Below are 144,179 nucleotides of genomic sequence, written 5' to 3'. Positions count from 1 at the left end.
ATGTCACAGTAGGGAGAGGTAAGAAAAGGCATTTTATGGATGTCATGAGCTTCATCATTAAAATCGCTGAAACAAATCATATTTGGAAGTCAAAATTGGGCCACTTTAGGAGTTTTGTGGGGGGTTTTCAGGTGATCCCATACAGTGAAGAAATTGCTGTTATCATAGTCACGTTTATTTCCAATAAACATCTGAAATGGCTGCACAGACCACCATTACAACATGATCTATATACCTACACGAGAACAAAAAAAAAAATCTCAGCATGACCCTGCCCGATCTCCAAAGCTCATCTGCTCACAGGTAACAAATATAGACAATAATGGGGAGGCAGGTGAAAATTAAAAATATATTAAATGGTTAGTCTGTGAGTTCTCTTTTAAAAACGTAAATGTTCACATTATGAGTATTATTAATACAATTAGTAGGTCACGTATTACTGTGCTAGGTGTCTACAGGTGCAGAATGAGGCCCACAATTCTCTTGCTGTCAGGAACCAGAACATGATCAGGACCCAAACGCGTGACGTTCTCACACAAGCCTTTTATTTTACGGGTGATGGGGAGTCATGCACGTAGATAGCGGTCTGGCGTGGAAAGACAGGAAGCCAGAGACCAACGAGATCGATTCCAATTGCCCAAGTTGATATCGGACAGATGGGGTCGATACCGGACAGGACGGGACAGACAGGATAGATAATGAAACAGGATACCAAAAATAAACAGGACAAAAATAGACGGGAACAAAACTGGAAACCGATATTAAACAGGACAAAAATAAACGGGAACAATACCGGACTGGAAATACCAACAGGAATACAGGACCGAGGCTGAACCCACGTCTTACGGGGCAGAGGTCCGTTGACGGACTGACAAAGTAAGAGAGAGCGCACTGAGCTTAAAAAGACAAAGCCGCAGCTGGTGCCACACGGGCGGGGCCAATTGGGCACCATTACAACCGTGACACTTGCCTCATCAAACAATAGAATAGGTGATAGTATTAGCAGGCTAACAGTGAGTCAAGCCATTCAGTATTTTTTTGTTGTTGCATGGACTTTTGCAATAGAGGATGACCTATTTTTCTTTTCGAAAGGAGCATTTTGCAAAGTTTTACCACGCCGAGTGTCTGCAGATGCAGCGTGAAGCACGCAATTCTGCTGCCTATTAGCAGAGGGCGATAGTGAGACCAATGATAGAATAAGTAATAGTAGTAGCACGCTAACAGCAAGCCAAGCCGTGCTACTATGGTGAGCGTCTGCAGATGCAGTTTGAGACACGCAATTCTCTTGCCTCATGGCAGAGGGCGATAGTGAGATTAGGGGTGTCTGATTTTATAACACACACCTCAACCCAAAACAATATAATTAGTGATAGTATTAACAAGCTAACAGCAAATCAAGACATTCACTTATTTTTTTTACCGTTGCATGGACTTTTGTATCATGGAGGATTACCTCTATATTGATGCTTTTATTCAAAAGAAGCATTACACAGACATTGGTAAGACAACAAAACCTTTTTACCTCCACGATAGATTATATATTGCTTTCTTGGTTTCTTCTCCAATAATCAAATGGTGATTAAATACGTAGGTTAATTTATTTGTAAATCATTAAAAGTATCATTACTGCACATCTCCTACGAAACTCAACAGGAGGGAGCAGCTGGTAACGTTTGTTTTACCCTCGAGTCTTGCAAGGCGCAGACAAATTTCCTGGTTGATAAAGTTCTGTGGCAACAAGCACAGCAGGTTTTTTTTTCCTGGATGATTTTTTTCTCTTATTTGAGAACTGCGGTGCAAAAATGTTGAAAAAATGAAAAGTTTGACTCCATAGCTCATCAAATATGTTAAAATGTTGGAAAATAAGTTGGAAATACAGCTTCTGTACACCTTTTGGATTATTTCCTAACAATGGCAGGAGGGAAATTCATTCTGTTTGCGAGAATAATGCCGATATTCCGTATGCACTTAAGTTCCTGATATGCGTCTTGAAAGGAACGTATATAAATCTTGATTGGAAAATGAATTTACTAGCACTTATTAGCAAATTACTGTTTAACAATAATATACAAATTGCAAAGCTGATTTAATTGGAATAAATAAACCCGATTTAATTTGATGTTTAGCATTAATATTTAAGTCATGTTTATTTGTATAGCGCTTTAATCACATGAAGTCTCAAAGGGCTGCACAGACTACCCTTACACCATCTCCTGATCTAGGACATACATGAGGTCAATGAAATAAGTAAATGTTTCTTATTTGCGGGTTTTGACCATCGCGGGACTTTTTTGGGACGCGGAAAAAACAACGACAACAAGAAAGGATTACTGTAGGGCGGCATTAGCTCAGGAGGTAGAGCACTCGTCTTGGGATCAAGAGGTCGCAGATTCGATTCCGGCTCCTCCGTGCCTTATATGCCGAAGTGTCCTAGGGCAAGATACTGAATCCCTAATGCCCCCAATAAGCCTTGCATGGCTGACTCCCTATTGGTGTGTGAGTGTGTGAATGGGTAAATGTGAAGCACATTGTAAAGCACTTTGGGGGGGTCTTCATTGACCTGAAAAGCGCTATATAACCATTGACCATTTACCATTTATCTGAAAATGGGCGAACAAATAGCAAATACACCTGAAACAATCACATATTATCAATATTCTGTATGTTCTGTGAAAAAAAAACAGCATTTATAAAACCTATAACAATAGTTATGAAAAGCAACCCATTTTTTACAAAATTGAATAACTTGTGGATAGTATTCCAAGGTAGTTGTGAAGGACTACACTTTAGAGAAGCAGGTTCTAACTACCACTTTTCCCACTACTTTTGTCATGATTACTGATACAGGGCACCTGAGTCTGCTCCGTTGGCGCCAGCAGCCCCGGACGCTGATTGGCTGCTTCCTCTTTTTTAAACCCCCGCCTTCCTGACAACACTCGTCGGATCGTCTGTGAACCTACGCTACACGCTAGGCAAACTTTTGTGACTCCTGACTCTATCCTGCCCTGTTCTCCGTCTGATTCCCGTTGCCGACCTTTTTCTGCACCAGTTTATGTTTTTGCTCCTACGCCCTGGCCATCGACCTGTTTTTTCACGCTGTCAACGACTACCTTCGCTCAACACGGAAGTGCCACTTCCGCGTTCCAGCTATCTGCTACCCGTGACCGACGATCATCGGATCGTGGATGCAAGTCCTTCTCCTTATAAATAAAACTGAGTAAAACGGACGCAATTGGGTCCCGTCTCAGTCCCTGGTCCGTGACAACTTTTGCGCAGTATTTCCTGGATGGGACGCAAGTAACGGGTGTTTTTTCTGTTTTAGAGGAAATCCCAGGGCATAAAAGCATGCATGTAACCCTTGTGAGGTATAGGAGTCTGATATCCATAAAAATAAGTCAAACAGTTTGTCTATGCTAAGCACAACGCAGTTATGTGGATGAAACCAAGTGTGAAATGTGAGAAGACGAGCCAACATTGTTTCTCAAGCGACAAAATATTGCATGCCTGACAGGAACTTATAAAGCACCTTCAAATGACTGGAATCAGCCATGTTAACCATTAATAGCTTGTTGTACACCACCAAATGTTTAACCATAATATACGAATGGCAATGCGGATTTTATTGGAATAAATAAACCCAATTTAATTTGATGCTGCGCATTTATATTCAAGTCAAGTCTAGTCAGGTTTATTTGTATAGAAGGCGGGCTCTGTTGTGGGTGCAGAGCTGGCCAGCCTGACAACTGTAACTGAGGGACGGTCAATCATGGACAATTCATGACATCCACTACACAGCATCATCTCCAAACAGAAGAGCAGCTTCAGCGACAGACTGCTGTCACAGTCTTGTTCCACGGACAGACTGAGGAGATCATTTCTTCCTCATGCCATGAGGCTCTTTAACTCCACCTGGGGGAGAAAAAGCCCACATTAAACCCCACCCCCACATTTGCATATTACCCCATTTTTATTACAGTGTATTTTCCGTAGCACTATTTAAATACTCTACAGCAAAACGTTATATTGGGTATTTTTGTATTCTATATCTTTATTTTATTATTGTTTATTATTATTATTACTGTATCCATCTATTTATCTATCTATTTATCTCTATCTACTGTATATATCCATCTATCTATCTATATATCTATCTATCTATCTGTCAGTCAATCTATCTATCTCTATCTACTGTATCCATCTATCAATAAAAATCATGATTATATTCTTCACTTTTAACCTTTTTTGTTCCCGAGAATCTCCCTCACGAAAGAACATGGCCCCAATAAATGACTATTAGACGATGTGAAAAAAAAAATCCTAGTGCCTGAAAACATTTTTACTTCACTCATACTTATAATGGTAGGCCTGCGTGCGTAATAAAAAAAAAAAGAAAATACATTTTTAAACTTACATAAAACGCATAAATATTGTGGTCCAATACACATTTCCTTCCTTGCGTGATAGCAAAATCAAATCCTCAGACCCAACACGGCCTCTTCCTTATTGGCTTCATAAATGTTTACTATGTTTACATTGAACCGAAAAAACTTTGCTAGTAAGTTCTTACAACCGAGCAAACTGCTGCAGCGGGTTCTTGATCCACTTAAACATGTGAGCTAACCTTGTTAAAGGGACAGTGTGTAACACGTGAGCACTAGGAGTTGCTGTATTGTGCAGTGCACCAGAAAAACAAGTGCTACAAAGCACAATGGATTATACAAACTACTGAGGCTCAGAGTGACCGAACCGCATCATTTTTTCCCTAGCCTTTCACAAGGTGGCTCCCTCTAAGCAAGACTCATGTAATGTAAAATGAATACAAAAATCCCAACCTACAAGTATGCACGTTTATTTGATAAAAATATATATTTTTCTTCTCATTTTTTTTGCCCAGCATTTGTGAAAGGAAAAAGAAAACGTAGAAAAAAAGCAACATGGAAAAAATAACAGAAAAAAGGCAAAAAAAATAAATAAAGTAAAAGTAAAGTAAGAAAAAAAAGAAAAAAACACAAAAGAAATGATAAAAAAAGAGAAATAAAATAGAAAAAGAGGTAAAAAAGAACGAAAAAACAAAAAACGGAAGAAAAAGAGAGAAAAAAGAAAATAGAGTAAAGGAAGAAAAAAAGGAAAACAGAAGGGGGAAAAAAAGGTTTTTTCGGGTACCAGTACCAGCAAGATGACAGACAATAATGTCAGTTACCTCTAGGTAAGCCTCGTGTTATGTAAAAAAAATATTACAAAATAATTACCAAAAAAGCATGTTGATATATGATATTTTGTATATTTTTGCCAATTATTTAAATTAAAAATGTGTCTTTCTTTAAAGAATGAAGTTTTATTTTTACCAGAGGGGGCACTAAATAATACACACTGTCCCTTTAAAATATAAAGAAATATCAAACTTGATTTAGATCAGGCCTTCCAACTGATTATTATTGAACAAAATGTGGTCCCACTGACAGTTCTGACGCACTTTGGGGAAAGCTGGGAAAGGCAAAATCCCCCTGACGGGAATTGCGAATAAACGGGGCCAAGTTGGGACCTCAGGCAATCCATGGGGAGCTGCACTTCATAGGGACTTTGAATCCATTGCTCTTAGACAACGTGCTTGCGATAAGAAGCATCCAAGAATACCAGACCCAATGATGTCATAGCACACACGGCCTCTTGTAGAATGAGGTTTTCTATTTTGAATTGAACATGGTCATTTTTTTTTTCCGACATCTCTGATTAAAATCCAGGTTTTTTATTTGTGTACCTCAATCACAGTTTCTTTACACTGAGTCTAGGATTATCGTCACATGTTTTGAGCATAGAAATAGCAAAACAAATGACAGGATCTGATTTTACGAGATCCAGTATTATTTACAGAGGTGGGTAGTCGCGAGTTACTTTTACTCTGTTACATTTACTTGAGTAAGTTTTGGGACTGATTGTACTTCCAAGAGTATTTTTAAATCACTACACAGTACTCTTACTCTGCTACATTGAACCAGTTACATAAATCACCTCTAGCTAAGACGCTTTTTTTTGTCGTTTCTTTTACCTAATTTTGACCAGTGACCCAAACAATCACTAGGTGGCGCTTGTGAGCAGGGTTAGGAACGTTTTTTGTGTATATATATTAATCCACAGAGGGTTCACCACAACAAACTGAGTACACAGACACACAATTACACAGACTTGTGTGACTTATTGTTGATTGGATAGACTTGAATTATTTGATGAAGTTGCTACAGTTACTCAGTACTTAAGTAGTTTTTTTTACGCAAGTAATTAATTAGAGTACTACTTTTTTACTTCTACTTGAGTCATATTATTCTGATATGACAGTAGTTTTACTTCAGCAAAATTGTTGGCTACTCCACCCACCTCTGAATATTATGTGCCTCCCAGTAGTTAAAAAAACTTCAATCATTAAAAAAATATATTTTGATTTAAAGAAGCAAAAATACATGAATGTTCATACAGATTGGTTTTTACAATACTCGCAGCTCGAGAATTCTGCATTTATTTACACAACATGAGCATCAAAAAGAGGGATCTGACATAATTGTTTGCCATCTTGCTGCTACGGGTACCTGGAAAACAACTTTGGATAAAGAAAATAAAATGAATTTTAGAAAGTCGTAAAAAGGTGCAGTTTGGTCTTTTAGAGTCTCCATAGTTTGTATTTTTCCATGTGTCCTTTAGCAAACATTTTTGGTTACACGACTCATACCACATTTAGTGGTCAAATAATACACACTGATCATTTTATTTTATCTAATATTCTATTTGACCAAGAAGCTTTTTTTTTCTCCATTGAAATATTTCCTGCAATCTCAATGTTGTGGTAGGAATGCAGCAAAAACTAACATTGTCTATTGTCATTGGCCAAAACTACAGCCTATATTATGTGCTGAAATGTGTCGTCTTCTTGCGCTCTGAAAACCGGCGATGTCTTCTTGCGAGTCAAAAAATAAGTCGCTGGAAACTCGCTTCATCTTCAACGACCCAAACTAGAGTTGTTGTTTTTACAATGAAAGCTGTCTTCTAAAAACTGAAAACTATCTCCTTCCTCTATGCTGAGAACTAGCGTCAATTTCTATGAGGAGCATGCTTTTGCTTTCTGATCTGACAACTAGGGTTGTCTTCTTTTTTTTGGAAAACTAGAAATGTCTTCTTAATCAAAACAATAGGTGGTCAAAAACTAGGTTTATTTTTCATGACAACAATTTGCGTTGTTTTTTTTTACTATGAAAGTTGTAAACTGTTTCTTCGTTGAGGAAAACTAGCGTCTTTCTCTAAGCTAGGAAGGAGCATGCATTTCTAAGTGGAAAGTACGCTTTTGTTTCTGATCAAGCAACTAGGGTTGTCTTCTTTTACTTGGAAAAGTCGTTAAAAACTAGCTCTCTCCTCTAGGACCCAAACTAGCTTCTTCCTCTATGCAAAGGACTAGCATCAATTTTACGAAAGCTAGCTTATGTTTCTGGTCTGAAAACTAGCCTGGTCTTTTTCTCCACCAAAACCAAGAATAGTCTTTTTATATCAACAATATTCCATTTAGAAATCAAAACTATGTTTACCAATGTCCGACATAGAATTTGATATTTAAAAATTAAAGAACAGTATAATTTACATGGCGATGGAATTCATGTTATCGAGAGATAACCACAATCATTGTGTAAACATGCACCTATTATGTATTAATATATGAACAGAATCATAAAAAGCAAAGTGCTATGTACACTGTTCTTTAGAGTGTGGGAAAAACCTAAAGAATTACAAAAAGTGGGGTATGTGTTTGTGTGTGGCTATTAAGATTGTATGGAGAGGTGGTGGTTCTTCTAATATATGTCGCTAAGTTTGAGTATCTATTTTTGACATGCTACATTCCTTTGCCCAGCCACATATTCTCACCCATCTATAAGACATTTTCAGTCATCTTTGATGCTCGGACCTTGTACTACGGTACTGAGGCGGGTTTGTGGTCAAACACAGTCCTTTCTCAGGGTTCATGTGCCAGCTGCGAGTGAGACGGATAAACATGAAAAAAAAAACTACGGGAATCTAAAGTTAGAGCCAAGCTGTTTTATGGCGAACGTTGACAGCAGGTACCAAAATATATCACCTGGGAAACAGATGCACGCTGCCAAAACACAACCGAGTTTTATAAAATGTTGTTTTTTTTTTACAAAGTTATTATGACGTGCTAGAAATACGGATGGGCATAAAAAATGTTAAAACGGCTTTGTTTAACATTCAAGCTAGGATTGCCCTACTCGAAATACAACATTTATAACAAGTATATCATAATCTTTCATATTCATACTCATTCAGTGTGAAACTTGGGCCTGTTTGGATGAACACAGAGCTGATAGCCTGGCAGGAATCAATGAATGACACACAGAAAGCTCTTCCTCTACAGCTCTCAGTCTTTGTCTCACAAATTCTCTAGTATCTAAGCACAAGCCAATTAGCTAACTGCTGCTGCTGCTTATGTTAGGGAAGAGTACTACATGACTACTCTGCCAGGCGCTAGACCGCACAGGCACACAAATTGGATAATTTCCCGTGAGACTGTGGTTGAAAAACACTTTTTATAGCACCAACAAACTGGCATGTGTGGTACTGTGGTTCCCCTTTCAAGAAGGGGGACCGGTGAGTGTGTTCTAACTACAGGGGAATCACGCTTATCAGCCTCCCTGGTAAAGTCTATTCAGGGGTACTGGAGAGGAAGAGTGTGCCAGGAAGTCGAATCTCGGATTCAAGAGGAGCCCGGCCGGCCGTGGAGCACTGGGCCAGCTCTACATACTCTCCAGGGTCCTTAAGGGTGCATGGGAGTTTGCCTATCATCTGTTTTGTGGACTTGGGGAAGGCAATTCAACAGTGTTCCTCGAGAAGCCCTGTTCGGGGGTGCTTCTGGAGTACCGCACAGTCTTACACTGTGCGGCCCCTGTATGCCCGGTGCCATAGTCTGGTCCGCATTGCTGACAGTAAGTCAGATTCGTTTCCGGTGGGAGTTGGACTCCGCCAGGGCTACCCCTTGTCACCGATTCTGTTCATAACTTTTATAGACAGAATTTCTAGACGCAGCCTTGGTGGCGAAGGAGTCTGGTTTGGGGGCCTCAGCATTGCATCTCTGCTTTTGCAGAAGATTTGGTGCTGTTGGCGTTCTCAGGCCGTGATCTTCAGCTCTCACTGGAGGGATTCGCAGCTGAGTGTAAATGGATGAGGATCAGCACCTCTAAGTCCGAGGCCATGGTACTCAGCCGGAAAAGGGTGGCATGCTCCCTCTGGGTTGGGGATCAGCTCTTCCCCTAAGTGGAGGAGTTCAAGTATCTTGGGATCTTGTTCACAAGTGAGGGTAGGATGGATCGAGAGATCGACAGACGAGTCGGTGCAACGTCTGCCGTCATGCGGACCCTGTACCGGTCCGTCGTGGTGAGGACGGAGCTGAGCCGAAAGGCAAAACTCTCGATCTACTGGTAGATTTACGTTCCTACCCTCACTTATGGTCATGAACTCTGGGTTATGACTGAAAGAATATCATCCCGGATACAAGTGGATGGGCTCTCCCTTGGACAGAAGGTGAGAAGCTCAGTCATCCGGGATGTAGAGCCACTGCTCTTACGCATTGAGAGGAGCCAGTTGAGGTGGCTCGTGCATGTGATAAGGATGCCTCCCGGACACCTTCCTCGGGAGGTGTTCCGGGCATGCCCCACCGGGGTCGCAGGGACGACCCAGGACATGCTGGAGACTATATCTCTAGGCTGGCCTGGGAATGCCTCAGGATTCCATCGGATGAGCTGGAGGTTGTGGCTGGGGATATGGTCGTCTAGGCTTCCCTGTTAAGGCTGTTGCCCCGCGACCCGACCCCGGACAAGCGGAAGATAATGGATGGATGGGTATTGCACCAACTTTGGAGTAAATTATATCATCTAGATCATGGGTCTTAGACACACAACCCGCAGGCTATTTGTGTCCAATAAGACAGTGGTTTAGAGCTTCTGCCATAATATGAAAGTTGAACGTTATGGTGTGATATATACACTACATAGAATGGAATGCCTCACACTGCATCTTCTCAGTAAAGTAATGCAATAACATTTGCTCATTTTGGACAACACAAGACAGTTTTATAGCACCAACTTTGTGGCAATTTATATGATATATTTTAGGGGTCTCAAATGTTAGAGTTTGATATTGATGCTAACACTGTGCTAATTAGTTAAGCAAAAATCCACACGCTAATGTTTAAATTATGTGTACGTCCCCCTGCAATATGATTTGCTGGCTACTTCCCGGTTTGACTCATGTCAGAACATGGACATAACTGACTATAGGTTAAAAAAAAAAAAAAAAAAAATTAGCTAATTTGATTAATCATTTTTGCTATGTAATATTTGTATATAATAATGAATTTGTGAATTTCCCTTCGGGGATGAATAAAGTATCTATCTATCTATCTAATGTTTGCTATGTAATATTTCATTTAAATTGGGCAAAAATGTGCGTCTCATTTCACATTTTTTTAGCACAGGAATACAATACGGTACATACTAATTGTAGTAATAGTATTTATCATCCAATGTGAAAATTCTGGGATTTTGAAAAATAAAATGCAAAATTTGTTGAACTTCTTAAGTGAAATGAAAAACAACTTTATTACTAAATAAGTATAGCCATATACAATACAATTAATTTTATACTTCCATGATGACTGCACATCACTGATTACAATGATGTTGCCTGTATGCATTTATATCTCCATTTTCCCATATTTACCAAACGATTTGCCACACAGTTTACGTCTCATCTTAAGATATCTGTTAGATCGTTCTGAAACTGGCTAATATTTGTTATTACAATAGGAACATTCATGGGGCATTGAATGAAATCTACATGCATGCCCGGTCCACATTTCTTTTCTTTCTTGTTCTTCCATCAACTCCCACAAATCTTGTCTTGCAAAACACTCAGAATGTAGAAACCTGGACAAGTCATCACTCCATTACCAGAACGTTTTCACCATTACGCCTTCGAGTGTGGATGTTAACGCGAAGTGGAAAAAAAGCTTTAGTTCTTCCTGCCAAAGTGGGTGTAAGAAGATTTGATCCTATGCTTAGTTGGCACTCGGAAGGAGCTTTCGGGCGGCGTAGTATTCGCAGAAAATGTGTCCTGAGCGCGGCTGTGACATCTGGAGAACCGCGCCGTTCACTGTTGAGGGGTACGCTAATTGTTATGTGGTATTATTACATGTCCGCTTATCTTCTTTAAGCCTATTAGGGGCCAAATTAAGAGCTACCTGCCAGAAAACCAAGTACAATAACACAAGTGATTCCATTGTTACACTCTAGGTTATTTCATCAATAGTCTTTCACTTAGCAAAATAAACATTTTTCAGTGTTAGCTAAACAGAAGTGAAACGTTTTTATTGGTAGAAACCATATCTGTTTAAAAAACATACCAAAATAAATATGGTTATAGTTCCGATTATACAGAGTGATGGTTGAGCTGTAACCCCTTCGCTGTTTACCAACCGTGTCTACCGTAAACTAGCTTCCTCTTCTATGACCGAAACTAGGGTGGTTGTTTTCATACAATGACATTTTGGCTTGTTTTATGAGGAAAGTAAGCTTCTTTTGTTTCTGATCTGAAAATTAGTGTTGTCTTCTTCTTACCAGAAAGTTTGCACAATATTTCTATGTACTGTATAGAATATTTCATGCCCTTAATCACAAGGAGTATCAAAGGGCTACATACTATTGCAAGCTACAGACTATTACGACACCATCCCTTGATCTAAAACCTGTTAGAATCTGCAATATGGGGCGGCAGTAGCTCAGGAGGTAGAGCACGCGTCTTGGGATCAAGGGGATCCCAGTTCGAATCCCGGCTCCTCCGTGTTACATGTCGAAGTGTCCTTGGGTAAGACACTGAACCACTAATACCCCCAATAAGCAGGTTAGCGCCTTACATGGCTGCAAGGCCGCTATTGGGAAATGTGGAGCACATTGTAAAGCGCTTTGAGAAGTCATTGACGTGAAAAAGCGCTATATAAAATGCAGATTATTTCATTTCATTATTGTTTAACATAGAACATGCTTTAACACATGTGAACCTAAGAGAGGTGAAACCTTTGTATTGGTCGAATCTAGTTTTACTACAAAAAAAGCAATGTTAAATTTTCCGTTATACAGAATGATACTTGTTACCCAGTGTCTTGACTATGGTGAAAAACTGTCATCTTCTTTGCCACCAAAACTGTAGCTTCATCATGTGCCGAAAATCACCTATGTCTTCTTCTACTCTGAAAACTAGCAGTCTTCTTCTATGTCAAAAAAAGAAGTTGTCGAAAACTAAGCTTCCTCTTCAATGACGGAAACTATCTCCGTTGTTTTTTACACTAAAATTCATCATTGATTCTGCTACAAGAAAAACTTGATTTTTTCCTCTATGATGAGAAATAACATAAATTTATACGTGGAAAAATAGCTTTTGTTTCTGACTCGAAAAATTAGCATTATTTTCTTCACCAAAAATTAGCGTAATCTTTATAATCATATATATATATATATATATATATATATATATATATGTGTGTGTATACAGTGAAGAAAATACGTTTTTGAACAACCCGCTATTTCTCCCACTTAGAAATCATGGAGGAGTCTGACATTTTCATCATAGGTGCATGTCCACTGTGAGACAGATAAACCTAAAAGAAAAATCCAGAAATCACAATGCATGATTTTTTTTTAACAATTTATTGGCATGATTACCAATGCGAGGCACCTGAGCCCGCTCCTTTGGCGCCAACTGCCTCGGACGCTGATTGGCTCCCTGTCACTTTTCAAACCCACTTCTATATGTCCCCTCTTGTCAGTTTGTCTGCGAATCTCAGCTTACGCTAGGCAAGCTTTTCGACCCCGACTCTCTCCTGTTCTGAATCCTGTCTGTTTCCCGACTCCGACCCCTTTTCTGATCTCGACCACGATTTTTGCTCCCCCGCCCCGGCTACTGATCTGTTTTTTTCCGCTCTCGACACCGCCATCGCTCGCCACGAAAATACCACTTCCGCGTCTGAGCAACCTGCTCCCCGCGACCAGCGATCTACGGATCGTGTGTACTATCCTTTCCCTTCTTCCCAATAAAACTAAGAATTGTACGCAAGTGGGTCCTGTCTTTGTTCTAGTCCTGACATTTATTTGTGTGATGCCATTGTTTAGCATATAACATAGTAGGGTAAAAGAGATGAATCTTTTTAATTGGAAGAATCCAGTTACATTGAAAATATCAAGGATATTTTCGGGTTATACAGGGTGATGATAGAGCTGTAACCCTTTTGCTGTTTACCGACCGTGATATTGTATAACCGCTGCAGTGTATGCGGTCAAAACAGAGCAGGAATTTCATTACAGACCCAAACCGAAATGCAGCTAGCGCGCTCTTTGATCCGATTTATTGATTTAATAAACTGCTTGTTTCACTTTGGACAAGGGTGGAGCAAAAACTCCCAAACTTGTTGAACAAACTTGAAACTTTGTAGCCGACAAAAGCCAGCCAAGGATTTTCTATACGTAATGCGAAGTGATCCGGGCTCATTATTCAGCAGCTTTATGTTGCTTGAAGTTAAGAGGCTGGGCTTCCCACCAATGTAAACGGCTCGTGACATGTCCCCGATTATTTTTGACGCACGGCCAAGGAAAATCTACCCGTGAAATTACAAACTGCCTTAAGACATCCAACTTGTGTGGCTGTCCAAAATAAATTGTATTTATTTTTCGTGCAAATGATCGCAAAACAAGGATTCTGAAAAAAAAAAACCTATTTCATTGCTGCTATGAATTACTGTTGATTAGCGAATTGATAATAGCTAAGCACCCATGTTTTCTGTTATTTTTATCGGGTGATTATATTATAAATCATATTCGATTATTTTGGGATAAACTTAGACAAAACACCTCTTGTTCTATAAGTAGACCGATACATACAAGTACTAAGATTGAAGGGACATTGTGTATTATTTAGTGCCTCCTAGTGGTAAAAAACATAATTCATTAAAAAAAATCCATTAGCTGACATGATTACTCATTAAACACATTTGTGCCCGCTCGTTTGGCTCCAGCTGCTGCTGGTTACCTGATTGGTTCCCCGTCCTATTTAAGCTCAGTCCTTTCACTCGCCCATCGTCAGTCCGTCAGCGAACCTCTGTTTACACAAGGCAAGCATTTTGACTGACTCCAGTCAGTCCCGTTTTGTCACCTGTTCCCACTCTTCTGTTCCTGATTTCCCCATTTGTCTCCGGCTACGAGCCCCTTTTTCATCCCGACCACGTTCTGATCTGCCGTCCCGGCTAACAACCTGTTTTTTGACCCCGACTACGTTCTGATCTCCCGTCCCGGCTAACGACCCGTTTTTCACGTTTGACCACGCAACAATCTTCCGCTCCGGAAGATCCAATTCCGCATTCTGGACACACTCCAGGCCGTGAGCGACTCACTTCCCTCGTCCAGCGAGCACCAGATCGCTGGCGTGTGTTTTTCCTCTATATCTCAGTAAACTTGTGAGTAAACGTTACGCGATTGGGTCTACCAATTGTTCTGGTTCTGACATTAACTATCTTTTAGGCATGCATATTTTCACACTAAGAGCAAGCAACAATACCAGCTTTCAGTATCAACATCAAAATGTCATTATCGGTCTTATTTTAATGTATCGGTTCTCATGATGACAGTCAATATCAGAGAGGCCTGCCTACTAGTTGATGTTGTAGTTATGAGGTAGAAGTTAAAGAAATAATATTTGTAAGGAAAACAATGTCAAATTTTGTAAGGTATTTCTCCTAAACATCATATATTTGGGTTGGATAGGATTTTGTCTCTATTGATGAAGTAAGAGGTACACGTAGTGAACATCCTAAATCAATATCGTTAGTAAGTAGCAATACCACTAGTATTTAAAGGACCACTGTGCATTGTAGTTGTATTAATTTGTATTTATTTTACATAACATGAAACTCACCTAGAGAGAGCTGGCATGATTGTCTCTCGGAATGCTAAGAGAAAGAATTAGAAAATGGTGCTTTATGGTAACTTTGATTCCCTGGCCTGTATTCTTCCTTGTGCTTTGCAGCACTTGTTTTCGGTCACGCTACACAATAGAGTGACATCTAGTTTACAAGTAATTAACAGGGGCAGCACGGCGGCGCAGTGGTTAGCGCCTTTGCGGCACAGTTCTGAGGTCATGAGATCGAACCTTCCTGTGCGGAGCCTGCATGTTCTCCCCGGTTTCTTCCCACATTACCAAAAACACGCAGGTCAGGTTAATTGTCACTAGGTGTGAATGAGCTAGTGATTTCCGTCTCTGTGTGCCCTGCGACTAGCTGGCAACCAATTCAGGGTGCCCTCTGCCTACTGCCCGAAGACAGCCGGGATGGGCTCCTGTTCCGCCGCGATCCTAATGAGGATTAGCTGTGCAGATAATGGATGGATGGATATTACATTCTCGTTGACACGTAGCATTACAACTACCAGCCATCAGCATTCATTTTTGTGCCTTAACCTATCGTCTTTTTACTCTGTTTTGGATAAAAGTGGAGCTTGGACGTGTATCCTGACTCAGCACTTTTTTCTAAGAAGAGTTAAGCTACTGAGAAATAAATAATAAATAATGAATGAATGAATGAACGAACACTGTCCCTATAATATCTTAGTGCTTTCATGATTTTTTTAAGAAAAGTTTTACATTAGATCCCCAAAAGATTTTGCAGGTGTAATTACTTTACAAAGACGGATAGGTTTGCAGAATTAGTGACATTTGCACCATGTTTCATAGAAGGCACTTGACCACCGCGCTGTTTAAACGGGGCGCTTTTCCAGCATGAGAGTGGAGAAGGGGGGTCTGAGGTTCTGGGGGGGAGAAATAACACTTCTGTCGGTCGTGATTTTCATTGGCAGCTGTCGAACGCATTAAAGCAACGTGACGCAGGAAGAAATTTCCTGCTCTCCCCCCTCGATTTTCTCCCCTTTTTTTGGGTCGTCCTCTGCTCTCTTTCCCTCCGTACCTCTCTTGATTATGATGAACTTTTCAGGTGTAGAAATTCAGTGCAAAGCCATTTTTCTGATTAAGATAATAATTACTATATAGATCTCTGCTCCTGTTTTTAACATTCGTGTCAAGTATTGATACTGGGGCGTAACTGGAGGTAAATTTACGCTTCAAATGGTGCGTCTCTCTCTCGGTCTGCAAAACCCAAAAATCTCTCTATGAAATTTGATGTGGCTTGAAACAATGATCAAACTATTTTACAGAAGTATTGAGGTCAGATAACCTTATGAAATCTGCTGAGTATTTTATATCACTCACACATGTTCTCAATATTGTCATCCAGTGACCATATTGTAACCTCTCTGCATAATGGGATTATTATTTTATGTATTTCAGAAACAGGCGGGGGCAAAACAAATGAATAGAAATTCTAGATACACTCACTTTTTTTCTCCCGCTCTTAAGTATACACAAGTTTTTCACATGCCGCCTCTCCTAGGCCCCAGATGAGGCTCCCTCCCCCTCCCTCTTCCAGTTGCTGGCCCACGCATCAAGTGAACCCAGTGACTTGGTTGCAAGCCTTATAATCAAATTATCAGCAGAATAATTAGGGTGTCGTTCTGCTCTGCGGCGCGGTTTGTTTTCAAAAGCCTTTGATTCCTTTGTAACATTTATCTACCGACGATCAATCTTCCGGTGTGCAAGCCCCCCTCCCCTTGTAAAGGCCCCGCAAAGTCCAGTTTTGATACAGAATGATGACTGAGCAAGGAATAAAAAAAAAAGTAATCAATTGTGAAAATCTTAAAATGTGACATAAATTTGACATTGAGTAAATCTCATCACTTAGAGTTTGGCTTACCGTATATACTCGCATATAAGCCTGTAATGCAAATAAACATTGTCAAGAACCGGAACAGGAGGAGAACCCAAATTTCTCACACAAGCTTTCATTTTAAGGGAAATGGGGCAGTCATGCACGTTAACCCTAACGCAAGTGATTCGGCGATCGTTGGGCGGAGGACGTAAGGCAGCAGTGTGGTGTGGAATGACAGGAAGCCAGAAGCCAATGAGATCGATACCAATTGCACGAGCAGATATCGGACAGATGTGGTCGATACCGGACAGGACGGGACAGACAGGATTGATATCGAAATTAAACAGGACAAACTAGATGGGAACAATACCAGACAGGAAATACCAACAGGAAACCGGACAGAGTCAAAACCCACGTCTTTTGGGCGCGAGGTTCGTTGATGGACTGACAAAGTGTGAGTGAGAGCACTGAGGTTAAATAGAAGGAAAGCCAATCTGTCAACCATGGCAACTGTGACAAACATACCCCCTGAAATTCCTTTGAGATAATAAAAAAATACTTATCCGAAAAGTTGACAAAACATGCACGTGAACAACCATAATGATTAAATTGTGTCGATAATAAAGACAAATATACTGGTAATAAAGATAAAAACAAAACAAATGCATGCAATTTTAAAGTATAAACACTTGTATGCTATTTTTGGTATTTCACAATAATTTTCTCATTTGACCACTAGATGTCGAAACCGGAAATGAGTAGTACAAAACACAAGGAAGAATACCAACTACAGAGACTTAAAGTATCCGAACCGTAGTTTAGATAGTTATGCCTTTTTTTTTTTAAATTGATAGTTTTTTAGTGAATGCCGTTTTTTTTCACCACTAGGAGGCACTGAATAATTCCCCTTTAAGATAACGTTGAATCGCAAGCGGAACTTGCATGTGGCATTGGATTATTGTAATTTCTGGAATCAGTTACAATGACAAGTGAAGAGTTGAGTATTGGTATCAGTATCAATCTAAGAAAGTGGTATTGTGCATTACTTTTGATATTGCCAATGTTGAAATGTGATGACTTTCATTAAAGCCATCCATTCATAGAGTGTAGTCATAAGATAAACTGTATATGAATAATTAAAGGGTGCCCAGCAGTGACATGCAGTCAGGGAAGAGGGGAAAGCGGTGCCTCACCTGTCACAGAAAAATAAAACTAAATGTACATTAAATTGTTACATTTACTTAGTGTTAGTTATTTTTCGTTTAACTTTCCAATGTTTGGACTGTATTCTTCATAATTGCTGAATTTTCACTTAATATCATGAATATTATGAACATATTACTACTTCTGCAGATGCAGAGTGAGGCTTGCAATTCTCTTGCCTCGTGCCAGAGGGCGATAATGAGCCCAGGATTCTGATTTGCAGCACAACTCGGCCCTAACAATAGAATTTGTTAAAGTATGACCATGCTAACAGCAACAAATGAAGCCATCTATTACTTTTTACCTTGTTGCATGGACTTTTTTCATAATGGAGGATTACCTATCTAGCTAATGATGCTTTTTTCAAAAGATGCAGCATTTTGCATATAACTGTACTGTGCAATGACAAACACAATAACTAATATAATATCAGCAAGCGGGGATAAGTGGTTAGCGGGTAGGCGGCACAGTTCTGAGATCATGGGATCAAATCCAGCTAACAGCCCTCCTGTGAGGAATTTGCATGTTTTCCTAGGTGTGAATGAGCGAGTGAATTGTCTGTCTCTGTGTGTCCTGTGACTGGCTGGGAATCAGTTCAGGGTGTCCCCCGCCCACTGTCCGAAGATAGATGGGATGGGCTCCAGCACCCCCGCGATCCTACTGAAGATAAGCTGTGCAGATAATGGATAGATGGATATTAGCAAGCGAAAGGCAGTGTCTGAAATAATTTCTACCTGGACACCCGGGGCGTGCATCTTTTACGTGGGGCGTACAACTTACAAAACGTCTCCGCCCCTGTAGCCGAAAACCATTTCAAGAAAAAAAAAAAAATAATAATAATATTTTTATTTTCAAATCAAACGTTTCCTTTATTCAGATTTCGAAATCTTCGTTCGGTTTGGAAATTTGGGAATTCCGGTTCGTTTGTCAATTTGCATACTCGGCAACCGATCTGAAGCCTGCATCAAATAACTTCGTGCTTCCGGACTCTCGAGCACTATAAGCTCGTGCATTTGCATATCATTTTCCAAAGTAAACGCACAGAACACAAGAAAAATGGATAAGTGGTTAGGTATCAAGACAAAACCTTAGCCCCAGAAGAAAGATTCAAAAGAAGCTAACAACATTGATGACGCTACAAACCGTGAATGTACATTAAAAGCATCGTGGAAAGAGGAGTTCACGTGGCTTGTAGCAGACGATGCAACGCAAACATTGCATGAATGAAGACGAGTAAATACAGGTACATACTGATGGCAGATGGAAAACAGCGATGTCATATCTATCTAATGAATGGTATAAGTAGATTTATAATAAACTTAATTTTAAAGTGTTGTTCTGTTATATATTCTGATTATCCTTAATACTTTGCAGTAATGTTATTTGGGGTTTTTTTTTTTTTTTATTAGTCGTCTTATTGTGCTTCAAGTTGGAAAAAATGGGGCATGCAACTTTATGGCTGGGGAGGCAACTTTTCAGAGTTGCTTGCCCTGGTGTCCGCTAACTTTTTCTCAGGAGTTTCAGACACCGCTAAAGGCAATCAATCCTGTCATATTTTCCTGTTGCATTACCTATCTATTGATGTTTTTTATTCAAAAGGAGCACCACATAGACTTCCCTTCTAAATTAATGTCAGATAGCACGTTTTTTTCTTTGCAACAGGTTATATATTACTTTCTTGCACGGCCAATCAAGTGATGAAAATATGTAGGTTCATTCATTTGTAAATCGGACTGTGCCGCACTAAGCACAGTCACTGCTTGAAATTGAACTCAGCAACTCGCAGGGTTAAATCCAAAAAGTGATGCTGGAGTTCAGGTGACAAGGGGAGGGGAGGGGAGAGGGTGGCCCCCTACCTCCTTGTGCACCCACAACATCGTGCAGCGGCTAGACTATATAAACCCACAGAGATCAACGTCTCCTTTAGAGCTCATAAAGTTTGCAAAGCTGCTGAAACTGCAAGCAAGGACAACTTCGACTTTCTTTGCTGACTCTGCATACAAAAGGTAAGACACTATATAGATGTATATTTCTCACAGCTCATTTGCACCGAAACAACAGAATAATCTAGCCTTTTTTTCTTGCAGGTTTTTTAGACACTACTCTTGGTGTATTGAAAGAGCAAACATGCAGCCTCACTTACTCGCCTTCATCTTTCTGTGCACGCATGGTGGAGCAAGTGCAATGACAACCACTGTCACTTCAGCGCCCTCCCCCGCTCTAAATGTGGGCAACTTTAGCAGCACGGACGCCGGAGTAGACGTCGGCAGCGTTTCTAAAAGCAGAAGGAAGCGTTATATTAGTCAAAGCGACATGGTGGCTATTCTTGATTATCACAACAAAGTGAGGGGCAAGGTCTTCCCCCCCGCGTCTAATATGGAATATATGGTAAGTCCTTTAATGTATTCTTAACATTACTTTCTTAGACTTGTACGCTAGAAACAGAGTGTAGTACGTTTTTTATACACTTACCTGATAAATAGTCTTTATAAATTACTTTAAATTAGCATCAACAATGTATGCTAGCGGAAATGTATCACGGTCATTTTTAAGACGAAGCCAAACTGCTCCTTAAAATATAAAATAAAGCAAATAATATGAATAACCGTCACTTATTCCGCCTTGACATTTTTAGCAAAATTATATTACGACTTAAAATTATAAAAAAAATATAAATAAACTATTAAAAAAGGTCATACGTACAATGCTAATGCTAACGCGATAACGCTAACGTCACTGCCAACGAATATCGATTAGCTCTTTTAAACTCGGGGCCCGCGGGCAACAAGGTGCCCACTAAGGAACAGCTGAGGAGCCCGCGGATTGGTTCGAAAAGTAGCTCACCAGTGCTGGGTCATTGTGATTTTCTAGTAAAATGACTAATTGGTTGACTTGAGTCTGTCTAAACCTACCTCCAATAATCAATCTGGTAATAACATGGTAACAACATTAATTACATGATACGTTTTTAATTTAGAAAAGCATATAGATGGGTTGGAGACCCTTAAAATAAAGGGGCAGTGTTTATTATTTGTAGCATTCTGGTGGTTAAAAAAAAGAACATTTACATTAAAAAATAAAATAATTGATTTGAATAGTAAGCAAAAGATACATGAACTGTCGGATAAAGAGGTTAATACATTTGCATTTATAATGCATAAAAACCTGATCAAAAGGGAACCCATGTATTTGCCCGTCATCTTGCTGCTACGGGTAAAAGAAGTAGCTCTCAACTTCTAAAAGGTTGGCAACCCCTTGTCTAGACTTTCTTTCGTTGATTTTTTTTTTAATTTGTCATTGGATGAGTTAGAAGCCAGGATCCACTCCAAAGTTTGGGTATCTAAGGCCTCAATTTTCTGGAAAATAGCCAATTTTCTTACAGAACTGGAAAAAAGAAATTTTTTGGGATCGAATGCTCAAACGGCTGCCAGTATCCTCACTTCTTTTATGTGACTATTTGGATGGGCGCCTTATAATCAGTTTTGGGCACATTCATGCAAAAAAACATTATTAGTTTCAGTTACTAGTTACTGTACTTCATTTAAAAAGTAATTCCGTTACACCCGAAGGAACCGTGTTACTCTGAAAGTAACCATCTAGTTACAAATGATAGTATACTCTCTAGCTTGCAGACAAACACTTAGCTAAGACACTCCATATCCATTTTGTCTCTGGGCTTATAACTACTCAAAGATCTCCTTCTCCATTTCTGGGTACTTTACAAGTTGTTTTTTCCGCAGGAATGGTGTATTGTAAAAAATAATTTACATTTACAAATGTGTGCCTATAAACTGACCCCCTGATTTCTGTATTATATAGTAATAAATTCAGCTTGGACGCATGTATACTGTCAACAGTAGGGAGAATATCTCCATGAGGAGTAATTCAGCGCTCTCGTACTCCACCATAACTGTATGTATAATATAGGTAGAGATACACAATAAAAACTTCTGATTAAAGAAATCCAATGTTCTTAAATATATATTTTTTCAAAAATTCTACAAAAAATAAGATCTAAGAATAAAAAAGATCAAGAATTAATGTGAAAAAAATCCAACAGTAATAAAACAATCCATAGTTTGTGTTGGCTGCACTTACATCAAATGGACAGTGTGTATTATTTGACCACTAGATGTTGCTATATTGTGCCGTGCGACCAAAAACACATGCTAAAAAGGAATAAGACGAAAAATGACCAAACCACCCTGCCCTGCCTATTGCAAAAAAAAGAAAATAAGGACAAAAGGAAATATAAAGACAAAAATTGGAAAAAGATTACAAAAGGAAAAGGATCAAAATAAATCAAGATGACAGTCGAGTTACAAAATGGTATTAGTATTGCGCTAAAAAGTAAAAAAATAGGTGAGTCCCAACCAATGTTCCCTCTAAGCTGCGTGTGTGCGCAGTTGCGCACTACCCAGAGCTTTTCCGCGCACAAGAAAATAGAGCCAGCTCACAAAGATTAGGGCTCGAAATTGCTAATTAAGAAGCCAATTAAGTCAAAGTTACAGTGCATGAAGGTAAAAATACACGGGTTCCCCTGACACTGTGTGTTAAATGCAGTATTTTGAAGTCAAGGTCGAAGTAGAACGAAGTTGAGTCAAGTCAGTAGAGTTTTTCGAGAACCGGCTTCTTCGGCTTGGCTCTCTAAAGAGTCCCAAACGGCTCTTCAAGTTGTTTTTGCTTCTTTAATCCCTGCACGACCAAATATTATGTAAAATTGTGCACAAAATGACTTAAAGGGGGGAAATAGAACAAAAAAGAAAAAAATACGAAAATGAAAAAATGGTGAAAAGCTGAAGAAAAAAAACAAAAGGAAGGGAAAAAAGGAAAAATTCAGAAAAAGCCGGAAAAAAAGAAAAGGAAGAAACAAAGGGAAAAAAGTAAATAGAGAACAAAAAGAAAAAAGTAACAGCTAGTAAAAAATAAATACAATGAGATTTTTTAAAGGAATTTAAAAAATAAGAAAAAAAACAGGGAAAAAGAAAAGGTTTGTGTTGCATTCAAATAATTTCCAATTATACCAAGTCAATCTTGTTGCCAACATTGTACTTCCACAAAAAAATGTGATAAAATACAGTTCTGTATCTTGCAACCGACTCAATAAGCCCCCAAAAATGTTAGTATTATGCGACAAAAGATACCAGGGGAAAAAAAAAGAAATGGAAATCTTGTGAAAGAATTGTTGTAAAAACAAATGACCTTTGTAGGCCATAAAACCTTTGCAATAATACATGAGTCAATTCATTCAAAAGTGAAATCAAATTTTGCATTGCAGGAAACTCAGCAAAATGTAAGTTTGGACATGTTTGATAATGACTTTAGTTGCCACACTTGGGATTGCCGTTGCTCACTGTTGTTTCAAGCGTTGCTCACCGACTTTGTGTGAACGCTCAGACCCGTAAGGAAAATGACAGGGAACATTGGTCCCAACACTGCCGATTTATGGCGTTCTACGAAGCGGGTCCGGAGTTTATATTCAATGAGACTTTTGTGTAATTTGTGTGTTCAGGTTTGGGACGATACTCTGGCCAAGTCAGCTGAGAGTTGGGCCCACGCCTGCATGTGGGAGCACGGCCCGTCCCACCTCCTTCGTTTTCTGGGTCAGAACCTCTCCGTCAGGACGGGACGGTAGGTGAACTCTGAACCCCTTACCCAATCACCCGTCCCCGGCCGCAACCTCCCCTAAGGCGACATCTGCTTCGGCGCTCTCGGCAGGGGGGGGGGGGGGAACCGCGTTGCCTCACGGTCACGGTCGTTGCGTGGCTGGGGCCCCGCTTTTTTTTTCTCCCTTCGCAACGATGACCCCGGCCCAGGAATGCTCGCGCTACCCCTCGGATAAACAGACGCTAATGTTTTCTGGCTTGACCCATTCAGTCGCTCTTGACTTTCCATGTGGGACTGTTAGATTATCAAAATAGGTCACTGAGTATGTTGTCCATCAATACTAAGTTTATTATTTAAATAACTTAATAACATTACTCATTTAGTTGTCATAAATGCACTCACGTTCATTCACATATTTGAATGAAGTATTTACTTGCTGCATCCTTTCGTATCAGTACTTTCCCACAGATGGTTTCACGCTAATCTTGTCATACAATCTTCAAAATCCAATGCAGTTTCAATCAAAAGTCTCGTGTTCATTGAGATCCTGTTTTATCATGTAACATGTGTTCCCAGGAGAGCTTGTTTCATGTTCAATTTTGCATAAACCACGCCTTTCTCCTATAAGTGTCACGGTTGCCATGGCGCCCAATTGGCCCCGCCCGTGTGGCGCCAGATGCAGCTCATTAACAGATTGGCTTTCTGTTTTTTTAAGCTCAGCGCGCTCTCTCTTACTTACGAAGTTCTGCCCTGCAAGACATGGGTTTTGGACTCGGTCCTGTTCTTGTTGGTATTTCCTGCCCGGTATTGTTGCCGTTTAATTTTGGTTTCCAGTTTTGTTTCCATCTATTTTCGTCCTGTTTATTATTTTCTCCAGTTTTCGTTCCCGTCTAGTTTCTCCTGTTTATTTTAGATATCCTGATTCATTATCTATCATGCCTGTCTGTCCCGTCCTGTCCGGTATCAACTCGGGCAGTTGGTATCTATCCCGTCGGCCTCTGGCTTCCTATCTTTCCACGCCAGACCGCTGGCTACTTGCATAACTCCCCATTTCCCGTAAAATAAAAGGCTTGTGTGAGAAACGTCACGCGTTTGGGTCCTGATCCTGTGGTATTATGATGGATGACAAATCAAGATTTAAGTATCGGTCTTAAAAAATGCATCAAACAGTCCTAGTTTGTATTGTAACCTATTATGAGAGGAATTATAGATAAATCAAACCTAGCATTTCCTAAATCCAAGATTGAGTCTTAAAAGTGTGGTATGGAAGTCTTTTGTGATTCGGTAACGAGTTATAAAAGGAATGATGAGAGAATCGCTACAAAAATTTCTTAAATCGAACAGTCTAGTCTCGTGATTGGATAACCCATCATTTGCCGAATCCAATCGAACCGCCGCACGTCATTTCCATGAAACTGATGCACGAGAGATAAGATGTGAGGTTTCTAATGCGATGTGAGGTTCTGATGTTCTCCTCTTTGCAGGTATCGTTCCATCCTTCAGCTTGTGAAGCCATGGTACGACGAAGTCAGAGATTACTCCTTTCCTTACCCTCGTGACTGCAACCCCAGATGCCCCCTGAGATGCTACGGTCCCATGTGCACCCATTATACACAGGTAGGAACAAGACTATTTGATATACAGTGAAGAAAATACGTATTTGAACACACTGCTATTTTGCGGTTTCTCCCACTTCGAAATCATGGAGGGGTCTGAACTTTTCATTGTAGGTGCATGTCCACTGTGAGGGAGATAAACTAAAAAGAAAAATCCAGAAATCACAATGCATTTTTTTTCACGATTTATTTGTGTGATAGAGCTGCAAATAAGTATTTGAACACCTGTGTATCATCTAGAATTCTGACCCTGAAAGACATGTTAGTCCACCCAGTACAAGTCCACCTGCACTCCATGTATGATCCTGAATCGGATGTACCTGTTTGAGGTCATAAGCCGCATAAAGACACCTGTCCACCCCCATACGCATGACTTTAACTTGTAACATGGCGAAGACCAAAGACACTAGAGACAAAATTGTACACCTCTGGCTGGAAAGGGCTAAAGATCAATTGCCAAGCAGCTTGGTGAAAAAAGGGTCTTTGGAGGGAGCTCAAAGGGTACAATCCGAAGAACACCGTCCCTACTGTGAAGCATGGGGGTGGTTTCATCATGCTTTTGGGGTGTTTTTCTGCACATGGTACAGGACGAATGCACTGCATTAAATAGAGGATGACTGCGGGCCGTGTATGGTGAGATTTTGGGGAACAACTTCCTTCCCTCAGTCAGAGCATTGAGGATGGGTCGTGACTGGGTCTTTCAACAATTGCTGGGATGGGCTCCAGCACCCCCGCGACCCTACTGAGGATAAGCGGTGCAGCCAATGAGATGAGATGATATATATATATTTATAAAGGCCACAAGCAGAGAAATGTGTGCGTGAATACACATTATTCCAGAAGTGTTCTAAATGAATATCATGAAATGTTTTTCAGATGGTGTGGGCCACGACCAACAAAGTGGGCTGCGCTGTCCACACCTGCCACAACATGAACGTTTGGGGTTCCGTGTGGAAACGGGCCACGTATTTAGTCTGCAACTACTCGCCCAAGTAAGCCCCCCGCATATCACTACTTATACCGACGAACCCGCTCACCCGAATACGGCCGGGCCGCGGCGAATTTAATCCGTGCCGACCCGTGAAAGGCCACCCGTGTCGCCGGGGCCACTCCGATAACCTCGGTACAAGCCGGTGAACGGGTACTCGCTAAAGCTCTTGAGAAGAAACAAAAGGGGGCTGGGGAGGATTCCGAGATTTAAGGCCCGTTTGGATTCGAGGGGCAAGGTTATTTCATCCAGTTTGTTTGCCATATTTGAGATGCACACTACTGTTAACGATTGGCTGGCAACCAGTTCAGGGTGTCCCCTGCCCACTGCTTGCTGGGATGGGCTCCAGCACCCCCGCATCCCTACTGAGGATAACCGGTGTGGCTAATGAGACTACTGTTAACGTTAGATGCTACTTGAGGAACAGGAAAACGTCTATTTCTCAATTTATACACTAGCCCACTAGCATACCTGTCAACCTGTACGTTTTTGCAGTACAAAGTACGTTTATTATGCTTTTTAAGACGTGTACGACATACAGGAAAATCTGTACGGAAAAACGCAAATTTGTCAATGATGGGTACCATCTGGTATACACCGACGATCACGAAACGGCAAATCAATCGAGTTCCCCGCGGTAGCCTCTATCTCGGTATCGTTTTGTTTGGTTGCAAACGAAGCGAGCGGCTCGATGCTACTGTGCGCATGCATCTGCCGCCTCGGATTTCATGTGGTACTTCTGTAGTGAAAGGAAGTCCGTCCCTTTTAAGAGAACCGGCCTTTTCGGCTCAACTCATTCAAGAGAGCCGGCTCTCAAACGGCTCACTTGCTTTGATGCATTATATGACGAATGATGATGTTGTATAAAGAAGGTACGAAAAAAAGGAAGTATAAAAGGAGAAAAAAAAAAAAAAAAAAAAAAAAAAAAAAAGACAGGTTTGTGGTGATCCCTTTAATCAGTATATTACCAGCATTAATTTAATGCAGAAAATGAATTCATAATTTGAATAAGAAAATTCTACTTAATTCTATTTGCATGTATTTTTTCCTTCTACAGTGAACGTCCATTTTTGAACTTTTTGATGATAAACCTCATTCATGTCGAGCAACTCGGGATCTCACAACAAAATGTTAACAATATATATAATAGAACGAAACACATGTACAATAGAACACGTTTGAAAAAAAATATGATTTTTTTTTTTGTATTTTGTAAGGGAAAATACGACAGTATTTGTAAGGGCATGGGGCCCTAGAGGTTGACAGGTATGCACTAGTGTCGGAAATCTTTAGTTTTTAGGTATGCATGAAATAGCTTTGATTTCTGAGACCAAGAATAGACATAAAAGTTCTCTTTCTCTTGCTTTTTCCGAATGTTTAATCACACCCACAAATGTGATGCTCCGGATATTTGACTAACTCAAAGATAGGTCAGTTTTATAGCTAAGCTGGGGTTTTCTAACCATCCATTAGCCTCGTAACACAATTCGCTAACACAATGTACTATTAGAACACGCTGGTTTCTAGAAACTGGCCTTTGTCGACCTACAGTAAAGGAAATACGTTTTTGAACACCTTGCTATCATGCATTGTGATTTCTGGCTTTTTCTTTTTAGTTTATCTCTCTCACAGTGAACATGCACCTACGATGAAAATCCCACACCCCCTTCATGATTTCTAAGTGGGAGAAATAGCAAAATAGTAGGGTGTTAAAATACTTATTTACTCTACTGTGTGTGGATATTGCATTGAAACCAGAGATTTGCAGCTAAAATAGTTACAAAATCAAATTATGTCGTGTATCTCTTATTAAAGTTTGGGGAAAAAACGGTGGATTTTCTTCAAATAATAAGGATATTTCTAAGCTATGTACGGAACCGCGCCCATTGATGACCCACTTGTTATGACTCGTACGAGTCGACGTGACCTGGCTTTAATCGCACCGTTCATCACTCAAATCCTCCTTACTTTAGCGGTCGTATGTTGGAAAAACTACAATCCATCCAAGTACTGATACGGTGGATTTATAGCCGTGAGATTAGCCTGTGCTAGCTACAAATCAAGGATTCCGCTTTTTGTTATTTTGGAGTGTTTGCAAGAGCGCCTACAGTTTTAAAACGCCAAAGGCGGATAGAGCAACAGCAGGAATCAAGAGGTTTAGTTAGCTAAATAACTAACTAGCTATTTTTAGCTAACTCATGTGAGTGTGGTCACAGAATAACAATCACCCAAGTGATCTTTAGCTATTCCCAAATACACTGACTATCGTGACAATGTGCTCTACACCTTGGCTACCCAACTTGCTAGCTAGATTTCATTGATTGTGTTTAAGTCTTTAGCAATCAGGCTAACATATAAACTATCTACATGCAGTTGTTGTGTAGTCCACTATCCAGCAAGATGGGTAACTTTCATGAGGGTGAAGTCTTTACATCTAACTAAGAAATTAGCTTTAATGGACTGGCTGTCTGTAGCTATACGGCTAACAGAATGGCTGGTGTGTATTTTTGATTTTTAGCAATCAGGCTAACATATAAACTATCTACATGCAGTTGTTGTGTAGTCCACTCTCCAGCAAACTGGCTAGCTTTCATGAGGTTGAAGTCTTTATATCTAACTAATAAATTAGCTTTAATGGACTGGCTGTCTGTAGCTATACGGCTAACAGAATGGCTGTTGTGTATGTGTGATTTTTAGCAATCAGGCTAACACATAAATTATCTACATGCAGTTGTTGTGCAGTCCACTCTCCAGCCAGCTGGCTAGCTTTTACGAGGGTGAAGTCTTTACATCTAACAAATTAGCTTGAGTGGACGGGTTGTCTGTAGCTATACGGCTAACAGAATGGCTGTTGTGTATGTGACATTTTTTAGCAATCATGCTAATGGTGTAATATTGAAATATGTCACTGCATATGGTCACAATTGTTTGAGTTTTCCAGTTCGATCATTTTCATTATTTTAATCATTATTTTGATCAAGTAAGTAGAGATCAATGCGCCTGATATTCGAAAGTAGCTATATACTTATTTACCGTAAATTCCGGACTATAGAGCGCACCTGATTATACGCCGCACCCACCACATTTCGGGAGGAAAACCGATTTTGTACATACACAAGCCGCACCTGTATATTGGCTGCATGCGCTCACATTGAAAAAAAACGCAATACAAACACGAAATTAACCCATACCCAATATAGTCGGTGTTTTTAACAATTAAAGTAAGATTTAAGAGACTGCTCCACTAGCTAAAATGGAAGTGTGGTCATTAGCTAGTAAGCTAACAAGTAGGTACTATGAAAAATGTGGTCTAGGTTTGGCTAGCTGGCTAGATTTCCTGAAAATGTGTTTTTAACAATTAAAGCAAGATTTAAGAAACTGCTCCAATAGTTAAAATGAAAGTGTGGTCGTTAGCTAGTTAGCTAACAAGTAGGTACGATGAAAAATGTGGTCTAGGTTCAGCTAGCCGGCTAGATATCCTGAAAATGTGTTTTTAACAATTAAAGTAAGATTTAATATTCATAAAAGCATGTTGTTTTTAATCTATGTAGCTAACAATTCCCAAAAGTGTTAGCGATTTTGCTAACTTGTTATCATAACTGTGTTGTCCTTAACTTGAAAGCGAGCTAGGTTATACAGTGTATATCTAACTGGAAACAGTAGCTGCAAAATAAACGGTCATGGTCTAATAACCGTGCCCTCTGTTTTTCTTTCGTAGGGGTAATTGGATCGGAGAGGCTCCCTATAAAGTCGGGGTCCCCTGTTCCGCGTGCCCCCCCAGCTACGGCGGCTCATGCAGCAACAATATGTGCTTCCCTGCGCTCAAGACCAACTACCTGCACTGGTTCAAGTAAAAAAAACAAAAAATATTCCCCTTGGTTCCCTGCTACACCACCACAGAGACACGATTTGTATCTCAAGGCGGAAGGATTTGCACATCCAGTTTGTTTTGTATATATGGCTTATTTAAAAACACAACGTATTTGAAGGCAGCAGACCATTTGGAAAACGTGTACATGATTTGTAAATTAATGGAACCGTATCCTTTTTTTTTTTTACTTGCCTGAACTGTTTTGTTTTGTATTTATATGTAGAAGGGGTCCTCAAAACACGCATTCCCGAGTGTTGCTATGTATGTTTTCGGTGATGTAGCAACGCTAACATCACCAGAGCTGCTCACGCGTGCTCACTAGGGTGTTACGGGGGCATCGCACTTCTACGTTGTGTGCTCGAGACTTTTTTCGGAATGTCGGAGAAAATATTTCAAACGGGCGCCGGCAGAGCACGCCAGACGCTAAATTTGTGGGCGTCTATTTTTGGCCTGTGAGGAATTGGCAAAAGTGCACTTAGTAAGTTACGATGTACAGTACGTTTTGTTTTTGTGCATATTTTTGGGGTTTTACGGTTGGCACTGTCGTCAAAAGTCAATTGCCAGTTTCTCGGTTCACTTTTAGGTTTATTTTTTAGGTCTACAACCGTTATCTGCCTTAAACTCTACATTGGTATTTTTTAATATTTTTCTGTTTTGTGATGCAGTTTAGGAGCAAAACACTCAAGTGCACCTTAATTATTTGTAAATCTCCAAAAATCCCCCAACATTTCTTTTTGGTGACTGTGTATGTATTTGTTTTCATCTTGATTATCCTTAAAGGGACACTGTGTAATATTTGACCGCTAGATGTCCCCTAGCGTGTCTTACGACCGAAAACGAGTCCTAAAAAGTAGAACTACGGCGACTCAGATTGACCAAACCACGGCATTTATTATTATTCTCATTTTTTGGGCTAAACGTTTCGCAAGCTTTTTGTTTTATTTGGGTACCCGTAGCAGCAAGAAAATCCTGTAAGCTCACTCACGGTACGCTTCTTTGTCACGGTTGCCATGGCGCCCAATTGGCCCCGCCCGTGTGGCGCCAGCTGCAGCTTGTTGACAGATTGGCTTTCCGTCTATTTAAGCTCAGTGCTCTAATTTTTCTTAGTCAACAACTTCTGCCCCGCAAGACGTGGGTTTCGACTCGATCCTGTTCCTGATGCTATTTCCTGTCCGGTATTGTTCCCGTTTATTTTGCCCTTTTTAATTTCGGTTTCCAGTTTTGTTTCCGTCTATTTTTGTCCTGTTTATCATTTTCTCCAGTTTTCATTCCCGTCTAGTTTCTCCTGATTATTTTCGAAATCCTGACTCATTATCCATCCTGTCTTTCCTGTCCGGTATCGACCCCATCTGTCCGATATCTACTCGGGCAATTGGAGACGATCTAGTCGGTCTCTGGCTTCCTGTCTTTCCACGCCAGACCGCTGCCTGAAGTGCATGACTCCCCATTTCCCGTAAAATAAAGGCTTGTGAGAAAACGTCACGCGTTTGGGTCCTGATCCAGTTCTGGTTCCTGACATCCTTGTGTTGTAAAATTAAATGTATCGACTTACGAGGATTTTAAAAGTAGCAGATTACGTATTTCCTACAATTAAACCCCTCTTTTTAAGTTTTTTTTTTACCACTAGGAGGCGCTAAATATTACACAATGTCCCTTTAAACCACAATTCATGTATAAATTGTTCATTTTTATAACGGGAAATATTGATACTGCATTTATTTTGTATCGTTTTTGTGAAATGATTGTGTAAACCTCGAAACAAGTTTGCAGTTTATTGATAACGAAGCACTAGCAAAAAAAAAAAACGATTTTTAAAATGAAAACTTTCATCCATTACCGTAACGTTCCGCACTGACTACAAAGCCGTTCATGCAAAGAACTGCTGTTTTGTATGGAAAATTGTTAGGAATATTGTTTTAAATGGCAAAATGTGTGGTGATTAGCATGTAGCATAACATGGAAGAAATCACATGTATTTTTTGAATGGAATGAATGGAAATGCTTGTCTTTTTTACCCTTGTACTGTGGAGTTTAATGAAGAAATGTAGCATTCCATATTTACACTCTCAATAAGTGCCACAATTAAACTGAATGTAAATAATTAAATCACCTGTGTGAGATTTTTACGCTGCTGTGCATATTCTGAACACTAGGGGGCAGTATATTTCAATAGAAGCAGGAAAATTCAGAACTTCTATAATAAGTCATAACGACTGTTCTTTAGGCAGCACGGTGGGTGGGTGGTTAACACATCCACGGCATAGTTCTGAGGTCATGGGATCAAACCTTCATGTGTGGAGTTTGCATGTTCTCCCTGTGCCTGCGTGGGATTCCTCCGGGCACTCCAGTTACCTCCCACATTCCAAAAACATGCATGTCAGGTTTATTGGCCGGTCCGAATTTTCCCTAGCAACCAGTTCAGGGTGTCCCCTGCCCAGTGCCCGAAGATAGCTGGGATGGGCTCCAGCACCCCCGCGACCCTACTGAGGATAAGCGGTGCAGATAACGGATGGGCCATTCTCCAAAGAGGATAAATACAATACACACCTTGCAACACTAATGATTCAATTGAATTGTCACTCTAGTTGCTGTACCCTAGCAAAAACATTAAATTCAATAAGTTAACTGTGGCAGGGTGGATAACTGGTGAGCAGGTTCAGGGTTCAATTCCAGCTTCCATCCTTTATGTGTGGTTAAGTGGTTAGAAAATATATTACTCGTCTTTAAGAAGTCAACGATACCAAATGTCATTACAGAATTCCTCTACCCAAAACTGACAAGTGCATATAAATGAAACAAATGATTTTTTTTATATCCTCCCAATTGCTCAGTCTTAGTTCTTGATTGTACATCCACGGGAGGTAAGCTAATAATTATATTGGCCAGAAATATGGATACACTGGAACCTCGGTTCTCGACCATAATCCGTTCCGGAACCCTGTTCGAAAACCGATTTGTTCAATCACGGAAATCGTTTTTCCCATTAAAAGTAATGTAAAATCATTTTAATCCGTTCCAGCACCCTGAATGTTTACCATGAGCGTAAACATGAAGCTAACCCAGGCTAATCGTGCGTTAGCGTAATGTTCCGTACGAAAGATAACGCTAACACGAACGTGTAAAAATAAAAAAAAGGATTATGAATAGGATTTCTTACCTTTGTGGTGGACGGTGGGGAGAGAAAAATCCTCAAAAGTTTTTCAACCTCTTCCAAAACTTGCGGCAGTTGCTTGCTTATAGCGCTAACTTCCTTAGCCGCATCACTCGATTTCACAGCCTCCTTATTCTTTACTATCATACTGATAGTAGATTTAGCCACGCTGTATTCACTAGCAAGATCGGAAATTCGTACACCTCTTTCATATTTAGCTATTATGTCTTTCTTAAAGGAAATAATTGTACGAACAACTTGTCTTTTTTCACCTGTCCTGCTTGCACCGACCTTCTTCGGAGGCATAATTAGGGGCTAAAACACCCGTACGCCGCTCAGCATCGCGCCCTAGCGTACCGGCGTTCGAACTCCGATTTTTTGACCGAACAGCGAAGCAAGAATTTCTCAAAATTTTGGGTCGAACACCGATTTGTCCGAACTGAGAGGCGTTCGAAAAGAGAGGTTCCGCTGTACTTAAGACATAAGGTATATTCGCTTTGTAAGAGAAGTGAAATACCGCTTGATTTAAGACCGATACCGACACAGAAACTGTACGTTTCATTAGTCACCAGTCAAAACTCAAAGCGTTGATACCATGACTAATATGGATCTGTGTCAATGATCAAAATAAAAGGCAAGAGATGATCAGTTTTATCCACAGAATATTCAAATGAGTCATAAACGATAACTGTAGCAAATTCCAAGTGGAAAGAGAAAATGCCTTAAACTATCAGCAGTCCATAAACTGAACTGAAACCTCTCTTTGTTAGGGAAGTCAAATTCGGATTGATTTAAGACCAACGCAACTACCCAACTGCCAAGAGAAGCACATTTGACTTACTGTCTGCATCTCGTATATGCTTGAATATACGACCATTTACAACAAAAAACACTGGGAACCACTCGATGAAGGTGCTGTATCCGAGTCGGATCAGGAGGCTTCTCCTGTTTCTGATAACCATGGGAAACAGTACTGTTACACGTGGGGGGTGCAAACCCCTACCCATAAAAACAGCCTGGAGACCGACGAGCACCACCAGGTGGTATTTACCCAAGACACACCACAAGAATTCAGTCACCTTGAAGTAGAGCAAGGTGAGACGCTTACTGGAAGGAGAGGTCGCAGGTTCGATTCCTGGGTCCTTCGAGTTAATTGTCAAAGTGTCCTTGGTTAACACACTAAACCCCTAATGCCTCTGGCTTACAACCATTTACACGGAAAAACACTGGGAACCACTCGATGAAGATGCTGTATCTGAGTCGGATCAGGAGCCTTCTCCTGTTTCTGATGACCATGGAAACCAGTACTGTTATACATGGTGGGTGCAAACCCCTACCCATAAAAACGGCCTGGAGACAGACGAGCACTACCAGGTGGTATTTACCCAAGACACACCACAGGAATTCAGTCACCTTGAAGTAGAGCAAGGCGAGAAGCATACTGGAATGAGAGGTCACAGGTTCGATTCCCGGGTCTCATCTCATCTCATCTCCTCTCATTAGCCGTACCGCTTATCCTCATTAGGATCGCGGGGGGGCTGGAGCCCATCCCAGCCATCTCCGGGCAGTGGGCAGGGGACACCCTGAACTGGTTGCCAGCCAATCGCAGGGCACATAGGGACAGACAACTCATTCACACCTAGGGACAATTTGGACCGGCCAAGTCACCTGAAATGCATGTCTTTGGAATGTGTGAGTGCCCGGAGGAAACCCTCGCAAGCACGGGGAGAACATACAAACTCCGCACAGGAAGTCTGGAGCTGGATTCGAACCCACGACAGGTTCCCATGACATGAACTGTGCCGCACAATCGCTAACCACTGCCCCGCCGTGCGGCCTGATTCCCGGGTCCTTCGATTTAATAGTCAAAGTGTCCTTGGTTTACGCACTAAACCCCTAATGCCTCTGATATAGAACCATTTACACCGAAAAACACTGGGAACCACTCCATGAAGGTGCTGTATCTGAGTCAGATCAGGAGCCTTCTCCTGCTTCTAAAAACCATGGGAATCAGTACTGTTCCACATGGGGGTGCAAACCCCTACCCATAAAAACAGCCTGGAGACAGACGAGCACCACCAGGTGGTATTTACCCAAGACACACCACAAGAATTCAGTCACCATGAAGCAGAGCAAGGCGAGAAGCAGACTGGAATGCGAGAACCAATGGCGGGAATGTCTGACACCTCCAGGCACACAAATCAAGGAATATTTTCTAAAGACAATGACAAGAAAAACAGTCCGGCGTCTCCAAGCGTGAAGACGATTTCATGTCTCCTGCAGATGTTCCTGCTTCCCGTCGATCGGGATCGGCAGGTATGCGTCTGGTCGGGGTCTGAAGAGACCGCGCTGATGTCAGCAGACCATCCAACAAACAAACAAACCCGACTCCGGAGTTTTATCCATTAGCTGAATCCCGTGCCCCAAAGACATTCGAGACAGGTGGGAATGCCCGACGTTGCGCGCTGCGAGAACCCATTTCCTGTGCTTTGACCGTTGCCTGGAATTGAACTAGATTTTGAGGAATCGGCTCGTTTGGGTCGGAAAGGGCCTCGGGGCCACTGTTCCCTCTAAGCTGCGCGCGTGTGCAATTGCGCAGTGCTTGCACATTCTCAGCGCACAAGAAAATCGAGCCAGCGCACAAAAATCAGGGCTCGAAATTACTAATTAAGAAGCGACTTAAGTCAAAGTTACAGTGCATGAAGGTAAAAATACACAGGGCTCCCCTGACGTTGTGTCCTAAATGCGGTTTTTTGAAGTCGAGTCGAAGTAGAACGAAGTTGAGTAAAGTTAGTAGAGTTTGTCGAGAACCGGCTTCTTCGGCTCGGCTCACTAAAAGAAACCGGCTCTTTCGGGTCCTAAACGGCTCTTGGGGTTGTTTTTGCTTCTTTCATCCCAACTTAACCAAATATTATGTAAAACTATTCACAAAATGACTTCAGAGAAGGAGGGAATAAATACCAAAATGAAAAAGGAGTGAAAAGCTGATAAAAAAATCAAAAGGAAGAGAAAAAAAAGGAAGAATTTAGAAAAAAAGCCAGAAAAAAAGAAAAAGAAATGTAGGAAAAAAGTAAATAGAGAACAAAAAGAAAAAAGTAACAGCTCGGAAATATCAAACACAATGACATTTTTTAAAAGGAATTAAAAAAAATGGAAAAAAACAGGTAAAAAGAAAAAAAAAATTGCATTCAAATAATTTCCAATTATATCAGGTGAATCTTGTTGCCAACATTGTACTTCCACTCAAAAATGTGATTAAGTACAGTTCTGTATCGTGCAACCGAACTCAATAAGCCCCCAAAAATGTTAATATTATGCGACAAAATATATCAGGAAATAAAAAGAAATGGATATCTTCTGAAAGAATTGTAAAAATAAATGAGTCAATTCATTCAAAAGTGAAAAATAATTTTGCATTGCCGGAAACTCAGCAAAATGTAACTTGATGTCAAGTTTTGGACATGTTCTATAATGAATTATCTTGCCACACTTGGGATTACTGTTGCTCACTGTTGTTTCAAGCGTTGCTCACCGACTTTGTGTGAATGCTCAGACCCGTAAGGAAAATTAAAGGGGACATTGGCTTTGACCGTTCCCTGAATTTGAACTACGGCGAGATTGAGGAATTGGGCCGGAAAGGGCCTCGGGGCACTGGGCCAAACGTGAGACTTGGCGAGCTAGCTAAATATTATGTGAGCGCTAACATAGCCCAGATGATTCCCATGACAAGGAACCGGAACACCGACGTCCGATTGACTGTTCTCTTCTAAAATGTTGAACTGTTTTCATCCATTCGGTAGAATTTGTCATGATTACTGATCTGCACCTTTGGCGCCAACTGCCTCGGACTCTGGCTCCCTGTCCCTATTTAAACCCACCTGTCCGTCCCTTTTGGTCAGTCCATCCGCGAACCTCAGTTAACACTAGGCAAGCTTTTTTCGAATGACTCCCGCCTGTCCCCCTGGCTTTGACCCATTTATGATCCTGACCACGTCTACTCTACCGTCCCGGCTTTCGACCTGTTTTTTGATCCTGACCACGTCTACTCTCCTCTCCTGGCCTACGACTCTTCTCCAACCCCGACCACGTTTTTGCTCTGCTGTCCCGGCTACTGACCCGTTTTCTTCGTTCCCGACACCGCCATCGCTCACCACGGAACTCCCACTTTCGCGTTCAGACCGACCTGTTTCCTGCGGATCGTGAGAACAACCCTCTCCTTTCTTCCAATAAAACTGAGAGAAACGTAACGCAAGTGGGTCCTGTCTGCGTTCTGGTCTTGAGAATTTGGTTGATTTACCATGTCTAATGTTGTTGCATACAATAATCGTTGATATCAAAGACAATAATGGAAATTTTATTCCATTAAAAAATAATCCTAAAAACAGTACTGTTCGAAAGAATAGCAGTGCAATGTGACTTACCAGAATATCTCAGGTTTTAGTATATTTTTTATTATTACGTGCCAGAGAAGTTACCACTAGGTGGAGTACAATACAAACAATATCCAGCATTTATAACGGGCATTCTCCGAAGGCTGTGCAATTGGACAAATAGTTCAAAGGGGTGTGGCCAAAAAATAGTGTCTGCTGTTGACTGTACAACCCCAAAACTATTTTGTATTTTGCAATTTTAATATTTAGTTGCATGACCGCAGTTTTTAATAACTGCTTCACATCTTTGTGGATGTGATTTGAAGGTTCTGTTGGTAGTATACAAAATCATGAATGGACTTGCTCCCTTCATAGCTTTCAGATATAATTAAGGGACCTATGTTCCGGTCCGGAGCCTTCGCTCTGAAAATATTGGTCTACTAGGGATCCCAAGAGCCAAGAAGAAATCCGCAGGTTCGAGAGCGTTCTCCATTCGGGCCCCGGTGCTGTGGAATGCTCTTCCCCCTGAGATTGGATCCGCAACCTCAGTGGAAATGTTTAAATCTAAGCTTAAAACACACTTCTGTTGTCTAGCTTATGAATGTTCTATATTTCCTGTTGACAATATCTGTGTATTATTTCTTATTGCAACATATATTGCAGCCTGGTCATCCTGTAAAAGGGATTACCTCCTCAAGGTGTCTTCATTTTCCTCATGTTGAGGTTTTGAGTTTTCCCTTGCCCTCATAAAGGTTTTATATCGGGGGATGGTGTAATAATAGTCTGTGGTTTGCAATCATCTGTGGTCTGTGTAGCCCATTGAAACTCCTTGTGATTAAGGGTGATACAAATAGGACTTGACTTGAGGTTTTTGAGTTTTCCCTTGCCCTCATGTTGGTTTTAGATCAGGGGATGGTGTAATAATAGTTTATTTTTTGCAACAATCTGTAGTCTGTGCAGCCCTTTCGGACTCGTTATGATTAGGAGCTATACAAATAAACAGGACTTTACTCAAGGTTTTTGAGTTTTTCCTTGTCCTCATGTAGGTTTTAGATCAGGGGATGGTGTCATAATAGTCTGTGGTCTGTGCAGCCCTTTTAGATTCCTTGTGTTTAAGGGCTATACAAATAAACAGGACTTGACTTGAGGTTTTTGAGTTTTCCCTTGCCCTCATGTGGGTTTTAGATCAGGGGATGGTGTCATAATAGTCTGTGCGACCCTTTGTGATTATGGGCTATACAAATAAAAATGACTTGACCTCTCAGTTGTTATTTAACTCCATGATTGCTTAACAACACTCCACAATACATTGACATTTCTTGATTTTGCTCCGACCACTAGGAGACGCTGAACACAAGGTCCCTTTAAATGAAATATTGTGTTCAACAATGTAGGATATCTGCAAACTGATCTCATGTCCACATTAAGAACGTCCCAATTATATCAAAATAAAAGCCCAAAACTTCGGCTGATTTTTGTACTATTCATGCAGCCTTATCGTGTAATATTTGACCACTAGATGGCACTGTTGTATAATGCTAACCAAAACCAGTGCTACAAGGTATGGATTCCATTATGTCAAATAAATAATAAGAAAAATAACTTTTTTTTTTTTTTAAAATGGTATGATAGTTCATGTATTTCTGACCAGTAATAAAATCAAGATTTTTTTATTTACTGAAAGAAGTTTTTGTACCACTAGGAGGCACTAACTATTACACATTATTCCCTTAAGATAGCTTTAAACACTATCAAATAATTATACGTTTCTAAGCTAATAAATAAATAGTAAAATGTCTCAAAATGATACAAACATACTGTGTATTTGTATCTACCACAGGCGGATGTTTTATAAATTATCGAATGAATGAGTTTATTTCCTATTTTGTTGACGTTTATATACTGTTGTGCATAGCGCTCTCTGCTGGTAGAAAGCTGTTACTGTAGCAGTTTGTATTTATTTTCTGCTAAGATTTTAATGCCGTAAGTCTCCAAAGTACACTAAATTGCAGAAAATAAAATAATAGATATATTTGTAATCGTTTTCTTATCATTTTGCTATATTCTTTAATTGAATTGAAAAAATTCAATTAAAGAATATAAACATTTATTTCGGTAATGGTAGAACGTTTTGGTCGGGTTATTTACTTATTTAATAAGTAATCATATCATGAATATTTCCTTTTCACAATTTGTTTATATGGTTTTAAAATTTGGATGAATTCAATTTTCTTATCAAAACATATGTTATTTTCAGACAAATGATACAAAAAGTATGCTAAATCAAATAATTTGGCTGATTTTAGCTTTTTTTTTTAACCTTACCAAAAAAGATGTAGCAAAATAAGAAAAATAATAAATAAAGTGAACGTGTATATCATTTTGCACATCCTTGTGGTAAAAAAAGCAAAGTTAAGTCATGTTTATTTGTACAGACGCTGCCCTACTTACATACGAGATTCCGGACGATCGTTCGTAAGTTGAATTTGTTCGTAAATTGCTTCAGTGCTTTATTTCGTATGTTTAAGGTTTATAAAAGTATGTTTAAGGCTTTTATAAGTAACCCGTATTGTTTTGTACTAAAAATAAACATTTTATAAAATAATATGCCCTGTAAAGATAAAAAGTTAAGTTCAATTTACTTTTGGAAGATAAGCTTCAAGAGTTAGGCGACTTCCTCCTTCGTGGTAGAAAGTGGCTGAAAAAAAGCAATCCAACCATTTTCTCAACCGCATCATGCTTTCTTATTCCACTTTCATTTCAAAAGAAACGTCTCGCCTTTTCTTTACACTTCACACCAATGGATGCACGAGATATTAAATAATAAAAGTGTCAGAGTTCTTACCGCGCTGGAGATACAGTATTCTTGCACACCATCTTAGAAAACTTTCTGATCATGTATCAGATATCTGAACTAATGCTTGTAAAACTGCAGATGGCATTCTAATTTTGAACATTTTGAATAATTCAGGGTATTGATTGACTACCAATAATACTGGAATGCAAATATCGTTTTAAGTCTATTGTATACGTGGAAAATATGTTTACTGGTTTATAAAATACGACAACACTTCATTCCTTAAATAAAACAATGAGTCTGTACTTTGTATTCTTTCTTGCACGTTGTAGCACTCACTTTCGGTTGATCTTCACAGGCGACATCTACACACTGTCCCTTTAAAATGGGCTGAATTAACATACTGTTGCAGATGGATTGTTTTTTATGTTGGTAGGAGAAAAAAGCAAGTGCAGTCATTTTGCAAAACGGGTGTGATATAGGGTGTCATTCCAGTACTTTACCACAAGGGGGTAGAGGCAACTAGGCATTTAAGCAAGCCACCTTGCCTAATGATGGAAAATACGACTCTCTGGGTTTCGGCTCCCAAACGGCCCTTTGGATTGTTGTGTGGCTTTAATCCATATATTACCAGGTTTTATCTAACATTATGCACGAAATAGCTTAAAAGGGGAAAAATATGCAAAAATAACCAAAGAAAAACAAAAGAAAAAGAAACAAAGAAAGAAAAAAGGCAAAATAATTAATGAATAAATAAAACTAAGAAAAAACTAGGAGAGAGAGAAAAAAGAAAAAAGTAGAGAAATAGGAGGAAGAAAGCAAAATAAGAAAAAATAAAAATGGAAAAAGAGCTAAAAGCAATTTTTGTTTTTACATTTTTTGTCTTTTTCTCTCTACTTTTTTTTTACTAATGTTTTTTCAATTTCTTATGACGTTTTTTCTTTTTCTTCCCTGTTTCTTTCATGCTTTCTTTTCTACAATCTTTTTTTTCTGTTTTAATCTTTTTTCTTTTGTCTTATGTCTTTGTAAAATCCTATGCAAACATAAGAAAATGGCAGCTTACTGATCACTTTGACTCTCCGCCGTTTGTATTCCTCCTTGTGCTTTTTAATCATCTTCTAAGGTCGCAGTACAAGAAGGGTGTTGTTGTTTACGGTGGAGCGCAGAAAGCAGTAAAAGGCAAGGAGCTCTAAAACAGAAGGCATGATGACAAAATCATCAACAAAGTAACAAACTGCCAAAAACAGCAATACAACTGTCAGAAACAAAAAAACAAACCTCACAAAATTAGGACACAATGGCGATGGTGGAAAACGAAGGAGGAAAATTAAAATCAATCAACACTGGTAGGTGTCCAATATGTCCCTATAAACGGTGAGGCTAATTAGGGACAGCTGTGGGGTGATAGGACACACCCATCCCAATGACACCGATTTGGTGCCCTCTGGTGGACGGAAGTGGGTCAAACCCTAAAAAGGGGTCTCCAATGTTTTGCCGGCAGGCGCCAGGTAGCCTCCTAAGACCACTTGATGGTAAGCATGAATAATTACAACCTCGTAAAAACATAGTAACAACAAAATGAAATTAAATGAACTGCATTTATATAACGCTTTTCAAGTCAATGACTTCCCAAAGCGCTTTACAATGTGCTCCACATTTCCCAATAGCGGCCTTGCAGCCATGTAAGGCGCTAACCTGCTAATTGGCAGTATTAGGGGTTCAGTGTCTTACCCAAGGACACTTCGACATGTAACACGGAGGAGCCGGGAATCGAACTGCGATCTCTTGATCCCAAGACGACCGCTCTACCTCCTGAGCTACTGCCGCCCCAACAACATGTTTTTCCCCCTAATTGCACAAAAACTTTTAGCCCTTTTGCACTAACTAATAACAAAAAGCTCTCAGCTTCAAATAGGTTGGAGTCAACAAGCGTACAAACCAGTTAATCCTAGCCGTGCCACCTTTTTTCAAGCATTCAGCAGTACAACCATCCAACCCAGGCGCCTTCCCCCCTTTCATTTCTTTCAACTGCCTCTTGCACCTCCCATGTTTCCACAGGCTTCACATTTAATTCACCCACCCTGACCGCCTCGACTCTCACTTCTCTCCCATTCTCCGCATTTAGCAACTCCTCAAAATACTCTGCCCATCTAGTCCTGACTGCACTACCGCTAACCAGCGCAAAACAGCAATATCTCGTGGCAAATATTACACACTGTCCCTTTAAGATCAGCGGAAAGTTTTTCGCAGCGCTTTTTTTCGGGGGAAAACCCATTTGTCCCGATCTCACCCAGACCCTAGCTTCAGCGGCCCCCAGCTCCATCGACACATGTGCTCTCCAGCCTGGATATGCTTTCCTCTCACGCTCGCCCGGGTTTTGTTTCAGGGAGTTGTGACCCCATTCCTACCAGAGCATTATTTACAGAGCAATGAAGCAGATAAGGCACAAAGTTGTTGTGTCTGGCAAGGGAAAGGATTTTCTGCGAGGTTCACGGGGTTCAGAAGGAGGGAGGGGGGGTGCAGGGGGCCGGAGAACGAAATAACTCCGTGCAGTGAGATAAACAAAACATTTTGAGTTAATGATGCCATCGAATAGTGAACACGATTTGTTTTTCGGCACTTTGGCTGAAGACAAAAAAGAGGGACCTCTGTAGTGTCGAGCCCCTGACTTCTCAAATGGGGGCACGCAAGAGGTAAGATCCCAGACCCAGTACCCTAATCCTCTGGTACTGCAAAAAAACTTTAATTATGTATCAATAAACTATTATACATAGAAAAACAACCAATATGGTTATTTAGCTATCCATCTAGCTATCTATCTACCCAATTACTTACCTCCTTGACAACCTGCCTACCTACCTATCTGCCTCCTTGATACCCTATCTACCTTCTTGACAGCCTACCTACCTACGTACTTGACAACCTATCTACCCACCTACCGACTTTACAACCTACTTACGTTCTTGACAACCTACATACCTACCTACATTCTTGACACATACCTACCTAAGTTCTTGACACCTACCTACCTACCTACCTACCTACCTACCTACCTACCTACCTACCCAACTATGTTCTTGACACCTACCTTTTTGACAACCTACCTACCAAACTTCTTGACACCTACCTACCTACCTACCTAGGTTATTGACACCTACCTACCTACCTACCTACCAACCTACCAACCTACCCAACTATGTTCTTGACACCTACCTTCTTGACAACCTACCTACCTAACTTCTTGACACCTACCTACCTACCTAGGTTATTGACACCTACCTGCCTAACTACGTTCTTGACACCTACCTAAATACCGACCTACTTACCTACCTACCTAGGTTCTTGACACCTACCTACCTACCTACGTTCTTGACACCCACCTACCTACAGTCTTGACACCTACCTACCTACCTACCCATCTATGTTCTTGACACCTACCTACTTGACAACCAACCTACCTACGTTCTTGACACCTACCTACCTACCTACCTACGTTATTGAAACCTACATACCTACCTAACTACATTCATGATACCTACCTACCTAACTACGTTCTTGACACCTACCCACCTACCATCCTATGTTCTTGACACCTACCTACCTACTTACCTACCTTCTTGACAGCCTACTTACCTAGCTTCTCGACACCCTACCTAGATTCTCGACAACCTATCTGCCTACCTCCTTGACAACCTACCTAAATACATACCTTCTTGACAACCAACCAACCTAATTACCTACCTCACCTACCTAGTATTTTACTAACCTTTAGCCTGTCTTATTAGGGTTAAGAACCACCACCCTAACCTTTCCCAAACGCGTCCATTCCATGTAAAGTCATCATGCAGGCTAAGGTCCCGCGATTCCACCTACTGTTTCCACATGTGCCACAAGACAATAGACAAAACGCGCCTGTTTCCTTTATGAGACGGGAATTTGTCCACGTGTGTCCAAACGGGGTCTGGGGGAACCGCCGACGACAGTTCGGGGCCCGCGGAACTAACAGTGAGTCGGTTTGTGTCGGAATCCCCCCGAGAGAGGTCACCTGTGAACATTTAGGGGAAGGGGCCACTTTCGTTGCCCTGTTAAGCGGGTGTACAGCTGTTTTAGATAAGTATATTTCTCAACAGAGTCGACTACGGAGGAGAAGAAAACAATGTGAAATAATGCAAAGATTTGTTGCTAAGAATTGTGGGTAATTTAAAAGTACAGATAACGCGGTATCAATGTAACTGAACATAGCCACCTGACCCTAGTGTATTTATTATATTGTTCTCTAGTTCTGCCACACTTAACATATAGTGCAGAAGTCTGGGGCAATCATTACAAAAGTTCACTACAGCGCCTTTTAAATCCTCCAAAATCGAACCATACGCAGGGTAGGATATCGAGATCATACTCATATTTTATTCCTGCAGTCCAAATGATTAAAATGTCACGAGACCGGACCAGATCGGAGGCAGGAGGCAGGAAGGGTGAACTCATTCGCGTTAACGATCAGTTACTTTTATTAAGGAAATAAAAGTCGCCCAACACTCAGGGACAAAACAAAAACAGGCTTACAGGCAAACAGGAACTCAGACTGGGAATACTCACAAAACAGGCTTTTACTCAGAACGGGCAAGTACAGGTTTCCTCAAGTCAAACAGAACAGAATAATGCAAAGTAATGCAAAGAACCCGCAACCGGCAATCCCCAAAACCCGCCCTTAAGAAGCACACACGCAAATTAGAAAATCTGCTACAGCCGGTGCTAAGGGGGCGGGGCCAGCCACGGCGACCATGCTGGACATGACAAAAATTGATTTAAGGTCAACAAAAACACAGTGCCAGAAAACATCCAAAAATCATTCATTCGGAAAGAGGGAAATTATAACTTAATTATAACATAATCCCAAAGGTGAGAACCACCAGGAAAAGTATGTGTGTGTCTGTGTGTGGAGTCAAACTTTGGAACAATTTACAAGACGAGATCAAACAATGTCCAACTATTCACGTGTTCAAATTTAAATACAAAAAAACATTCCTGGCAGAATACAGAGATGAAAAAAATGGGATAGGAATGAGATTGGAAATACTGGGTTTAAAACTATGGTTAACTTGTTGTTATTGTTGCTATTATTATATCAGAACTGTTATTATAAATATTATGTTTATTTTTATTGTTATTATCATTGGTGTCGCGGTGATATTTGGTAACTAGTGGCATTATGACGTTGAGGGATGGGTACTACGAAGATTAGTGCATAAAATATGTGACTATTGTTATTATTATAATTATTGATATCCGACCTATGTAATATGTACATCCGTTAGACTTTGTTATATTAGACACAAAAGAGGAGCTATCTGTAAGTGGTCAATAATGACGAATGAATAAACCAATGAATGAATGAATGAATGAATGAAATAATATAAACATCCACCCATAAATACAATCTAATTCAAGTAAACTTCACATAAAAAGCAAACAAAATCCTCAATTTGCCGAGCACACACAAACATAGTGTTTATGGGAGTGAAAATGGTTTATTAGATTAATAGGAAGCTAACTACCTAGCTACCTACCTACATACCTTCCTACCTACCTACCTGACAACCTACCTTATATACTGTACATAATAATAATAATAATACTTAAGGAATCCAGCACCACTCATCATAAAAGGAGACCGTGTAAAGAGAGTCCACTCTTTCAAATTTCTGGGTGTGCACATCTCCGACGACCTCTCCTGGTCTGCAAACACCAGAGCGGTGGTAGGGAAGGCCCAGCAGCGACTGCATTTCCTGAGAGTGCTCAGGAAAAATCATCTGAAACAGCAGCTGCAGGTGTCCTTTTACAAAGCCACAGTGGAGAGCATTCTAACATACTGCATTACGGTGTGGTATGCCGGGTGCACAGCAGCAGATAGGAAAACGCTCCAGAGGGTCATCAAAACAGCCCAGAAAATCGTCGGTTGCTCTCTGCCCAGTCTGGAGGACATTGCCTGCTCTCGCTACCTCAGCAGAGCAGAAAACATCATCGAGGACTTTTCTCACCACCTCTTTGACCCGCTGCCTTCCGGCAAGCGCTACAGGTCACACAAAACAAAAACAAAACAGACTCAGAGACAGTTTCTTCCCCAGAGCCATTACCACCCTTAACACACACCGCACAAAAAACGGAAAACTCTTGCAAACACACTACCTCATACGAAGGTAAAATGGTACTCATGTCTATGTTTCTTGCACAATGTTGACTGCGCTATGTTTACTGCTCACCTTGCACAATGTTGACTATTTTTTTGCACTATGTTGACTATTTTTGCAGCAAATGCATATTGCACAAACCCTTACGATACCAACTGTATGTAACATCCTACACGCCGTCATTCCTTTGTGTAAATATTGCGTAAATTACAACTCTAACCTTATCCTCCTCGTTTTATAACCTTATCTTCTCTGTTCCTTTATCTTCTTGGTTTCTTTACCTCACTGTGAATGTGTGAAACTGGAGTGACATGCCCAATTTCGTTGTCACAATATGTTAACCCATTTGGTAACAATGACAATAAAGCTATGTTCGTAGATTCAAGGGAGTCAGGTGAAGCTGTGTCTCACCTGTCTCACCTGCCATCAAGGAATATATAAAAGTAAAAATATATTAAACGGATATATTTATTCAATAGTAAAGTTCTTTCTCATTTGATTTGGTATTTTTTTTATTTTGTTTTTCAAAATTTCTGATTTGTAGAATTACATTATGAATATTACAAATACAATTAGTATGTAAGGTGGTACTGTGTCAAGTATCTGCACGGAAATTCTCTTGCCTCATGGCAGAGGGCGATAGTGAGACCAAGGATTCTGATTTGCCGCACAACACGTCTCCAAAAGATAGAATTGGTGATTTTACTAGCACGCTAACAGCTAATTGCAATATGCAAGTCGAGTCACTTTATTAGAGTAGCCTAAGGGTCGGGAACCTAAGGCTCGCCAGCTATTTATGGCTCTTTTCATGCGTACACAAGCCTCAGAGATAAAATACTAAGTGAACAGTTTTAATGCATAGTGTTAGATGCGTGGATATCCGGAGCAAGGGTAATAGCAAGAACCGTTCGGTCTAGTACAGGGCTGTCAAACTCATTTTAACTCGGGGGCTACACGATAGAACTGAACCCGGAAGCGGATCTTCCGTGGCGAGCGATAGCGGTGTCGGAAACGGAAAAACGAGTCAGTAGCCGGGACAGGAGAGCAAAAACGTGGTCGGGAGCGAGTCGTAAGCCAGGAAAGGAGAATAGACGGGGTCGGGAACAAAAAAAGGTCGAAAGCCGGGACGGGAGAGTAGACGTGGTCAGGATCAAAAACGGGTCGAAGCCGGGGGACAGACGCGAGCAAAAAGCAGGTGGGAGTCAGGGTCGAAAAAGGCTTGCCAAGTGTTAACTGAGGTTCGCAGACGGACTGACAAAAGGGCAGGGATAGGAGTGGGTCTGTTTTCTTTTTTGGAATAGCCTTGATGTGTTGTACTTAGGGTGTAATCGTCCATTTAGAATCAATTTGTTTATCAATTATTATAATTGTCCAGTCATTTGTTTGTACATAGTGTAGCTATTCCAGGCTTATTGTAAGATATTTTCCATAAAGTTGGGCCTCAGGAAAAAAGTCAAAACTATGAAATGAAACTGAAAAAACAAGCTCCCCCCAAAACACCCAAAATATATGTTTCTTTCATATTCTCGTGTTACAGAATTGTGTTTCTCAACTTGTGGGTCGGATCTCAAAAGTGGGTTGTGGACTCGTTTCAGTCTTTGCCCTGGCAAAATATTGCAAAGAAATGAATAAAAATATTAAAAGTATTTAACAGTATATTGTAATAATTCCCTGCACTCATTTTTTTTTTCTCCAAGATGGCAACGCGTCTATACGCAGCGGCTTCACGTGTCTCTCTTTTTTTTTTTTTTTTTTCTATTTTACACCACAGAAAAAGACCGATAACTTAGGTCGAGCACAAGATATGGATTTCAACATCTTGAAGACAAAGCCACTGAAGTGAAGCTGTCAGGAACCAGAACAGGATTAGAACCCAAGCGCGTGACGTTTCTCACACAAGCCTTTTATTTTACGGGAAATGGGGAGTCATGCCCGTTAGGCAGCGGTCTGGCGTGGAAAGACAGGAAGCCAGAGACCGACGAGATCGATTCCAATTGCCCGAGTTGATATCGGACAGATGGGTCGATACTGGACAGGACAGACAGGATAGATAATGAATCACAATATCAAAAATAAACAGGAGAAACTAGACGGGAACAAAAACTGGAGAAAATAACAACAGCACAACAACAGGACAACAACAGACGGAAAGAAAACTGGAACCCAAAATCAAACGGGACAAAAATAAACGGGAACAATACCGGACTGGAAATATCAACAAGAAAACACGACCGAGTCAGAACCCACGTCTGGAGGGGCAAAAGTTCATTTGACGGGCTGACAAAGGAAGCAAGAGAGTGCTGAGCTTAATATAGACAGAAAGCCAAACTTTCAACAAGCCGCAGCTGGCGCCACACGGGCGGGAACAATTGGGCAACATGGCAACCGTGACACACACGGGCGCGGCCAATTGAGCGCCATGGCAACCATGACTGAAGCGTTTTGCATTTCATTAAAGTAAGGAATTTTGACCTTTTGTACTCGCCGATGCCATCTTCTGGCTTGTGTCATCATTGCAGCATCTGTCAAGCTCTTTTTGTTGCACGTGCAGGTATGTGCAGTTTAGGTAGTAACCCTACCCAACCCTGATTAAAAGGAATATGATTACTTGAAGCAGTTTTGGTTTTGGGATGTTTGGACCCGTTCTAAGGGATGAGAAGGGCACCCGTATGATGCGGCAGGGGTAAACCAGTGAAAGCTGTCGGGCCCTGCTGTTCATCTTGGGTGCCGAGGTGCTTAACTTGTTTGGGTGTTTGGGCATTTGGGTTGGATATGGTCCAAAAAATTTGTCTGTGTTTTTTTGCTATTTTTTCCCTTTTTTATTTTCTTTTTTATTGTATGTGTTTGTCTTGCTGTCGGTCACCCCTCTTGAGGGATATGACCAAGGTAGATGGATAGTTTTGGTTCAAACTGCAAGATCTTTCAATTCAAGGGCTTAGAGAAGTGGATTTTTTTCTTGATTTAGGAGAATGGATGGATCCTCAAGACAGCCCAGTTGAGAACCACTGTTCCAGTGCAATAACCCTCTTAAACGGCGTACAATACAGGAGAAGTTTCAACCGAGAGAGCCTGGGCCGGCCTCTTTGGCAGCAAGCTAAAGAGGCGTGGCCAGATGCAGCAGCATGACGGGGAGCTGCTGTGTGGAGGATAAAATGTTGCTAAGCGATTTTTGTGGAGGCTTTGGTGCAAAAAACCTCCAAGGCTCAAGAAAGTGAAGCAAAGAGCAACCCTCTTGCATGCTCGTCCGAGTTTCATCCGAGGACATTTCCAGAATCCATTGAAGGTAAATAGAACTATGGATCATGGAGAGATTGTTAGAAGTTTTGCAAACTTCAACTGTTTTGCTCCGGTGTTTATTTCTCCATTCCAGGTGGTATAATCCAATGCTGAGGAGGACATCTGATATCTAACCCCACATCGTCCATCCCGTTTGGAATTTTCCAGAACTTTCACTTCTAAACTGAAAAAAAATGAGAACAGTGTCACCATATGACCCAAAAGGGTCAACCCTGCTGCTTCTCTTGCTGCTATCGCTCGCCCGGAGGGTGGGTTCCATGGCGATGCATCCAAACTCTACCGGCTGGGAGAAGATGCTGGACAAGTACCTGGACGAGGATGGAGAGTGGTGGGAGGCCAAGCAGAGGGGGAGGAGGGCCATCACAGACAGTGACGCCCAGCAAATATTGGATCTGCACAACAAGCTGCGGGGGCAAGTGTACCCCCAAGCTTCCAACATGGAGTACATGGTGAGTGAACGATGTCATTGCCTTCCTCTCCATTCTCTTTATTTGTGGAAGTGATATGAGGAGATTCAAGCAGTGCTTCGCTGCTGTTTTCTTTAGGGTTGGACTAATCGAGTTAAATATGTTCTGAGACTAATTCTTAGAAGACAAGCCATGGTTACCCGGACAGTTTTGTCAAGAAAAATCTAATCCTTTGTCTGTGTTCTTTTGTCCATATTAATATATTCCCTTGTTTGGCAAGTCTCAGAAATGGCTTTTTCTTAACCACTGCCGCATCCAGGAGTTGCCTCTTCACTATAAATGTTGATACTAGTGTTTCGCGGGGACGGTTGAGGACCTATTAGGCGTCCATTTCTCAAACTGGAGACTCTAATGAACTGTCTTTTTGCTTGGTTTTTCTCCCACATCTTACTACTTCGGTTAGAGCCTGTTCTCTGGAGGGAGTAGTACACACTGTTGGAGGAGATCTTCAGTTTCTTGGGCATTGCATGCACGGGATGGCCTTTATTTCTGAGAAAAATAATGGACTCATGTAAGTTCGCTTTTCCTAGCCGTTCTGAAAGTTGAATCCCACGACTAACTCAATGGAAGGTCAGTTTTATATAGTAGCTTCTCCAACCGGCTAAATTCTTAACATAATTGCATAAGAGTTTTCTGGTTAACCATGAGCCTTCTACTATGGGAATAATGGAGTCATTTACCATGTTAACAGTATATGGGATGTATTTCATGTTGTCTTCATAAAAAAAAAAGTGTTTTTCCTTAAAAAACAAGGACATTTCTAAGTAAACCCCGAACCTTTCAACAGTCGTGTACATGGTTGGTTGGTTGGTTGGATGGATCCCTTCACCACTAGGGTCGTGGTGTGTCTTGGGCAAGAACAGTCTGGTGGCGTCTATCTCTCTCCAGGCCAACATATGTTGCTATGCAGAAAAGCACAGGAAGAATACCTGTTGCGCGTTATGTCTGATATTGTGGTAAACCTTTAACCAAAACAGTCTAATATACGTGACTGACTCCATTTCTCAAACTAGAGTCTCTAATGTACTCTCTTCTTGCTTGGTTTTACTCCCACTTCTCTTTCTACGTCGGTTAGAGCCTGTTTGTGCTGTTCTCTGGAGGGAGTAGTACACACTGTTCAGATTCAGATTCAGATTCAGATCTACTTTATTGTCATTCTAGTACACGTGTATACAGAACGAAATGTCGATGGATCTGACTCCCACAGTTTCCCTCAGTGTCCTTCAGTGTACAGATATAAATAAAGCTGTATTGTGTTATTTACCATAGTGCCGATAGTGCAAGAAGAGACGCTAACCAGATGTGCAAGATGGGCAGTCAGGTTAACAAGTCAGGTACACAGTACCGTTATATTGTAAACAATAACACTGTAAGTAATAACACTGTAAGTAACAATAGTGCAGAGATCAAATGTGCAAGGAGTGGCAAGCTATAAAAAAACTGCCACTAGTGCAAAAGTCAAATTAGCAGCCGTTTAGATTTTAGTTAACTATATGTTAGATTGACCATTTAACAGTCTAATGGCCAGGGGGACTAGACTATTGCGGAGCCTGGTGGTCCTGCACCGCACACTGCAGTACCTCTTCCCAGAGGCTAGCAGAGTGAATAGTCCATGATGGGGGTGAGAGGGGTCCCCGGTAATGTTCTTAGCATGGGATAAGCAGCGCTTCTGGCCAATGTCCTGAATGGAGGGAAGTGTAGTCCCGATTATTTTCTCCGCTGTCCTCGTTACCCTCCTCACACTACCCCAGTCGGTAGCGCTGCAGCCTCCACACCACACAGAGATACAGCTGGTCAGGATACTCTCTATGGTGCCCCTGTAGAATGTGATGAGGGATGGTGGGGGCAGGTGGGCTCTCCTCATCCTCCGCAGGAAGTACAGGCGCTGCTGTGCCCTCTTAACCAGAGATGCAGTGTTCACGGACCAGGTGAGTTTGTTTGTGATGTGCACCCCTAGGAACTTGATACTGCTGACAACCTCCACAGCCTTGTTGTTGATGCAAAGTGGGGCATGGTTGGGCTGGTTTTTCCTAAAGTCGACAATGATCTCTTTAGTCTTGTCAACATTCAGGACCAGGCTGTTGTCCTTGCACCAGCCCACCATCTGCTCCACTTCCTCTCTGTAGGCCAGGTCGTTGTCATCCCTGATGAGGCCCACCACCGTTGTGTCGTCAGCATACTTCACGATGTGGTTTGTGGCGGACCTAGGGGCGCAGTCGTGTGTCATCAAGGTGAACAGCAAGGGGCTTAGGACGCAGCCTTGGGGGGAGCCCGTGCTGAGGTAGATGACATCTGAACTGTTCTGACCTATCCGCACAGATTGGGGTCTGTCACAGAGGAAGTCCAGCAGCCAGTTCCGCAGGGGGGTGTTGAAACCCAGAAGCCCCATTTTGTCTACCAGATGTTGTGGGATGATGGTGTTGAATGCTGAACTGAAGTCCAGGAACAGCATCCGCACATGGGTGTTCTTCTCCTCTAGGTGTGTCAGGCTCAGGTGAAGCGCAGAGGAGATGGCATCCCTGGTGGAGCGGTTTGTCCTGTAGGCAAACTGAAAGGGGTCGAATGAAGAGGGGAGACTGGAGGTGATGTGCTCTTTAACCAGTCTCTCGAAGCACTTCATTATGATAGGAGTCAGTGCAACGGGCCGGTAATCGTTGAGTGATAAGATCTGGGTTTTCTTTGGCACTGGGATGATGTTGGCAAATTTGAAGCATGATGGTACTTTGGCTTGGTCTAGCGAGGTGTTGAAAATGTCTGTTAGTACACAAGCCAGCTGATCGGCGCACTCCCTAAGTACCCGCCCCGGAATGTTGTCCGGGCCTGGAGCCTTCCTTGTGTTGACCCTTCTCAGGGTCTTCCTCACGTCAGATGAGTCCAGGTGGAGTGCTCTTTCGTCCTGATTTGGAGCCGCTTTCACTGCAGGGGTGCTGTTTTGTGAAGGAGATCTTCAGTTTCTTAGGCATTTCTAGCATGGGATAGCCTTCGTTTCTTGGAAAAATAATGGACTCGTGAAATATCTCTTTTTCGAGTCGTTCAGAAAGTTGAGTCACACGACTAACTCAAAATAAGGTCGGTTTTATATAGTAGCTTCTCCAACCGGCTAAATTCGTAACATAATTGCATATATTTTCTGGTTAACCATCTATTTTTGCCAAGAAACACTGCGGAGGCCAGGAGAGGGGTTCTATTTCGACAAAAGTAGTGCTTTGGCCAACCTACTAGGAAACACTGTGCAAGCAAGTTTCGGGGTTTGATTTAGACACATAATGCTCTGCTACCCCAACTAAAGCTTTGGCACCCCATTTTAAAGTTAGGTTGTAGAACCCATTTCTGTGGTTTCAATCAGTGCTTTGTAACCATCTCTTGACCAATGTTCCCTCTAAACTGCGTGTGTGCACAATTGCGCACTACCCAGAGCTTTTCCGCGCACAAGAAAATCGAGCCGGCTCACAAAAATCAGGGCTCAAAATTGATAATAAGAAGCCAATTAAGTCAAAGTTACAGTGCATGAAGGTAGAAATACAAGGGTTCCCCTGACGCTGTGTTCTAAATGCGGTGTTTGGAAGTCAAGGTCGAAGTAGAACGAAGTTGAGTAAAGTCAGGAGAGTTTTTGGAGAACCGGCTTCTTCGGCTCAGCTCACTAAGGGGAACCGGCTCTTTCGGGTCCCAAACGGCTCTTCAGGTTGTTTTTACTTCTTTAATCCCTACACGACCAAATAGTATGTAAAATTGTGCACAAAATGACTTAAAGGAAGGGGGGAATAGAACAAAAAAGAAAAAAATACCAAAATGAAAAAGGAGTGAAAAGCTGAGAAAAAAACGAAACAGAAGGAGAGGAAAAAGAGAAAAAAAGAGCAGGAAAAACAGCCAGAAGAAAAGAAAGAAGCAAATAAAGGGAAAAAACGTAATAAAGAACAAAAAAACAAGAAAAAAGTAACAGTTAGGAAAAAATAAACACAATGAGATTTTTTTTAAAGGAATTTTAAAAAAAGTAGAAAAAAAACACGGAAAAAAAGAAGAAAAAGTTTGTGTTACATTCAAAAGTTTTCCAATGATATCAAGTGAATCTTGTTGCCAACATTGTACTTCCACTCAAAAATGTGATTAAGTACAGTTCTGTATCTTGCAACTGACGAAATAAGCCCCCCAAAATGTTAATATTATGCGACAAAATATGTCAGGAAATAAAAAGAAATGGATATCTTGTGAAAGAATTGGAAGAACAAACCTTTGCAATCGTACATGAGTCAATTCATTCAAAAGTGAAAAATACCGTATTTTCCGCACTATAAGGCGCACCTAAAAGCCTTTATTTTTTTCAAAAGCTGACCATGCGCCTTATAACACAGTGCGCCTTATTTATGGATCAATATTAAGTCGCAAAGTCTTCCAACTAACTTGCAGCCGCCGACTCGATTCCCCCCCGAACGCCAAGTAGTCCGCGGTGTATGCTGGGATTTATATACCGGCGTTTCATTGGCTAACCAATGTGTCAGTTATCATTTCAATGGATCACTATTGGCTAAAGTTATTCGGAGGTCAAGGGGCGGATCCTTTTTATCATTTACAGGCTGGCATCGGCTTGAACGGCAAAACAAAGCCTGCAATTGGCCGAAAAAGATAAATGCGCATAGCATGTGGCTGACGGCATACAGAAAGCATTTTTTTACTATTTTGTATTTGTAAATATTTTATTCTCCTAGATTTACTAAACTCACGGATATAAGAGGACCACGGCTGCACATTATTATGAACACAACGACTTCGGTGAGCTACTCTGGCTATATATATTATCCCTGTATCTTGTTTCAGACTGAACTCAATGTTTCTGTGATAAGCGGTGCAGATCATGGATGGAATGGAGTGTCTATTTTTAAATTAAACTCAATTCCAAGGGTTTATTGTCATAAGCACAGTAAAGTTGCGAGCGAAAAAGAAAATAGAAACTAAGGAATGTGTGGCATTTCTTGAATCCCAAGACTTTGACCTTCCGAATGATGGAACGATGCATTTGAGTGACATCGTACAGACACCGTATTTGCAAGCTTTGGGAATGTTAAGGGAGTAATAAGTTGGACTGAATCATCTGACTGTTTTGTCCACGTTTCCATTGTAGCGCCTTATCATCCGGTGCGCCTTATGTATGTCAAAAATAGGACCAAAAACTACTTTTTCGGGGGGGAACCTTATAACCCGGTGCGCCTTATAGTGCGGAAAATACGGTAATCAGCAACATGTAACTTTTGGACATGTTTGCTAATGACTTAGTTGCCACACTTGGGATTGCCGTTGCCCACTGTTCTTTCAAGCGTTGCCCACCGACTTTGTGTGAACGCTCAGACCCGTCAGGAAAATGACCGGGAACATTGCTCTTGACGTCTCGATTCTTGAGAAGACTGCAAAAGTGTGTTGAGGTGTCTCAGAAAATGCTGTTTTGCCACTTTCTCTGTGACTGGGGGAAAAAATCACTTTGGAAGCAGTACGTCGGACTTGAAGCTCTGGGTCCCGGTGTGCTCGTACAACCGGCGAGATCACTTTTCACCAGGCAATTAGAATCAAGAGCGCGGCACCCCGGCTTGTTTAAGCAGCTGTTTTACCCTCAAGAACACAAAAAATCTTACAGGAATACGCCAAACCGCAGAAAGTCAAGTGCTCCGGGCTCGGCCATCTGGAACGTTGCAAATACGGTACGGTTTTGAACAGTGTTGGCTGCCTCACTGAGAAAATGTCACTTGAAATGAAGTAACTAGTAACTGTAAGTGTGTTAGCCTCCAGATTACTGACACCCAAAAGTAGAGGTGATTCTGAAAGTAACAATACAAATAACCATACAGGTACTCAAGTTACTTTTTCCCCTGTTTTTTTCCTTTTTTTTAAAAATTCCTTTAAACAAAATCTCATTGTGTTTATTTTTTCCTAGCTGTTACTTTTTTCTTTATTGACTTTTTTTTTCCTTTGTTTCTTTCTTTTCTTTTTTTTCCCCAGCTTTTTTCTGAAATGTTCCTTCTTTTTTTTTCTCTTCCTTTTGTTTCGTTTGTTTTCTCAGCTTTTCACTACTTTTTCATTTTGAAATGATAAATTGATCCGCATTCATCATCAGGTCAACCAAAGACCTATACTAGTATTTCTTTAGTGTTTTAGCAATAATCCTGTATCATTATCAATCCTGTCTGTCCATCCTGTCCGATATCGACCCCATCTGTACAATATCTACTCGGGCGATCGGTATCGATCTTGTCAGCCTCTGGCTTCCTATCGTTTCACTCCAGACTGCTGCCTAACGTGCCTGTTACTGCTGGAATAAGTATATAGTTGAGTGAGGTACCACTCGAATGCTCATGCTACTCGACGGAGTTAGGGTAGCCAAGATGGTCGCTCATTGTGAAATGCAGTATGGCGATATGAAATGAAATGAACTGCATTTCTATAGCGCTTTTCAAGTCAATGACTTCCCAAAGCGCTTTACAGTGTGCTTCACATCTCCCAATAAGGCGCTAACCTGCTTATTGGGGGTAATTGGGGGTTCAATGTCTTACCCAAGGACACTTCGACATGTAACACGGACAAGCCGGGATTCGAACTGGGATCCCTTAATCCTAAAACGATCGCTCTACCTCCTGAGCTACTGCCGCCTATCATTACAGTCTCCTCCATTTTGGTATTTTTTTCTCTTTTGTTCTATTCCCCCCTTCCTTTAAGTCATTTTGTGCACAATTTTACATAATATTTGGTCATATAGGGATGAAAGAAGCAAAAACAACCCGAAGAGCCGTTTGGGACCCAAAAGAGCCGGTTCCTTTTAGTGAGCCGAGCCGAAGAAGCCGGTTCTCGAAAAACTCTACTGACTTGACTCAACTTCGTTCGACTTCGACCTTGACTTCAAAATACCACATTTAGAACTCAGCGTCAGGGGAACCCGTGTATTTTGACCTTCATGCACTGTAACTTTGACTTAATTGGCTTCTTCATTAGCAATTTGGAGCCCTGATTTTTGTGAGCCGGCTCGATTTTCTTGTGCGCGGAAAAGCTCTGGGTCGTGCGCGATTGCGCACACGCGCGGCTCAGAGGGAACATTTGCGTCCAGTATGTAATGACTTTTTTTTTCATGCCTCACTTAAACGGCTACGGAACAAAAGGCGCTATTATTCTACGGTGAGGGAAAATAAACAGTTCCTGCTGGGGGCGATTGCCGGACGATGTAATTGTATGATTGAGAGTTTGGATTTGAGGTCGTTGAGAAGGGAGGTTGGGCAGGCCTCTATTGCAAAAAACGCTGAGGCAGCGACTCTCTCCACTTTCTCCTGTTACAGTGAGCTGTTTTTTCTTCTTTTTTTTCCTTCTCTCTCCGTTTCTCAAGATTCAGGGGCGCCCGGGGGTGAAAAACGGGGGGGAGGCGAGCAACAAGAGGACGCGAGGTCGTAGGGAGCGAGGGTAAACAGAAAGCGGTCTAAAGACCATATACAGGGATTTGAAAATCGAAAGCCGAGAGGCTTTCAAAGATCGGAAAGGCAGATGAGAAAGGCGGAAAAATCGGGCGGAGTCAGGGAAAAAAACCAAAATGAAAATATAACAGTGGTACCTCCGCTTACTGATTTACCGTATTTTCCGCGCTATAGGGCGCACCGGGTTATAGGGCGGACCCCCCAAAAAATAGTTTTTGGTCCTATATTTTCCATACATAAGGCGCACCGGATTATAAGGCGCTACAATGGGAACGTCGACAAAACAGTCAGATGGTTCAGTCCAACTGATTACCCCCTTAACATTCCCAAAGCTTGCAAAGAAGCAAATACGTGTCGTAGAACACGTGCGGATGCGGTGTCCGTACGATGTCACTCAAATGCATCATTTCAAATATCATTCGGAAGGTTACAGTCTTGGGATTCAAGAAATGCCAACCATTCCTTAGTTTCTATTTTCTTTTTCGCTCGCAACTTTACTGTGCATATGACGATAAACACTTGGAATTGAGTTGAATTCACTCAACTCATCACAGCAACATCAAGATGGTTCTAAAACAAGATACCGGGAAAATATAAAGCCGCATAGCTCACCCAAGTTCTCTTGCAGCCATCACGTTCAACAATGATACGTAACCATGGTCTTCTTACAACCGTGAGTGAAGTAAATCCAGGAGACTCAAATATTTACAAATACATACTAATGAAAAATGTTTCTTTATGGCGTAGTTTAGCAAGCTTGCTATTCAGTCATCTTTTTCGGCCAATTGCAGGGTTTGTTTTGGCCCTCTAGCCAATCCGAGGCTCCGAATAACTTCAGCCAATAGCGATCGATTTAACAGATGATTGACACATCTTTTTCGGCCAATTGCAGGGTTTGTTTTGGCCCTCTAGCCAATCCGAGGCTCCGAATAACTTCAGCCAATAGCGATCGATTTAACAGATGATTGACACATCTTTTTCGGCCAATTGCAGGGTTTGTTTTGGCCCTCTAGCCAATCCGAGGCTCTGAATAACTTCAGCCAATAGCGATCGATTTAACAGATGATTGACACATCTTTTACGGCCAATTGCAGGGTTTGTTTCGGCCCTCTAGCCTATCCGAGGCTCCGAATAACTTTAGCCAATAGCGATCGATTCAAATGATGATTGACACATTGGTTAGCCAATGAAACGCCGGTATATAAATCCCAGCATACACCGCGGACTACTCCACGTTGGGGGAAAATCGAGTCGGCGGCTGCTTGCCTTAGTTGCAAGACCTTGCGATTTAATATTGAGCCATATATAAGGCGCACTGTATTATAAGGCGCATGGTCAGCTTTTGAAAAAAATTAAGACTTTTAGGTGCGCCTTATAGTGCGGAAAATACGGTAATTCTTTCTGGGAGTAGCTTTGTAACCTGAAACATTTGTAAGTAGAGACGCCTTTTGAATGTAAATGCGTTAATCGGTTCCAAACCGCGCAAAAGTATGATATAGAAGTTTCTAAGAAATCATAAGGAGATTCAGAACATGGAACAAATACATATATCTAAAACAAAAGACACAAATGTAAAAAAGGAAATAAAGGAAATATTGTTATGAACCGAAACAGGATCAGGACCCAAACGCGTGACGTTTCTCACACAAGCCTCATATTTTACGGGAAATGAGGAGTCATGCACGTTCGGCAGCAGTCTGGCGTGGAATGATAGGAAGCCAGAGGCCGACGAGATCGATACCAACTGCCCGAGTTGATATCGGACAGATGGGGTCGATACCGGACAGGACGGGACAGACAGACAGGATTGCTCATGAAACAGAATATCGAAATTAAACAGGGCAAACTACACGGGAACGAAAACTGGAGAGAATAATAAACAGGGCAAACAAGACAGGAACGAAACTGGAAACAGACATTAAACAGGACAAAATAAACGGGAACAATACCGGACAGGAAATACCATCAGAAACAGGACCGAGTCGGAACCCACGTCTTGCGGGGCAGAGGTTCGTTGACGGACTGACAAAGGAAGAGTTACCGCGATTGATATCAATGTTTTGAAACATTGTATGCAACGAGATGGGACTTGGCACTCCAGGGTAAACACGTATTACGACTTTAAAGACAGAAAAAAGAGGAAACTGTCAGGACCAGAACGGGAACAGGACCCAATTGCATAACGTTTACCACAAGTTTTATTCAAAGAAAGAGGAAAGGCTGCGCCCACCATCCGCGGGAAGCAAGTCGCTCTCGCACTCGGACTGTGATCCGAACACGGAAATGGATCTTCCGTAGCGAGCGATGGCGGTGTCAGGGACGGAAAAACGGGTCGGTAGCCGGGACTGGGAGAGCAAAGCGTGGTCGGAAACGAGTCGTAAGCTAGATTGTAGACGTAGACGGGATCAAAAATGGGTCGTAAGCAGGGTTGGGTAGGGTTACTTTAACTTGATTACTTTCAATTACTTTTGGATTACTCTAATACCAAATATGCTAAAAAAAGACAAAAGAAACTCAATATGAATAAAATGACTCAATTGTGTGCAGGCTTGGGGAGTAACGGATTACGCGGAACGGCAAAAATGATGTTCTTAAGCTGTTTGGATTTATTTTCATTTTGTTTCTGTGGCATTTGATGTTCGTTTTGCCGGAGATCAAAGAGATCAAAGCCAGGAGAGAAAGCTTACCACGTGTTGTGAGTCATCCTTTTATTCATATTGAGTTTCTTTTGTCTTTTATGAGCATGTTTGGTATTGGAGTATTCCAAAAGTCATTGAAAGTAATCCAGTTAAAGTAACCCTACCCAACCCTGGTCGTAAGCCGGGACGGGAGAGCAGACGTGGTCGGGACGAAAACAGGTCAAAGTAATACATGAATATTTGACACATTTTTAACCAATTCAAAATCTTTTTGTGCAAATTTTAGTAATCTATTACAAAGTCAGGGCAGCACGGTGGGGCAGTGGTTAGTGCATGTGCGGCACAGTTCATGTCTTGGGATCAAAATCCAGCAAATCCAGCTCCAGACTTCCTGTGCGGAGTTTGTATGTTCTCCCCGTGCTTGAGTGGGTTTCCTCCCACATTCCAAAGATATGCATTTCAGGTGGATTGGCCGGTCCAAATTGTCCCTAGGTGTGACTGAGCGAGTGAGTTGTCTGTCCCTGTGTGCCCTGGCTGGCAACCAGTTCAGGGTGTCCCCTGCCCAATGCCCGATGATTGCTGGGATGGGCTCCAGCACCCCCGCGACCCTACTGAGGATAAGCAGTGTAGCTAATGAGATGAGAGATGAGATATTACAAAGTCCATGCCTGTTTCCCGACTCGAAGACTCTATCGGGCATCTCTGCTGTGTCATCGTCCATTTTGGTATTAAACGGAAACCCTTCTGACCCTCCGTGGCGATGGCCTCCGAGACACTAAGATAACATGGATTCCAATCCCCACGTTTCCCCGTCTCTCCTTTCCCGCTCCCTTTCCAGTCTGACCTCTCTCTTATCCCCATGGCTCCGTTCCCATTCTGTCATTATACAACGCAGAAGGAAAAAAACGATATTCGTACGATTCACAGGGTTGGGTAGGGTTACTTTAACTGGATTACTTTCAATGACTTTTGGATGACTCCAATACCAAATATGCTCATAAAAGACAAAAGAAACTAAATAGGAATAAAATGATGACTCACAACACATGTTAAGCTTTCTCTCCTGGCTTTGATCTCTTTGATCTCCGCAGGGTTGGGTAGGGTTACTTGAACTGGATTACTTTCAATGACTTTTGGATGACTCCAATAGCAAATATGCTCATAAAAGACAAAAGAAAGTCAATATGAATGAAGATGATGACTCACAACACGTGGTAAGCTTTCTCTCCTGGCTTTGATTCTCTTTGATCTCCGCAGGGTTGGGTAGGGTTACTTTAACTGGATTACTTTCAATGACTTTTGGACGACTCCAATACCAAATATGCTAATAAAAGACAAAAGAAATTAAATATGAATAAAATGATGACGCACAACACATGGTAAGCTTTCTCGCCTGGCTTTGATCTCTTTGATCTCCGCAGGGTTGGGTAGGGTTACTTTAACTGGATTACTTTCAACTACTTTTGGATGAATCCAATACCAAATATGCTCATAAAAGACAAAAGAAACTCAATATGAATGAAGATGATGACTCACAACACGCGGTAAGCTTTCTCTCCTGGCTTTGATCTCTTTGATCTCCGGCAAAACGAACATAAACTGGACAGAAACAAAATGAAAAGCAATCCAAACAGCTTGCCAACATCATTTTTGCCGTTCCATGCATTCCAAGCCTGCACAAAATTTAGTAATATTATTCCTATTTAGTTTCTTTTGTCTTTTATTAGCATATTTGGTATTGGAGTCATCCAAAAGTCATTGAAAGTAATCCAGTTAAAGTAATCCTACCCAACCCTGCACATGAATATACCATATGCAAATACTAAAGCAATTTTCACATCCATCCATTATCTGCACAGCTTATCCTGTCACGAACCAGGACAGGAAACAGGAAGCAGAACCCAATCGCGTAACGTTACTCACAGTTTATTGGGGAGAAGAGGGATGAGCGCACACTCGATCCGGGGATCGTTGATCGGAACGAGGAAGTGGACAGAATCAAACCGATCGAGGTTCCCAAGACATGAACTGTGGCTTTCTACCTCACTGTGAATGTGTGAAACTGGAGTGTCATGCCCAATTTCGTTGTCACAATATGTTAACCCATTTTGTCTGTCAAACATGGTGGTGGCAGCATTATGCCCTGTGATTGCTTTCCTTCAGCACGGACTGGGAAGATCGTAAGATTGTTGATTGGAAGATGGATGGAGCCAACCACTGCGCTAACCACTGCCCCACCGTGCTGCCCGTATCCAACTTATATTATGGTTATATTATCCAAATGTCACTACTTCCAGATCATCCTCTCTTTAATGCAGTGCACTCGTCCTTTCCCATGTGCAGAAAACCACCCCCAAAGCATGATGAAACCACCCCCAGAAGTTTCAAATGAAAAAATTACACTTGGAAACAAAATGGCCATGGCAAGAGGATCATAAACCACTTAATCCATTTAACGACGTCAGCAAGAAGTTTAACTCCGATTTCTATTTTACACTTCGGAATATTCCGGTAAATGTCACTCCATGTTTGGAAATTCCCATGACTTTCCACACCCTTCAATTAATTATGGAACAGGAAACCGAAAAGAAAGTAAACCCTTCGGAATGTGACCGGATGATGAAGCAAAACGAGGCGAGTTGGTGTCGAGCGAAGAAACGTGTGCGAGTGACACGTCGGAAACAACGTTCCCTGTCGTTTTCCTCACGGGTCTGAGCGTTCGCGCAAAGTCGGCGAGCAACGCTCGAAACGACAGTGAGCAACGGCAATCCCTCTAATTTTGAGTTCAATGGCGTCCATACCAAGCATTGACAGTGAACTAATTAGGGAGTTCAACATGAATGACATTTTTTTTGGAGATGAGCAGTTTAAAATTATTTAAATGCAACACAAACTTTTTCTTCTTTTTCCCTGTTTTTTTTTCTATTTTTTTATTCCTTTAAAAAAAATCTCATTGTGTTTATTTTTTCCTAGCTGTTACTTTTTTCTTTTTATTCTCTATTTACTTTTTTTTCTCCTTTGTTTCTCTTTTCTTTTTTTCTGGCCTTTTTTCTGAATTTTTCCTTCTTTTTTTCTCTTCCTTTTGTTATTTTTTTCTCAGCCTTTCACTACTTTTTCATTTTGGCATTTTTTCTTTTTTTGTTCTATTCCCCCTTCCTTTTGTCATGTCCTTCATGGTCGTCATGAGACCCAGCTGGTCCCACCCCTTGACACCGGCTGACACAGATTGACTTAATTGCGTGTGGGATTCTTAAGGGCTTGTTTTGGGACTGCCCGTTGCCATACCATTGTTTTGTTTGACTTGAGGAAGACCTGTTCATGCCCGAGTTATTGCCTTTAAGCCCGTTTTGTGAGTATTACCGAGTTTGAGTTTTTTGATTGCCTGTAGCTTGTTTTGTTTTGTCTTTGGTCCCTGCGTGTTGGACAACTTTTATTTCTAAATAAAAGTAACGGATCGTAACGCAATTGATGTTCACACTTCCTGCCTCCTGGTCCGTTCCTTGACACCTTTAAGTCATTTTGTGCATAATTTTACATAAAATTTGGTCGTGTAGGGATTAAAGAAGCAAAAACAACCTGAAGAGCCGTTCGGGACCCGAAAGAGCCGGTTCTTTTTAGTGAGCCGAGCCGAAGAAGCCGGTTCTCGAAAAACTCTACTGACTTTACTCAACTTCGTTCTACTTCGACCTTGACTTCCAAATACCGCATTTGGAACACAACGTCAGGGGAACCCGTGTATTTTGACCTTCATGCACTGTAACTTTGACTTAAGTCGCTTCTTAATTAGCAATTTCGAACCCTGATTTTTGTGAACTGGCTCGATTTTCTTGCGCGCGGAAAAGCTCTGGACAGCTTTGTCATGGAGGGAACATTGCCGTCCAGCAAAACTTTCTGAAAAAAAATAATCTTCTGCTATAAAATGCATGATTAAATGTTCATGAGTCTCCAATTTTACTTCACTACATTGTACAGGACGGAGGTTATTGAAGGTGATTCTTAAAAATTCTCTTTAAATGTGGACACCTTTGTAAATAATGTATAGGGGGATGTATGAGAATCATCAAAAACGTATTTGTCGGGTAGATTTTGGTGAAAAATGAGATCACAGTTGATAATCAGTCACTTTGAGACATGTCCTGATATTTCGAGCCTTTATGTATTTCCCAAAACCGAATGATTGTAAATCTGGACGGAAAAAAAATGATATTCTTACCACAATGGCATAAATTGGAAAATGTGGTATTATTTTTTTCTTTGTAATAAATATATAAATATATATATCAGTGAAGAAAATAAGTATTTGAACACCATGCTTTTGCCATTTCTCCCACTTAGAAGTCATGGAGTTGTCTGGAATTTTCATCGTAGGTGCATGTCAACTGTGAGGGAGATAAACTAAAAAGAAAAATCCAGAAATCATAATGCACAATTTTTTAACAGCTTATTTGTGCGATATTGCTGCAAATAAGTATTTGAACTCCTGAGAAAGTGAATGTTAATATTTGGTAGAGTAGCCTTTGTTTGCTATTACAGAGGTCAAACGTTTTCTGTAGTTTTTCACCAGGGTTGCACACACTAAAGTTGGGATCTTGGCCCACTCCTCCACACAGATCTTCTCTAGATTAGTCAGGTTCCTGGGCTCTCGCTAAGAAACATGGAGTTTGAGCTCCTTCCAAAGATTTTCGATTGGGTTCAGGTCTGGAGACTGGCTGGGCCATGCTAGAACCTTGATACGCATCTTAAGGAGCTACTACTTGGTTTTCCTGGCTGTGCGCTTCGGGTCATTGTCGTGTTGAATGACCCAGCCACGACCTATTCTCAATGCTCTGACTGAGGGAAGGAGGCTGTTCCCCAAAATCTCACAATACATGGCCCCCAGTCATCCTCTCTTTAATGCAGTGCACTCGTCCTTTCCCATGTGCAGAAAACCACCCCCAAAGCATGATGAAACCACCCCCATGCTTCACAGTCGGGATGTAGTCTTCATTCTTTTTCTTCCAAACAAGCTTAGTGGAATTATGACCAAAAAGTTCTATTTTGGTCTCATCTGACCACAAAACTTTCTCTGTATCGTCCAAATGGTCATATGCAAACTTAAGACGGGCCTTGACATGTGCTGGTTTAACCAGGGTAACCTTTCAAATCTAAGCTATAGAGCAACTTCTAAATTGCACGTTCTGATCACTTCATGAAGTAGTTTGCTGACATTTTGCAGAGCCGGCGGATATCTGGTAAAGTTTTGTGTTTCTGCAGTAATGCTTAAAACAGCGCCGTGACCTTAAGTGGGTGACGGACGATGGAAAAGGAGGAGGAGGTGTTAAAAGTCATGTATGTTCGAGAAGCAGTCGTACTCTCGGATGAGATTTCGGCTTCGGCTTCCAGGGCGCGATGTGTGAAATGCGGGAAGCTCATTTAAACATTCGTGCTCGACGTCAAACCGAACAGAGTTTCTATTTTTTTTTTTAAATTCCTTTAAAAGAAATCTCATTGTGTTTATTTTTTCCGAGCTGTTACTTTTTTCTATTTGTTCTCTACTTACTTTTTTCCTACATTTCTTTCTTTTTTTTCTGGCTTTTTTCTGAAATTTTCCTTCTTTTTTTTCTCTTCCTTTCGTTTCTTTTTTTTCTCAGCTTTTCACTACTTTTTCACTTTGGTATTTTTTTCCTTTTTTGTTCTATTCCCCCTTCCTTTAAGTCATTTTGTGCACAATTTTACGTAATATTTGGTCGTGTAGGGATGAAAGAAGCAAAAACGACCTGAAGAGCCGTTTAGGACCCAATAGAGCCGGTTCTTTTAGCCGAATAAGCCAGTTCTTGAAAAACTCTACTGACTTGAGTTTTTCGTTCTACTTCGACCTTGACTTCCAAATGCAACACACACGTTTCCTTCTTTTTCCCTGTTTTTTTTTACATTTTTTTTTAAATTCCTTTAAAAAAAATCAATTGTGTTAATTTTTTCCTAGCTGTTACTTTTTTCTTTTTGTTCTCTATTTACTTTTTTTCCCTTTGTTTCTTTCTTTCCTTTTTTTCTGGCTTTTTTCTGAATTCTTCCTTCTTTTTCTTTTTTTTTCTCATTTTGGTATTTTTTTATTTTTTGTTCTATTCCCCCTTCCTTTAAGTCATTTTGTGCACAATTTTACATCATATTTGGTCGTGTAGGGATGAAAGAAGCAAAAACAACCAGAAGAGCCGTTTGGGCTCCGAAAGAGCCGGTTCGTTTTAGTGAGCCGAGCCGAAGAAGCCGGTTCTGGAAAAACTCTACTGACTTTACTCAACTTCGTTCTACTTCGACCTTGACTTCAAAATACCGCATTTAAAACACAACGTCAGGGGAACCCGTGTATTTTGACCTTCATGCACTGTAACTTTGACTTAATTGGCTTCTTAATTAGCAATTTCGAGCCCTGATTTTTGTGAGCCGGCCACATTTTCCTGTTCGCGGAAAAGCTCTGGGTAGTCCACAATTGCGCACACACGCAGCTTAGAGGGAACATGGATGTGAAGGTGTGCCATTAAAATGTAGCATATGGCGTACTTCGGAAAAAATGTCGTACATCTGGCGTCGGTGTAAGATTTTGCACGGTCTAATGTAGGTCAAGGTGGTAGGAGGACAATTTGAGCATGCCCACAAAAGCCCAAGAATATGGAAAAAGAGTCACCGCTGAGGGCAATTTCAATATTTTACAGGCAGATCTTGACCACAAACATATGGTAGATGTTTTGCCATTACTTCATGTTCTTACTGTGTTTAAAATGTAAATGTGAAGTATATGTTGGGGTTATTTAAGCTTTATGTTTAAAAGTCTTGTGAGATAACGCTACTCCTGGGTTCCTCGAGTCACTTCCGGTTCTACAATCTGGTTGTCATCAAAAGGCTCACACAATGGCTGATTTGACGGTTGCATGTCCAATCTATCTCCATCCATGTTGAAGGATTAACCAGGCAATGCCGTAAGTGTTTACATGGTGCATTAACAACTACCGTAAATTCCAGACTATAAGCCGCTACTTTTTTCCCAAACGTTCAACCCTGCGGCTTATTCAGTGATGCGGCCAATTGATGTCATTTTTCTAACAAAAGACCGGTGGAATATATGCGCAGAGGAAGACTGCAACTTCTCAGCTTGTGCACAAATTAGATTAGCGTAGACATATCCTCATCATGCAAATTGCAAAAAGAAAGGCACATGACGCAGCTTTCAAGCTAAACGCAATCGAGCAGTCCGATAAAGAAGGAAACAGCTACTGCACGTAAACCTTATTTTGCGAGCGAGTTGCTAGCGTGTTTTTGAATAAGGGTGCGTGGGACGACGTCTATGTAGAAAAGTCTCTTCCCCATACTGAAGGAAGACGACTTTGATGACGTCGGTTATAAGGGGGAATATGAGGACGGTTTACCGTGATTTCTACTCGCACGGTATGTTTCCTTTAACAGACCCGTTTACTGTGATGCGAGCGTGTTTCCAGTAGCGTTTTGCTACCCTTCACAGGCACGGTTTGGAATGAAAGTTATAATATGATTATTAAAGCTTTGAAAACTCTCTCGGTGTACCGTCTTTCTTTGTAAATATGTGTAACTCATGTATAATATGTATTTGCACCTGTATATTTTTGTAATGTATTTACTTGAGACACTTATTCTGATATGTTTTGCGAATTAAAAAAGAGTGGCGGAGCAAACGCGGGCTGACGGGAAGTGGGGTAGAGGTGAGTGAGACCTGTTGTCGCAGCGGACAATAGTGGATATATAATTTGGAAATATAGACTTTTTATCCTTGGATTACTTTCAACGGGCACCTGGACTCTGCAGGTCTGCCTCAAACTTTAAGTACCGGTATCATTTTCCGTTCATTTTGCCGGCTGTGATTTTTGAAACTGTATACTTCAGTGAAGGACGTTTAGTTTCAGCCGCGCGACTTGAAGTCGGGTCTGGATAAATTTAACGTTTGTATTACATTTTTTAACGTGGGCGCATGCGGCTTATTTACAGGTGCGGCTTGTGTATGTACGAAATCGGTTTTCCCCTGAAAATGTGGTGGGTGCGTCTTATAATCAGGTGCGCTCTATAGTCCGAAATTTACGGTATATCTGGTAGGATGAATAGTTTTTGTAACATATTTTCATGATCTTCTTGGCACATGGTCTCAATTCGTTGTTACGTACTTTTGCAGTTTTCACCATCAGGAGTAGGAATCAAAGTTTCGATGACATATGCTCTGTGTTTCCTTCTTGGGTAGTGTATATCATTGTCAAATCGATGAAACTTTCATGATTACCGATGTGATTCGCCTGTTCCCGCTCATTTGGCGCCAACGGCCGCGGTTTCTGATTGGCTCCCTGTCACTATTTGAACCCTGTCCTGTCAATCCCCTGTTGTCAGTCCGTCTGCGAACCTCAGTGCATACTAGGCATAGGCAAGCCTTTTTCGAACCTTACTCCCACCTGTCCCGTTTTTTCTCCTGTATGTCTCCGGCTACGACCCATTTTGTCCCCGACTACGTCTGCTCTCCCAATCTAGCTTACAATTCGTTTCCGCCCCTGACCACACCTTGCTCTCCCAGTCCCGGCTACCGACCCGTTTTCCCGTCCCTGACACCTTTGCCGCTCGCTACGAATGATCCACTTCTGTGTTTTGATCACAATCAGAGTACGAGAGTGACTTGCTTCCCGCATCCAGTGAACACCGGATCGTGGGCGCAGCTCTTCCTCTCTCTTTCAATAAAACTTGTGGTAAACGTCACGCAAATGGGTCCTGTTTCCGTTCTGGTCCTGACAGAAGTGTATTTTTTATGGATTATAACTGAATATCATGAGAAAACAAAAGTCTATCAGACAAATAATTCCAAGTAACACCGTGAAATGTTATTTTTTGGTGGATTTCAAAACACATTTAAGGGCTGCTGAGCTGACAAAGCGATACATAAACTGTAGCACAAAAACAAGTTTTAGTGTCTAACTTTAACTTATAAATGAAGTTCATGCACTGCTCCTTTAGAATAAAAGCATCAGTAATCTTCGATTATGAAAAGAAGTCTATGCAACAAGACAGAAAAAGAGTGAAAGAATTAAAAGCTTGGCCATCACAAAAGCGAGTGCATAGCGACCATACATTTAATTACAAACCACACAGCAAGTGCAAATATTGATGGTGACATCATTATCAGGAACATTACAACATCATCACAAGGGTCTTAAGAACTTTAAAGCAACTACAGTTCATCACAAGGGGCGGGGAGCAGGTTGCTCGGAAGTGGAAAAAACGGGTCAGTAGAAGAGCCAAAACGTGATCGGGATCAGAAACGAGTCGAAAGCCAGGAGAGTAGACGTGGTCGAGATCAAAAACGGGTCGCTATTCAGGACAAGAGAACAGACGTGGTCGAGATCAAAACAGGTCGTCGTTCGGGACAGGAGAGTAGACGTGGACGAGATCAAACAGATCGTAGCGGGAACCGAACAGGAGCAAAAACACGGGATAGGCGAAAAAGGGCTTGCCATGTAAAAGAAGAGATACAGACGGACCGACAAAAGGGGACTGACAGGACTCAGTTCAAACACTGACAGGGAGCCAATCTGTCAACAAGCTGCAACTGGTGCCACACGGTCGGGGCCAATTGGGCGCCGTGGCAACCGTGACAATAGGCTTCAAAAACTGAACTGATTTTTGGGAAAATTGACGCAGTTGTACTCTAGGGCTCCGCAAGTGTCTCGATAAATAAATAAATATCTGCAAAATTGATAAATGTGGTCTGCTTTCATGGGGTGTTTAAAACCCTCTGGTCGCCAACTAGGGTCCTGCAACTTCTGACCATCCACCACTCCAAGCAGCCGAATCCAATCTTCTATTGCAGTGTTTTCCAATATTATTTGAACCAAAATACTGTTTTGTTGCAAATTCAAATTCTGATTCTAGCATAAAAGGACCTTTTCTTATGATGTCTGTCCAGGAATGGGACACGGAGCTGGAGCGCACAGCGGAGGAGTGGGCCGAGACCTGTTTGTGGGAACACGGTCCCTCGGGATTACTGCCGCAAATTGGACAGAATCTGGGAGCACATTGGGGAAGGTACATTGAAAGTGTCATCGATATCAAATTCAGAGACTCGGTTTAAATGTGGACAACGTGAATTACGGAGTAAAGCAGGGGTGTCAAATTCATTTTAACTCAGGGGCCACACAATAGAACAAACAGTCTGTCGGGGGCCGGACGAGTAGATTGAAGAGAAAGAAAAAGAGGGATAAAGAAATAAGAGAAAGAGGGAGGGAAAAGGAGAGAGGGCGGGACAAAGAAAGAAAAAGAGAGAGGGAGAGAGCGTGAGAAACAAAAGAGATAAAAAGTTGTGAGAGAAATAGAAAGACAGAAGGAGAGAGAAAAGAAAGCGCGAAGAGAGAAAAGAAAAAAGAGAGTAAAGGTAAAAATGAAGTTAGAGCAAAATAAGTTTAAAAGACACAAGATGCATGTTCTCCCCGTGCTTGCGTGGGTTTCCTCCGGGCACTTCAGTTTCCTCCCATATTCCAAAGACATGCATGTCAGGTTCATTGGCCGGTCCAAATTGTCCCTAGGTGTGAATGAGCGAGCGAATCGTCTGTCCCTGTGTGTCCTGCGACTGGCTGGCAACCAGTTCAGGGTGTCCCCTGCCCAGGAGATGGCTGGGATGGGCTCCAGCACCCCCGCGACCCTACTGAGGATGGATGGATTTGTCTCATGTAGAACAGGTTATTTTTTGGGGTCTTTTCACAATAATTTGTTGTGCACCAACAAACGACAGTGTCCTTTATACCGATCACAAAGCCGACAGTACTCCCGATATGCAAGCTAGCAACTTTTCTGTAATACCTGCTCTGGTTTCCCGCAGGTATCGTCCCCCCTCCTTCCACGTTCAGGCCTGGTACGATGAAGTGAAAGACTACTCTTTTCCTTATCCCCAGGAGTGTAACCCCTACTGCCCGTTGCGATGTTCCGGCCCGGTGTGCACGCACTACACCCAGGTGCAGCCGGACCTCCGTCTTCTTTTCAGGATATTAAAGTCTTGAGTAGTATTAAAAACACTTTTTTTTTAAACCCGTATGCGTTTTTTCAGCTGGTGTGGGCCACCAGCAGTCGGATCGGTTGCGCAGTCAACTTGTGCTACAACATGAACGTGTGGGGACAGATTTGGGCCAAGGCTGTGTATCTGGTGTGCAACTATTCACCAAAGTGAGTAACACATTTGGATTATTTATGTCCACAAAAACTCACCTTTACCGGTCCCCACTTTCCCATCAGCCCGCGTTTGCTCCGCCCCTCTCTTTTAATTTGCTCGTGCAGAATAAGTGTCTCAAATAAATACATGACAAAAATCTACAGCTGCAAATACATATCACACATATATACAAAGAAAGACGGTACATCGAGAGAGTTTTCAAAGCTTTAATAATAATAATATAACTTTCATCCTAAACCGTGCCTTTGGGAGGTAGCCTCACGCTACAGTTGGTCTTTTAAGCAAATAAATGCCGTAATCATAATAGATAATTGATAAAGAATTTAGAACAACAAACCTTACAAAATGTCGCCCCCCTGCCCCCCACGGCAGAAGGACCTTGACTCAGCCTCTTGGCTGGGAGCAAGTGTCTCGGCTTCTTGGCTTTGTAGTGTATTATAATTTGACCGAAAACAGATAATAGATAATTAATAACGAATTTAGAATAATAAACCTCTACAAAATCCCCCCTCACGGCAGACCATCCGCTTCTTCCTCCTTGGTTATGACATCTAAGTTGTCATTCTCAATGTCGGAAAGAAACTTTATCACTATGAGGGTATGTTTGCGCTCATAAGTTGTGATCTTCCGGAATTTACGGTATATTCTATTCTATTCTAGTTCAAAGCGGCGCTGCCACGAGCGGCTGCCTTTTCCAGCAGCTGCCCTATTGTTTTATTGTCTGCTCCTATCTTCGGTGTTTTTTCTTCCCGTTTTGACAACTACACTATGGATTACTTCTATCCTATGGGACATGGGTTTTAGCGCACAAAAAATGCGTGTATTCAAGGAATTTCAACTCCTTGCCCTGAAGAATTCTTGTGCCGGCGTGATAAAGGGGCCTATCGTGGAAGAAGAGCCGGAGCTAGCGAAGCGGCTAGCGGCGTTATAAGTCTTCGGTACCATCCGTAATCATGGTTAATGCGAACTCACGACCAAATAAGATCATCGAGTGCTGGTGGAAAACATCGAAGCGCACAGGGAGCGCAGTTGCTGTGTTTTGCGGAAACGTGGCTCACGTTTAGCACCCCGGAAGCTAACGTGTAGCCACCCGGAGCTACCCGGAGCTATCCGGCTTCAGCGCCACTATACAGAGAGAAGAAAGCCGGGGGGAATCGGAGGGGAGGCGGACTTGCTAACACGAGGTGGTGTATCCCTGGATTTTCACAAAGTTTTCAACATTTTTTGCCTTTCAGGGGGAATTGGTGGGGTCATGCACCCTACAAACACGGGGCCCCGTGTTCCGCATGTCCCCCCAGCTATGGAGGTGGCTGCAAGGATAATCTTTGCTATCAAGGTATATTTAAGAGAGACGGCTACCACGATTGTGCCTGTATTGATTTCTTGTTTTTATATGTTGAATTCAAAGGCCAAAACACAAACCTTCCTCAGGAGGAAACGGAAGAAAACAACTTCATCGAGCCGGAGGCCCCCCGTACCCCGCCCAAGATCCGACCCCGGGTGTCCAAACCCGAGAGTCCCGGTTTTCCGGTCCCCGCCACCAAGCCCCCCACGGATAACCTGCCAAAGAACCAAGTGGTCAACACACAGCAGATGTGTAAGCTGCTATTTCACTGTTGATTTTGGGTCTTGTTTCACTTGAAAAAACAAAAAAAACGGAAGACAGGAGCTGGGGAGGAGCTCGAGGTGGTGGTCAAGTATCGTGAAGAAGTTGGACCGAAACCAAAGTATTTATGACTGGTTTCATAAGAAGTGCTGAGTGAGCAATAATGACGGAAAAGCAAAAATTGGGGCCGAAGCGGAACTGTTGTTCTTGTAATGGATCCGAGATCGGAGTGATGTTCTGCAGCCTTTTATGTGTCATCGACCTGACTCGTCCTGACAGTCAGAACATTGCGGGGAAGGATTCTTCTCAATGGGGTAAACGAGGATTGCTGTGGTTTTTTAAATGGCTTTCTCTTAACAAGGCCTAGTGAAAAAAAGACTTGAGGTACAAACCCGAAAGACAGACGGATTTTTTGTCCTTTTCTATATAGTCAAGTCAAGTCATGTTTATTTGTATGGTCCCTAATCACAAAGAGTGCACAGACCACAGATTATTGCAAACCAAAGACTATTAGGACACCATACCCTGATCTTAAACCTACATGAGGGCAAGGAAAAACTCAAAATCAGTCAAGTCATGTTTATTTGTGACGCCCTTAATCACAAAGAGTCTCAAAGGGCTGCACAGACCACAGATTATTGCAAACCACAGACTATTAAGACACCATCCCCTGATATAAAACCTTCATGAGGGCAAGGAAAAACTCAAAAACCTCAACATGAGGAAAATGAAGAAATCTTGAGAAGGTAATCCCTTTTCCAGGATTACCAGGCTGCACAGATCAAAGACTATTGCAAACTACAGACTATTATGACACCATCCCCTGATCTAAAACCTACATGAGGGCAAGGAAAAACTCCAAAACCTCAAGTCATGTTTATTTGTGACGCCCTTAATCACAAAGAGTCTCAAAGCGCTGCACACATCAAAGACTATTGCAAATTACAGACTATTATGACACCATCCCCTCATCTAAAACCTACATGAGGGCAAGGAAAAACTCCAAAATCAGTCAAGTCATGTTTATTTGTGACGGCCTTAATCACAAAGAGTCTCAAAGCGCTGCACAGATCAAAGACTATTGCAAACTACAGACTATTATGACACCATCCCCTCATCTAAAACCTACATGAGGGCAAGGAAAAACTCAAAATCAGTCAAGTCATGTTTATTTGAGACGCCCTTAATCACAAAGAGTCTCAAAGGGCTGCACAGACCACAGATTATTGCAAACCACAGACTATTAGGACACCATCTCCTGATCTAAAACCTACATGAGGGCAAGGAAAAACTCAAAAACCTCAAGTCAAGTCCTATTTCTATAGCCCTCAATCACAAAGAGTCTCAAAGCGCTGCACAGACATCAGATTATTGCAAACCACAGACTATTAGGACACCATCCCCTGATCTAAAACGTACACGAGGGCAAGGAAAAACTCAAAAACCACAAGTCATGTTTATTTGTTTGGCCTTTAATAACAAAGAGTCTCAAAGGGCTGCACAGATCAAAGACTATTGCAAACTACAGACTATTATGACACCATCCCCTGATCTAAAACCTACATGAGGGCAAGGAAAAACTCAAAAACTTCAAGTCAAGTCAAGTCATGTTTATTTGTGATGCCCTTAATCACAAAGAGTCTCAAAGGGCTGCACAGATTAAAGACCATTGCAAACCAAAGACTGTTATGACGCCATCCCCTGATCTAAAACCTACTTGAGGGCAAATAACACAGATATTGTCAACATAAAATATAGGTTACCGGTATTCATATCTTATAGAATATAAATGTGTTTTAAGCTTAGATTAAAAAAATTCCACTGAGGTTGCAGATCGGATCTCAGGGGGAAGAGCATTCCACAACACCGGGGCCTGAATGGAGGATGCTCTTATTTTGCACGGGCGAATGAAAAAGAAGGGGCGGAACAAACGCGGGGTGACGGGAAGTGGGAGCCGGTAAAGGTGAGAAACAGACCTGTTTGTGGACGCGGCGGTCAATAGTGGATATATATTTTTCCCACCCTTACTTTTGGAAATATACACTTTTTTCCTTGGATTACTTTTAACGGGACCCGGACTCTGAAGGTCTGCATCAAACCTTAAGTACCGGTATCTTTTGCCGGCTGTGATTTTTGGATTGTGTACCTTAATGAAGAACATTTAGTTTCAATCGCGGGACTTAAAGTCGGGTTTGGGTTAATTTTATGTTTGTGTAACATTTTTTAATGTGGGCGCATGCGGCTTATGTACAGGTGCGGCTTGTGTAAGTACAAAATCGGTTTTCCTCTTAACATGTGGTGGGTGCGGCTTATAATCAGGTGCGCTCTATAGTCCGGAATTTACGGTAAATGAAACATTTTGAATGAATGAATGAAGAAGTTATAAAATAAATGACCTAAATCATTTTACAAAGTTATGATGGAAGTGATAATACACGTCTAGAAAACTTTCTTCTTTCTACTTTCTTGCAGCTCAGCTTGTGACCTGCGACACTAAGCTTCGAGATCAGTGTAAAGGAACTACATGTAATAGGTGAGACTAAAGGACAAATAGCAGACCAAATCCAAGGCCATATTTGGGAATTTTTCGGTATCGGCATATTAGATAGAGAGATAGAGATGTCTAGATAGAGATATGTCGAGATAGAGTGATTGATAGAGATATGTCGAGATAGAGAGATAGATATGTCTAGATAGAGATATGTTGAGATAGAGATATGTCAAGATAGAGAGATAGAGATATGTCGGGATAGAGATTTGTCGAGATAGAGTAATAGATAGAGAAATGTCGAGATAGAGTGATAGATAGAGATATGTCGAGATAGAGAGATAGATAGAGATATGTCAAGATAGAGATATGTCGAGATAGAGAGATAGAGAGATAGATATGTCTAGATAGAGATATGTCGAGATAGAGATATGTCGAGATAGAGAGATAGATAGAGATATGTCGAGATAGAGATTTGTCGAGATAGAGTGATAGAGAGATAGATATGTCGAGATAGAGTAATAGATAGAGAAATGTCGAGATAGAGTGATAGATAGAGATATGTCAAGATAGAGAGATAGATAGAGATATGTCAAGATAGAGAGATAGATAGAGATATGTCAAGATAGAGATATGTCGAGATAGAGAGATAGATATATCTAGATAGAGATATGTCAAGATAGAGATTTGTTGAGATAGAGTGATAGAGAGATAGATATGTCGAGATAGAGTAATAGATAGAGAAATGTCGAGATAGAGTGACAGATAGAGATATGTCAAGATAGAGAGATAGATAGAGATATGTCAAGATAGAGAGATAGATAGAGATATGTCAAGATAGAGATATGTCGAGATAGAGATTTGTCGAGATAGAGTGATAGAGAGATAGATATGTCGAGATAGAGTAATAGATAGAGAAATGTTGAGATAGAGTGATAGATAGAGATATGTCTAAATAGAGAGATAGATAGAGAGATAGATAGAGTTCAGATTCAGATCTACTTTATTGTCATTCTAGTACACGTGTATACAGAACGAAATGTCGATACATCTGACCCGCACAGTAGAGAGATAGATAGATAGATGTATACATGTATAGATAGATATCTAGATAGATGTATAGATGTATAGATAGATAGATACTGTATTCATCCCCGTAGGGAAATTCACACTTTTTTCCTAGCTGTTACTTTTTTCTCTATTTACTTTTTTCCCTTTGTTTCTTTATTTTCTTTTTTTCTGGCTTATTTTCTGAAATGTTTTCCTTCTTTTTCTTTTTTTCTCAGCTTTTCACTACTTTTTCATTTTATTTTTTTATTTTTTTTGTTCCATTCCCTCTTCCTTTAAGTCATTTTGTGCACAGTTTTACATAATATTTGGTCGTGTAGGGATTAAAGAAGCAAAAACAACCTGAAGAGCCGTTTAGGACCCGAAAGAGCCGGTTCCTTTTAGCGAGCCGAGCCGAAGAAGCCGTTTCTCTACTAACTTTACCGACTTTACTCAACTTCGTTCTACTTTGACATTGACTTCCAAATACCGCATTTAGAACACAGCGTCAGGGGAACCCGTGTATTTTGACCTTCATGCACTGTAACTTTGACTTAATTCGCTTTTTAATTATCAATTTTGAGCCCTGATTTTTGTGAGCCGGCTCGATTTTCTTGTGCGCGGAAAAGCTCTGGGTAGTGCGCAATTGCGCACACACGCAGCTTAGAGGGAACATTGGTTATGACCATTGATTTCCTTAAACCTGAGTTCTGTCCTTTTAAGTTAATTAATCACTGAGACTTGAGGCATAGATACTTTCATTTATTTTCCGAATGCAAAATAAACAATAAATGTTGTCACCCTACAGATATGAATGCCCCGCAGGATGCTTAGACGGTACAGGGAAAGTAGTTGGGACAGTTTACTATGAAATGGTGAGTTTTCTTCATAGGAGATTTTTCAATGGACTTGAAAATACATCCTTTGTTTTTTTTTTTTTTTTGTAGCAATCTAGCGTCTGCCGGGCCGGTCTACACGCCGGAGTCATCGACAACGATGGAGGATGGTTGGACGTAACGAGACAGGGAAGAAAGGACTTTTTCATAAAGTCAAACAAAAATGGAATTCAGTCACTAGGGTGAGACTGAGTTATTGAAAAGCACTTGTATATGATCTGTCAAGAACCGGAACAGGATCGGGACCCAAACGCGTGACGTTTCTCACAAAAGCCTTTTATTTTACGGGAAATGGGGAGTTATGCACGTTAGGCAGCGGTCTGGCGTGAAATGATAGGAAGCCAGTGGCTGACGAGATCGATACCAATTGCCCGAGCAAGTATCGGACAGATGAGGTCGAAACCGGACAGGACGGGACAGACAACATATCGAAATTAAACAGGACGAACTAGACAGGAACAAAACTGGAAACCGATATCAAACAGGACACACTAAACGGGAACAATACCGGACAGGAAATACCAACAGGAAACAGGACCGAGTCAAAACCCACGTCTTGCGGGGCAGAGGTTTGTTGACGGACTGACAAAGGAAGAGTGAGAGCACTGAGCTTAAATAGACGGAAAGCCAATCTGTCAATGAGCCGCAGCTGGCGCCACACGGGCGGGGCCAATCGGGCACCATGGCAACCGTGACACACACGGGCGGGGCCAATTGGGCGCCATGGCAACTGCGACATGATCAAAACTTTCTAAAGTTTTGTGAAAAAAAAAAAAAGAGTATCATTGGACCAAAACATTTTGAAAAATTTAGTGGTAAAGCTCAAAACAAGACAAACAGTGGTGAACAGGGGCGTTACAAGGAGGGGTAGGCAGTGCCCGCCCATGGACATGCTCTGCCCACCCAAAGAAGACTGCATGGAGCGGTGAGGGGAGTCTGAAAAATGAAAAGCGATAAAGGGAAATAATGAATAAATGGAAAAATTAAAAAAGAGAGAAAAATGAAAATGAAGCAAGGAAAATAAGTACAACACCGGGGAATAATAAAATAGATAAAGGAAAAAATAAGTAAAAAAGCAAGGATGAATAAGAAAAAGAGGAAAAAGCAAGAAAATAGAAAAAGCTGTGGAAAAAAGTAACAAAAGAATAAAAGGAAAAAGGAAGAGAGAAAAATGAAGACGAAAACAAGCAGGACAAATAAGCAAAAGAGGAAAAAGCAAGAAAATAGAATTCCAAAACTAGGAAAAAAGGAAAAAGGAAAATGGAGAAAAAATAAGAAAAAAGAGGGAAAGCTCAGGGGGAAGAAACAAAAGAAGAAGAAAAGAAAAGAAAAAAACGAAAAAGGAGAAGAAAAAAAAGATGGAAAAAAGATGTTCAGTGGTCCATTTGTTCAGTGTAATATAATGTATTATTATGGACAAAATGAATTAATACTTTTTAAAAAAAATCAATTATTCTATTACATTATAATTTATTTATTTTTTTTACTCTTTTTTTACAGCAAGCAACCTTAACCTGGAATTCCTGCATGACACAACAAAACAGATAAACTACCAAATACAAGACTAAACTTTAAGAAAAGATAATCATGAAACGCACCTCTGAAAAATATTGGAAACAGTGCTGTGCAAAATCAACAAAAAAATAGGGGGAATAATAATAGGGCTTAGAAGCTTGCCCACCGGATAGGAATTAAGCATCATGGGAAAAAAGTGGTACTTCTATTCTTCTATGGTGGTTATTGGCATTTGTTTCAACTCAACTACCAATTCAACTGCCGTGTGCTCAAGTGATTCCGGCCATCCGTCATGGCTCTCATTCTGCAAGATGTTTCCAGATATGTGAAAGACACACCCTAATGTGGCTACGGCAAGTCGGGAGGATAAAAAATAGAATACAAGTAATTAGCAAAACAAATATCCACCACTAGGTGTTTGAAATACATTGTGGGTCAAAGTTCACGGACCAGAACGGACACAGGACTCACTAGCGTAGGTTTCTCGGTTTTTATTTGCAAAGAGAGGGAGAGTAAGGCTTGCTTTATCCGAGGACTGACGAAAAACAGGAGCGAGCGAGGTGGGAGTGACACTTCCGTGTCGGACGGAGACAGGCGGGAATAGTACAAAACGGGTCAGGTAACGGGCGTAATCAGGTCCAGAAACGGGTCAATAACGAAGATCAGGCAGGAGAAAGGTTTAGCAGAAACGGAGTCGGACGGGAATGCTCACTGAGCGGAATACAACAGTTTGCAACGATCTGACGGTCACTGAGAGGAAGCCGGGGGTTTTAAAGGGAGTGTCCACCAATCAGCTGTCCGGGCCAATCAAAAAGATGAATACGATTTAGGTTCATTTATTTGTAACTCTGACTGTCTCACCAGACACGCACGTTACTGGTATGTGAATACATGCAAAAAACTGTTCGCCGGCTATGGGAGTTTTACACATATGTTAGAATTAAGTGAAAAATGTAATGTTCTGTTTTTCTCTCTGGGCAGGAAATACCAGAGTGCTAATTCCTTCTTAGTATCCAGAGTAACAGGTACACCACTGTCTTGTCAATTCTTAAAGTAATGATTCATTTGTATGCTTATGTTGTTCTTATTTTTGGTGATTTTGCAGTTAAAGCAATCACCTGCGACACCACAGTGGCACAACTGTGTCCTTACCAGAGACCAGCAAAACATTGCCCGAGGTAGGACCTGGTAAAAAGACTCGGGAGTAATTATCATGAATTCCAGACTTCAGAGTGCAAAACATCCATCCATCCATTATCTACACTGCTTATCCACAGTAGGGTCACGGGGGAGCTGGAGCCCTTTCCAGTCATCCTCGAGCAGTGGACACCCTGACAGACAACTGACTCATTTACACCTAGGGACAATTTGTAGCAGCCACTTAACCTGACATACATGTTTTTGGATGTGTCGGGAAAGCACAGGGAGAACATGCAAACTCCGCCGTGCTTTTTGATTAAAAACAGCATGCGCAAATTTAGTTCCTGTACAAGCAGCACTGGATTTTAGGCTGCAGACTTAAACAGCCATAAAAATGATCTCATTCACGTCCATTTCTTACATTATAGAGAAAAAAAAGCGGGGAAATGTCTAGTACAGAAAAGTAACACATTGTGATGTGATTAAGACAAAATTAATTCAATTGGCATAAACATATATGCAGGGAAGCTACAAAAATCATTATTATTAGTGTGACCTCAGGTGACTAACCGGGTATATTGTTACTATTGGGTAAAAACTGTAACATTATATTAAGCTGTGATCAATACGATAACTGTCAGCCCAATAATTATTATGTACCCACCTTTAGTAAGTAATTACCATATTTTCCGCACTATAAGGCGCACCCAAAAGCCTTTATTTTTTTCAAAAGCTGACCATGCGCCTTATAATACAGTGCGCCTTATTTATGGATCAACATTAAGTTTTCCAACTAACTTGCAGCCGCCGACTAGATTTTCCCCCGAACGCCAAGTAGTCCGCAGGGTGTATGCTGGGATTTATTTACCGGCGTTTCATTGGCTAACCAATGTGTCAATCATCATTTGAATGGATCACTATTGGCTAAAGTTATCCGGAGGTCAAGGGGCGGATCCTTTTTATCATTTACAGGCTGCCATTGGCTTGAACGGCAAAACAAAGGCTGCAATTGGCCCAAAAAGACGTGTCAATCATCAGTTGAATCGATCACCATTGGCTAAAGTTATTCGGAGGTCAAGGGGCGGATCCTTTTTATCATTTACAGGCTGGCATTGGCTGAAGCGGCGAAACAAAGCCTGCAATTGGCCGAAAAAGATGAATGCGTATAGCACGTGGCTGACAGCATACATGAAGCATTTTTTTACTATTTTGTATTTGTAAATATTTTATTCTCCTGGATTTACTAAACTCACGAATATAAGAGGACCATGGTTGCACATTATTATTGAACACAACGACTTCGGTGAGCTACTCCAGCTATATATTTTCCCTGTATCTTGTTTCAGACTGAACTCGATGTTTCTGTGATAAGCGGTGCAGATCATGGATGGAATGGAGTGTCTATTTTTAGGTTAAACTCAATTCCATTAATTGTGGCACGATGTGTTACTTTTCTGTACTGGACATTTCCCCACGATTCTGCCAAGATCACAATTTTACACCATAGGGACAGTGCTAATCTCATTTCATCATGCATGTCATTGATTAGATGAGGAGACATACGGCCTCTGAAGGGAGTCCTAGTTACTTTCGCCGTTTATCCACGCTTCATTGAATTTCTCCACTTTAACATTCAGAGCACTTGGCAGAAATCACAATCAGACAGTTGGATTCCCCTGGTCTCCACCAGTTCTTAGCCAGCTGCTCAGTGACAGCAAAGGTGATCCACCAGGCACGAATCCGAAGTCGCCGCCGACACTCTTGCAACTCGCGAAAAAAATAAAATAATAATAATAATAATAAGCTCCATCATATTGTAAGCCGCAGTGTTTCAAAGCAGGGGTGTCAAACTCGTTTTAGCTGGGGGCCACAAATGCTTTAAAAAAAAATATATCATGGGGGCCGGACTAGTAAGTTTAAGAGAAAGAGAGAGAAAGAGGGGGAAGGAAAGAGAGAGAGATAAACAGATAGGGAGAACAAGACAGAGTAACACTGAGAGAAAAAGAGAGCAGAATTAAGATATGGATGGAGGAATAAAGAAAAAAGAAAGAAATGAAGAGAGAAAGAAAAAAAGAAAGATAAAAAGAATGAGAGAAGTAAAACGACAGAGAAAGAAAGAGAGTAAAAGAGTGAGCAGGGGAAAAAGAGAGACAAAGAGAGGTGATCGAGAGATCAAAAAAGGGGAGGGAAAGAGGGTGAGAAGGAAAGAGAAAAACAGAAAGAAAAAAAATTAAAGTGTAAATTAGAGAGAGGAAATAGAAAGAGAAAAGAGAAAGAATTGGAGCGTGAGAGAGAAAGAGAAAAAGAGAGAGTGAAATGGGGAAAGAGAAAGAAAGAGAGGGAGAAAAAAAACCAAAAAAAGAAAGTGAGAGAAATAGAGATGTACTAACACAATTGTTTTGCAATGGTTGACCGGCTTGGGTGACATCCGGTGGAAATATTTAAAACTACAGCTCATTTTCCTCCACTCCTCTCACTGTTATCTTGGGGGCCAGATTTAATCCATCGGTGGGAATCCAACTGTCTGATTGTGATTTCTGCCAAGTGCTCTGAATGTCAAAGTGGAGAAATTCAATGAAGTGTGGATAAACATCAAAAGTAACTAGGACTCCCTTCAGTGGCCGTATGTCTAGTCATCTAATCAATGGAATGCATGAATGAATGAATGAATTTATGGTAAACAATTCACAATGTCACACTTAGGTTGTACTGCCCAAAGAACTGCGTCGAAGAAAACTCACACCTATCGAGAGTCATCGGCACCAGGATATACTCAGACGTGAGTATTCATCTCACCGAATCGCTACGGTAACATGACTGAATCACGCGTTTGGGTCCTTCCTGCAGAAATCCAGCATTTGCCTGGCAGCGCTTCATGTTGGGGTCATTAAGAACGAGGCGGGCGGTTACATCGACGTCATGCCGGCCGACAAGCGGAGATTTTACTTCGCTTCAAGTCAAAATGGGATTGTCTCCGAGAGGTATTTAAACGCCATCTAAAGCCCCTCCCCGGCAATGTTCCCTCTAAGCTGCGTGTGTGCGCAATTGTGCCCTACCCAGAGCTTTTTCGCGCACAAGAAAATCGAGCTGGCTCACAAAAATCAGGGCTCGAAATTGCTAATTAAGAAGCCAATTGAGTCAAAGTTACAGTGCATGAAGGTAAAAATACACGGGTTCCCCTGACGTTGTGTCCTAAATGTGGTATTTTGAAGTCATGGTCGAAGTCAGAACCCACAAATTGCGGGGCAGTGGTTCGTTGACGGACTGACAACAGAAAAATGAGAGCACTGAGCTTAAAAAGACGAAAAGCCAATCTGTCAATGAGCCGCAGCTGGCGCCACACGGGCGGGGCCAATTGGGCGCCATGGCAACCGTGACAGTCCTTTATTAAGGAAAATAGAGTTATATACCTGAACCTGTCAGGACCAGAACAGAAACAGAACCCTCTCGCGTAACGTTTCTCACAAGTTTTACTAGAAGAAAGGGAGGGGGTTGCGCCCATGATCCTGGACGCAGGAAGCAGGTTGCTCTGAACGCGGAAGTGGGACTTCTGTGGCGAGCGATGGCAGTGTCGGGAACAGAAAAACGGGTCAGTAGCCGGGATAGAAGAGTAAAAACGTGCTCTGGATCGGAAACGAGTCGAAAGCCTGGAGAGGAGAGTCGACGTGGTCGAGATCAAAACAGGTCGTCATTCGGGACGGGAGAGCAGATGTGGTCGGGATCAAAACAGATTGTAGCGGGAGACAAACAGGAACAAAAAAACCGGGACAGGCGAAAAAGGGCTTGCCGTGTAAAAACAGAGATTCGCAGACAGACCGACAAAAGGGGACTGACAGGACAGTTTAAACACTGACAGGGATCTGTCAAGCTGCAGCTGCCGCCACACGGGTGGGGCCGATTGGGCGCCATGGCAACCGTGACAGAACCAACTCACCACGCTACACAAACTCAATATTGCTCTCTAGCAACCAGAGAGAGCATTTGGTTTGAATTTAAAAAAAAAAAAATCATAACTTTTGATATAAACGCAATCCTTTCTTGACATACTCATAAATAAATAATTCTTTTCAATTCTCAACTATTTTCATAAGAACCCACTTCTTCTCGTTCATTTTAGTTGAGTGAATCTAGTTTTACACCTGAACCAACTCACCACGTTATAAATCTGAATCTCATCTCTTTTTTTTTTCCAATTCTCATCCAGTCTTCAGAATCCTCCTGGTGGGATGGCGTTTAGGGTCTTCGCTGTGATCTGAGCGACCCGATTCCCCTCTCGGCACACCAAAATGGCCGACGTGCCTGCTGTCAATCAACGACTGAAATTTTTTTCCTGCTTTCATACACCGGCAAGGGTGAGAGCTTGTTGCCATGGATACGAAAATAAACATTTGACACTTAGATGAGGAGAAAGCACGTGAACAGTGTAGATCCACCAAATAATTTTGTTCGCTTTTTGTCGGAATATATCATGTGCTGTAAACGAATGGTTTGCTCCGTTTATTGTTAGTTCTGGAGCTTTATAATAGCAATCTCTAGAGCATGGGTGTCCAACTCATTTTAGCTGGGGGCCACAAATGTTATAAAAAAATCTCATGGGGGCCGGACTAGTAAATTTAAGAGAAAGAGAGAGGGAAAGAGAGTGATAAACAGATAGGGAAAGAAAGAGGGTGAGAAAGAAAGAGAAAAATAGAAAGAAAGAGAATTAAAGTGTAAATTAGAGAGAGAAAATAGAAAGAGAACAAGACAGGAAAAAAAGAGTTAGAGAGAAAAAAAGAAAAAGAGAGAGAGAGAGTGAACAGGAGAAACAAAAAGAGGGAGAAATAAATAAAAATGAAGTGAGTAAGAGATAAATGGAGAAATACGACCACAATTGTTAAGCAAGTGTTAACTGGCTTTGGTGACATCTGGTGGAAAGATTATAAACTACAGCTCATTTTCCTCGTGCGCTTCTCTCATTGTTGTCTTGCGGGCCGGATTTAAACCATTGGCGGGCCTGATCTGGTCCGCGGGCCGCCTGCTTGACACCTGTGCATTAGACGATACAGTGCCATCTAGTGGTCAAATATACACCAGAGCTTTTAAGAAGAAATAAACAAAAAACAGGTGATTCTAGTTGCCAACAGTTAATGATTGACTTTACCGATTTGTTGTTGCAGCCCTAAAATAATACATATTGTGCTTTTAACTTTCATATTAAGGCGATGGATTCAGCCAAATTTGAGACCCATGTTGTAAACCAGGGGTGTCAAACTCCTTTTAACTCGGGGGCCACACGATAGAACAAACATTTTGTCGGGGGCCGGACTAGAAGATTAAAGAGAAAGAAAAAGAGGGATCAAGAAATAAGAAAAAGAGGGAGGGAAAAGGAGAGAGGGCAGTACAAAGAAAGAAAAGGAGAGAGAGGGAGAAACAAAAGATAAAAAGTCGTGAGAGAGGGGGGAAAAGAAAAGGAGAGGAAGAAATAAATCCAAAGAGAAATAGAAAGACAGAAGGAGAGAAAAGAGAAAAGAAAGCGCAAAGGGTCGGAAGAGAGAAAGAGAAAAGAGAGAAAAGGAAAAAAGTTAGAGCAAAAGAGGTTAAAAGACACAGAGAGAAAGAGCAACAAAGGAAGAGAAAAATAAAGACAGAGAGTGAAAGAGAGAGTGGGAGAAAAGGGGTGGAAAGAGAGAGGGAGAGAGAGACAAAGAGCAACAAAGGAAGAGAAAAAGAGAGACAGAGAGAGTGAAAGAGAGAATGGGAGAAAAGGGGTGGAAGAGAGAGAGAGAGAGAGAGAGAGACAAAGAGCAACAAAGGAAGAGAAAAAGACAGAGAGTGAAAGAGAGAGTGGGAGAAAAGGGGTGGAAAAGAGAAAGAGAGAGAGAAAGAAATACAAGTACAGTGTCTTTGTTCGAGGCACCTTTCTTTGGCAACATCAGGCTGACCTACTTCAACCTGCAGCTCGTTTTTCTCTTGCGCTTCTCCGAGTCTTGTCTCGCGGGCCGGATTCAATCCCTTAGCGGGCCTGATCTGGCCCGCGGGCCGCCTGCTTGACACCTGTGCTCTAGAGGATTTTATTTCTTAAAACATACATATCAAATGTTGACTTCACCAAAATACATGGAAAAATGATATATCATTAATAGGGCACATATCATTTGGCACATCTTTATCAGTATTTTAATTTTTTTTAATCTATTTTTTTAATGATTTGGCAATTGCACCATCAACCTGTATAAAGAATGCTGCTTTATGTTTTTGTATGTGTGAAGGTTTCCGGCGCTTTTCCTGCTGGCAGGAAATATTCAGTCAGAGTTTTTTATTCATATATGACATTATTTTTGTTTTTTTTTGTTTTCAGCTCATCTCTCATTTTTGTAACACTGATTTTCTCTTACTAGGGTTATATTTGACTTGCTTTTTTCTATATGTGATGTATTTCCTACCTCAAGTATTTGAGAAACATTTTTTTTTAATAATAAAATATTACAAATATTTGGTGTTGGTTATGTGTCTGGTTTATCGATGGTGGAGTTCATGTTTTGGTTTTGGGAACTATATATGTACAAGTGAAGAAAATACTGCTATTTTGCTATTTCTCCCACTTAGAAATCATGGAGGGGTCTGAAATTTTCATCGTAGGTGCATGTCCACGGTGAGGGAGATAAACTAAAAAGAAAAATCCAGAAATTACCATGCATGATTTGCAGGGTTGGGTAGGGTTACTTTAACTGGATTACTTTCAATGACTTTTGGATGACTCCAATACCAAATATGCTAATAAAAGACAAAAGAAACTCAATAGGAATAAAAGGATGACTCACAACACGTGGTAAGCTTTCTCTCCTGGCTTTGATCTCATCGATCTCTGGCAAAACGAACGTAAAAATTGCTAGCGCTGAATTTTTCACGGCAATTATGGTTTCGTGTATTTGTTGTAAAAGCCGTTGGATGCCGCTCGCTAAAGTATGTTATTGTCAGAAGGTAGCTCTTTCACTTTCATTAAAATGAACACAGACCATTTTTTGAACTGTTGTTTCCCAAAACGCTTCACAAACACTCATCAAATATCACATTTTCACTGTTTTTATTTTCAATATGGAACCGGTAGTGTTAACAAGACAAATAAACTGCGATGGCTGCATGTGCTTGAGAGCGGTTAATACAATCCTACTGAACGGCTCGTAGTGGTTTCGCCGCAGTCCTATTCCGTATACATACAACATATTTTACAGGTTTTTTTTTTTGTTATAACATGAATTTTACTCTCTCTACCTGTATTCTATATGGTGTACTGTATACAGGGGGGTATACAGTATATTTGTATATGTTTTTTAAAGCATTTTTGAAGGGGCGCCGCTACTTCGCGGATTTCCAGTTTTCGCGGGTGGTCTCGGGCCCCATTAACCGCGATAACCGAGGGATTACTGTACTTGGACTGAGCAACCAGGGGAAAAAACACTGGACCGTGTGTACAGTAAGATCAACCATCTAGTTGGATCCGGCCATCTCTGTCTGTCCCTCACCCCGTCCGGAGGAAAACAAAGCCTATGCAACAAGGACAGTACAAACATCTTCTTTGTTCCTTTATCTCTTTGTTTTCTTGATCCTCACTGTAAAACGTGGACCTGGAGTGCCACATCCAATTCCGTTGTCACAATATATTCAACCCATGTTGTAACCATGACAATAAAGGTATATTCTATTCTATTTTAGAAATCATACATCCTTTACTATGCATATGGGAATTGGTGCACATGTGATGTACAGGTTTGGGTAGGGTTACTTTAACTGGATTACTTTCAATTACTTTTGGATTACTCCAACACCAAATATGCTAATAAAAGACAAAAGAAACTAAATATGAATAAAATGACTCAATTTTGTGCCGGCTTGGGGAGTAACAGAATACACGGAACAGCAAAAAGGATGTCGGCAAGCTGTATGGATTGATTTTCATTTTGTTTCTGTCGCATTTTATGTTCGTTTTGCCGGAGATCAAAGAGATCAAAGCCAGGAGAGAAAGCTTACCACGTGTTGTGTTGTAGAAAATAAACTTGCATTTGTAGAATAGATTTGCATACATTTAGAAAGAAATGTAGAAAGACTTGCTTACAGTTGGAAGAAATGTTGTTTACATCTCGCAAAGGTCTCTGCGGACGAATTAGTATAAACAATCCTCCTCAAGGGAGGACAAGAGATAACGGCAAAGGGCAAGGTGACATAAACTGGCATAAACTTAAAAACACTTCCAAATAAGGACGGAACCCTGGGCATGTACGCCTTCAGGCGTGAAAAGGGACGGGGCCAAACCGGATACACGTGCTATGTTGAAAACTATAAAGACACACGCATATCTTTGATTCGCTGAGTCTCTTGTTGAAATTGGGTATCAATAAAAAGAACTCCCTCTTACGTCATTTTGATTCCTGCATTTCTTTGAACACGTACGAGATGATTCAACAAATTGGTCTTATCTTCATCAGTTGTGAGTCATCATTTTATTCCTATTTAGTTCTTTAGTCTTTTATGAGCATATTTGGTATTGGAGTAATCCAAAAGTCATTGAAAATAATCCAGTTAAAGTAACCCTACCCAACCCTGGTGATGTAGAACACACCAAAATAATTATAATAAACAATGTTCTGCCAGTCTGATTTGAATGCATATTCAAGAGCTTGGCACAGGATTAGATCCAGGATGGGGAGTGGATTGATCAGGTGCCTGTGTGTACATTTGCAAAATATCAAGGTGGTGTCAATATTCCCACGGGAGTGCGGCCCAAAATGAAGCCAACGACGTGTGAAGAATAGCCAGAACACGGGGATGAGATTAAAAAGCCGATCTGCTGCTTTAAGAGAGTGAGTACGTGGGGGTTAAAATGATTTTTTCTCATCTTTGCACCTCATTTTTACATTTCATTACTGAAAAGTTCATTTAAAAACCTTACGACTTGTTACTTCACCTGTGCATGTCACGGTTGCCATGGCGCCCAATTGGCCCCGCCTGTCCTGTCAGTCCCCTTTGGTCAATCCGTCTGCGAATTTCTGTTTTTACACGGCAAGCCCTTTTTTTCGCCTGTCCCGTTTTTTTTGCTCCTGTTTGTCTCCCGCTACGATCTGTTTTGATCCCGACCACATCTGCTCTCCCGTCCCGAATGACAACCCGTTTTGATCTCGACCACGTCTGTTCTCCTGTCCCAAATAACGATCCGTTTTTGATCTCGACCATGTCTACTCTCCTCTCCTGGCTTTCGACTTGTTTCCGATTCCGACCATGTTTTTGCTCTTCTATCCCGGCTAAAATAGCAACTTGTGTCATTATTATGTTGTTGCAATGAAATTGGGTTAGGTTAGGTGGTGAAATTGGGTTAAAATAAGCAATGACTGACACAGTGATCATGTCAATGATTTCTCATGCCAGTTACAAATCATATTTCCTATAATATCACTATTACCATGTCATGATTACCAATGTGAATAACCTATGCCCGCTGCCTCGGACTCTGATTGGCTCCCTGTCCCTATTCAAACCCACTCCTATCGGTCCCTTGTTGTCAGTCCGTCTGCAAACCTCAGTTAACACTAGGCAAACCTTTCTCAACCCTGACTCCGACCTGTTTTTTGCTCCAGTCTGTCCCCTGGCTTTGAGACGTTTTTGATCCTGACCATGTCTACTCTCCTCTCCTGGCCTTCGACTCGTTTCCAACCCCGACCACGTTTTTGCTCTCCTGTCCCGGCTACTGACCCGTTTTTACGTTCCCGACACAGTCATCGCTCGCCACAGAAGTCCCACTTCTGCGTTCAGAGCGACCTGCTTCCAGCGTCCAGCAATCCCCGGATCGTGGGTGCAACTCCCTCCCTTTCTTCTAATAAAACTTGTGAGAAACGTTACGCGAGTGGGTCCTGTTTCTGTTCTGGCCCTGACACTGCATTGTTCCTCAAAATGTTTTAACCTAACAGGCTGAAATAATGTAGAGTGGCATTTATTTTAATAAAAGGAAAAATGTGAAGTTATTAATGATTTCTTGATTAATTCTTGACTCAATTTCTCGATCATTAAATTGCTCTTCTTTATGTAGGTGTTCATTATTCTTAAAGTGATATTAGGGGATTGTTTTTTGACTCATGTACATTGTTTAAACATCATTCATGATTTACTGTCCCAGAAGTGTAGGATTTAAGTCCCTGTTTTTAGAAAAATAAAACGCAATCCTCAATTATATCGAATCACAATACTTGAAGAATGGCAAATATTGAGAATAGTGATATAGAATAAATCGGCACTTTAGTATCATGATGCTACAATTTATATTTAGCTTATCCAATCAAATGATGGATAAGATGTATGTTTATTTACAGGGTTGGGTAGGGTTACTTTAACTGGATTACTTTCAACGACTTTTGGATGACTCCAATACCAAATATGCTCATAAAAGATAAAAGAAACTCAATAGGAATAAAATGATGACTCACAACACGTGGTAAGCTTTCTCTCCTGGCTTTGATCTCTTTGATCTCCGGCAAAACGAACATCAAATGCCACAGAAACAAAATGAAAATCAATCCAAACATCATTTTTGCCGTTCCATGTATTCCGTTACTCCACAAGCCTGCAAAAAATGTAGTTTCTTTTGTCTTTTATGAGCATATTTGGTATTGGAGTCATCCAAAAGTCATTGAAAGTAATCCAGTTAAAGTAACCCTACCCAACCATGATGGTAATATTATGTAGTTGTATTTTAGTGGTATCATATTATGTAGTTGTCATGGTCGCCTTGGCGACCGGTCTGCCCCGCCCCCTGGGCACCAGCTGAAGCAGATCAGCTAATTGCTTGTCTGCTATTTAAGGCTGGATTCTGGGTATTGCGGGTGTTGGCTCATTATACATCTTTCCTGTTCTGTTTTGCCTTGTCCTGTTTAGTTGAGTTGGAAGAAACCCGTGTTTGCACGTTTTTGTTAAAGCCTGTCTGTTCTGTCTTGTCCCTGAGTTTTGGACAACTTTTATTTTGGTAAATAAAAGTTTTGATCGTCACGCAATTGAGTTCTCCCTTCCTGCCTCCGTTCTGGTCTGTTCACCCCTCACCCACCTTGTGACAGTAGTATAACTTTTGTATTAGAGTATGACTGTAGTAATATTTTAATAAAAATGTAAATTATATTTTTGTCGTATTTTTGTGGTATTTCAATAAGTGGTATTTTTGTAATACTTCTTAAGTATTATTGTAATCAGGGTTGGGTAGGGTTACTTGAACTGGATTACTTTCAATGACTTTTGGATGACTCCAATACCAAATATGCTAATAAAAGACAAAAGAAACTCAATAGGAATCGAATGATGACTCACAACACGTGGTAAGCTTTCTCTCCTGGCTTTGATCTCTTTGATCTCCGGCAAAACTAACAGAAACAAAATGAAAATAAATCCAAACAGCTTGCCAACATCATTTTTGCCGTTTCATGTGTTCCGTTACTCCCCAAGCCTGCACAAAATTGAGTCATTTTATTCATATTTAGTTTCTTTTGTCTTTTATGAGCATATTTGGTAATGGAGTAACCCAATAGTAATTGAAAGTAACCCTACCCAACCCTGCATAATAATATGATCCCAAACGTATGCCATATTCATTTCTATCCACACGGAATCCATAAAACACATGCCCCATGCTGAAGATGCAGGCGGAGAATTGCTGACTCACAGCCTGGAACCGTCACGCCAGGACGGTAAGCCATTAGATCAAAAGTGACAGAACGGGGAGCCAAATAGAACCTGGGAAAGACTGATGGCATGAAAAGCAAGCCCGCTGCCAGCCTTGACTCTGCGGGATGCCACAACTGTTTTGAGAGTGTCGCCTGAAATAAAGAAGGTCATTAATAACCTTCTCAGCGCTGCTGTCTGGCACTTTGTGCAGAACTGAGTGAAAGAGACCCGACATGAAAGACATTTGCCCAGTCATCCTCTCTTTAATACAGTGCACTGTCACTGTCAAGTGCCTTGTGAAATGAGTGGTCCCCCAAGAACTTTTGGTCGAATTGCCAAATATCGGGCTTCAAACCCAAAGCTAAAACAAACAAATAACACAATTTTAAGAATCAACAACATCTAAATGATCCAATGTCGACCTAAATGACTAACAATAACAGAGTCTCAGTTTGAATGCACCTGCTCTGTGATGAGCTCATATGAAATGATTGGTCCCCCAAGAACTTTTGGTCGAATTGCCAAATATCGGGCTTCAAACCCAAAGCTAAAACAAACAAATAACACAATTTTAAGAATCAACAACATCTAAATGATCCAATGTCGACCTAAATGACTAACAATAACAGAGTCTCAGTTTGAATGCACCTGCTCTGTGATGGGCTCCTTTGAAATGATTGGTCCCCCCAAGAACTTTTGGTCAAATTGCCAAATATCAGGCTTCAAACCCAAAGCTACAAAAAAACACAATTTTAAGAATCAACAACTTCTAAAATATCCAATGTCGACCTAAATGACTAACAATGACAAACAAGAGTGCACCTGTGTGGCATCAAGTCTCTGTTTGAATGCAAATGCTCTGTGATGGGCTCATATGAAATGATTGGTCCCCCAAGAACTTTTGGTCAAATTGCCAAATATCGGGCTTCAAACCCAAAGCTAAAGAAAAAAAAAAGAATTTTATGAATCAACAACTTCTAAATGATCCAATGTCGACTTAGATGACTAACAATGAGTGCACCTGTGTGGCATTAAGTCTCAATTTGAATGCACCTGCTCTGTGATGGGCTTAGAAGTCTCTGAAAGGGGACATCGGTGTCATGTCCTGCACGGTCGTCATGGCACCCAGCTGGTCCCGCCCCTTGACACCGGCTGAGACAGATTGACTTGATTGCGTGTGGGATACTCAAGCGCTCCTTTTGGGACTGCCCATTGCCAGACCGTTGCTTCACTATGAGGAAAACCTGTTCATGCCTGTCTGTTTTTCATAAGTCATGGTTTCAAATCATAGTGCAAGCAGAGTTCTTTTCTAAAAATGTCACTAAATACCGCAAACAAGGATACTGACGTATTTACCTTCAACGCAGACGGCGCTGGGCAGAGTGAAGTGTGCTGTTTGCATAGCTTCGCCCGCTTCTACCGCTCAACCGATAAAATTGTGTGCTGTGCTGGCATGTGCAGGTGTTTACTGTTTGTTCGGTGGGTTTTCCTCATAAGGCGTCTTTACAGTGAACATAGATTGTTTGATAAGCTTCCATATAAGAGCTTCCATAACTATGTACAGCCAAAATGGCGTCTGTTGGTGTGACACCTTGACAGTAACTGTAGTGGACACTGTGCTTTATATCTACTGGACCGAACCTTAGCGCTCAGTCGGCTATGCACACACCATACTGGACTGTGTGTTATCAGAGTTGGACCGCTATAGAAGAAATATCTATGACCATAATGCTATGTCTGAGCTGTTATGTCAGGAAAACAGCAATATCTGTCCTGCGGGCCAGAGGTTCCTGACCCCTACTATAGTGTCACGAAGCGGAGCAGGAAACAGGAAATAAGGACCAAAAAAAAAAAAGTTAATTTTTAACATTATAACCACAGCTGACAAATCTCTCAACATGCACAGTAATGTGATTGATGTTGTCAAGCTGTTTGGATTGATTTTCGTTTTGTTTCTGTTGTGCTAAAGTGTTAATTCCCCTTGTAGAGATCAAAGAGATCAAAGCCAGCTGCGTAGACGTACTCACCATTAATTGGGGGAGGATGAGGAGGGTGCGCACACTCGTTCCGGGGATCGATGGTCGCGGTGTGGGTGAGAAATCCAAACAAAACAAAAGTTGTCAAAAACAAACGGATCAGACCAAAAAACGAAACGGAATCCAACGCAGGCAGATTTACAAACTAGGCATTTCTCAGAATGAAACAGAACTTTCAGAATCTCACAGAAGTATCATCAAAGTTTAACAAGTAGAACAAACGCTCCAGCAAAGCACGGTTCCAAAGAACGCGTTTAAGTACTCCAAGAAGCAATCCGTCAAATGCGTCTCAGCCGGTATTCATGGGCGGGGCCAACTGGGCGCCGTGGCAACCGCGCCAGACAGACTATTTGTGGAAAGATCTGAAAAATGCTGCGTACAAACGAACACTATCACACCTCAAACAACTATAATTGTTTTGTAAGGATGATGGATTTAAACTGTAAATATGTTATTCTACTTTTGCATACTGTTTTTGCTTAGTGTGCCATTCTCGCCTAGTTCAATAGTAGTAATATTGTTGATACCGGATTCCATCCCTTAGCGGGCCCGATCTGGCCCGCGGGCCGCCCGCTCGACACCTGCGGTTTACGGTATATGTCCGTGCACCGGTGGGTCGGATGGGAACGAGATAGTGGCGATGCGTTCAGGGAACACCCGGGTGAGAAATGATGCTTGCCAATGGTAATGACTGTTTTCATTCTGGTCAAACCTTGACTTTGGCATAAGAACAAAACATAAACGTTGAGAGGGAGGGATTTTTTTTCCCTTTCTCACTTCATGATCCAGAAATATGACATGCACATGGCCACGGCCAATGTGTTTACCCAAAAATGAAGTGGGTACTTTGGTTTTAGTTGGGGGGGTGGATAGAATAAAAAGAGCATTTTCACTTGGTGGGTTTGGAGTCATGTGATTTCATTTCAGGCCTCCATGATTTTTGAGGTTTCCATTCGCCCTAAAGACTTGAACATTTTTAAACAGCTTCAATGTTAGTACCTGGCAATGTTCCCTCTAAGCTGCGCGTGTGCGCAATTGCGCACTACCCAGAGCTTTTCCGGAGAAAATCGAGCCGGCTCACAAAAATCAGGGCTCGAAATTGCTCATTAACAAGTCAAAGTTACAGTGCATGGAGGTCAAAATACACGGGTTCCCCTGACGCCGTGTTCTAAATGCGGTATTTGGAAGTCAAGGTCGAAGTAGAACGAAGTTGAGTCAAGTCAGTAGAGTTTTTCGAGAACCGGCTTCTTCGGCTCGGCTCACTAAAAAGAACCGGCTCTTTCGGGTCCCAAACGGCTCTTCAAGGTTGTTTTTGCTCCTTTCATTCCTACATGACTAAATATGATGTAAAATGATGCACAAAATGACTTAAAGGAAGGGGGGAATAGAACAAAAAGGAAAAAAATACCAAAATGAAAAAGTAGGGAAAAGCTGAGAAAAAAGAAACAAAAGAGAAAAAAGAAGGAAAAATTCAGAAGAAAAGAAAAACAAAGGAAAAAAGTAAATACAGAACAAAAAGAAAAAACGAACAGCTCGGAAAAAATAAACACAATGAGTTTTTTTTAAAGGAATTTAAAAAAAAAAAAGAAAAAAAACTGGGGAAAAAGAAGAAAAAGTTTGTGTTGCATTCAAATCATTTCCAATGATATCAAGTGAATCTTGTTGCCAACATTGTACTTCCACTCAAAAATGTGATTAAGTACAGTTCCGTATCTTACAACCGACTCAATAAGCCCCCAAAAATGTTAATATTATGCGACAAAATATAGCAGGAAATAAAATGGTATGGATGAATGGGTAGGTAGGTGGATGGGATGGATGAATAATAGAATAAAGGGCGTTCCCTTTTTGTCATATCTCGTCTCTGAATATAATTTGGGGCGACGCCCAACGACGTCCTCTCCAGAATAATTGGCGCCCAACGTGGGGTTGCTAGGTTGCTGTGACCCTCCTTGCTTTGGGCGTGTAGACCATCCAGTCTCACGTAGTCATTGAAAAGGTCTTGTGAACCCCCCCCTACTACTGCGTGGGTGGGCGGCCAAGACAGTTTAAGACTAGGCACTATCTAAGATAAGACTTTTTCCTCTTTGATTGGTAAATAGGGACGATGCAGCCTCCCGGTTGTTATATAGATTAGCAATACCATTTCGAGAGGATTCAAACATCGAACCGAAACCCGTCTGGGCTCCTCGATTGCTACCGCGCAAATGCCGATGAGAGAAAGTCTTCATTTAAAAATCCTTTTATTGTATTTGTTTTAAAACAAAGAGGCACTTCAAGATTCCATTGCACTGTTAAGAGGTCATAAAAAATGATTTAAAAACACCTGGAATAGAAGGGATTACAGTCACACGCTTGGGTCCGTTTCACAATTCAAGTCATCCGCGATGATGAGGAAAGAACGAGGTAACGGATAAAGATTACCAGATAGCAAAGACGGCAGATGAGGCGTTTCCTGCGTCTTCAATACTTCATTCTTCCGCTTCGGCCCAGTAACGCTGTAAACGTCGGCATGCCGGTCGAGCGGTTCGAGCGCCGGAGAATCGAAATCAAGTTTAAAAAGGGAGGTATTTGCGCGGTTTGATTATGAGCTTTTCCTTTGGTATCGACCCGAAAGCGCGACTCTTCGGGGAGGGGGTTTGGGCGCCGCCTGCTGGCTGGAACAGGCCACGAGATTAGAAGCCATTATCGGGCTAACAATTGTGTACACTTGCGCCGTGATGACATATGCTAAGAGTGAAGGGGCTTGGAAAAAAAGGAGGAGCTTATAGCGTATTTGTACGGGGAGACTGATTATCGGGCAGGCCGATTGTTGAAAGAGGGAGAAAGCAACAGAGTGAATAATAGAAGGATAAAGAGAGGAGAAAGAGAGAAAGAGAAAAGAGACAGAGAGAAAGAAGTAAGAGACAGAGATAGGGAAAAAATGGAGATAATGAGAAAGATTGAGAAAGAGAGGAAGAAGGAACAGAAAGAGGGAGAAGGATAAAAAGAAAGGGACAGAAAATGAGGAAATAGAAAGACTAAGAGAGAAAGTCAGAGAAAAGAGAAGAAATGGAGGAATGATAGGAAAAAAGATATTGATAAGAGATTGAGAGGTAAGGAAAGATTGAGAAAGAGAAGAAATAGAGGGAGAAAGATAGTAAGAGAGGAAATAAAGAGACTGAGAGGGAAAGAAAAGAGATGCAATGATAAAAAAAGAAAAAGAGAGAGAAAAGAACTAGAGAGAGAGTGAGAAAGAAGTAGAAGAAATTGAGATGGAGAGAGAAAAAGTAGAGACCGAGAAGGAGAGAAAAGAGAAGGAGAATAAATAGAGAGACTGATAGGGAGAGAAAGACTGAGAAAGTGAAGAAATTGAGAGGAAAAGATGGAAAGAGAGGAAATATAGAGACTGGGAGGGAAAGAAAAGAGATGCAATGATAAAAAAAAGAAAAAGAGAGAAAAGAACTAGAAAAAGAGTGAGAAAGAAGTATAAGAAATGGAGATGGAGAGAGAGAAAGAGAAAAAGTAGAGACGAAGAGGGAGAGAAAAGAAAAGAAATAGAGAGACTGGGAATGATAAAAAGAAAGGGACCGAAAAGGAAAAAAGAAGAAATAGAGAGGCTGAAAGGGAGAGAAGACAGAGAAGGTGACGAAATAGAGAAAGATGGAAAAGAGGAAATAAAGAGCCTGAGGAGGGAGAGAAAGAAAGAGCAAGGGAGAGAAAGACAGAACGGGAGAAGAAATAGAGACAGAGAGCAAGAAAGAAAGAAAAAAATCAACCATCTTTCTGTTTTCTCACTCTCACTCCCTTTCTTCCCCATCACTCTCTGTGTTTTTCATTTTTTCACCCTCTTCTTTCGTTCTGTCTCTCCTCTTAGCTTACCTTTTCTCTCTCTCTTTCTGTGTGTGTTCTGCCCATCTTTTGCACTCTTTCTCTGTTCTTTCTCTGCTCTCACTTTTTCTTGTTCTCTCTTTCTGATTTTCTTTGTCTTAAATTTTCTTCATCTACCTTTGTCTCCCCTATTCGCTTTCTTTGTTTCTCTCTTTCACTCTTTCTCTCTACATCTCTTTCTGTGTGTGTTCTTTCCATCTTTTGCAGTCTTTTCTGTTCTTTCTCTTGTTTTCTCTTATTTTCTTTGTCTTGAATTTTCTTTCTTTTCCTCATTTTACCCCTCCTTCATCTCTCGGACCCACCACGCGGTTAACACGAGTTTGACGCCCCCCCTCACCCGATTTATCGCGCACCCAGCCCCCCTGTCCTACCCGGGAGCCGTCAGTTGCGGACCCTCTCCTCCAGGGCCCCCAACTGGGCCTGGATTTTCTCGGGCAGGTCCTCCCCCACCTGCTGCTGGAAGTAGACCCGGAGCTCTTCCGCCTCCTTCCGCCAGAAGTGGGCAGGGACCTCCATCAGGGCCCCCATGTCCACTTGGCCGGGGAGCCCCCGGGTGTCGACGGCGCCCTCTGCTGGCAACCATCCCACCGCGCTCTTCCTGGCGCCCTGGTCTTCCCGTTCCCGATCGCAGCGCCGGAAGATCCACTCCAGGACGCGGGAGTTTTCGCCGAAACCCGGCCACAAGAAGGCGCCGGTGTCGGGGTCCTTGCGGAACCAGTTGACGTGGAAGATCTTGGGGAGGCTGGTGGGACCCCGGCGCTCTTCCATGCTCAGCCAGTGAGAGAGGTAGGCGCCGAAGTTGTAGCCGAAAAATGGCCGCATGGCGAAGGGGTCGTGCATGATCACCTTCCCTGGAGGGGGGAAACGCGGGACGGAGTTTGGGTTCCGCCTCAGAGTGCCGAGAAATCTTTTCAACGATTCCGATTTCAGACGATCGACCGAAAGCGAAGGGATAAAAGGGCTAGCGCACAATTTTCAAGTTCGAGCGCTTTCGAGGTCAATTTTTCAAATGCAAGCACTTTCGGGGATAATTTTTCAAATTTGTGCACATTCAAGGCTAATCTTTCAAAGTCAAGCATTTTCATGGTCACTTTTAAAAATTCAAGCAATTTCAAGGTCAAGTTTTCAAATTCAAGCAATATCAGGGCCATGTTTTCAAATTCAGGCACTTTCAGGGCCAATTTTTCAAAATTCAAGCACTTTAGAGGCCAATTTCTCAAATTCAAGCATTTTCCAGGTCAATTTTTCAAATTCAAGCTCTTTCAAGACAAATTTTTCAAATTCAAGCACTTTCGAGGTCAATTTTTCAAATTTGAGCATTTTCAAGGTCAATTTGTTAAATTCAAGCACTTTCAAATCAAAATTTTCAAATTCAAGCACTTAACAAGGCCACTTTGTCAAATTCATGCACTTTCAAGGCTAATTTTTCAAATTCAAGCACTTTCGAGTCCATTTTTCAAATTCAAGCACTTTTGAGTCCATGTTTCAAATTCAAGCACTTTCAAAGTCAATTTTTCAAATTCAAGCACTTTCGAGTCCATTTTTCAAATTCAAGCACTTTTGAGGCCCATTTTTAAATTGTTGCAAGAATACAAACAGCACCAGGATTTAACTTTGAGGATGAAATCGTACAAAGGCATATTCAAACTAATCAATACCGTCAGAGGGAGCGATTAAAAGAATGATATTTTTTTGCTTTGATGACTTAAATGAAGTTGCTATTTTGCCGCTAATACATAATTTGCGCTATTTTGTGCTGTTCCTATCTTTTAGAGTCAATGGGCTGCTATAAACTGACATGAATTCTGCCTCCACAATTTGCTACTTCACACTTGTTTTTTGGGTTGACTTTGATGACTAAAATAGAGTTCCTATCTTGCTGCTAGGACATACTTTGTGCAATTTTGAGCTGTTCCCATCATGATCTAAGTTTTCCTTGTGTCAATGGGCTGCTTTAAACTGACATGAATTCTGTCGTTTTGCTTCAACACTTCAAGCCTAGCTTGGCTACGTTCAATAGGTGTTGGATAATAATTGAATTTGGTAAAAAAGGAAAAAAAAGAAAAGAAGTACTGTGTGAAAAAAAGTAGAATAATGAGCCGCATTTGAACTCATTAAAATGAGATGAATTGCAATATTGAAGACTGTGGATCTTTTTTTTGTTTTATTTTATTTTGAAATTTCTGGCCTGATTTTCAGTCGTTCTGTGTTTCAATTGGTTGGAATAGAATTGTAGATAGTTGTTTTTTTTCATTTTATCATTTATTTATAGCACTAAAGACTCCATATTTTTAATTTTCATTGTTTAATGTTCATTGTCTCTCCATGTGTAAAAAGCTAGACAATTTTACATTTTACAATTTTTGGGGGGAATATTTTAATAAATATTTCAGGGATCCCCTGCAAAACATACAGAATTAACTACTCAATAATTTGGTGCATTAAGTTTTATTACTGAAGGTTTGAGAGGCGAAACAGACAGTTTTCTAAATAGAGCTGTGCTCTTGGGTGTGACCAGTAGGGGCTGCTGACGCTTTACAGGACTACGCTCGAATGACTGAGAGCAGGCATGTCGGGGTCATTTTTGCGCACTTTTCAAAATAAAATGTCTTCATTTATTGCGTGGTCTATAGTCAGACTGCCAAGAAACATGTCAATGGCAACAGTTTCACTCATTTTTAAGCACTTCACCCAAAATTCTAGCTTTTTTCTAACCTTGGAAACATAAAAATTCAAGCATCTCCAAGGATTTCAAGCACCCGTACGAACCCTGTCCATTAAAATGCTTGTTGAAAGTGGTCGTTGGCCAATATCATTTAAAATGAGGCAGTGGTTCTCAAACAGTGGGGCACGGGTCCCTGTCAAGGGCATGTTTGACTGCGGGGAAACTTTCCCAGAATAAAGTGCAATTGCACCTCCACTACACAAGGGGGCAGTGGCACTGAGTGTTTTGTTTACATTTAGCTTTCACGCAACACATAGCTTAGAGAAGTGGTCGGGGACCTTTTTGAAAAGCCATTAAAGCAAAAATTTTAGACTAGCGAAACCAATGACCCCCTCTCTCCCGCAGTTACTTAAGACCATTGAGGCTCATTCTGACCTTCAATATTTTATCGTAGATAGTTCCTAAACAGTATGATGTGCGCGCAAAAGCGAGAGTATTGCGAGTGATAATGGGAAGTATGTTTACCTTGATGCTCAGCCGCCGCCGTGGCCTCGGACCTCATGGCGGCCCCGACAAAAACGCCGTGTTGCCAGTCGAAAGACTCGTAAACGAGAGGAACACCTGAAGAAGACATTTGAGACGTGAGCTGGTTTGAGGAACTATGTTCCCGAACTGTTTTTCGTATCGAACTTCAAGCTCAAAAAACGAAAATATTTTCGAGAACCGACAACGTGAGACACAATCGTGAAGTACAACCAAAGTCATTCGAGATTCTATATTTTATTTACAACGGAAAAACTGGAAAGGTGTCGCAAAAATGTCCACCCCCTGTTCTCTTAACTCGGCCAACCGACTCCAGAAGTTCCCTGTTAACTTCTGAATGATCCCATGTTGACCTAAATGACTTTTTACTCATTAAGTTTCAGTTTCAATGTCTATTCAAGATTCTATATTCGATTTACGACAAAAAAACTGAAAAGGTTTAGCAAAAATGTCCTCCCTGTTCTCTTAACTCGGCCAACCGACTCCAGAAGTTCCCTGCTGACTTCTGAATGATCCCATGTTGACCTAAATGACTTTTTACTCATTAAGTTTCAATGTCTATTCAAGATTCTGTATTCTATTTACCACGAAAAAAACGAAAAGGTTTAGCAAAAATGTTTTGGTTCTCTCAACTCAGCCAACTGACTCCAGAAGTTCCCCGTTGACTTCTGAACGATCCAATGTTGACCTAAATGACTTTTTACTCAACGAGGTAGTGCCCGAAACTATTTACTTATTGCAAGTGAACCATCAGTGGCTACAATTTAAGGTAGGCTTTATTAAAGGAACACAATGCAAAATTTGACCACTATATGTCACTGCATTGTGTTGTGCAACCCAAGACAAGTGCTGCAAAGCACAATGAAAAATACAAACTGTGCCCAAACTGCATCTTTTTTATTTTGCACCGCCTATCACAAGGTTTTTGGGGGCACTCTTAACAAATACAAATTATCATTCTAATCATCCTCCTTTTTATGTTTTAAATAATTATACATTCTTGCTTCTTGATGGGCTCGGAGGGCTGTGAAAATAGACACCTGAGAACAGACATCATCATGAAGACAAAAGAACACACCAAAAAGGATAAAGTTGTGGAAAAGTTCAAAACAGGAATGGGAGACAAGACAATTTCCTGAGGCACTACGCGAGTAATAATATTAAAATGGATGGAGCATAAAACTGCAAACCTAGAGAGACCTTCTAAATTTTTGGCCCAAACAAGGAGAAAACTAATCAGAGAAGCAACCAAGAGACCCATTGGATAACCTGCAGGCCTATACAGCTGAACTGGGACAGTCTGTGCATACGACAACTATTTGTCGTAATCTGCATAAATCTGCCCCGGCAAGATGAGGCAAGAAGAATGAATAACGTAAAAAGAAGCCCTATGGGAGACTGAAATAACATGCGGAACAAAATGATCTGGTCAGGTGAGACCAAATTTGGGCTGAATGGGACAACAACCTGAAAGCAACACCATCACTGTCAAACATGGTGGTGACAACATCATGCTCTTAGATCGTAGATGGATGGTGCCGTATACAGGGCCATTCTGTAGTAAATTCTGCAAACGGAGGTTGTAAAAAGTATCAACTCAAAGGGGTCCATTATTTTTGCAACGCCCTGTTTTCACTTTTAAATTTGTTAGCACAAATGACATTTTTGGTTCCTTTTCACAATGGTGTCTCACATGTTGCGGATTCTAAGAAAATATTTTGAGTCCCTCGAAGTTCAAAGCGTGACATATGGCAGTATGTCAAAACGTTTTTTGGGAGGGGGCCAATACTTTTGCAAGACACCGTCAGTAGGAAAAGCTCTTCGGCATAGACACTCCTTGCAATCGAGCACCCACCTTGCGGCCTCCGGCCACCGAAGATGATGGCGTCGATGGGGACGCCCTCTTCGCTCTCCCACTGCGGGTCAATAATGGGACATTGTTCCGCCGGCGCGCAGAATCGGGAGTTGGGGTGGGCGCAAGGAGTCGCGCTTCCTGTTTAGCGTCGAGAAAAGACAAAGATTTGCGCTTTAGTTTGTATGGAAACGGTCACGGGGGGCAAGTAGGGCTGCGACCGTTGCTCGAGAAAAAAAAAAAAAACAAGTCGGCATTGAATTCCATTGGCGACGGACACGCTTTTCCCGACAGAGTGAGGCATCTTTGCATGAATAGTAAATCATAATTGCTCAAGTGTTAAACATCATACTCACACAAATGTACAACTATATCCTCATGCACAATTATGCAAAATACTACTATACTCTCATACACAGACAATTATGCTTTGAAACACTACTATAGACTCTCACAAATTCTATCGCACAAAGAAAGAAAGGGAAATAGATAAAAAGAGAGAGAGAAGCAGAGAGAGAGCCGGAGAGAGAGAGAGAGAAGAAGGATGAGAAACGGTGAAAGAGAGAGAAGCAAGGGAAAGAGAGAAGCAGGGGAAAGAGAGAAGCAGGGGAAAGAGAGAAGCAGAGGGAGAGAGAGAGAGAGAGAAGCGGGGGGGAAGGAGAAGCGGAGAGAGATGGAAAAGCGGAGAGAGACAGAGAGAAGCGAAGAGAGAGAGAGAAGTGGAGAGAGCGAGAGAGAAGTGGAGAGAGCGAGAGACAGAAGCGGAGAGAAAGAGAGAAAGACAGAAGCAGAGAGGGAGAGACAGAAGCGGAGAGAGAGAGAGAGAGAGATTGAGAGACAGAAGCGGAGAGAGAGAAGTGCATAGAGAGAGAGAGAGTTAGAAAGAGAAAGAAAAAAAGATAAGCAGAGAAAGGGAAGCAGAGAGAGAAACTGAGCAAAAGAGAGAGAATGAGAGCGAAAGAGAGCGAAAGAGAGCGAAAGAGAGCAAAAGAGAGCGAAAGAGAGCGAAAGAGAGCGAAAGAGAGCAAAAGAGAGCGAGCGAGAGCGAGCGAGCGCGAACAAGAGAGAGCGTGCGAGAGAGAGCGTGCGAGAGAGAGCGTGCGAGAGAGAGCGTGCGAGAGAGAGCGTGCGAGAGCGCGAGAGAGAGTGCGAGAGAGAGTGCGAGAGAGAGCGCGAGAGAGAGAGCGAGAGACATGAAAGACGAGAGAAGCGAAGAGATAGAAATCAGAAAAAGAATCGTTTCAGACAAATTTCCCCCCATTTAAGTATCGGCTATTGAGAAACATTAAACGTAAGCACTTTTTCTGACCCCGAAAGCCTTACGCTCAAATTTACGGATTTCAAGCACCCGTACGAACCCCTGGGTCAATACCTTGCTTCCAGGTTTTGCCGTGCCAATCGGTGAGCGTGACCCCTTCTGCGGGTGGGTCCAGCCCCTCCCACCACACCCCCCCGTCGCTGGTCTCGCCCACGTTGGTGAACATGGTGTTCTTGGCGATGGTGCTCATGGCGTAAGGGTTGGTCTTCTCCGAGGTTCCGGGGGCCACGCCGAAAAAGCCGTTCTCGGGGTTGATGGCTCTCAGCTTCCCTGAGGAGCGGAAGACATAGCCATATTGATTCCAAATCCAAATGAACTCTTTCAATACCGGTTCCAGACAATTTCCCCCACATCGACTCATTTTTTGAGGCCTCGCAGCACAGGTGTCAAGCAGGCGGCCCGCGGGCCAAATCAGGCCCGCTAAGGGATTGAATCCGGCCCGCGAGACAACAACCAGAGAAGCGCAAGAGAAAAACAAGCTGCAGGTTGAAATAGGTCAACTTGATGTTGCCTCGAACAAAGACACTGTACTTGTATCTCTCTCTCACTCCCACTCTGTCTCTTTCACTCTCTGTGTCTGTCTTTTTCTCTTCCTTTGTTGCCCTTTGTCTCTTTCTCTCTCTGTGTCTTTTTAACTTCTTTTGCTCTAACTTCATTTTTTCCTTTTCTCTCTTCCTACCCTTTGCGCTTTCTTTTCTCTTTTCTCTCCCTCTGTCTTTCTATTTCTCTTTGGTTTTCTTTCTTCCTCTCCCTTTTTCCCCCCTCTCTCACGACTTTTTATCTCTTTTGTTTCTCACACTCTCTCCCTTTCTCTCTTTTTGTTTATGTCCCACCCTCTCTCCTTTTCCATCCCTCTTTCTCTTATTTCTTTCTCTTGAATCTACTAGTCCGGCCCCCGACAGAATGTTTGTTCTATCGTGTGGCCCCCGAGTTCAAATGAGTTCGACACCCCTGCCCTTCAGAAAATAAAGCCTTGTAGCAGGGCTTCAGTACCACCTTGGTCCGGCAGAGGGAGGCATGGGAGACATTTTGAATTTCCTCCTCAAATATTAAAGATAAATAGTGCACACCACAACAGAATATCCTATAATATAAAACAAAAATCCAAGAGTTTGTCAAATAACATGATACAAAAATACATAGACCTGCAAATGTACAGAATACTCTTTTCCTACCACCTTATCCAAAAATGATATTACATTTAGACTTATCACACAAAACAAAAACAAGGAGCAAATAATAAACAAAATAATAATAATGTTTAAAACAATTTGTATCCATCTAGAAACCAAAGTATTGTCAACAAATTTGTTTTTGGGGTTAAAATCTTTGAATATGATCAACATACCCAATGTGCCAAAAAATGTACAATATGTGTAAGGGAAATTATAGTTTGATTATAGTTTGAATGTGCCTTTGTAGGATTTCATCCTCAAAATGAAATCCAGGTGCTGTTTGTATTCTTGCAACAATTGTATCCTCTAAGGGTCCGCTAACTATGAATCAAAATGGCCTTCGCTTTGGTGCTGGGAAGTCTGGGGAAGAGCTTGCCTCCCTTTTCCAAATCCCTTGACTTCTAAGTGACGCTTTGTACCTTTTGTGTTACAAAGTTTCACTTTCCTTATTGCTCATTTATTATGCTCGAACGCCATCGAGCGGCCAGCATTCTTCGCTTCATTTAAACATGTGATTTCTGTCTATGCCAATCGGATTCATTTAATGTATTCATGTGATCTCGATTAAGCCAATCAGAAGTGTCGTGTCATGCCTGTGTTTTCAATAAATGAGTCTCCAGCCTTTGGGGGCGTGTTATTTCTCTCTGAGGTGATCTTGGAAGCAGATGATGGAAGAACATGCCTCCGATGGAAGGAATATCAAAAAAATAGTCGCTTTTCTTTATTCTAATGCAATCTTAGGTTTTAACCTTGATAATTTGCTCAAAAAGTGGCCCCTTGTGTTGAGATAAACACATCATTATTATTTTTCTTTTAACTTGATATATTTCATAAATTTATTTTCACATTTTATACTCCGCATTTCTGCAGCCCTTTCTGTTCCCTTGAATATTGTTTACCAAGTAGTGTTTGACTATTTCATGCCAATATGGTTTGGAATGATGCAATATTCAATAAAAAAAGGACCTGCAACACATGTAAGACTTTTATAAAAACGGTCTCAGGCTGCCCTCTGTTGGACCAAGGTGGTACTGAAACCCAGCTAACTATTTACGTTTACTATGGAGTATTTCTGTTACTTTTTGGAAGAATTGGTGAGTAACTATTGTTTAGCCCATCCTCCAGTAAGTCATTTTTTTGTATAGCCCTTAATCACAAAGAGTCTTAAAGGGCTGCACAGATTACGATTTGGCGCAGACCTTAGCCCCAAGAAATAGAATTCGTGATAGTATTAGCAAGCGATCCAGTGTTTTTTTTTCTCGTTGCATGGAAGTTTTCTTTCATGGTGAAAGATTACCTTTCTACTGTTATACATATTTTTTCATGCGCTTTATAGGCCAGTACGCCTTACACAGCACATTCACCTGAAAACACCATCCCCACTGTCAAACACGGGGGTTGTAGCATCATGCTCTGTGGTTGCATTTCTTCAGCAGGGATTGAGACATCCATAGAGTTGATGGGAAGGTGGATGGATTCTAATACAAGGCAATTCTGGCAGAGCGTCAATTTTATGTGCCTTACAGTTCAGTATTCCTTACACAGCACATGACCCCACTGTCAAACATGGTGGTGGTAGCATCGTGTTTCAGGGTTGCATTTCTTGAGCAGGGATTGCATCAAATAACTAATTATTTTTCAAAGTGCCCGATACTCTTACATCTACCGTAGCTTTTTGATTTCGCTCTAAATAAATGGACTAGATCGCTGCGTTTGATTTGAAAACGTAGCAAGTTTTCAGGGTCCTCCGAAATCCCACTTCAAACACCGTACCTTGAGAATCAAATTTCATCCAGGCGATGTCGTCGCCAACACACTCCACCTTCCAGCCCGGTAGCGAAGGCTTCATCATTGCCAAGTTGGTTTTACCGCAGGCACTGGGAAAAGCTGCTGCTACGTAGCGCTTCACTCCCTGAGGGTTGGTGATGCCCAGGATCTGAGGGGGTCACATGTTAAAGGGACAGTATGTATTAGTTGACAAATCCCGGGATCTAAAATTGCCCTGGATATAAACGCAGTAGCGTCAGATTTGGACTATAAGCCGCACCTGACCATAAGCCGCATGTGCCCACATGTGTCAATTAGCCGCAACTCTGCATATAATGCAGGCTTATGAGCTTATAGTCCGAATTCGATGGTAACTCGCAACCCTAACGAGTGTTTTTCAATCCTGGGGCCGAAAGAGATTCTCACCAGCATGTGTTCCGCCAGCCAGCCTTCGTCCTTGGCGATGCGGGAGGCGATCCTCAGGGCGAAACACTTCTTCCCCAGCAGGGAATTTCCTCCGTAGCCACTGCCAAAGGACAAAATTTGCCTGCTGTCCGGCAGATGAGAGATCAGGACCTTGTCTGGGTTGCATGGCCATGAGTTGACTAGCGGAGCTGAAGAGAAAAATGCATCACGGTTACCGTACTTCCTGCACTACGACGACCACCGGATTATAAGGCGGAATATTTTTCATATATAGGGAGCACGTGGAACTAAAACTGTAGTATGAGCTTGCATAATATACATATACATCATAGGCACCGCCGCGAGCGGCAGCCATTCCAGCAGCTCCGTGTTATTTCGCTCTTTTGGTGATTTATTGTTTTAATTGTCTGCTTCTATCTTCGGTGTTTTTCGTCCCGTTTGACAACTACACTTTGGATGACTTTCTATCCTATGGTTATGGGTTTTAACGCACAAAAATGCGTTTATTCGAGGAATCAAGTCCTTGCCCTGAAGAATTCTCATGCCGGCGTGATGAGGGGGCCCTATTGTGGATACAGAGTCGGAGCTAGCTAAGCGGCTAGCGGCATTACAAGTCTTCCGTACCGTCCGTAATCATGGTACCAAATAAGACCGACGAACTGGCTGTGCTGGTGAAAAACATCAAAGCGTACGGGAAGTGCAGTTTGCTGTATTTTACGGAAACGTGGCTCACGTCTAGCATCCCGGACGCTAACGTGGAGCTACCCGGCTTCAGCGCTGTTAGTACAGACAGACATTTGCCTGCAGGAAGCGGAGAGGAGGCGGACTCGCTATTTACGTGAACACGAGGTGGTGTAACCCTGGGCACAGAGATTTCCATCTGCTACAGGGACGTCGAACTTTTGGCCTAGCGTGGGATGTCATCCACTCCGCTGTTGCTAAACTACAACACAGCACCCCGAGGCCATCCTGTTAATCTGTTAATAATCAACACAAGGATACTGCTGTAAGTGTGAATTTCCCTACGGGGATGATTAAAGTCTATCTATCTAATAATAAATAAATACATTTAAATAATTTTTTTTTGTTATATAAATTAACATTAGAGCACTGAAATGAATTTCAGCAACAAGCAATGGACATGCTAACCACTAGAGGGCACTCAAAGACCACTGTTCCACTTAGGAGAACAGTTACCTTATGTAGTATCATACCTATCACCTTTTCAGAAAATATTAGAAAAATTATATATATTAATTTAGCTTCTTGTATCATATAATAAGAAAACAATATTTTAATAATTTCAAAAATCTTTTTTATAAAAATATATACAATTAAATGAGTCACGTGTTTAGATTTCTTTATTTGTTTAATTTTTTTTTTAATAACTTACTTCCTAGGAAGTTTATTTTTTTCCTGGAATTCATTCCCGATGCGATTCAAGAATTTAAAAAAAAAAAAAAAAAAAAAAAAAAAAAAAAAAAAAAAAAAAAAAAAAAAAAAAAAGAGTACGTTATGTTGAACAAAACGTTAGCAAAAACAAAATCTTCATTTAACTAATCACAATTAATAATAAATTATAACTATACGTTTACAATTTTAACCACTGTGTTTTCCAGTGTATAAAGGAGACTAGTTTACAAAGTGCATTTTCCAATTTCTGGCCAATTGGGGGTTTTTAGGTGCGCCTCAAATATGGTAGTGAACAAGAGTCAGGGCTTTTTGTTTTTTGGGGGTGCCGTAGCAGCAAGATGGCATACAATCATGTCAGCTCTTCTCTAGGCGTGCCTCATGTGATGCTAAAATACATTTAAATTTAAGGAATCATTTGCTTACTTTTTTTAAACCAATATTGTCTTTTTAAATAAATGAAGTTTTTTTTCACCACTAGGAGGCACTAAATCGCAGGTGTCAAACCTAGTTTATCTCAGGGACCACATGGATGAAAAAAAACACTCATGGGGCCAGCTGGACAAGTAGAATAAAGAGAAAGAAAGAGGTGGAAACGAAAGAAATAAAAGAGGGAGAGAGAAAGAAAGAAGGAAAGAGAAATAAAAACAGAGAAAAGAGCAACTTGTATTAAGGTAGCCTACATAAAACCTTAAATAGCTCCCCATTTTTATTTTTTTTAGATAAAAATTTCAATACAACCTCTGTGACTTAAATTAACAAATAAAAAGAGAAATTTAAACAAAACCAGCAATATGAAAAGTGTGAGCATTCCTGTTTTGGAGCCAGATTGACAAACTCATGTTATGGTAACAGCTAATCACTCAGCCTTCCACTTTAGCATGCTTTTTATGCTCTCTCTCAATAACAAACACATACAAACTATTGTTATGATAAGAGCTAATTTATCAGACTCCACTTGAACGTGCTTCCCTAAATCATGTGAACTTTTTTGCTCCTGATCACACACGCGATTTTTCTACCACAGTAATATTAATATTTCCATTGGACTTTGGACTCACAGGCATGTCAGGATTTAGGAGTTAGAGGAGCTGTCTTTAATTACTCCACTCTTACACCCCGCCCTTTGTTGTCTATCTAATCAGAAAGTGGGGGTGGCGGGGTTGTGTGTGAGAGAGAAGGCAGGAGAGAGGGAGAGAGAGGTTTGGCTGTGTCTGAGCCTAAGTATTTGGGTTGACAAATGAATAAAAATGCCGATACCGATACCCGTCAAATTCCTGAACATTGGTTCTGATAATCGGTCGACCTGTAGTCTCGGGTGATGCCGTCATGGCGCCCGTCCGTACCTTTGAGTGGAAAGGGTCTTCCTAAGGAATGTTGACAACGGACAAACTCCACTCCCTCGGCCAGCTTGTTAAGAACCGGTGTCCCCATCCGGGTCATGATGCCCATACTGGCCACCACGTACGGCGAATCTGTCACCTTTGACAAAAAAAAAACAACTCATTTTATTTTACAGTATGTGGGAAAAATAGATATGAATATTGTTATGTTTGTATTCAAGGTTTATTGAGGGCCTTTTTTAAAGACGTTCTAAACCAATTTTTCCAATACCATAAAAAGATAATACACAGCGCCCATTAAAAGAATGGGAGCCTAAACCTGAGTTTCAAACCCTAACTCTAGGCCCGACCTCATTTCACCACCACTAAAATCGATTTGAAAGCCTAACTTGCAGCCCAAACCCTAGCTCCCAACCATAGCCCAACCTGTAACATTAGCCCTAATCCCCTTTCAAACTGTAACCCTAGCTCAAAACCCTACATTCAGTTTGGAACCCTGATATAAACCCTGGCCACACACCTACCCCGAGCTACAACACAAGCCCTAACCCTGTTTTAAATTGTAACCCTAGCTATATATTGGAACCCTACATTGTTTAGAACCCTAACTTGCAGCCCAAACCCTAGCGCCTAACCCTAGCCCAACCTGTGACATTAGCCCTAACCCTCTTTCAAACTGTAACCCTATCTCAAAACCCTACATTCAGTTTGGAACCCTGATATAAACCCTGGCCTCACACCTAACCTGAGCTACAACACAAGCCCTAACCCTGTTTTAAATTGTAACCTTAGCTATATATTGAAACCCTACATTGTTTAGAACCCTAACTTGAAGCCCAAACCCTAGCGCCTAACCCTAGCCCAACCTGTGACATTAGCCCTAACCCTCTTTCAAACTGTAACCCTATCTCAAAACCCTACATTCAGTTTGGAACCCTGATATAAACCCTGGCCTCACACCTAACCTGAGCTACAACACAAGCCCTAACCCTGTTTTAAATTGTAACCTTAGCTATATATTGAAACCCTACATTGTTTAGAACCCTAACTTGCAGCCCAAACCCTAGCGCCTAACCCTAGCCCAACCTGTGACATTAGCCCTAACCCTCTTTCAAACTGTAACCCTATCTCAAAACCCTACATTCAGTTTGGAACCCTGATATAAACCCTGGCCTCACACCTACCCTGAGATGTAACACAAGCCCTAACCCTGTTTCAAACTGTAATCCTAGCTCTATATTGGAGCCCTACATGGTTTAGAACCCTAACTTGCAGCCCAAACCCTAGCTCCCAACCATAGCCCAACCTGTAACATTAGCCCTAACCCTCTTTCAAACTGTATCCCTAACTAAAAACGCTACATTCAGTTTAGAACCTTAATACAAACCCTAGCTCCTTACCCTAGCCCAACCTGTAATATTATCCCTAACCCTCTTTCAAACTGTAACCCTAGCTCAAAACCTTACATTCAGTTTAGAACCCTAACTTGCAGCCCAAACTCTAGGTCCTTACCCTAGCCCAACCTGTAACATTTGCCCTAACCCTCTTTCAAACTGTAACCCTAGCTCAAAACCTTACATTCAGTTTAGAACCCTAATATAAACCCTGACCCCACACCTAGCCCTGTTATAAACCCCAACCCACTTTCAAACTGTAACTAACCCTAGCTGAAAACCCTACATTCAATTTAGAACCCTTATAAAAACCTTGGCCCCACATCTAGCTCTGTTTCAAACCGTAATCCTAGCTCTATATTTGAACCCTACATTCAGTTGAGAACCCTAACTTGTAGCCCAAACCCTAGATCCTTACCCTAGCCCAACCTGTAACATTAGCCCTAGCCCCCTTTTAAACTGTAACCCTAGCTCAAAACCTTACATTCAATTTAGAACCCCAATAAAAACCCTGTCCCCACATCTAGCCCTGTTTCAAACCGTAATCCTAGCTCTATATTGGAACCCTACATTCAGTTGAGAACCCTAACTTGTAGCCCAAACCCTAGCTCCTTACCCTAGCCCAACCTGTAACATTAGCCCTAACCCTCTTTCAAACTGTAACCCTAGCTCAAAACCTTACATTCAGTTTAGAACCATAATATAAACCCGTACCCCACACCTAGCCCTGTTATAAACCCTAACCCTCTTTCAAACTGTAACCATAGCTCAAAACTCTACATTCAAATTAGAACCCTAATAAAAACCCTGGCCCCACATCTAGCCCTGTTTCAAACCGTAATCCTAGCTCTATATTGGAACCCTACTTTCAGTTGAGAACCCCAACTTGCAGCCCAAATCCTAGCTCCTTACCCTAGCCCAACCTGTAACATTAGCCCTAACCCTCTTTCAAACTGTAACCCTAGCTCAAAACCTTACATTCAATTTAGAACCCTAATATAAACTCTGACCCCACACCTAGCCCTGTTATAAACCCTAACCCTCTTTCAAACTGTAACCATAGCTGAAAACCCTACATTCAATTTAGAACCCTAATAAAAACCCTGGCCCCACATCTAGCCCTGTTTTAAACCGTAATCCTAGCTCTATATTGGAACCCTACTTTCAGTTGAGAACCCCAACTTGCAGCCCAAATCCTAGCTCCTTACCCTAGCCCAACCTGTAACATTAGCCCTAACCCTCTTTCAAACTGTAACCCTAGCTCAAAACCTTACATTCAGTTTAGAACCATAATATAAACCCGTACCCCACACCTAGCCCTGTTATAAACCCTAACCCTCTTTCAAACTGTAACCATAGCTCAAAACTCTACATTCAAATTAGAACCCTAATAAAAACCCTGGCCCCACATCTAGCCCTGTTTCAAACCGTAATCCTAGCACTATATTGGAACCCTACTTTCAGTTGAGAACCCCAACTTGCAGCCCAAATCCTAGCTCCTTACCCTAGCCCAACCTGTAACATTAGCCCTAACCCTCTTTCAAACTGTAACCCTAGCTCAAAACCTTACATTCAATTTAGAACCCTAATATAAACCCTGACCCCACACCTAGCCCTGTTTCAAACCGTAATCCTAACTCTATATTGGAACCCTACATTCAGTTTAGAACCCTAACCTGGAGCTCAAACCCTAGTTCCTAACCCTAGACCAACACCTAACACTAGCTGTAACCTAGCCCCAACCCAATTTCAGGACTCTAAATTCAGTTGAATGCCCTATTAAGCAGCCTAAATCTTAGAACCTAACCCCATTAAATAAGTTGGAAAAACCCTTATTTGAAGCTCCTAACCCTCACCCAAGAAACCTGGCAATGACAAGCATTTACAAGCACTTCGCCTAGAAATAAAGCACTTTACAAACCTTGAAAACATTAAATTCAAGCATCATCATGTTTTTCTTGATTATAGTACCTGGACACCGTACTTGGCTAGACTGGAATCCACGGGCCCCATGCTGAAAGGAATGACATACATGGTGCGACCTGGAAAACGGGACGGAACATTATGATTTTTTTTTTCAAATACAAGCACTTTCCAGGCTATTTTTCAAGTACCGTATTTTCCGCACTATAGGGCGCACCGGGTTATAGGGCGCACCCCGAAAAAATAGTTTTTGGTCCTATATTTGACATACATAAGATGCCCTGGATTATAAGGCGCTACAATGGGAACGTGGACAAAACAGTCAGATAGTTCAGTCCAACTGATTACCCCCTTAACGTTCCCAAAGCTTGCAAAGAAGCAAATACGTGTCGTAGACACGTGCGGATGCGGTGTCCGTACCATGTCACTCAAATGCATCGTTCCATCATTTGGAAGGTTAAAGTCTTGGGATTCAAGAAATGCCAACCATTCCTTAGTTTCTATTTTCGCTCGCAACTTTACTGTGCATATGACAATTAACACTTGGAATTGAGTTTAATTTAAAAATAGACACTCCATTCCATCCATGATCTGCACCGCTTATCACAGAAACATCGAGTTCAGTCTGAAACAAGATACAGGGATAATATAAAACCCGGAGTAGCTCACCGAAGTCGTTGTGTTCATAATAATGTGCAGCCAATGTCCTCTTATATCCGTGAGTGCAGTAAATCCAGAAGAATAAAATATTTACAAATACAGAATAGTAAAAAATGCTTTCTGTATGCCGTCAAACACGTGCTATACGCATTCATCTTTTTCGGCCAATTGCAGGCTTTGTTTTGCCGTTTAAGCCAATGCCAGCCTGTAAATGATAAAAAGGATCCGCCCCCTTGACCTCCGAATAACTTTAGCCGATAGTGATCGATTCAAATGATGATTGACACATTGGTTAGCCAACGAAACGCCAGTAAATAAATACACCGCGGACTACTTGGCGTTGGGGGGAAAATCTAGTCGGCGGCTGCAAGTTAGTTGGAAAACTTAATGTTGATCCATAAATAAGGCGCACTGTATTATAAGGCGCATGATCAGCTTTTGAAAAAAAATAAAGGCTTTTAGCTGCGCCTATAGTGCGGAAAATACGGTACCTTCAAAGAATAAATCCAAAGCACTTCAAATGAACTTTATGATAGGATTTGCAGACTCAGATAAAGTCTCTATCTTGCTGCTTGCACATATTTTGTGCTGTTCCTATTTCTGAACTACTTGTCATTAGACTGCTATAAACTGAAACGAATTCTGCCGTTCTACTTCAACAATGCACACGCAGCTTCAATATGTCACACTTGTTTATAAACTCGGAGAAGGCGTTGGGTAATAATGGAGTTCAATACGGAAGACAAAAAAAAAAGAAAGGATGTACTGTATGCAGTGTTTGAAATAACGTCTGCCCAAACGCCCGGGTCGTGAATCTTTTACGTCGGGCGTACAACTTAAAAACGGGTGGCCGACAACTTTTTCAAGAAAGAAAAAAAAAAAAGTAAGATTTTTTTTTTCCAAATCAAACGTTTGCTTTGTTCCGATTTCGAAATCTTCGTTCGGTTTCAGAAATTTCGGAATTTCAGTTCGTTTTGCAATTTGCACACTCTGCAGCCAATCGGAAGCCTGCATCGAATAATTCCGTGCTTCCGGACTCCCGAGCCTTGTGCATATCATTTTCCAAGTAGACGCACAGAGAACACAAGAAAAATGGAGAAGTGGTTAGGAATCAAGCCAAAACCTCAGCCCCAGAAGAACGATTCAAAAGAAGCTATCAAAAATTATGACGCTAGAAAATGTAAACGTACATTAATAGCATCGTGGAAAGAGGAGTTCACGTGGCTTGAAGCAGACGACGCAACGCAAAAATTCTTTGGACAGTTTGGAAATTTCGGTTCGTTTGTCAATTTGCATACTCGGCAGCCGATCGGAAGCCCGCATCGAATAACTTTGTAATTCCGGACTTTCTCGAGCGTTATAAGGTCGCTCATTTGCATATCATTTAGACCACTGGTGTCAATCAGGCGGCCCGCGGGCCAGATCAGGCCCGCTAAGGGATTGAATCCCGCCCGCGAGACAACACTCAGAGAAGCGCAAGAGAAAAACAAGCTGCAGGTTGAAATTTGTCAACTTGATGTTGCCAAAGCCAGGTGCCTCGAACAAAGACACTGTATTTATTTCTCTTTCTCTCTCTCTTGTCTCTTTCTCTGTCTCTTTCTCTCTCTTTCACTCTCTCTTTCACTCTCCCTCACTCTCTCTCACTCTCTCTCTTTTTCACTCTCTGTGTCTCTCCTTTTCTCTTCCTATGTTTCTTTCTCTCTCTTTTCTCTTTCACTCTTCCCGCCCTTTGCATTTTCTTTTCTCCTTTCTCTCCCTCTGTCTTTCTTTTTCTCTTTGGATTTCTTTCTTCCTCACGCTCTCTCTCTTTTTCTTTTTTGTCCCGCCCTCTCTCCTTTTCCCTCTTCCTTTTCTCCTTTTCAGTCTTTCTATTTCTCTTTGGATTTCTTTCTTCTGCTCCCTTTCTCTCCCCATCTCTTACAACTTCTCTTTTTATCTTTTGTTTCTCACGCTCTTTCTCTCTTTGCTTCTTTCTTTCTTTTTACTCTTTCTTTGTCTCTTTCTCTCTCTCCTTTTCCTCCCTCTTTCTTTGTCTCTCTCCTTTTCCCTCCCTCTTTCTCTTATTTTCTCTCTCTCCCTCTCTCTTATTTCTTTGTCCCGCCCTCTCTCCTTTTCCCTCCCTCATTTCTTTATCTCTCTTTTTCTTTCTCTTTAATCTACTAGTCCGGCCCCCGACAGAATGTTTGTTCTATCGTGTGGCCCCCCGAGTTAAAATGAGTTTGACACCCCTGATTTAGACGCACAGCGAACACATGAAAAATAAAGAAGTGGTTAGGAATCAAGCCAAAACCTCAGCCCCAGAAGAAAGATTCAAAAGAAGCTAACAAAATTGATGACGCTCCAAAACGTAAACGTACATTAAAAGCATCGTGGGAAGAGAAGTTCACGTGGCTTGTAGCAGACGAGGCAACGCAAACATTGCATGAATGAAGATGAGTAAATACAGGTGCATACAGATGGAAAACAGCGATGTCATATACATGCAATGAATGTTATAAGTAGATTTATAATAAACTTCATTTTAAAGTGTTGTTCTGTTATACATTCTGATTATCAATCTTTAATACTTTGCATTTACTCATTTTCATTCATGCAATGTTTGCGTTTATGTTTTGTAGCGTCATCAATTTTGTTAGCTTCTTTTGAATCTTCTGAAGCTGAGGTTTTGGCTTGATTCCTAACCTCTTCTCCATTTTTCTTGTGTTCTCTGTGTGTCTATATGCAAATACACGGCCTTGTGTAAGGAATACTGAACTATAAGGCACATTAAAAAAAAAAATTTTGTGTATAGAAAATAGATCCTCGTTTTGCATTTGATCATTTCGAAGAGTTCCTATTTTGGATTTCTATTTGATCGTTTTGCGTTTTCGGAGATTTCAGTAAAAAGTGCCGTGCCTGCCATGCATCCCGGGAAGCGCTCTTCTCTGGCTCTCTGCCAGTCGGTTTCACTCATCCAACTTCCCAGTTGGCTTTTGGCACCTCCGGCAGGAATGGGAATGGTGTCCCGTTGATTTTTTGTCACGATCACCGTCTTGCTCTCCACCCGGGCCACGTCTTTAGGGTCCGTGCGGGCCAGCCAGCTAGTGAAACACAACCACACTGAAATGGAGACCGGTTTACAGCAAGGGATGATAGTTTGATGGCCCAATTCTCTATATGAAAGTTAAAGGGACAGTGTGTATTATTTCCCCACTAGATGTCGCCGCATTCTGTGACTTTGAAAACACGGCATTATTGTTGATATACATATATTTATCCTACAGTTGACATATGTTATAAGTGTTCTCAGCCCCTTTTGTATAGTTTTCAGCCGTAAGCTGTTCTTCAAGGCCATGAGTTGTTTTTTTGTTTCTGTCTCGTTCACATTCCAGTGGGTGCACCCTGACCTGTGCATGCCATAACTCAAGTTGTTTTACTCCAAGAACCTTAATATTAGAAGGGAGGGTTCGGGGACTTGTTCAGAGCGAGGAGGAGATTTGTAACAGCCTGGTCTCCGCCGCTCTCATGATAATTATTATTAAAAATGTTGGGGACTTAAACCTAACATTTAAAATACCCGGATTTCAAGCACCCTTCCCGACCCCGCGTTTACCAGTTTTGATATTTGGGGAGTCTCTTGACCATCCCTTCCTTCTCCAGGCCCGCCAAGATGTCGGCCGTCTCCTGGGGGGTCCCGGTGACCACGTGGACCTTGCTGGGCTTGCATTCCTCGGCGGCCCCCTTCACAAAGCGGGCCACGTCGGGGGGCAGCGAGGGGACGGAGGCCAGGGACCTTAGACCCAGACCCGTGCGGACGGACCCCTTCCTGAAACACATATCGGGTGGTGATTGGGGGAGCCGGGGGACGCGGGTGACCGGATTTGCAAAAGGATTGACCCCTCCAACCCAGACACATTGCCATATTTCGGGCTTCAAACTTATAGATCAGGGGTCTCCAACACTAAGGTGAGAGCGTCTTTCTTTTGCCTTTTAGCAACAAAAAAAAAAAAAAAAAAAAAAAAAAAAAAAAAAAAAACCCAGCAGCAGTTCTGAAGAAAACAACTTATCTTGTACTAACAATCTTGTTACTGTATTATTACCTGGTTAATTATTGGAAGTAGAAAGGAATTGGAAAGAAAGAGTAATAAAGAAAGAAAAAGAGCAAAAGAAAGGAGAAAAAAAGAAGGGGAGAAAAGGAAAGAGAAAACCAGAAAAGAGAGAGTAAGAAAGAAGAGTGAAAGAGAAATATAAAGAGAAAGCAAAAAAAGAGAGAAAGAAGGGGAGAAGAAAAGATTGAAAGAGAGCAAGAAAGAAAAAGAGCAAAGGACAAAAAGAGGGTGAGAGGGAAGAGAAAGAGAAAGAGTGAAATAAAGAGAAGAGAGTGTAAGAAAGAAAAGTGAAAGAAATAAGGATAAAAAGAGAAAAGGGGAGAAAAAAGATTGAAAGAGAGCAAGAAAGAAAAGGAGCAAAAGAAAAAAAGAGGGTAAGAGGGAAGAGAAAAGTAAAGAGTAAAAGAAAGAAGAGAATGAGAGAAAGGGGAAAAGAAAAGATTGAAAGAGAGCAAGAAAGAAAAAGAGCAAAAGACAAAAAGAGAGGGTGAGAGGGAAGAGAAAGACTGAAATAAAGAGAAGCGAGAGAGAGTAAGAAAGAAAAGTGAAAGAAATAAGGATAAAAAGAGAAAGCATAAGAAAGGAGAGAAAAGAAGGGGACAAGAAAAGAGTGAAAGAGAGCAAGAAAGAAAATGAGCAAAAGAGAAAAAGAGGGTGAGGGAAGATAAAAGAAAAGAGTGAAAGATTGAGAGAAGAGAGTGTAAGAAAGAAGAGTGAAAGAAATTGAGATAAAAAGAGAAAGCAAAAGAAAGAGGGAGAGAAAGAAGGGGACAAAAAGGGATTGAAAGAGAGCATGAAAGAAAAAGAGCAAACGAATAAATGAGAGGGTGAGGGAAGGGAAAGGAAAGAGTGAAAGAAAGAGAAGGGAGAAAAGTGAAAGAAAGAGATAAAAAGAGAAAACAAAAGAATGAGAGGGAGAGCAAGGAGGGGAGAAGAAAAGATTGAAAGAGAGCAAGAAAGAAAAAGAGCAAAAGAGAAAGAGAGGGTGAGAGGGAAGAGATAAGGAAAGAGTGAAAGAAATGGAGATAAAAAAAGCAAAAGAATGAGAGAGAGAGAGAGAAAGAGAAAGAAGGTGAGACAAAAATATTGAAAGAGAGCAAGAAAGTAAAGGAGCAAAAGAGAAAAAGACAGGGTGAGAGGGAAGGAAAAAGAAAAGTGAAAGAAATGGAGATAAAAAGAGAGCGAGAAAGAAGAGGAGAAAAAAGAGTGAAAGAGAGAGAGCAAGAAAGAAGAGAAAAAGAAAGGGAGCGAGCAGTAGGGTTAATTTAACTCAGTCAAGCAAACAAACAAAAACAAAAAAAGAACACAATAACCCAGCAACCCAGGGTGATTTTAGAAGAGGTCTGCGGGCCCCTCTGCTGTCCTTAGAGGGCACCCAAGTGCCCGTGGGCACCATGTTAGAAACCACTGTTAAAGATAAAACACTCCAAATATTTTTTTAAGAATCAACAAAACTATAATCCTTTCCCGTTTTTTCTTTTTCACAAAAAAAAAAAAATGTCAATACAACCCTCTCCTTTTATTTTCCATTTCTCCCTTTATCTACCTGTTATTCTTACCTTTTCTCTCTTTTTCTGTCCCTCATCATTTTTTTCTCTCCATTTCTCTTGCTCTCTTTTCTTTTTCTCTTTAGCTTCCCTTTTTTTCACTTTCTTTCTCACTCCTTACGCTCACTATTGTTTCTCTTTCATTTTCTATTCTCTCATTCTTTGAATCCTTCCCTCTTTCTCTCCCCTTTTCCCCCTTTCTCTTTTGTGCTTGCTCTATTTATTACGTTGTCTCTCTTTTTCTGTCTCCCTCACTTTTCTCTTGCTCTTTCTTCTCTCCCAATCTCTCTTTTCAATCTCCCTCTATCTACTTTTTCTTCCTCCCTTTTATTATGATGTCCCCCTTTTTCTGTCTCCCTTATTTTCTCTAACTAATTCTCTCTTTTGCTCTTAATTCTCTTCTGGTCTTTTTTTCCATTTCTCTCTCTGTTTTTCTTTCTTCTCTTCTGGTCTCTTTTTCCATTTCTCTCTCTTTCTCTTTGTTTCTCTTTCTTCTCTTCTGGTCTCTTTTTTTCTATTTCTCTCTCTCTTTGTTTCTCTAATTTGTTCATTCCTTCTTTTCTCGCTTTCTTTCCCATTCTCACCCTTTTTCTCTTCTCTCATTCTTTTAATCCTTCCCTCTTTATCCATCTTTTTTTCTCTCTCCTTTTCCCCCTTTCTCTTCTGTGCTTGCTCTATTTATTACTTTGTCCCTCTTTTTCTGTCTCCCTCACTTTTCTCTTTCTCTCTTGCTCTTTCTTCTCTCTCAATCTCTCTTTTTCAATCTCCCTCTATCTACTTTTTCTTCCCTCTTTTATTACGTTGTCCCCCTTTTTCTGTCTCCCTTATTTTCTCTAACTAATTCTCTCTTTTTCTCTTAATTCTCTTCTGGTCTCTTTTTCCATTTCTCTCTGTGTTTTTCTTTCTTCTCTTCTGGTCTCTTTTTCCATTTCTCTCTCTTTCTCTTTGTTTCTCTTTCTTTTCTTCTGGTCTCTTTTTTTTCTATTTCTCTCTCTCTTTGTTTCTCTCATTTGTTCTTTCTTTCTTTTCTCACTTTCTTTCCCAATCTCACCCTTTTTCTCTTCTCTCATTCTTTTGATCTTTCTCAAAAAGAAGTGAGACGGGCCCGACTAAATCATCCAAGGGGTCGGGTCGGCCCCCGGGCTGTATGTTTGACGGGACTGATTGAAAAGACCTGGGGTGACGGGCGATCTCGCAACAATCTCCTGGTTTTCGGTCTCGCTGGCGTTTGTTTTTCCGGCACTGGAAGATCCGGTTTAGCTTTTGTCTGACGTCGGCTTTAAAAGTCGGGCCTGAAATTCCAAACGGATGCTAGGTGGGGGACGGGCTACCTTTGTTTTTATTTTTATTTTTATTTTTTCTTCTAAGTAACGATAATTAACTCGTAAATGTTGAGCTACTTTTTGTTATGAATTAGCGCAAAAGGCTGGATCATTAGCCACTGAGCTAGGTGGCTCGCTAAATGGCTAAAAAGCTACCTTGATAGTTAGCTAGAAAGGGTAGAATACCAAACAGGAGATAGATAGTAGTCAAGTAAAAAGCTAAAAACAAAGCTAGGTAGCTAGCTAGAAAAGAGGCCAGAGTTTAACTTGATGACTAGCATAAAATGTACAATGTTAGCTAGATAGCATGTAAAAAGCTAGGTAGATAGCTTGCTTAATAGTTGAAACAGTAGGGAAGATAGCTAGCAACGAAGCTAAATAGGTACCTTGATAGTTAGCTAGAAATGGTTAAAGGGTAAAATACCAAACAGGAGGTAGATAGGTTGCTAAAAGAGTAAAAAAGCCATCAAAGTAGTCAGGTAGAAAGCTAAAAACTAAGCTACATAGCTAGCTAGAAAAAAAAGCAAAAGTTTAACTTGATAACTAGCATAAAATGTACAATGTTAGCTAGATAGCATGTAAAAAGCTAGCTAGATAGCTTGCTTAATAGATGAAACAGTAGGGAAGATAGCTAGCAACGAAGCTAAATGGCTTGCTAAATAGCTAAAAAGGTACCTTGATAGTTAGCTAAAAATGGTTAAAGGGTAAAATACCAAACAGGGGGTAGATAGGTAGCTAAAAGAGTACAAAAGCCATTAAAGTAGTCAGGTAGAAAGCTAAAAACAAAGCTACATAGCTAGCTAGAAAACAAAGCCAAAGTTTAACTTGATAACTAGCATAAAATGTACAATGTTAGCTAGATAGCATGTAAAAAGCTAGCTAGATAGCTTGCTTAATAGATGAAACAGTAGGGAAGATAGCTAGCAACGAAGCTAAATGGCTTGCTAAATAGCTAAAAAGGTACCTTGATAGTTAGCTAAAAATGGTTAAAGGGTAAAATACCAAACAGGGGGTAGATAGGTAGCTAAAAGAGTACAAAAGCCATTAAAGTAGTCAGGTAGAAAGCTAAAAACAAAGCTACATAGCTAGCTAGAAAACAAAGCCAAAGTTTAACTTGATAACTAGCATAAAATGTACAATGTTAGCTAGATAGCATGTAAAAAGCTAGCTAGATAGCTTGCTTAATAGATGAAACAGTAGGGAAGATAGCTAGCAACGAAGCTAAATGGCTTGCTAAATAGCTAAAAAGGTACCTTGATAGTTAGCTAAAAATGGTTAAAGGGTAAAATACCAAACAGGGGGTAGATAGGTAGCTAAAAGAGTACAAAAGCCATTAAAGTAGTCAGGTAGAAAGCTAAAAACAAAGCTACATAGCTAGCTAGAAAACAAAGCCAAAGTTTAACTTGATAACTAGCATAAAATGTACAATGTTAGCTAGATAACATGTAAAAAGCTAGCTAGATCGCTTGCTTAATAGATGAAACAGTAGGGAAGATAGCTAGCAACGAAGCTAAATGGCTTGCTAAATAGCTAAAAAGGTACCTTGATAGTTAGCTAAAAATGGTTAAAGGGTAAAATACCAAACAGGGGGTAGATAGGTAGCTAAAAGAGTACAAAAGCCATTAAAGTAGTCAGGTAGAAAGCTAAAAACAAAGCTACATAGCTAGCTAGAAAACAAAGCCAAAGTTTAACTTGATAACTAGCATAAAATGTACAATGTTAGCTAGATAACATGTAAAAAGCTAGCTAGATAGCTTGCTTAATAGATGAAACAGTAGGGAAGATAGCTAGCAACGAAGCTAAATGGCTTGCTAAATAGCTAAAAAGGTACCTTGATAGTTAGCTAAAAATGGTTAAAGGGTAAAATACCAAACAGGGGGTAGATAGGTAGCTAAAAGAGTACAAAAGCCATTAAAGTAGTCAGGTAGAAAGCTAAAAACAAAGCTACATAGCTAGCTAGAAAACAAAGCCAAAGTTTAACTTGATAACTAGCATAAAATGTACAATGTTAGCTAGATAGCATGTAAAAAGCTAGCTAGATAGCTTGCTTAATAGATGAAACAGTAGGGAAGATAGCTAGCAACGAAGCTAAATGGCTTGCTAAATAGCTAAAAAGGTACCTTGATAGTTAGCTAAAAATGGTTAAAGGGTAAAATACCAAACAGGGGGTAGATAGGTAGCTAAAAGAGTACAAAAGCCATTAAAGTAGTCAGGTAGAAAGCTAAAAACAAAGCTACATAGCTAGCTAGAAAACAAAGCCAAAGTTTAACTTGATAACTAGCATAAAATGTACAATGTTAGCTAGATAACATGTAAAAAGCTAGCTAGATCGCTTGCTTAGTAGCTGAAACAGTAGGGAAGATAGCTAGCAACGAAGCTAAATGGCTCGCTAAATAGCTAAAAAGCTACCTTGATAGTTAGCTAAAAATGGTTAAAGGGTAAAATACCAAACAGGAGGTGGATAGGTCGCTATAACAGTAAAAAAGCCATCAAAATAGTCAGGTAGAAAGCTAAAAAAAAAAAAAAAAAAAAAAAAAAAGCGAGATAGCTAGCTAGAAAAGAGGCCAGAGTTTAACTTGATAACTAGCATAAAATGTATAATGTTAGCTAGTAAGCATGTAAAAAGCTGTTTTCCATAGCTCCTAACCCTAGCCCTACACCTAACTCGAGCTATAATCCCGTTTCAAACCCTAGCTCCTCGACCTATTTTGGAACACTACATTAAGTTTAGAACCCTAATATAAACCCTAGCTCCCGAACCCAACCCTACACCTAACTCAAGCTATAACCCTGTCTCAAACCCTAACCCTAGCCCTAAACCTATTTCGGAACACTACATTAAGTTTAGAACCCTAATATAAACCCTTGCTCCCGAACCTAACCCTAGCTCCTAACCCTACAACTAACTCTAGCTATAATCCCATTTCAAACCCTAACCCTAGCTCTAGACCTATTTCGGAACAGTACATTAAGTTTAGAACCTTAATATAAACCCTTGCTCCCGAACCTAACCCTAGCTCCTAACCCTACAACTAACTCTAGCTATAATCCCATTTCAAACCCTAACCCTAGCTCTAGACCTATTTTGGAACAGTACATTAAGTTTAGAACCCTATTATAAACCCTAGTTCCCAAACCTAACCCTAGCTCCTAACTCTAGGTATAATCCCGTTTCAAACACTAACCCTAGCTCTAAACCTATTTTGGAACACTACATTAAGTTTAGAACCCTAATATAAACCCTAGCTCCCAAACCTAACCCTAGCCTTAACCTAGTTTCAAACCGTAACCCTACCCTAAACAAATTTTCGAAGAAAGAGAAAGCGGATAGTAAAAAAGTGAGAAAGCATAACAAAGAAAGAGGAAACATCAGAAAGAAAAAGATAATAAGAAAAAGAGAAAGAGCTAAAGAGAAACAGAGGGACACAGAAAAGGAGAAAAAGAAGGAGATGGAGAAAGTGAAAAAAGAGCGAGAGATAGTGAGAAAGACAAAAAAGATAAAGAGAAAAAATAGAGAGGGGGAGAAAAAAAGAAAGAGTAAGTGAAAATATATAAAAATGAGAGCAAGTGTGAGAGAATGCAACATAAAAAAGTTAGAGAAGTAGAAGGAGAGAAAGCTAGAGACAGAGGGACACAGAAAAGGAGAAAGAGGAGACAGAGAAAGTGAAAAAAGAGCGAGAGATGGTGAAAACAACAAAAAGAGAAAAAAGAGAAAATAGAGGGAGAGAAAAGAAAAAAGAGAGTGAGGATATATAAAAATGAGAGAAAGTGTGAGAGGATACAATATAAGAAAAAGTTAGAGAGAGAGAGAGGTAGGAGAGAAAGAGCTAAAGAGACAGAGGGACACAGAAAAGGAGAAAAGGAAGGAGACAGAGAAAGTGAAAAAAGAGCGAGAGATGGTGAATACAACAAAAAGATAAAAAGAGAAAAAATAGAGGGAGAGAAAAGAAAAAAGTAAGTGAAAAGAATATATACAAATGAGAGAAAGCGCTTTACAATGTGCTTCACACTCACCCATTCACACACACACACACACACACCGTTAGTGGCTCATACCTGCCTTGCCGGGGGCATTAGGGGCTCGTGCCCAAAAACATTTCGACATTTTACTTGGAGCCGGGAATCGAACCCGCGACTTCTCGGTCCAGAGACGAGCGCTCTACCTCCTGAGAGAGAAAGAGAAAGAGCGCAAAAGGGAAAAAAAAGGAGAGAAAAAAAATGATGCAAGAAAGTAGGAAAGATAGAAAGAAAATGGCAAAATAGAAAGAACGAGAGAGTGAAAAGTGTGAGAAAGAAAGAAAAAGACAATAAATCAAAGAAAAAAAAAGAGGATTAAGAGAGGAAAGAGAACAAGATTGAGTAGGCATGAGAAAGAAAGAAAAGGCGCTAAAGATAAAAAGAAAAGAGAAAGAAAGAGAAATAGAGGGAGCGAGAAAAAGATCGATAAAAGAAAAAAGAAAAAGCGGGAAAATAAAATAGAGGGAGGCAGAAGGGGAAAGAGAAATAACTTTAGAAAAGAAGGAGAGTGAGGATAAAGGATTGAGAAAAAAAGAGAAGAGTAGGAGAAAGAAAAAGGGTAATTTGAGAAAGAGATGAAAAAGAGAAAGGTGGGAGAAAAATGGAAGATGGAAGATCGAAGAGCAAAATGGAAATAGCGAGATGAAGAGAGAAAAGAGAAAAAGGTAATAAGACAATGATAAAAAGAGCAAGAAAGAGAAAAAAAGCGACAGAGAAAAAGAAAAAGCAGAAAGCAGAAAAAAGCAGGAGGCAGAAGGTGAAAGAGAAATAACATTAGTAAAGAGAGAAAGTGAGGATTGAGACGAAAAGTAAAAGAAAGCAAAAGAGAAAAGGAGATCTGAGAAAGAGATAAAAAAGAAAAGGGGTGTAAAAAAGATTTTTTTAAAAAAGATCGAAGAGCGAAATGAAAATAGCAAGATGAAAAAAGAGGGAGAGGAAAAAAAAGAAAAAGAGAATGATAAAAAGATTGAGAAAGAGAGAGGGAGGAGGGGAAAAAGGAGAAACTTTAAAGAAAGGGAGCCAAAAAAAAGCTGAGAGTCGAAAGAGCCGGCTCCTTTTTGAAGAGCTGAAAGAGCCGGCTCTCGAAAAAAAGAGGCGGAATTCCCATCCCTAAACTCGAGGTTCGAAAAGTATAACATTTTATTTTTTTTCGGGGAATTTATCACTTTAAATCAAAAAATAAACAAAAAACAACAGCAGGCAACTATAACATATTAAAATATGAAACTAAAATTCGAAAACATAGAATAAAACCAACACGCTTACCTTCGTACAACTCCCAGAAACAGGAAAGACATCTTCGTTGCAAGCTCACTAAAACCCGGAAAACGAGTCAATTCAAATGTGTAGAAAACTCTTAACTCGAAGGCGACAGAAGTCACAACTGCTCGCAGTTCATATCAGCACTCGGAAAAGGACTTTGCTCCGAGTGAACATTTACCCCCAAAAACAACATTGGGATGCTAAGCAAACGCCCCCTAGCCTATGTCCCTTCTTCGCGAGAAAATGACAAAAAAATGGAGATTTTCGGGAATAAATGAATGAAAAATGAGTCCGGCACGCGGTTTTTCCTCCCATGCAGTCTTCCCTTCTTCCCTCCCCCGTTTGGCCCCTGGCTGACGCAAGTTTTCCCTGTTCCTACAACACAAATCGGCCGCGGGTTTGAACCCGGAAGTAGATCTTAAAGAGCAACCTCTCGAGTAGCACAAAAAGTAACAAAACTATTATATTGTTTCCCAAAAACAATTACTTTTGTATAAAGAGCATTTTTAAGTACTTTGAAGTCTAGAAATGTATTTTAAAAACCTCAGCTACGTAAAGCAGACATGTTTGGCCGCCATCTTGCTGCAACAGGTACTGTAAGAAATGGTGCTTTTACTTCCTCGTTGGTATCCTCCCTTGTGTTTGTTAGCACTCGATTTTGGTTGCCACACGTGACACAGTGACATCTAGTGGTCGAATAGTATGGTAGGGAAAAAATAGTTGTGTTATAGTTCAGTTTAAGTCTTGTAGGACCTAAAAAAAACTTGCGCGTACGCAGTCATTCACAAGAAAACACATTTTCACCTCTAGAGTGACCTATGTGATTGTAAGGGGTTGTGTTCCACTCCAGGAGAGTAGAATGTCTTTCTGGGGAAACTGCAAAGTCAGCAACACCACAAAAAGGTCAAGTCAGCTTTACGGGTGGGGCATTTTCAGCTCTAGAGTGACCTATGTGATTTCTTGTAAGGGATAGTATTCCCACTTAGGAGAGTAGAATGTCTTTCTGGGTAAACAGAAAAGTCAGCAACACAACAAAAAGGTCAAGTCAGCTTTACGGGTGGGGCATTTTCACCTCTAGAGTGACCTACCTCATTGCTGGCAAAAGATTGTATTCCTGGCCAAATTTGTTCTGGCCTGGGAGAGTAGAATTTCTTTCTGGGAAAGCTGCTTTTTTTGGTGGGGCGTTTTTGCCTGATTGGCCATGATCACAATCTTTCACAAGCTAACTTGTTCCGGCCTGGGAGAGTAGATTGTCTTTCTGGGAAAGCTGATTTTTGGTGAGGTGTTTTCGCTGGATTGGCGATGATCACAATCTTTCACAAGCTAACTTGTTCCGGCCTGGGAGAGTAGATTGTCTTTCTGGGAAAGCTGATTTTTTTGGGTGGGGCGTTTTCGCCTGATTGGCCATGATCACAATCTTTCACAAGCTAACTTGTTCTGGTCTAGGAGAGTATAATGTCTTTCTATGATAACTGCTTTTTTTGGTGGGGCATTTTCGCCCGATTGGCCATGATCACAATCTTTCACAAGCTAACTTGTTCCGGCCTGGGAGAGTAGAATGTCTTTCTGGGAAAGCTGCTTTTTTTTGGTGGGGCGTTTTCGCCTGATTGGCCATGATCACAATCTTTCACAAGCTAACTTGTTCTGGTCTGGGAGAGTATAATGTCTTTCTATGACAACTGCTTTTTTTGGTGGGGCATTTTCGCCCGATTGGCCATCATCACAATCTTTCACAAGCTAACTTGTTCCGGCCTAGTAGAGTAGAATGTCTTTCTGGGAAAGCTGTTTTTTTGGGTGGGGCGTTTTTGCTCGATTGGCTATGATCACAATCTTTCACAAGCTAACTTGTTCCGGCCTAGGAGAGTAGAATGTCTTTATGGGAAAGCTGCTTTTTGGTGAGGGGTTTTCGCTGGATTGGCCATGATCACAATCTTTCACAAGCTAACTTGTTGTGGTCTGGGAGAGTGAAATGTCTTTCTGGGAAAGCTGGTTTTTTTTTTTTTGGTGGGGCATTTTCGCCCGATTGGCCATGATCACAATCTTTCACAAGCTAACTTGTTCCGGCCTGGGAGAGTAGAATGTCTTCGGGAAAGGTACTGAGTTAGCAAAACTAAAACGCAGAGTCAGATTTTTGGGAGACCTACGTAACTGCCTGTAAAAGATGGTGTTGATTTGTATGCCGTTCTCCATCCTGCCTCTGGATAGTGGAATGTCTTTCTGTGAACGAATACAGAGTCAGCAAAACTAAAACACAGAGTCAGCTTTTTGGGAGTATTATTCACATCAATGAACGTTTAAGTCATATCAAACATTGGACCTTAAATGGAACTCTGGTACTGTAAACAAGTACAGCCTTTGCCCTTTGATTCCAAGCATTGCAAATAGAAAACCTGTAATAAGTCACTTATAATGGGACCTACAATCCAGTACAAGCAGGGGTGTCCAACTCACACACATGGTACGAGAAAAATATCACGGGGGCAAGAAGAGTAGATTGAAGAGAAAGTAAGAGAGAGAAAAAGAATGATACAAAGAGAGAAAGAGAAGTGCATTGAGAAAGAGAAAGAAAAGGAGCAAGAGAGACAGGAAAAAAGAGACAGAGAAAGGGAGAAAGAGAAAGAAAGACAGGGAGAAGAAAGGAGAAAAGAAGAGAAAAAGAGAAAGAGTGGGAGCGAGAAAAGAATGATACAAAGAGAGAAAGAAAAGTGCATTGGGGAAGAGAGCAAGAGACTGAGAAAGAAAAGGAGCAAGAAAAGCGAGAGAAAAAGAATGATACAAAGAGAGAAAGAGAAGTGCATTGAGAAAGAGAAAGAAAAGGAGCAAGAGAGAGAGGAAAAGAGAAGCAGAGAAAGGGAGAAAGAAAGAAAGACAGGGAGAAGGAGAAAAGAAGGGAAAGAGAAAGAAAGGTAGAGGCAGAAGAGAGAAAGAGACAGAGAAGGAGCAAGAGAGAGAGGAAAAAAGAGACAGAGAAAGGGAGAAAGAAAGACAGGGAGAAGGAAGGAGAAAAGAAGAGAAAGGGAGATAGGCAAAAGAAAGAGAGAAAGAGACAGAGAAGGGGAGAGAGAAAGAGAAAAAAATAAATGTTTCTTTTAGAAATGTTTCAGAGTAAAAGCCAAGACAATCCAAACTAAAAGAGCAGCTATCTGAAAAAAATACAGTGTATAATGGGGGTCTACAAGCCCCCTGAGGACAGCTTAGGTGTCTGTGGAACCAGGGCTGTGTCATTGGGATTTTTGCGCTTGACTGAGTAAATGTAACCCTACTTCCCATTTTTCTCATTTTCTTTATCCTTTTTTGTTCTTTATTTCTGTTCTCATTTCAGTCTCCTTTTTCTGTTCTTTCCCTCTTTGTTTACCTTTTTTTCTGTTTTCTTTCTTTCTCCCCTTTTCTGATCTTTATTTCTGTTTTCTGTTCCTATCTCCTTTTTTCCCTTTGGTTGTTTTTCTTTCTCTTTTTTTGTTTTATTCTTCTTTGTTTACTTTCTTTTTTCTTTTTCGTTCTCTTTCTTTTCTGTTCTTTTCTTTCTTTCTTTCCCCCCTTTTCTGATCTTTATTTCTGGTTTCTATTCTTAGGTCTTTCTTTTTGGTTCTTTTTTTCTGCCTTTTTCTGTTCTTTCTTCAGTTTTTGTTCTTTCCTTCTTTCTTTTCTGTTCTCTTTCTTTCTCTCTTTTTCTGATCTTTATTTCTGTTTGTTTTTGGTTATTTTTTCTCTCCCTTTTTCTGTTCTTCGTTTTCTGATCTTTCTTTCTGTTCTTTCTTTTCTTCTTTGTTTTCTACACTTTCTTTTTTTTTCTTTTTTCTTACTTTGTTTTCTGGTCCTTCTTTTTCATTTTCAGTTTTTTTACTCTTTTCTGTTCCTCCTTTATTCTTTTTTTCCCTTTGTTTTCAGTTTTCTTTCTTTCTTTCTTCAAGTTGACATTTCTTTACCGCTCAGAACTGAAAGTCTAGAGCCAAACTTAGTCCCACACGCCTGGTATTGAACAGTTAGCCAAAATGAAAAACGACCGAACGAACGAACCAAGAAAATAAAGAGAAACAAAGCTTTTTAATGATACTCTCAAGCTGTAGCCAGTAAAATGTGTCCATGACGTTGCAGGAGCCAATCAGATTGTACTCTTAATTCGAAGACGGCATAATAAATACACATTTCACCCACGTTTCCCAAAAAAGCGTATTATAAAAAAATAACTCACTTTTCGAGAGCGGGACTCCGACCGGGAACCGGGAAACCCCTGAGACGATTTTCATCCGGCATTTAAGACAAAAATCATAAAGCGGGTTATCGTGAATTCAGAGTAACATGAGTGCTTTGAATCCCCGGTAAGGGATTGAAATATTCTTTTTTTGTATTTTGGCCCCTGAAAACAGACCGGAACTCACAACTTCTCATCCGCAGCAAAAGAGAACTGTACAATTTATATACAGAGCCTAGCAAAAGTATCGTCCCCACCCGAGAACTTTTCGTCTTCAAACATACTATATGAGCAACAACATCAAACGGAGCATAAAACCACTGCAAAGACCCAAAACGAGGAGAAAACTAATCAGAGAAGCAACCAAGAAGTACATTATCACATGAGATGACCTGCAGGAATCCACAGCTGAGGTGGGACAATCGGTACATATCCGTCGTACTCTGCGAAAAACCTGCTCTTTATGGACGAGTGGAAACTAAAAAGCCCTTTCTGAGAGAATACCCTAAAAAGGCCTGCTTGGCGTTTGGAAGAAGCCACAAGGTTCCCTGTTTAGACAAAAAAAAAACGACATTTTTGCCTAACACTGTGTAACACTATCTCTACTGTCAAACACGGTGGTGGTAGTATCATAGTGGTAGGGCCTGGGAAGATCATCAGTTGTTGGGAAGAAGGATGCAGGCAAATACAAAGCGATTCTGGCAGAAAATCTACAATAGGAGGTTGTACATACTATGAACTCAAAGGGGGTGCCAATATTTTTTTGCAATGCCTACTTTTTGTTTTCGAATTTGGGAGCAAAATATAAAATGTTGAATAAAATGCTTTCCTTTTACAATTGTCTCTTACATTTTGATTCTTGGGAAATATTTTGAAGTTGGAATCCTGATATATGGGGTCCAAAAAAATCTGAAAGGGGGGCAATACTTTTGCAAGGCACTGTAAAATTCTCTGTCTTCTTCTCCCCAACACATTCAAATTGTTTCATTCCCAAGTTGAATAAGTGTATCATTCAACCCTTGAGTATGCAACACATAGTCAGAAGCCACGATAAGCTGGTGACGAACTGAAGTTTAGAAGTTTGTGTCTCTTGGTAGGACCCAAGCGCATAACACTAGAACAGTCCAAATTCAAAGTGTCCTCATCTCCTGGTCCAGGTTTTCAGTCTCGGTCTCGCTCTTCGTCCAGAGGATGCGTTTGTCTGTGCTCCCACATTTGAACGCTACAATCCCACTGTTGACACAAAAAGCACAAGACGACTCCTTACTTGCTTTTCGCCGCTCATTTCTCGTGCTGCTGGTGCTTGGGAATGCTTGAAATTGTTGCCGTGTTTCTTAACAAGTCTGTGGTATTTATGTGGTGGGACGGTAGTTTTATTTTGGTAGGATTTCAGTAGTAATTCTTGTCGTAAATCCAGGGTCCGTACACCTTCTTTTCAAGCACTTTCAAGGCCAATTTATTTTTAGTACTTTCAAAAGAAGAAATCCAGCGCTGATTAAGATAACGTTTATTTTAGTCATCATAGTTAGTAGTTAATTCATTAAAAAAAAAATATCTCTCTCTCTTTCTCTCTCTCTCTCTCTGGACCCCATGAGAATATTTTTCTACCATGAGGCCCCCTGAGCTAAAATGAGTTTGGGAATAGTGCCAGATTGCAACCCAGATGCTGCATTTGCTTCCTTGACGGCAATGATATGGAAAGAGAAGTTTAGCTTTTTTGATAGATGACTTCCAATGCTCTTTAATTTGGATGTATAAATTGAGGACTTGATTTATAGGGGAATATGAATTATTGAGGCAGCACGGCGGCGCAGTGGTTAGCGCTTGTGCGGCACAGTTCATGTCATGGGAACCTGTCGTGGGTTCAAATCCAGCTCCAGACTTTTTGTGCGGAGTTTGTATGTTCTCCCCGTGCTTGCGTGGGTTTCCTCCGGGCACTCCGGTTTCCTCCCACATTCCAAAAACATGCATTTTCAGGTGAATTGGCTGGTCCAAATTGTCCCTAGGTGTGAATGAGCGAATGAGTTGTCTGTCCCCATGTGCCCTGCGATTGGCTGGCAACCAGTTCAGGGTGTCCCCCTGCCCACTGCCCGAAGATGGCTGGGATGGGCTCCAGCCCCCCCGCGACCCTAATGAGGATAAGCGGTACGGCTAATGAGATGAGATGAATTATTGAATAAACTTCTGTCAAATAACCATTTTGCTCCTGTTGTGTAGTATATGAATATTGTTGGCAAAAAAAAAAAATCACCCATTTCTCTTGAAGGGCATCATTAATGTTTTCAGATAACATGGCAGTGTTTTGTATCTAGATGCGTTGAGGAAAAGAGCAGCTCGCTGTTTTTCACCCCAAAAAAACGTATTTAAAGCCACAGTGTTTAAAATGTGCTAAAAAAAATTGTGGCTTGTAGTCCAGAATTTACAGTGCAAAAGTTTGCATAAGAGCTTTGGCCCGGAAAATGCTGGTCTACTAGTGATTCCAAGAGCCAAGAAGAAATCTTAAGAAGAAGGGGGGGTTACCTCATGTGCGACCCCATCTCGAAAGTTTTTCATACTGAGGTTTTTGGAGTGTTTCCTTGCCATCAAATCAGAGGATAGTTTAATGGTTATACAAATATATGTGACTTAAATAAAGGGAATTGTTTGGTGAAAATAGCCTGGAGTGACGAAGTGTGTCCCGATTGTCTTCATAATCGAATATCCTTGCCGTAAACCGTCATCGTGGTACTTACAGAGCTACTAATGATGTTGTCTTCATAAGGGTGCCAAGTGATGTCTCTCACGCAGGCACCGTGACCCGCCAGTTTAGAAACCACGGCGCCCGTCAGCACGTCGTAAACTATGAGAGGGGGCACACAAAATGGTGAGAAATGACACACAGATGTTCTGCCAGAATCGCCCTGTATTTGGCTCCACCCATCTTCCTATCAACTCTAGCAATCGTTCCAGTCCATGCTGAAAAAAAAGCCACCCCAGAGCATGATGCTGTCACCACCATGTTTGACAATTTCGTTCCGCATGTTATATGTATCTCAAATGTGGACTCATGAGACAATTTATGCTATTCTTTCACAAATGGTGTGTGTGTGTGTGTGTGTGTGTGTGTCCCCTTTCGACCACTTTCCAGCCTACGTTATCACCGGATCATCACGGGATGTGTCCGCCTCGAGGACCCAAAACAGTAGGAGGAGGAGTTGGAACGGAGCGAGAGGAGATTTGTATGTTGAGTTGGGTTTTTAGAATCGCAATTTTAAGGAACACTTTTTTTTTTTTTTTTTGCAATTTCCTGAGGAAATGGGTCTTTCCAAAACCCTGATGGAGCCTCTAGCTGCAAGCCATTAAAAGGACTGACTGGAGCGATGACATCATTAGGAATGGTAAATGGTCTGCATTTCGATAGCGCTGAAGACCTCCCAAAGCGCTTTACAATGTGCTTCACACGTACTCATTCACACACACACACACACACACACACACACACACACACACACACACACACACACACACACACACACACACACACACACACACACACACACACACACACACCATTTGTGAAAGAATAGCATAAATTGTCTCATGAGTCCACATGCGAGACACATATAACACGCAGAACGAGGTGCTCTGGTATGATGAGACCAAAATTGTCAAACATGGTGGTGACAGCATCATGCTCTGAGGTGGCTTTTCTTCAGCATGGACTGGAAAGATTGCTAGAGTTAATAGGAAGATGGGTGGAGGCAAATACAGGGCGATTCTGGCAGAACATCTGTTGGCGTTTGCAAAAGACTAGAGAATGGGGCACAGGTTCAATGTCTGCATTGGCGGTGCTTATTTACTATCTGGTAGGTTGTAATGGCTATAAAGCAATGCCTACCATAGCCTAAGTTTGCTACTATCTGGTGCTAACAAGTAGATATATTCTTATAGTAATAATTATTCTTAGTTAGGGTTGGCTGATGCAAGGCCAACTCATTACCACCAGTGCTGTAAGCACAGTGGGAATAATTTGGAAATTTTACCCCATAGACAATGAATAGGTTTGATTTTTTTCCCATCCAGTGTGCATGGACCCATTCATTTTCCATGGCTCACCATGGTAACCAGAGACGTTTCCAGAGGTGGCCAGAGTGGGCAACTGACCCACAGTTTTAGGGTTGTGGGTTCAATTGCAAGTTCTGGGATTAGGTTTTTTTTTGGCGCAACAAAAACCATGACCACAGTATTTCTATCGCCTTGAATTGGGATACTACACACAAACCCGGTGTGTGTCATTTTGTCATCCTGTCAAATGAAGGATGCTTTTGATGTGACAAAGAAAAGAACTAGCAAGGAACCAAGGGGAATGAATACTAATAAAGGTACGAGGACAATAGAGAGAGCCACAAATAACAACTTGGGTGCAGGATCATGACAGTGTCAATCATTTCAGAGTGATACTCTTAAAACGAGACCAAAAGCGTCCATATTCTCCAAATGGTTCAAGAACAGCATGCAATTTACTTTGCGTCCATGTTGGATTGTGTTTTCAGGCCAATTTTAAGGGACTACCGTGGGGTTAAACTTAAGTAAACAGCGCCCTCTTTTGGAGACTTCTATAAAAGTATGCAGTCTATAAATCCTTAGGAAAAAAGGCAGTGTTTTGCGATGACGATTGGATTTGGGTTAATGGCGCAGCCCTGCAACTGGGAGGTTCCACTCACTGACAATCTTGCCGGTGGAACAGCCGGAATAGATGAACCTCTGGCCGGTGCTGAACTCGGGAGAGAATCGGCTGCGGATGAGCGTGTGCAGGACGCCGTGGCCGCGGTACGTCATCACCGAAGTGTCTCCGGCCAGCTTGTGTCGCCTGAGGGCTGTGACGGGACAACGTTTGGGACAAAGTGTCAATACCAGGACGAATAACTGTTCGTACACCTTTTTTCAAGCACTTTTCGATCATTTTCAAGGCCATACATTCTTTACAGTACCTTGAAAAGAAGAAATCCATTAAAATGACGTTTTTATCATGATTGCTGATTCGGGGCACCTGCGACTGCCCCGTTGGCGCCAACAGCACTAGTCGCCGATTGGCTCCCTGACTCTTTTTAAACCCCCGTCTTCCAACTGTCAGACCATCTGCGAACCTATGCTCTCAGCTAGGCAAGCTCTGTACTATCTGACATTCTCCTGCCTTGTTTTCTCCTGCCTGATACCTGTTACCGACCTGATTCTGGACCCGTTTCTGCTTCTGCTCCTCCGTCCTGGCCATCGACCTGTTTTGCCCTGGTTCCTGTCTGATACCTGTTGCCGACCTCTTTTCTGGACTCGTTACTGCCCTTGCTCCTCCGTCCCGGCTATTGACCTGTTTTCTCGCTGTATATGACGACCCTTGCTCGACACGGAAGTGCCACTTCTGCCATCAGCTACCCGTGCCTGACGATCATCGGATCGTGGAAGCAAGCACTGCTCTGTTGTAAATATCTGATGTTTCAATGTGGGCACATGCGGCTTATAGTCAGGTGTGGCTTATGTATGTAGACAACTTTCTTTCCCCTTCAAAAATGTACTGGGAGCGGCGTATAATCAGGTGCGCTCTATAATCGGAATTTTACGGCTCTTCTCAGTGATCCGAGCCAAAGGAGTCTGTTTTCTAAATAGAGCTGTCCAGTGATGCTTCACATGAGCAGGTGTGTCGGCGTCATTTTAAAGAACTTTTTTTTTAAAAAAAGTCTTAATTTATTACGTGGTCTTTAGAGTCAGAATGCCAAGGCACATGGCAACCATTTCAAGAATTTTCAAGCGCATCACCCAAAATTCAAGCATTTTCCCAACTTTGGGGCGGCAGTAGCTCAGGAGGTAGAGCGATTGTTTTAGGATTAAGGGATCCCAGTTCGAATCCCGGCTTGTCCGTGTTACATGCCGAAGTGTCCTTGGGTAAGACACTGAACCCCCAATACCCCCAATAAGCAGGTTAGCGCCTTACATGGCTGCACAGATCACGGCCGCTATTTGGAAATGTGAAGCACATTGTAAAGCGCTTTGGGAAGTCATTGACTTGAAAAGCGCTATAGAAATGCAGATCATTTCATTTCATTTCACCTTGAAAACACGACATCCAAACTCAAGCATTTCCAAGGATTTCAAGCACCCGTACGGACCCCTGTAGACCACCTACCTCTTTGGGGAACGTGCTGCCAGCGGTAATCCCAATTCTGCTGGGTGACGGCCAAGCGAGAGGCTGCCAGTCCTTCTTTGGGGGAGAACTTTCTCACGTCCCACAGCTTGATGGACTGGTCCTTCGAATTGCTGATCAGATACCTTGCGTCCCCCTGCCGCCGGAGAATAGGGACAAATATTATACGATGCCTGATGCTAAATTACCTGTTTGCTGTCTTCGTGTGCACCTTTGAGACACACAGTGGATTCACTCTCAGAGAGCCCAAGACATAGTATTTGTTTTCTGGGTAACCAAGATGAAGAAAGATTTCCGTAGAAGAAGTTTTTCAAAAGCTTTGTTGGTAAACTTTAAGGATCACTAACCCTGCAAGACCCAGTCCAATTTAGACATTTGAAATTAAAAAAAGAAGTAAAAATGTACTCTTTGGGTTCAGAATCACAATAATTCCAGGTGGGACATTTGTATATAAGAGCAGCCCACAGGTTTGGAACTTTCACACTGGAAGTATTGACCAGTTACCCAGATATCTAATAACCAATGTTCCCTCTAAGCTGCGTGTGATACCCAGAGCTTTTCCGCGCACAAGAAAATCTAGCCAGGGCACAAAAATCGGGGCTCGAAATTGCTCATTAAGAAGCGAATTAAGTCAAAGTTACAGTGCATGAAGGTAAAAATACACGGGTTCCCCTGACGCTGTGTTCTAAATGCGGTATTTTGAAGTCAATGTCAAACGAAGTTGAAAAGTAAAGTAAGTAGAGTTTTTGGAGAACCGGCTTCTTCGGCTCGGCTCACTAAAAAGAACCGGCTCGGTCGGGTCCCAAACGGCTCTTCAGGTTGTTTTTGCTTCTTTAATCCCTACACAACCAAAAATTCTGTAAAATTGTGCACAAAATGATTTAAAGGAAGGGGGGAAAAAGAACAAAAAGAAAAAAATACCAAAATGAAAAAGTAGTGAAAAGCAGAGAAAAACGAAAACAAAAAGAAGAGAAAAAAAGAAGGAAAAATTCAGAACAAAAGCCAGAAAAAAAGAAAAGAAAGAAACAATTGAAAAAAAGTAAATAGAGAACAAAAAGAAAAAAGTAACAGCTAGGAAAAAATAAACACAATTTCTTAAAAGGAATAAAAAAAATGGAAAAAAAACAGGGAAAAAGGAGAAAAAGTTTGTGTTGCATTCAAATAATTTCCAATGATATCAAGTCAATCTTGTGGCCAACATTGTACTTCCACTAAAAAATGTGATTAAATGCAGTTCTGTATCGTGCAACCGACTCAATAAGCCCCCAAAAATGTTAGTATTATGCGTCAAAAGACAGCAGGAAAAAAAAATGAAAATCTTGTGAAAGAACTGTTGTAAAAACAAGTGACGTTTGTAGGCCGTACAACCTTTGCAATAATACATGAGTCAATTCTTTCAAAAGTGAAATTTTATTTTGCATTGCCGGAAACTCAGCAAAATGTAACTTGATGTCAAGTTTTGGACATGTTTGATAATAAATTATCTTGCCACACTTGGGATTGCCGTTGCTCACTGTTGTTTCAAGCGTTGCTCACCGACTTTGTGTGAACGCTCAGACCCGTAAGGAAAATTACAGGGAATGTTGCTAATAACCTGATATATTTTTTTAAATACAAACACCGTATTTTTCGCACATAAGGCGCGCCAACAATTTTTTTTTTATCAAATATAAGTTGCATTGGGGGCAGCACGGCGGCGCAGTGGTTAGCGCATGTGCGGCACAGTTCGTGTCTTGGGAACTTCCTGCGTGGGTTCAAATCCAGCTCCAGACTTCCTGTGCAGAGTTTGTATGTTCTCCCCGTACTTGCGTGGGTTTCCTCCGGGCACTATGGTTTCCTCCGACATTCCAAAAACATGCATTTCAGGTGAATTGGCCGGTCCAAATTGTCCCTAAGTGTGAATGAGCGGATGAGTTGTCTGTCCCCGTGTGCTCTGCGATTGGCTGGCAACTAGTTCAGGGTGTCCCCTGCCCACTGCCCGGAGATGGCTGGGATGGACTCCAGCCCCCCCGCGACCCTAATGATGATAAGCGGTACGGCTAATGAGATGAGATGAGACGAGAAGTTGCATTGGACTATATAAGCAGGGTTCGTAGACCTTTTTCATGGCCAGCACTTTTAAAGCCATTTTTTTTAAATTTTCCCAATAACTTTAAAAAAAAGGAACCAAGCGCCCATCAAAAATACGCAATTTTTGTTGGCTTAGATGACTAAGGTATAGTCGTAACTTGCTGCTAGCACATACTTTGTGCTATTTTGCACCGTTTCTATTTATGATGAGGATCAAATGATTTCTTGTATATATATCTTGTTTATGGTTTATACTGGCTGAATAAATACATTACAGTATGATCTAGGATCTTTTGGTGTCAATGGGCTGCTGTAAACTGACATGAATTCTGCCATTCTGCAACAACTAGAAGATGCGTGTCGAAACTGATTAACAAAGTGTAAATAGTGATTATTTTGAATTTTATCATTTATTTATAGCACTGAAGAGTTCATATTGTTATTTTTTGGTTTACATTTTCTGGGATTTTGTATTCTTGTTCAACTTTGAATGTGTTCAGTGTAGATCTGTGAATATTTCTATTTATACTTCATGTGTTTTTAGGGATCCCCTGCAAACCATATGAAATGACTAATTACTAAATAATTTGGTGCATATGTTTTAATGTTATATCATTAAAAAACACAAATCTGAGGAGCTGTTTGGGAGCTGAGCCAAAAATAACCGGTTTTCTGAATGGAGCTGTCCCCTTGGGTGCAAGCAGTAGGGGGTGATGACGCTTCACAGGACAATGCCATAATGACTGAGAGCAGGCGTGTCAACATCATTTTCACGCCCTTTTTGAAATTTTGCTTTGTTCATTGCACGGTCTTTAGAGTCAGACTGCTAGGAAACATGGCAATGGCCATTTTTTCACACAATTTCAAGCAATCCACCTGATATTTCCTGATATTTAAAACACAACATTAATCCATCCATCCATCCATTATCTGCACCACTTATCCTCAGTAGGGTCACGGGGGTGCTGGAGCCAAGCTGTCTTCAGGCAGTGGGTAGGGGACACCCTGAAATGGTTGCCAGCCAGTCGCAGGGCACATAGGGACAGACAATTCACTCGCTCATTTACACCTAGGGACAATTTGGACCGGCCAATCAACCTGATATGCATGTTTTTGGAATGTGGGAGGAAACCGGAGTGCCCGGAGTAAACCCACGCAAGCACGGGAGAACATGCAAACTCCACACAGGAGGTTCGATATCATGACCTCAGAACTGTGCCACACACGCGCTAACCACTGCGCCGCCATGATGCCCACGCAACATTAACATTGAATCATTTTCAAGGATTTCAAGCCCCCGTACAAACCCAGATAGGTTCACAGCTACGGTGACGCATTTCCAATTTTGTCCACATATGGATCATAAGGCTCATGTTGAAAATATTAGCCAATTTGGACTTTTTGGGTATTCCATAAAATAAGGTAGATAGGCGACGGCCGAACCTTGCTGTGAATGAAAGTGATGCCGTCCCGGTGGCCAGCCAGCTGTCCCACGGGCTGTGGCCAATCCTCTCGCAGCGTCCTCCTGTCCCAGACTTTGCAGAGGGCGTCGTCGCTTCCGGAGAAAAGGAGCTGAGACGAGCTGTCGGCGAACGCCACCGCGTTCACGTCGTCTTCGTGGGCGTCGATCTGACAGAGAGAGAAGGGATATCCTGCTTGATCTCTTTGTTCTGTTCTCAACTGGCGCGTTTGAGAGGGACCACGTCTCATTTTGTCGGTTTTATTTCTTTTTTTGTACATATTAATAGTTCCTAAGATGGTTAGTGATAAGGGCAAGGGAATGTGGAAAAGAGTGACAACAACGATCGAGTGAAAGATTTGCGAAATACAAAAATGCTGTACGGGTGTCTGCTAAAAAGGTACAGTAAAAATTGTGTATTTTTAGCTTTTTACCAGCATGTCAATATATTAATTATACATCAAGGGGAAAATGATTTTTCGGGGTTGGTACCCCCTTTTTCAAGGACAATTTTTCCAGAAATCCAGCATTGATCAAAGGAACATGTTTTCTTGGCTCCGATGACTAAAACAAAGTCGTTATCTTGCTGCTGGAACATAGGAACATATTACATGCTATTGGGAGCTGTTCCTATCCATGATCTTTTTGCGTCAAAAACTGCTATAAACTGACATGAATTCTGCCATTCTGCTTCAACTATGCAAGCGCAGCTTGGCTATGTCGCACTTGTTTACAAGCACAGAAAGGACTGGGTGGTGGCTAATAATGGAGTTTAATACGGAAGGCAAAAAAGGAAAGAAAGTACTGTATGTACCAAAAAGATATACGAGAACAGAAAAGGTTTTTTTATCAATTTTTTTGTGGAAAATACGAGTTGACCCCAACCTCTCATAGCCCTTAACTCTGATGGCACCCAAGAAAATAAAAGTATGAGAACACAGATAGATAGATAGATGTCTAGATAGATGTCTAGATAGGTAGATGTCTAGATAGATAGATGTCTAGGTAGATAGATGGATAGATGTCAAGATGAATAGATGTCTAGATAGATACTTTATTCATCTCCTTAGGGAAATTCACACTTCCAGCAGTATCCTTGTATTGAAAAATAAAATAATAAAATAAAAGAAATGGAATACAAAAATACCAAATATAACGTTTTGCTATAGTATAGAGTATTTAAATAGTGCTACATAAAATACACACTGTAATAAGAATAAGGTAATATGTAAATGTGGGGATGGGGTTTAATGTGGGCTTTTACTCCCCCGAGTGGAGTTAAATAGCCTCATGGCATGAGGAAGAAACGATCTCCTCAGTCTGTCCGTGGAACTGATCTAGAAGGAGGTGATATAATTGTCTGAAATCTTGTTTATGACCCAAATTTAGACTTATTTTCATGATATTGATTGCTCCGAAGCAGAGTGCATTCAATCTTTCAATCGTAGAAACTGCTTTTTGTTTCACTTATTTGAATTTATATTTTTTGCATGTTTTTCAGAAAATATGTGTCTACATTGGTTGAGATAAAATTGTAAATAGTTGTTTTTGCATTTTATCATGTATTTACAGCACTAAAAAATTTATACATTTAATTTGTATTTAATTTTTTTTTATTTTTATAGATTTTGTGTTGCTCGACTTTAAATCTGTTCAATGGGTAAAAAGCTAAAATTGTTTTGTATTTTACAATTTTTGTTAGATTTGTGATTATTTTGATTTATATTTCGTGTGTCTTTCAGTGATCCCCAGAAAAACGTATGAAATTACGAATTACTACACAATTTGTTGCATAATGTTTCAATATCAGTGATAATAAATGATTAAAAATAAAAATAAAAATCTGAGGAGCCGGAAGAGCCAGGTTTCTATTATTGAGCTGTCCTCTTGGGTGCAACCAGTAGGGGGTGATGACGCTTCACATAATCAGGCCGGAATGACTGAAAGCAGGCGTGTCGGCTTCATTTTCACGCACTTTATTTTGAAAATCGTCTTTAATGCATAGTCTATTGAGTCAGACTGCCAAGAAACATGGCACGAATTTCAAGCATTTTTCAAGCACATCGTCCAAAATTCAATCATTTTCCTGACCTTGAAAACAGGTTAAAATTCAAGCATTTTGAAACAGAATGAATGCAGATGTACAATATGATGTAATTTTCTTCCTGAATGCAAAAAATATCACAGCACTATGTTTAATGATAGTACTGTACTTGAACATTTGCGACACTACTTTGTTCAATCTAGCCTTTTTGTGTTATCTCAATTTGTTATGAAGGACACGACTTTCTATAAAAACGAATTAAAATCGCATCTCGCAAAGCATTGTGGGGCTTGGGATTGTGTAATAATAGATTGTGGTTTGCAATAATCTGCGGTCTGTGCAGCCCTTTGAGACTCCTTGTGATAAAGGGCTATACAAATAACATGACTTGAAGGATTTCAAGCACCCGTACAAACCCCAAGTTATTTAGAATGTAATTGAACCAAAACACACTCACCTTCAATGTTCTTTTATTCTGCTCAAGGTCGAAGACGTAAAGGCAGCCATCATTTGCTCTGTAAGCGGCAGAACAAACTAGTGTCATGCATAAGTTGATTCTCAAGTTCTTTGTACTCAAAAAGCTGGAATTGTATTTAAGAGAGAGGGTCATGAGCTTCTCATTTGAACAGACAGGGGGATTTACATGAAAAGATCAGAGAAGAATAGAAAAGGTAAAACAAGCTCATTGCACTCACCCTCCCAAGATCTCTTTGCCATCTGAAGACGCAGCCAGTGAGAACACGCAAAACCTCCTCTCATCCGGACTACATCAACAAAAACAAAAGGAATCATGAGTTGTATGGCAATATGTTGGCGAGTCAAGTCAAGACAATTATCTAGGTGTGAAAAAAACGATTAAACCGGGGCGTGCCCACCCAAAGACATGCTCTGCCCACCCCCCAAAAAAAGAGGGAGTAGTAGTGATGGCAGTCTGGGCAGCGCATATGCTCTGCAATTCATATAATGTCATGTATGTCAACAGACCCTAGGGTGGAGTCTCCCGTGTGTGTGTCAATTCTCTTGGAGGGAGCAGCAGTTAATCCCTGGGTGGGCGTCCAGGTTGCAAATGTATCGCGCATGTGCCAAAAATGTCAAATGTAGCCACCTTTGAAAGTTCAGGCAGGACGTTTGTCCTGCTGCTGATTATTTATTACCCGTCTGCCTGGTCATCTAGGTTCAGTCACATACCTTTGCCTCTCGTAGTGAACTGTTATCATTCATTTCACTTATCCTGCATTTTTTGCCTGTCATCTGTGTGTCCCCGTTTATGTGTTGTTCTATGTGTTTGCAGAATTAAGCAGTTAACCGCCTTTACCTAGTAGCTCCTCTCACTCAAATAAACTCATACTGATGGGAATTCTGTCTCTTCATTGAGAAGCGGCTCTTTAGCTCAATTATTATGAAATATTGTGTACAAAATGACAAATAATGCTAAAAAAGATAGGAGAAAAAAGACAAAAAGGAAAAAAACAACAGAAGAAAAACAATTAAACAAAAGCAAAATGAGAAAAAGAAATAATAAAGGGAAAGGAATAAAATGCTAGAAAAAAAGAATAATAAGAATAAG

At 41.2% G+C, this 144,179-nt stretch overlaps 4 protein-coding genes and 1 long non-coding RNA gene across 7 annotated transcripts in view; 2 read left to right on the top strand and 3 right to left on the bottom strand.

Moving 5' to 3' along the window:
* LOC148348732 (uncharacterized) overlaps positions 1-41,686 on the bottom strand; it is a 70,698-nt gene extending 29,012 nt beyond the window's left edge. Inside the window, exons 1-3 of one of the 3 annotated variants that reach the window (XR_015847615.1) lie at positions 41,516-41,682; positions 20,200-20,327; positions 3,662-3,909 (exon numbers count right to left, since the gene is read on the bottom strand). This is a non-coding gene — a long non-coding RNA (uncharacterized LOC148348732). Of the gene's footprint in view, positions 1-3,661; positions 3,910-20,195; positions 20,328-41,515 lie in introns of those variants that run through there. The other 2 variants (XR_015847613.1, XR_015847614.1) reach the window with 2 other exon arrangements.
* pi15a (peptidase inhibitor 15a) lies at positions 19,996-30,692 on the top strand. Its single transcript, XM_088322309.1, has 6 exons — positions 19,996-20,058; positions 20,140-20,440; positions 23,565-23,683; positions 25,144-25,276; positions 26,152-26,267; positions 29,982-30,692. The coding sequence occupies exons 2-6, from the start codon at positions 20,180-20,182 to the stop codon at positions 30,115-30,117; spliced, it is 765 nt and encodes a 254-aa protein (XP_088178435.1). The 5' UTR covers positions 19,996-20,058; positions 20,140-20,179; the 3' UTR covers positions 30,118-30,692.
* An 8,131-nt stretch (positions 41,687-49,817) lies between the features above and the next one.
* crispld1a (cysteine-rich secretory protein LCCL domain containing 1a) lies at positions 49,818-85,114 on the top strand. The gene is made up of 15 exons (XM_088322217.1): positions 49,818-49,923; positions 50,011-50,386; positions 70,429-70,547; positions 71,338-71,470; positions 71,563-71,678; positions 72,921-73,021; positions 73,094-73,282; positions 75,764-75,824; positions 77,635-77,701; positions 77,774-77,904; positions 80,219-80,262; positions 80,343-80,415; positions 83,081-83,156; positions 83,225-83,358; positions 84,582-85,114. Exons 2-15 carry the CDS (start codon positions 50,111-50,113, stop codon positions 84,631-84,633), a joined length of 1,572 nt encoding a protein of 523 aa, XP_088178343.1. The 5' UTR covers positions 49,818-49,923; positions 50,011-50,110; the 3' UTR covers positions 84,634-85,114.
* An 11,201-nt stretch (positions 85,115-96,315) lies between these two features.
* Positions 96,316-127,273, bottom strand: pck2 (phosphoenolpyruvate carboxykinase 2 (mitochondrial)). Its single transcript, XM_088321907.1, has 11 exons — positions 126,676-127,273; positions 118,028-118,240; positions 117,331-117,515; positions 113,824-113,894; positions 110,462-110,597; positions 107,706-107,893; positions 107,286-107,448; positions 104,392-104,607; positions 103,023-103,160; positions 101,150-101,245; positions 96,316-98,810 (listed from the first exon to the last, which is right to left on the bottom strand). The coding sequence occupies exons 1-11, from the start codon at positions 126,705-126,707 to the stop codon at positions 98,341-98,343; spliced, it is 1,908 nt and encodes a 635-aa protein (XP_088178033.1). The 5' UTR covers positions 126,708-127,273; the 3' UTR covers positions 96,316-98,340.
* A 4,355-nt stretch (positions 127,274-131,628) lies between these two features.
* The window catches only part of dcaf11 (ddb1 and cul4 associated factor 11), a 27,834-nt gene continuing 15,283 nt past the window's right edge, over positions 131,629-144,179 (bottom strand). Inside the window, exons 9-15 of the mRNA XM_088322699.1 lie at positions 143,308-143,376; positions 143,070-143,127; positions 140,553-140,738; positions 137,022-137,175; positions 135,568-135,720; positions 133,597-133,703; positions 131,629-132,097 (exon numbers count right to left, since the gene is read on the bottom strand). Coding sequence (XP_088178825.1) covers positions 132,026-132,097; positions 133,597-133,703; positions 135,568-135,720; positions 137,022-137,175; positions 140,553-140,738; positions 143,070-143,127; positions 143,308-143,376 — 799 coding nt within the window. The 3' untranslated portion in view covers positions 131,629-132,025. The remainder of the gene's footprint in view (positions 132,098-133,596; positions 133,704-135,567; positions 135,721-137,021; positions 137,176-140,552; positions 140,739-143,069; positions 143,128-143,307; positions 143,377-144,179) is intronic.

This window comes from Urocampus carinirostris, chromosome 18 (genome assembly GCF_059441175.1).
Source record: "Urocampus carinirostris isolate Australia breed hairy pipefish chromosome 18, RoL_Ucar_1.0, whole genome shotgun sequence".
Classification (NCBI taxonomy): domain Eukaryota; kingdom Metazoa; phylum Chordata; class Actinopteri; order Syngnathiformes; family Syngnathidae; genus Urocampus; species Urocampus carinirostris.
This window is presented reverse-complemented; position numbering and strand designations above follow the sequence as displayed.

What these genes read in the sequence shown, in the direction of transcription:
- pi15a (XM_088322309.1), top strand. Translation starts at nt 20,180, where the DNA reads ATGCAGCCTCACTTACTCGCCTTCATCTTTCTGTGCACGCATGGTGGA. An exon ending in CGTCTAATATGGAATATATG is followed by an intron (nt 20,441 to 23,564) that starts GTAAGTCCTTTA and finishes TTGTGTGTTCAG; the next exon opens with GTTTGGGACGATACTCTGGC. An exon ending in CTCTCCGTCAGGACGGGACG is followed by an intron (nt 23,684 to 25,143) that starts GTAGGTGAACTC and finishes TCCTCTTTGCAG; the next exon opens with GTATCGTTCCATCCTTCAGC.
- pck2 (XM_088321907.1), bottom strand. Translation starts at nt 126,707, where the DNA reads ATGTCTTTCCTGTTTCTGGGAGTTGTACGAAG. An exon ending in TTTCTGGGAGTTGTACGAAG is followed by an intron (nt 118,241 to 126,675) that starts GTAAGCGTGTTG and finishes TATGTGTTTCAG; the next exon opens with GAAGGGGTCCGTCCGCACGG. An exon ending in TAGCCAAGTACGGTGTCCAG is followed by an intron (nt 110,598 to 113,823) that starts GTACTATAATCA and finishes TTTTTGTCAAAG; the next exon opens with GTGACAGATTCGCCGTACGT.
- crispld1a (XM_088322217.1), top strand. Translation starts at nt 50,111, where the DNA reads ATGAGAACAGTGTCACCATATGACCCAAAAGGGTCAACCCTGCTGCTT. An exon ending in GGTCAACACACAGCAGATGT is followed by an intron (nt 73,283 to 75,763) that starts GTAAGCTGCTAT and finishes ACTTTCTTGCAG; the next exon opens with CTCAGCTTGTGACCTGCGAC. An exon ending in GGACAGTTTACTATGAAATG is followed by an intron (nt 77,702 to 77,773) that starts GTGAGTTTTCTT and finishes TTTTTTTTGTAG; the next exon opens with CAATCTAGCGTCTGCCGGGC.